This window comes from Coregonus lavaretus, assembly GCF_964263955.1.
Source record: "Coregonus lavaretus genome assembly, chromosome: 7".
NCBI lineage: Eukaryota > Metazoa > Chordata > Actinopteri > Salmoniformes > Salmonidae > Coregonus > Coregonus lavaretus.
In genome coordinates, this window is record NC_139994.1 from 25,274,198 (window position 1) to 25,418,376 (window position 144,179).

The 144,179-nt window shown below is 44.6% G+C and overlaps 6 protein-coding genes across 6 annotated transcripts in view; 4 read left to right on the forward strand and 2 right to left on the reverse strand.

Moving 5' to 3' along the window:
• The window catches only part of LOC311132457 (phosphatidylinositol 4-kinase beta-like), a 4,626-nt gene extending 1,552 nt beyond the window's left edge, over nucleotides 1-3,074 (forward strand). The window contains exons 4-9 of the mRNA XM_084165744.1: nucleotides 1,149-1,272; nucleotides 1,386-1,499; nucleotides 1,765-1,916; nucleotides 2,204-2,336; nucleotides 2,581-2,701; nucleotides 2,854-3,074. Coding sequence (XP_084021870.1) covers nucleotides 1,149-1,272; nucleotides 1,386-1,499; nucleotides 1,765-1,916; nucleotides 2,204-2,336; nucleotides 2,581-2,701; nucleotides 2,854-3,035 — 826 coding nt within the window. The 3' untranslated portion in view covers nucleotides 3,036-3,074. The remainder of the gene's footprint in view (nucleotides 1-1,148; nucleotides 1,273-1,385; nucleotides 1,500-1,764; nucleotides 1,917-2,203; nucleotides 2,337-2,580; nucleotides 2,702-2,853) is intronic.
• A 17,509-nt stretch (nucleotides 3,075-20,583) lies between these two features.
• Nucleotides 20,584-36,905, forward strand: LOC311132458 (phosphatidylinositol 4-kinase beta-like; the record flags this gene model as incomplete). Its single annotated transcript, XM_084165745.1, has 11 exons — nucleotides 20,584-21,036; nucleotides 32,093-32,320; nucleotides 32,583-32,816; nucleotides 32,950-33,059; nucleotides 33,180-33,284; nucleotides 35,017-35,140; nucleotides 35,254-35,367; nucleotides 35,633-35,784; nucleotides 36,074-36,206; nucleotides 36,451-36,571; nucleotides 36,724-36,905. 11 exons carry the CDS (start codon nucleotides 20,584-20,586, stop codon nucleotides 36,903-36,905), a joined length of 1,956 nt encoding a protein of 651 aa, XP_084021871.1.
• Nucleotides 36,906-41,226: 4,321 nt separating this feature from the next.
• On the reverse strand, nucleotides 41,227-46,009 carry LOC311132459 (uncharacterized protein; the record flags this gene model as incomplete). The annotated part of the gene is made up of 9 exons (XM_084165746.1): nucleotides 41,227-41,361; nucleotides 41,442-41,546; nucleotides 41,653-41,736; nucleotides 42,408-42,497; nucleotides 42,585-42,654; nucleotides 43,065-43,123; nucleotides 43,691-43,771; nucleotides 43,894-43,941; nucleotides 45,956-46,009. The coding sequence occupies 9 exons, from the start codon at nucleotides 46,007-46,009 to the stop codon at nucleotides 41,227-41,229; spliced, it is 726 nt and encodes a 241-aa protein (XP_084021872.1).
• Nucleotides 46,010-68,148: 22,139 nt separating this feature from the next.
• LOC311132461 (phosphatidylinositol 4-kinase beta-like) lies at nucleotides 68,149-85,786 on the forward strand (the record flags this gene model as incomplete). Its single annotated transcript, XM_084165748.1, has 12 exons — nucleotides 68,149-68,233; nucleotides 68,526-68,926; nucleotides 81,003-81,230; nucleotides 81,493-81,726; nucleotides 81,860-81,969; nucleotides 82,090-82,194; nucleotides 83,900-84,023; nucleotides 84,137-84,250; nucleotides 84,516-84,667; nucleotides 84,955-85,087; nucleotides 85,332-85,452; nucleotides 85,605-85,786. 12 exons carry the CDS (start codon nucleotides 68,149-68,151, stop codon nucleotides 85,784-85,786), a joined length of 1,989 nt encoding a protein of 662 aa, XP_084021874.1.
• Nucleotides 85,787-90,103: 4,317 nt separating this feature from the next.
• Nucleotides 90,104-93,048, reverse strand: LOC311132462 (uncharacterized protein; the record flags this gene model as incomplete). Its single annotated transcript, XM_084165749.1, has 9 exons — nucleotides 90,104-90,238; nucleotides 90,343-90,447; nucleotides 90,554-90,637; nucleotides 91,309-91,398; nucleotides 91,486-91,555; nucleotides 91,966-92,024; nucleotides 92,592-92,672; nucleotides 92,795-92,842; nucleotides 92,965-93,048. 9 exons carry the CDS (start codon nucleotides 93,046-93,048, stop codon nucleotides 90,104-90,106), a joined length of 756 nt encoding a protein of 251 aa, XP_084021875.1.
• Nucleotides 93,049-101,012: 7,964 nt separating this feature from the next.
• Nucleotides 101,013-115,779, forward strand: LOC311131926 (phosphatidylinositol 4-kinase beta-like; the record flags this gene model as incomplete). The annotated part of the gene is made up of 11 exons (XM_084165035.1): nucleotides 101,013-101,465; nucleotides 110,054-110,281; nucleotides 110,543-110,776; nucleotides 110,911-111,020; nucleotides 111,141-111,245; nucleotides 112,937-113,060; nucleotides 113,174-113,287; nucleotides 113,553-113,704; nucleotides 113,992-114,124; nucleotides 114,384-114,504; nucleotides 114,657-115,779. The coding sequence occupies 11 exons, from the start codon at nucleotides 101,013-101,015 to the stop codon at nucleotides 114,836-114,838; spliced, it is 1,956 nt and encodes a 651-aa protein (XP_084021161.1). The 3' UTR covers nucleotides 114,839-115,779.
• Between the last annotated feature and the right edge of the window lie 28,400 nt (nucleotides 115,780-144,179).

The window sequence follows — 144,179 nt, forward strand, 5'->3', positions numbered from 1 at the left end:
CCACATGAGGTCTAGCATTGTCATGCATTAGGAGGAACCCAGGGCAAGCATATGGTCTCACAAGGGGTCTGAGGATCTCATCTCGGTACCTAATGGCAGTCAGGCTACCTCTGGCGAGCACATGGAGGGCTGTGCGGCCCCCCAAAGAAATGCCACCCCACACCATGACTGACCCACCGCCAAACCGGTCATGCTGGAGGATGTTGCAGACAGCAGAACGTTCTCCACGGCGTCTCCAGACTCTGTCACGTGCTCAGTGTGAACCTGCTTTCATCTGTGAAGAGCACAGTGCGCCAGTGGCGAATTTGCCAATCTTGGTGTTCTCTGGCAAATGCCAAACGTCCTGCACGGTGTTGGGCTGTAAGCACAACCCCCACCTGTGGACGTCGGGCCCTCATACCACCCTCAGGGAGTCTGTTTCTGACCGTTTGAGCAGACACATGCACATTTGTGGCCTGCTGGAGGTCATTTTGCAGGGCTCTGGCAGTGCTCCTCCTGCTCCTCCTTGCACAAAGGCAGGGGTAGGGGTCCTGCTGCTGGGTTGTTGCCCTCCTACGGCCTCCTCCACGTCTCCTGATGTACTGGCCTGTCTCCTGGTAGCGCCTCCATGCTCTGGACACTACGCTGACAGACACAGCAAACCTTCTTGCCACAGCTCGCATTGATGTGCCATCCTGGATGAGCTGCACTACCTGAGCCACTTGTGTGGGTTGTAGACTCCGTCTCATGCTACCACTACCAAAACATCAGCCAGGAAGCATAGGAACTGAGAAGTGGTCTGTGGTCACCACCTGCAGAACCACTCCTTTATTGGGGGTGTCTTGCTAATTGCCTATAATTTCCACCTGTTGTCTATTCCATTTGCACAACAGCATGTGAAATATATTGTCAATCAGTGTTGCTTCCTAAGTGGACAGTTTGATTTCACAGAAGTGTGATTGACTTGGAGTTACATTGTGTTGTTTAAGTGTTCCCTTAATTTTTTTGAGCAGTGTAATTACTAGAAGAGACAAAATGGATGGGCATACACAATCCCCCACCCGAGGATACATGTCTGTCCCACTTAGTGCAGCGAAGACAACACATTGTGGCATTGTAATGTCATTTGCTGTGTCTCACTATTTCTTTCCGCTCTCTCCATCCCTCAGGCGGAGAAGGGAGGGCTCCCCTTACGGTCACCTGCCAAACTGGCGGCTGCTGTCGGTCATCGTGAAGTGTGGGGACGACCTGAGGCAAGAGCTACTGGCCTTCCAGGTGCTCAGCCAGCTACAGGTACTTGACTCTCCACAGTAGAGTCCCATTCCACAGAAATGCTCTGAATTATTTATTCTTATTAGCATTCATTCAATCACTAATTCGCTCCACTACTCCCCTTTCCTCTCCAGTCCATCTGGGAGCAGGAGCACGTCCCCCTGTGGATCAAGCCCTATAAGATCCTGGTGATGTCATCGGACAGCGGGATGATCGAGCCCGTGCTGAACGCTGTCTCTCTGCACCAGGTGAGCAGAGAAAATGAGATGGACCCAATTGTGCACTTGAAATCTCATGACAAAGTTGCCTAACAATAACTTCAAGCCGAGTTGTTTAGCTATGTAATCCAGTACCTCTTGGGATGAAAGATTTTGATAATCTAAGTAATGGTTGATCACGCACTGGAATTTCGTGTCAGTTGCTAATTCTAATGGAATGCCGTGTCGGTAGCTTTTTCTAATGGAATACTGTGTCTGTTGCTATTTCATACAAAATGCTGTTTCTGTGCTCCAGGTGAGGAAGCAGAGCCAGCTGTCTCTGCTGGACTACTTCCTGCAGGAGCACGGCAGCTACACCACCGAGGCCTTCCTCACCGCCCAGTGCAACTTTGTGGAGAGCTGCGCCGGCTACAGTCTCATCTGCTACCTGCTGCAGGTTAAAGACAGGTGGGCAGCCCTCCCTTTTCACCCCTCTTCAGTTTCACTCGTTACATTACTCACATGTTCCATTTCCCCTCTTAGCTTCCTTTGTCTTTGAGCCTGTTTGGCTACATTTACACAGGCTGCACAATTCTGATCTTTTGCCAATAATTGGGCAGAAGGTCAGAAATGGTCTGCCTGTGTAAACACAGTTTTTGTGGTCTGATATCAACTACCACATCCCACCCTCTCCTCTATTCCTATACCCTTTACTCAGTTCCCCTATCCCTCATCTCCTTTCTGTCTTTCTCCAGACACAATGGAAACATCCTCCTGGACTCAGAGGGCCACATAATCCACATTGACTTTGGCTTCATCCTGTCCAGCTCGCCCAGGAACCTGGGCTTTGAGACCTCCGCTTTTAAGCTCACCAGCGAATTTGTGGATGTGAGTCAAATGAATTATACTGCATGCGAATTTGCATTGTCATATAAGTGTAAACTGGAGAACACTGTGGAATTGATCATACAATCTAGCTAGAAACCTCACAAAATGTTCACTGCATAAATGCATACATTTGTTAGTGTTCAAAGATGCTATTAGCGAGTTTGCTGGTTAGCTGCAGTAGCCTGCATAACCTGTTGGTTTTTTATGTGTAAAGACTAACCTCTGTTGTCTGTGGTTCTCTCAGTTGATGGGAGGCCTGGATGGAGACATGTTCAACTACTACAAGATGCTGATGCTCCAGGGCCTGATAGCTGCTCGCAAACACATGGAGAAGGTGGTCCAAATAGTGGAGATCATGCAGCAAGGTACTGTTAGCTAAAACGGTATATTAGCATGACCAGTGTGTTGTGGTGTTTTTCCATAAACATTATCTATCTGCCCGGTTTCTCTGTGGTCTTGGGATTGCAACTCCTCTGACTCCCTCTCCCTGGGTCTCCCCTCTCTCCTCCCCCACCAGGCTCTCACCTACCCTGCTTCCATGGCTCCAGCACCATCCGCTACCTGAAGGAACGTTTCCACATGAGCCTGACGGAGGAGCAGCTACAGGTGCTGGTGGAGCAGATGGTGGATGGCTCCATGCGCTCCATCACCACCAAGCTTTACGACGGCTTCCAGTACTTCACCAACGGCATCATGTGAACAGTTCGACACCAAACTCTACTACATGGGACAACCACATGGGAGAGCAAGTAAAAATACATATAAAGATGGTGGTGAACATGTGCATATGGACTCACGCATGTGTGCTTGCCAAAGCAGCACATTTAGGAAAATGGACTTGTGTATAGACTAGTGCTACAGGACCTGTTTGCAAACTCGGTATGTTCTTTGTCTTAGACGGACCACTGTTTACCCCCTCCTTGTTTTGGCCTTGTGGAGGGGGAGTCCGCACCTCCTCTCCCTCTTGTCCTCCTATCCATAGGACATTTACCGCATTGACTGTTCTAAAACGAGGCATAACGCACAGTTCAAATCACACACGAAAAGGATAAGTATCAATATCGGAGAAGGTACTTCATTGAAAAGGGGGAGGGGCAATGTGGTAGTGGTCTATATTCAGAGGAGCCAAGAAGACTTTTCTCAGAATGGATGAAAAATGAATAACTGTAGATCAATTGTGCAAGAGCATCACAAAGCAGTACATATAGAATATATGTACTTATTTTTGTTCTTAGAGCAAAATTGACTTTGAGAAGTTGAGAAACCACTATGTAACGACAACGAAAGCACAAGACATATCAATTGCTGAGGTTTTCTAATGGACATTTTCTTTGTTCTCTGAAAGTTCTGTGGTTATCAAGAATGAGCCAACCCGAAGAGAGGGGAAAAAGGACTATAACAACCATTGGTGTATGAGTGTTATCTGTCTGGAAAACAACTCCTTAATCCAAGGTTTTTATGTGTTTTGAACGATGTTTAAACTTGAACTGGAAAATTGAACTAGGACCAACTAATCTCTTATTAGGGGTCCAAGCATGCAGCAAAGCTGCTGGTTGTATGTGTTTTTGTTCCCATCCTTAATAGCAGGTGCAGTTTCATTTCAATCTGGGTTTTGGACAACTGGGGCTCATTCAGTAGAGCACATCTGTAACGCACTTAGTGTTATAGATAGAAATGCAATGAATAGAAAAGAGACTGTTCTCTATCGTCACAGTTCAATTCTCTAGGGACTCTTGTCCTTACTGAATAAGCACCATGCAACAGTCTGTCTAGTATGTGAAACCATCAGGAAAGGGCAGGACATTTTACCATTTGAATATGCCGACTGTGTCATACCAACATGCATCATGTAGATATTTTCTAGTTTTACTCTGTAAACCACCATACTTGAAGGAACATTAATGTAGTAATGAGCCTCATGCACTTGATGACAGTTATGTTGAACCAAAATGGCTACCTGTGGTTAAATTTACAAAACCATTACAATGGATTTATGCAAAAACTCAACATTGCTGTTCCACTAATTTTAGTCTTTAATCTCTAACGAAATGTGTATATTAACACATTATTATTATTGTATGTTATGTTAACTTAGGTTGCATATTTAAAGAATGCTCAAACGTTCCTCTGGTTGGCTCTCGGATGCATTCCTGTGAATAACTCGGGTGTCACTCTCTGGCTCCGGGACTCTGTATGTTGAGCCAGGGTGTGTTCGTTCTGTGTGGGTTGTTTCTATGTTGGGTGTTCTAGGTTGTTGTTTTCTGTGTTGGCCTAAGTGACTCCCAATCAGAGGCAACGAGTGTCAGCTGTTTGCTGGCTGTCTCTGATTGGGAGCCATATTTAAACTGTCTGTTTTCACTTTGTGTTCGTGGGTTCTTGTTTCGAGTTGGTTGTGTTATACCATGTACTGTCACGTTTCCGTCTTTTGTTGTTTTTGATATCGTTTCGATTAATAAATGAGTATGTTTGCCTGCAACGCTGCGCCTTGGTCTACTCCTTACCCTGACGTTCGTGACAGAAGAACCCACCAAAACTGGACCAAGCAGCGTGAAGAGGAGAGAGGAAGGACCTGGGATCAGTGGAGTAGGAGTTTCGACTGGGCCCCGCTAAGTGAAGAGAAGAGAGGCTGGTCTATGGAGCAATGGATTAAGAGTCTTGACTGGGCCAAGCCAAGCGAAGAACAGAGAGGTTGGACTTGGGAGCAGTGGAGTGAGAGTCTGGCGAGAACTAGGGAGGCCTGGTCCACGGGGAGGAGAGAACCCCAGAAAATTTTTAGGGGGGGGCTCACGACGTGGACGACGGGGCAGCCGGAGGCCGCGATGGAGCGGTCCAGCGGGTGTGCAGAGGAGGCCGCCAGGTTAAGGGGGCCACTGGTCACAGAGGAGAGGGAAAGTGTGGAGGCACGGCGAGAGGTACTGGGGTGTGTTACCAGTCCGGTCCGGCCCGTTCCTGATCTCTGCGTAGGGCCAGTGGTGCGTGTCGTCAGCCCGGCCCGGCCTGTTCCTGCTCCCCGCACCGAGCCTATGGTGCGCGTCGCCAGCCCGGTCCGGCCTGTTCCTGCTCCCCGCACCAGGCCGATGGTGCGCATCGCCAGCCCGGCCCGGCCTGTTCCTGCTCCCCGCACCAAGTCTGTGGTGCGTTTCGTCAGCCCTGTCCGGCCCGTTCCTGCTCTCCGCACCAAGTCTGTGGTGCGTTTCGTCAGCCCTGTCCGGCCCGTTCCTGCTCTCCGCACCAAGTCTGTGGTGCTCGTCGCCAGCCCAGTCCGGCCCATCCCTGCTCCACGCACCAAGCCTACGGTGTGCGTCACCAGCCCGGTCCGGCCTGTTCCTGCCACCCGCACCAAGTTTACGGTGTGCGTCGCCAGCCCGACCCGGCCTGTTCCTGCCACTCGCACCAAACCTACGGTGCGCGTCGCCAGCCCGACCCGGCCTGTTCCTGCCACTCGCACCAAACCTACGGTGCGCGTCGCCAGCCCGGTCCGGCCTGTTCCTGCCACTCGCACCAAACCTACGGTGCGCGTCGCCAGGCCGACCCGGCCTGTTCCTGCTACTCGCACCAAGCCAGGGATGCGAGTCGTCAGTCCGGTGAGGCCCGTTCCGGCTCCACGCACCAAGCCAGGGGTGCGTATCGTCAGCTCGGTCCGGTCCGTTGCTGCTCCACGCACCAAGCCAGGGGTGCGCATCGTCAGCCAGGTCCGGTCCGTTCCTGCCTCACGCGCCAAGCCAGGGGTGCGCGTCGTCAGTCCGGTACATGATCAGGTACAGGTCAGCTGCTCCACAACGGAGCTTAAGCAATATGCTCCGTCGATGTCCAGTCCAGATCCAGCCAGCGGGGTCAGACCGGACCAGGGGCGCTACGGGGGGATTATGGAGGGGTGGTGGTCAAGCCCGGAGCCGGAACCGCCGCCGAGGAGGTATGCCCACCCAGCCCTCCCCTGTTTTGCTCTTTTTGAGGCGCGGTCGCAGTCCGCGCCTTTAGGGGGGGGTACTGTCACGCTCTGGCTCCGGGACTCTGTATGTTGAGCCAGGGTGTGTTCGTTCTGTGTGGGTTGTTTCTATGTTGGGTGTTCTAGGTTGTTGTTTTCTGTGTTGGCCTAAGTGACTCCCAATCAGAGGCAACGAGTGTCAGCTGTTTGCTGGCTGTCTCTGATTGGGAGCCATATTTAAATTGTCTGTTTTCACTTTGTGTTTGTGGGTTCTTGTTTCGAGTTGGTTGTGTTATACCATGTACTGTCACGTTTCCGTCTTTTGTTGTTTTTGATATCGTTTCGATTAATAAATGAGTATGTTTGCCTGCAACGCTGCGCCTTGGTCTACTCCTTACCCTGACATTCGTGACATCGGGCCAATCCAGAGAGAGGGTTGTCCTTGAGCAGATTATGTAAATAATGGGAGTGTTTCTCTCATTCCTCTGTCTGTTGGACTGTTTTATTTCTCCTTGTTTTGAACAGTATGAGCTCGCTATCACAAGTCAACTTCCTTGATTTATGTGAATTTTTAAAATATTACTTCTTTTTTTTTTCAGTCTCAAACACAAGCATGTATTCAGTATTGAAGAGAGCGGTTTCAAGAGCTACATGCTTGGATAACTTATTATCTGCTCATGTCTTATGTTTGAAAGCTAAGTCGTTGGTGGGGGGCTTTTGTGTGTAGAAAAATGGACAACTTGTCTCTCCAAAATGCAGTCATTCCTGTGAGCAAACAGATGCCTTGATGTACGGGAGGTACAACTTTTATCAATGCAACAGTTGGGACAAGGGTGTACAGGTCATGTACCCAGGAAGTGCTTTTATCAGTTTAACACTCCTGCTTACTTTTCTCTAAATACTACTTCATTGCCTTTCCCTTCATTCATTCCAACCCAAACATTATTCTGTAAGATTATATAAATAACTAAAGTGCATTTATCTTTGCTGGAGCGGGTTCTGTCAGTCAAACCTGGGTGTTGATTTTGATGTCTCCCCATTCAGAACCATGGAGAAGCAGAATTTTTGTCTTCGTCCAGTGTCACACCAGATAAATGCTTGTCCATTCAGATGGCCCTGAGGCCAAGGGGTATATTCAGTGCAGAACAATGTTCAGACTGCTCCAGATAGAAATGTATTGTATAGATCACACTTGTTTCAAATCGAAAGTGATGTCTGCTCTATATGTATGATTTTTGCCTTCAAAGTTCTGAACATTGTGCCTTCCTGAAAGAGACATGGTTTTAGACGGAATTGGTTCACACCAAGCAAAGCATTTATTCCAGTAAATTAACTATGGTTGATATGGAGTGCCTTGACCTTGATACTAAAGACATTTAGAATGTACAGGGGAAGAAATATTGTCCACTTTACATTGTATCAAAACACTAACACTTAAGAAGCGTTCTAATTCTGTTTCACTTTTCATTCACGTGGTACAGAGACTGACCTTTTATCATGTCGAGACTAAATGCATGACTCATTCAATAAATCGGAAATTGTTTAGTTTTTTACTTTTCTTGGTTTTTAACATTTTGATAAATATTACATATATAGACATTCATTCAGACTAGTAGTTTGTGTTGCAGTAGATTTATACAGTTTCCCATAAAGGATAGACTAGCCTCGACTATTGTTAGTTCAGCAGTTTAATATGCAATGACGCTCAACGTGCTATGGTAGGCTATTGTAATCAACTGGCGATTTTAAATAAATATTATGAATACTAATAATTTGCAGCGCTGATGCCACTATGGCTGTGTTGAGACGGGCAGCCCAATTCTAGTATTTTCACTAGTTGGTCTTTTGACTGATCAGCTCTGATGTGATTGGTCAAAAGACCAATTAGTGAAAAAATATCAGAATTGGGCTGCCTGTGTGAATGCAGCCAATAACTTCTAATGCTAGGGTTATAGCTACTTTGTCTGGGCATGGACTCTACAAGGTGTCGAAAGCGTTCCACAGGGATGCTGGCCCATGTTGACTCCAATGCGTCCCACAGTTGTCTCAAGTTGGCTGGATGTCCTTGGGCCATTCTTGATACACACGGGAAACAATTGAGGGTGAACAACCCAGCAGCGTTGCAGTCCTTGACACACTCAAACCGCATGTGCCTGGCACCTACTACTAGGGGTGTAACGATTCGTTTTAACAACGATTCGATTTGTATCACGATTCGTGGTTGTCGATACGATTCAAGGACGATATTGGTTCATTTAGAACGATACGATCCGAAACGATTCAGTGACTTGAAATCGATTCAGTAACCTTTTAGCCAAAAATTCAACCAGTGTGACTGAAATAAATACCTGGATACTGGACAGTGCAGGTGAAGTTTCCTAGATTCCTGTTTCTTGTAAGGACCGCAATGGTGGCTTGATAATTTCTAGCTCGTCGGCTTCTCCTCTGTCATCCGCCATGCTATGCTTTGTTGTCTTGGCGCCATTGCGCTGCTGCTGGCGCGATGACGTCACGGATAGGCAGAGTGAATCGAGTAATGTTTAAAGACTTTATCATTAAAAGTGCTAAGAAAAAACATCCATATAAAGTCTGACGTGCTTAAATCCAATGGGTTATTTCCTAGTATCGATACAATCGATTTATTACATTTTTAAACGATGTTAGATCAATATATGTTGTCCAAAAGGCCAACTTGCCGAGCACAGATCGATGTAGTTGGATCATAGGAATATAAATCGATACATCGATGTAGTAGATGGATCGTTACACCCCTAGTAAAAACACTCCAGTGCACAAAACAGGGGCACTGGAAAATACAAGGCACACAGGGAATATTCCCGGCGATACAAAATACATGGAGCTCCACCGAGCTTCTCTCTCCTCCACAATAAACAATCACACACAAAGACAAGGGGGCAGAGGGAACACTTATACAGGTACTAATGAGGGGATATGAACCAGGTGTGTGTAATAAACAAGACAAAACAAATGGAATGATGAGATGAGGAGCGGCAGTGGCTAGAAGGCCAGTGACGACAAACGCCGAAGCCTGCCCGAACAAGGAGAGGGGCAGCCTCGGAGGAAGTCGTGACAGATACTGTATATTTTTGAAAGAATACTATATTTCCCTTGACAGAGTAATGCTGAATGTAAAAAATTGCTAAACTTACCCCACTCTCCCCTACACATGATGTAACATTTGTTTACGATTGACAGATAATGTTTAAATGCAAAACACTTTATTTTGTGATGGGGCCCTCAGCTCAGTTTGGGAACCTTAATCCAGGCTGGACAGCAGGAACTCAACCTGTATTTCTAGATTCCGCATCACCTCCCCTGAGAGCCTCTCTGGGCTTTCATAGATTGACTCATTGAGGTTGAAGATGGATTCTAGCCATGCCTTCATCTGGTCCTGTTGACAATAGACACATCATCAACTATTATTGAGAGAGAGAGAGAGAGAGAGAGAGAGAGAGAGAGAGAGAGAGAGAGAGAGAGAGAGAGAGAGAGAGAGAGAGAGAGAGAGAGAGAGAGAGAGAGAGAGAGAGACAAATGTACCTTAACGAGGAGGTAGAAGTTCTCAGCAGCCTCTGTCCAGGCTCCTCCAGGAGGGTCAATCCTCATTATGACTTGCAGGAGCAGATAAAGGAAGCTACCAGGCTCCTGGAGAAGGAACAGGGGACATGAGTGAGTGTCTACAGATCTGATATGACAACAGTGTGTATAGCATAGATAAACAACAGGATGTTCCATTCTTAGGGCCACTTACAGATATAGGAAGAGATGTCTTTCCTTCTAGAAGGCTTAGTAGAACGAATTCATAAAAAACATCTGCGAAGTTGATGCGGTCGATCTGAAGTCAAACAAATAGGATAATTACATAATCTTCATTGACAAGCACTTTAGAAAGTCTCATTGAGTAGATGTTAGATGAGAAGACGGTGCCTGCAGCTAACGCTCAAGCTTGCATGTAGACCTACTCCTACGAGAGCCATCTCCTGCTCTAGTCGCTCCCTGTTTGCTGGCTCATTAATGAAGTTCACCAGTAGGTCGTAGGCCTGCTGAAACTGCCTCACATCCTCAAAACAAAACAATCATAAAATTCCTTAAAACTTAGATCATAAACTCAAAGATTCAGGTCTGTAATTCAAAGGGCCTCCGATTGTTTGGCTAGTATGACGTTGAAACTTTTCAACTAAACCCTATGAATCACTGTTGCCTAAATGTAACCCACTGTGCAAGAACTGGTTGAATCAATGTTGTATCAATAAAAAATGTCAATGTGATGATGTTGAATCAAAGTGGGAAACTGATTGGATTTGAAAGAAGTCATCAACGTAAGGGAATTTCGTCTTTTAACCTAAATCCAATTACGTTAATTTTTGGGGGGATTTCACATTGAATTCACATTAGTTGACAACTCAACCAAATGTAAATCAAAACGAGACGTTGAAATGACATCTGTGCCCAGTGGGAACTATATATCTGGTCTGATGAACGTTGCACAATTATGTAATTGGTTACCTGCTGGTTGAGCTCGGATAGTCCACTCAACACCATCCTCCCAGCGTGGGTGAGGTAATTAAGGGAGGTACTGTCTGAGGATGTCAGAGCCTGTGAGAACAAGACAGTACATTTACAAATAGTCCAGAAATGTTCATGAAGTGAAATACAAAAGGTGCTAAATTCACATTTTCTCACCTCCATAGCACGTCTGATAGCGGCCAGCCTCAGGGAGAAGTTGGTTGTCCCTTGGTTTTCAAAGTAACGCCTGTAAATAGAAATGTTCAATAACAAATGTTCAACCTAAGAAGCTAAAACATCAGTGCCATGAAATTAAGAAATAATTTTATGTTAGCCTATATTATAACTGCAGGATTCAGAAAGACCATACCAATGTAGGATCTTAATTTGATCACTCTTTTGTTGCTGAGAATTTTCCTGCACGGCAGGAAATGCAAACTTGTAGCGTATTTGGAATTTTCAAGTTTGTAATTTCCACTTTGAAATTTTAGACTCGATTTGCCCTAACGAAAAATGTATCCTGTTGCTGCAGGATTATTTTCCTGCTGTAGCAAACTGTCTCAAATTAAGATCCTACATCTGTATAACTACAATATTGGGCAGATTATTTCAAAGCAAAGGTTTTTACTATAGATGAACACATGAAAGCGAACCCACCGCAACTGGGGCACATCTGCAGCATTATTTTGCTCCTCCACAAACTCCTCCTCAAACTCCTAAAACAGACATCACATTAACTTAAACTCTACTAAACTGCATTTCACCTGCAACATCAACTGAAGCAGACAAAACATTCAGTGACATCATAACAATACTTTCATCTTGACCTAACAACTTGACCCTTGACAGACAACACAAACCTATCGATACCAAAACAATGACACACACCTGTACACACAAGTACAAATGAAATAAGAATTATTGACTGTAGAAAGAGTTTTACCTGAGGAGTGCTGTCAGGGGTCTGGTCCTGGTCCTGGGTGGAGTGGTAAGGTGGAGGGGGACTGGGAGGGGAATCGGAAGGGAAAGGGGGAGGCGGAGAATTCTGGGGGAACTGGTGAGAGGAGCCAGAGGACGGCTCATGAGGGGTGGTGATGATGTCAGAGGTGGAGAACTGATATGCCATCATCTCATCCCCCCTCTCCTGGTACCCCTCCACTGTGGTGGAGATATCCACCTGCTGTTTAACACACAACATGTGACACTGTCAGCCCAACACTGAAAACCACCATATTGAAAACCCCTCAACCAAACACTGAAATAAATCATAACACGGGGTGTACCTGGGCATCCTCATAATAGGTGAACTCAGACCTCCTCTTGACAAGGCCGGACATGAGTCCATGGATCCTTCTACCAAGGAACTAAAAATGAGGCAAGAGATTAGAACGTGTAATTTCATTTTCTGTCAACATGTATTTATTCAAATAGGTAAATGGACATTTGCCACTTTACATTTTTTCTGTGAAAAATTGCCTGACTGTACCTTAATACCAATCAGCTTCTTGTTGGTGAGGACCACCTGGACGAGACCCTTTAAAAGAGACAGAGAAACATTACATTTCATCCAGGAAATATAAGTAGACCTATAGCATGTGCGTCATTTGACACAAATCAGGTGCATTTGAGACGAAAGACCAGTTGAGAATCTCTCACCCATGGGTCCAGGATTTTTTCCTGGATGACTCTGCTCCACCACAGCTGCTTCTCCACTCCCCTCACAATGCACAGGTGATGCATGTCCTCTACATTTTGCTATATAGAAAAAACTCCTTTAGTCTCCAGACCTCTCTCTATATGTTAGCTGTAGATGTCTATAACATTTGGCAGGCGATTTCAGTTCTGAGTATAATCCCTGGCAGTGATATAGAGCCCACATGATGTTCGTACGACAAGTTTCCCCTAGGTTTCAATTAGGGACAGACATACAAAAGAAAACCCAGAGACAATTGGGAGTTCAAATACACAGGTGTGTTCATAAATGTTAAGAATATGTCTGAAGTACCTGCACTCGTCCATAATGGATATTCCAGTAATGGAAATGAAACGAACCCCAGTTCCCAACCAGCTGCAACTTCTCATAGGGAAAACCAGAGTCTTCCCTATTTGGCTGAAAAACAAAGACATCCCCTAATTATAGAGATTGCTCTGTGATTAATAAGACACACAATTGTGGAGATAGAGGACATGGTAATGTGTACTATTACTAATCAGCTATGACTGTCTAATAATGTGATTGACTACCTGTGAATGGCTATCTGAAGGTGCTGACAGTTCGTCAAGCACTAGCCTCCCAGCTTCAGTGAGGTGAATGGTAGGCTCCTCAATAACCAATTTGGAAGTCTGTGAAAAAAAAGGGAACAGGGTAAAGTAAATTCTCCCTATAAGATCAGATGAGCTTTGGTTAATAATGTGTTTGGTTACCTGTGTGTTTAACACTGCAAGCTCTGTTACCAGCATTCTCCCAGCACGAGTGAGGTAGTAGACTGGTTTGGCCTTGGAGAAGACAGGCTATGAAGACAAGGGAATATGTTTTTTCATTATGTGGTTTTATAGAAAACTAGTGACTTGATGTTAATCTTTAATATCCTCTAAAGACCAGAGAGTATCAGAATGGATAGACTCACAAAGATAGGAACACACAAGGGTCCAGACCAAGGGATTAAAGCCAGACAGGACCGGTGCCCAACCTCCTCATCAACGTACTAAGGAACAAGACAGGATCAATTTAAGAGTCAGTTTGAATGATAGACTGGTACTGTATAGGAGTAAAATATTGGCATAGGGAAGATTGCAAGAGGAGGCCACTGCAATGATAATAGTTGAAATACACAGGTCTGAGATATAAATGTTAAGAACATGTCTGAAGTACCTGCAGATGAATGGCTACCTCTTCAAGCTGAGAGGACAGTTCATCCAATACCATCATGCCAGCACGAGAGATGAAAATGTGCTGCTCAGTCTTGCAAATCTGTAAGAAAATGAGGGAACAGTTTTAAGGGCATCAAAGTATCCCACTACCATAGTAGATACTGAAGGTAATCCTGCCAATTAGATAAAAAGAGCTTTGTCCAATAATCTGCATGGTTACCTGTGTGTTTAACACTGCCAGCTCTCTCACCAGCATCCGTCCAGCATGGGTAAGGTAATAAGTTGGCTGCAGTGTTACAGACTATTACAAAAATAGGGAATATGTTTACAGAAATGTATTTTCATATTGTTCTACAGAAAGCATCATGTTTATGTTTAAGTTACATAAACCAGTCTAAAGACCAAAGAGTATCAGAATGGATGGACTTACAGAGCTGGGAACCCACAGAGGACCAGACCAAGGGATTAAAGCCAGACAGGTCCGCTGCCCAACCTCCTCATCCACATACTAAGGAACAAGACAGGATCAAATTAAAAGTCAGTTTGAATGATAGACAGGTAGCCTATTGGTCTGACAGACTGCTATAGGGAGGATCACAAGAGGAGGCTACTGCATGATAGATTCTGAGACACTACACAGGTCTGTGTTGAAAGGTTAAGGAAACATCTGAGGTACCTGCATATGAATGGCTACCTGTTCATTTTGAGAGGACAGTTCATTCCATACCATCCTCCTAGCTATCTGTGAGAAAATGAGGGAACGAACATCAAAGTATTTCACTACCGTAGTGGATACTGAAGGTAATCCTGCCTATTAGATCAGATGAGCTTTGTCCAATAATCTGCATGGTTACCTGCGTGTTTAACACTGCCAGCTCTCTCAGCAGCATCCTCCCAGCATGGGTAAGGTAATATGTTGGCTGCAGTTATAAAAAATAGGGAATATGTTTACAGAAATGTATTTCCATATTGTTCTTCAGAAAACGTCATGTTTATGTTTAAAGTACATAAACCAGTTTTAAGACCAGAGAGAAGACCAAAGAGTATCAGAATGGATGGACTTACAGAGCTGGGAACCCACAGAGGTCCAGACCAAGGGATTAAAGCCAGACAGGGCCGGTGCCCAACCTCCTCAACCACATACTAAGGAAGAAAATCAGGATCAATTTATGAGTCAGTAAAATGACAGTTTGAATGACAGATTGTTATTGAACCAATCCTGCTAATGAAGCAGTATTGTTATAGCCTGGGTGCCAGTCTGTTTCAGCTCTCTGTCCACTCCTTATGGGATTGTGATGCCAATATCATATTGCCACGATGGAATTGGCAAGAGAGCAGAAAGACTGGCACCCAAGCTATTGATAGGCCTGCAGCATTCTTACCTGAACAAGGACTGGGTCCTCCTGGTCCAGGGTGGGCTCATTATCTTTATGAAAAACAATAAAGGATTGTTTTCTCTAAGTTTAAGAAATACTAGCTACAAGACACCAGACATCTGTCCATGTAGTTAGGCTGATCATATATTTACTTGTGTTTTATATTGTATGACATCAAATGTATTTATGTGTCTGCATAATGTACCAACATGTTCAATTAAACCTAAAGCAAAGGTTTGGTTTCAAAGGAGCAAGTTTGTTTGTTGTTGTTAATCTAGGGCTACACTGTAAAAAATGTCATCACCATGATTGCTACCTAAATGACACCCTATTCCCTATTTAGTGCACTACTTTTGACCAGCGCCTTTTAACCATAGAACTATGGGTCCTGGTCAAAATAAGAAATAGGGTATTGGGTGGCATTTGGGACTATTACTATTTAGACATTGTCAAATATGTAAACTTACCCTCCTCAACCGTGACAACACGGTCCACGCTCTCCACGGTGGCCAGTGCATCCTCACCGATACCGTAATATTTGCTATAAAAGTAGACTGCCGAACCGGACGCAAACAACAGGCCAGCTGCACTCAGAAGCGGCCTCTCGCGGAGGAATCTCAGCGGGGTCGCTGTCAACAAACGACTGAACATAGACCTACTCATTATCGCTCTACATACTGCAGTGATTTTGACTGAGTTCAAAACCATCTGACAATTCTTTCTTAGAATTACAGGGTTTTATGGGGACCATTAATACGTCAAATTCTTCCATAAGTCATGGTTGGCTATGTCACAATGGGACAAACATGTTTATCAAACTGATTAAAAAACACTCAACAGTGACATCAATTCAATTGAATTTTGAGCATGATTTGGGAGTTTATACAATTGTAAACTATGAAACCATTGTTTAGAGAACAGTAAGAGTATAACCATTTAGAAAATACTGTATCAATGGCTCTGAGTAGGAGTCGAAGGGACAGCGTCACAATGCGCTCGCCATGGTTCTGAAAAAGAACGTTGCTGCGTTCATCAGCTCTGTGATGTTCTAGGCGGAGACACTCACTGAACCACTCACTTTCACGTTCAAGGTGTCAAAGCGTTCAACCAACATGCATTGGACTAAAACATCATTCAAATAGTTACTAAAAAGCCTACAGATATGTTTTACATTATTATTTTAAATCTCCTGCATAAATCAGCTGAGATAGCCTACTCTTCTCATCTCTTCGCCCTCCTGCCCTGGTGGTTATATCTGAGCGTTTTGATAACTGATTGATAATTTGGATTATTCATATCCAAAGTGAAATGCTGATTGTGTCATATTTATAATGTAGGCCTAGTAGCCCACGTTTCATGACATAACCCTAATCCTAAAATAGACTAAAATTGAAACCCTGGGCGAGCACACAAGCTCTGGCTGTACAGCCGGCAACAATAATACATCCAAAGAGGGTGGCTGTTGAGGAAAACCAGTACACCAACACACATCTTCATTAGGAGAAAAAAAGTAATCAGAGGCTAAAAGAAAATGGCAGACAATAGAAATCGAATGCGTATGTTACGGCTGGTTAGTGTTTTAATTACGAAGGACTCCCACAAATCTATTGTCTCTCTAAAAAACTGTAGGCTGCATATTGGTGGTCAAAGTGGTCGAAACGGTGTAGTGATCCTCGCTAATACAGTGAGCCACATTACAATTCTGACCAAGTGGGTTAAATCTATTTGGAGCGATGCGTAGGGTGTGTGCCTTTCACGCATGTAACCTGGGTTCGCTTCCCCGCCCCTTGTTTGCTACACTATTTTAGGAAAGGGACATCTTCATGACCAACAATCTTACTCTAAAAACGTTTGTGAAAAAAGTTTGGTCAGTCTGTGAAAGTTAGAAAAGGTTGGTTAGTCTGTGAAAGTTAGAAACTTCCAGCAGGAATTGACAGTCATCAGTCAAGGTGGTTGGATTATATAGCTACAGTGGTGCTATGCTTCCAAAAGTGCTGGTGATAAAATTAACATTACTGGCATACACATTTCAAAACAAAAGCCTATGATCAGGTATGGAGTTTTGGAAATGTTGTTAAACCCAACAGTCTATACTCTATAGCACAAAGTGTGATGTCCCCGATGATAAAATTGCATGTTACTCTAATTGTGAGATGTGTTACAGTTTACAATAGGCTACTTGGGTCTACTATACCTTCATCCTTTATTAAAGCATTCGGTTGCTAGCATTATCTCCACAAGCAAGGGTATCCTGGGGAAAGACAAATCTTCTCCTCCCAGTAGACTAACTGAATCAAAGCCTCTAACATTACTGCTAGATAGCCATGTAAACACGAACCTCAGTGGCAGAGCTAAAGCTCATCTGAGATCTTGCATAGGCTGTTGTTTACCATAATCAGGATATTTTTTTACAAACCTTGGCGATACTTTCTTTGTTCTCGATTCGGAAGAAACTTGTCTCTTATGAACATCTGTGTGCAGTTGCAGGTGGAACTCCAAAAAACTGAGAATATTCAGAAAAATATTAAATCCACTTTTTGTATTGAGCGATAAATTATCCTTGCATATGTGTAGAACTTTCTTTTGGTCGCACTGTGGGAAGTGCTGTCATTAAGGCTACTTCTACAAGCGGCCGTAGCCGCTTCGCATAGAAACGACTAGTTACTGCAACGGTGTTGGGAAATGTGAGATGTGCACAGCTAAAATGCCGAGGACTTTGCAAAAGGTGGATTTAATATATTTTTTGTCGAATTTTCTCTAGTTTTTGGAGTATGCTACCTGTAACTGCACACAGACGTTTATAAGAGACACATTTCTTCCTAGGTTAGGGGTCTATAATTGTAAAATAAATGTGTTTGATTGAATAACTAGCCTAATCTAACTATCGTGGTCATACATCTGGACTCTTCATCATCATCATCAACACTTTGAATTACTAAGGAATATTCCAATAGCAACTGGTTGCTAGGGGAAACGAGACACTAGCATTATCCTCTTGTTGTGAGACTGAGAGGAAGGATTGGAGAAGTGCACGAGGAGGGGTGGGAAGCAGAGAAGACGGAGCATGGTTGAAATTCCACCAAATGGATAAGAAGAGGCAGACAAAGTTTGACACATTTATGTTTTCAGTGGTTGACCGACACGAATGAACGAGTAAACCTTGTTTTAGCCTAGTGAAGTATCACAAATTAATACCTCAGTATTAATTATCCACTGCACGGAATCTCCATGAGGGCACAAGTCTGCATGACGATTTTCGCGTAAAGAGAGGCAGCGCGGGAGAGCTGACTTGTCGCCTGGCAGGTATGTTCTGCTATTTTGAATAAAGCTAGCCATACAGCTAATATAAGTTTTAGGCTATTATTAATTTCGTATAGCTAACTAAATAAATGAAGCTATCTAAAAGCAATGCTGTTGTGGGCTTACACATGTAATAATTACAACCAGGAGCCTATAATGGAGGAAGTCAGCTTTTCAGTCAGTCCTATCATTTAAATTGAAAATAGGTTATTATAACACAAGGTAAACACACATTTACAATAATTGTTAGGTCTATGTTATTAGCCAAAAATGTACTGATAAAAGTACAGAAACATTCATAGCCAGAGGCAACCTAGGCTACACTGCAATTAACACTATACTTATTATACACGCTATGTTCTACAGTGTTGATTCTAAGAACAGGGTTAATTCCCATAAAGTATTAGTATCTCTGTCTCTATCACATACATGCATGGCCAAGGAAGATAGGTTGCATAAACAGATACAAATATAGAGCGATAAGGCGCAAGGGGAAGAGAATAAACAGTGAGAGGGAAAGAATTGGTGAGTACGCTCTGTCCTGTAAATGCCAGAGCACATCAGCGCCGGAGCTACATCTAGTTTGATGTAAGGAAGTAGCCTACTCGATTGCCTATCCAGGGGCCTTGTATGTGATCAGATCTGTTGAAGGTGGGGTTCGTGTGTGAATGTGAGTATGAAAGTGTGAGTATGTATAGCTGTAAGTATGAGAACGTATCAGTGTACCATACCCCGTTCAAAGGCACTTAAATATTTTGTCTTGCCCATTGACCCTCTGAATGGCATACATACACAATCCATGTCTCCAGGCTTTATCCTCTCCTCCCCTTCATCTACGCTGATTTGAAGTGGATTTAACAAGTGACATCAATAGGATAATAGCTTTCCCCTGGTCTGTCATGGAAAGAGCCATCAAAGATGGAGCAGAAAAAGATGGAAAATGAGAGACAGAAGTAGGAGAAGAACAAGAAGTTGGGACAAAAGAGGCATCACAAAGATATTAAGTTTAAGAAGGCCCAGAAGGATTTCATAAAGGAGAAATGGGTCAAGGTAGTCAGAAACAAGTATCTGGCTGCTTTTAAGAGTGAGAACGAGTGGGATAAACTTACACAGAAACGGATTAAAGCTGACTAGAAGAAACAGGAGGACCTCAAGACAAAGGAAGATATGAGAAAGGTGGAAACCAAAGAACACAAAGGCAGCCAGAAGAGAAGAGGCTGCAAGGGAAGAAAAACCTATGATTGGTTTTGGAAAAACTGCAATGGTCCTGCAACAAGTGGAAAATAAATATGTGTGTTTGTATGCGTGAGTAACTTCCATTTTAGTGTCCGGTTCCACTGTAACCCTTTAAGAACATTCAAAAATGTTTCCACAAGAATTAGAAAATGGAGCTTGGCAGGTAAAAACAACAGATATAAAACCAGCTGTGTACAGTATCATTACATATTGGTTGAATGAGTCAATTGTGAAATAATGAATGACATTCACCAGACAAATTAGTCATTGGACACCATGAGTTTGTTTAGATTTTCCTTTACTGACATGACAAATTAAATACAAAGCAAGAAGTGGCGACGATTAAGACTTCAAGGTGTGGTCTAGTACTGTAGTGTGTTGCTGAAATTCCCTCCCCCTGAAGCTACTTCAAAAGGGCCTGTATATCCGACCTTCGCAAAACTGCAGTAACCGCCTGAACTGACCTTTGTTCGTAAGTACTGTAAATCAAATGCCGACTTCTCATAGTTGGTTCAAGTCCCAGGTTTGCTTAAAAACCTTAGTGTAGTCAACATGATTTTCCTGTGTTTTATATATATTCCACACTGAGGTTGGAATAACAGTGAAATTCTGAAAGATTACAATGCCGTTTTTAGTGTAAGAGCCATTTTAAAAGACGCCTGAAATGTCATTCTATGGTGGTGAGACGAAATGTTGGCCTGCCTGGTGACATCACACCTCCAAACCGCTGTCAATAACAGCTAGTTTTCCCCTCCCCACTCACACCACTCCCAGACAGTCCTATCAAAATTCTTGCTTGAGAAATGTCTCTTTGCTAAGAAGCTATTAGTTTCTTTTTGACCATTTTAATTTCAAATAAATCACAGTAAGGTACTTAATTGTTACCCAGAAACTATTTTAAATTGAGATAAAACAGCTGCATTGGACCTTTAAATGGGACTCTTCTTCTCTTACTCCCATATAGTCATCTTTAACTTTAGCTCTAATTTTAACCAAACTTTTTTGCATCTCCTATATGGACGAGGATATGGGCGACGCCATCCGGCCCTACGTGGTGCACCGCTGCCGCCAGAGCATTGCCTTCTCCCTGCAGACGGCATGGCTGCTCGGCGCCTACTCCTCCGACATGCACATCTCTACCCAGCGCCACTCGCGCGGCACCAAGCTGCGCAAGCTAATCCTCTCAGACGAACTAAAGCCCCACTCAGCTTCTAAAGGTGTGGGTCCCGCCGGTGCTGCGGACGCCAGCCCTGGGCTGCGGGACGTTGCCCACATTCGACACCACCAGCGGCACACCGTGGAGCCGCCCCCGGCCCCCGACAGCCAAATCATCCCTGCCGATGCCTACCTCTCGCCTTCCAAGCGGACACATCAGCGATCCAAGTCGGACGCCACGCATTGCACAAGCCTGGGGAGTAGCCTCAGGAGAACAGCCAGCAACCCCAAGGTGGAAAGCGGCTACGATGAGGTGAGTACCTTTTTTAACATATTTTGTCATACAAAAAGAGGGAAGGGAGAGTGGGATCAGAGTTGTAGAGTATAGAATGTCTTTGTACGTTTTTAATCTTTAATAGTAGGCCTGTTGCATACATGTTCTCTTTTATAGTCCCTATGGATGATAAAGCACAGGAAACCCTGAGTAACCTGAATACCAAGTTTTTCTCCATCTGTGTGTCAGTAGTAAATGGTTGTCCTACAGAACACTGTGGGATTCAGCAAGGGAAGCTTGGATCAGCCATGCTGAAGTGTGCTGAGTCAGCAATACTTTTTATTATTCGCAGGTGCAGCGTTTGCTTGCGACTTGCAGGCTCATCTTCCATGTCTCACAATAATATTACTTGTGCAAAAACTGTTCTGTCAAAATTGAACATTCTTTGGGATCCCAGGAGTACGAGTTTTGGACATTGAAGAGTGTTATTCCAGCTCTTTCTATGGTCTAGCCAGACTACCCTCAGTCTAACTAATAAAGAAGGGGGTGGGGTTAGGTAGCATCTGTCCCACATCTCCAGAGTTCCCTCCCTATTGTTTTGGGCGTGCAGTGTCCTCCCTCTCCTTTTTGGCTGGACGTCTCAGCCAGATTGCTCTGCAGCTGGTGTCAGAGTGAGGTTGAGGGTGGGTCCCTCTCGAATGGAGAGCTTGGTGAAAAAATTGGTCACTTTCTATCATTGCAGACATTAGATTGTTTAGCAGATGCTATTGTGAGCATGTTTGTGTTGGGGCAGGATTTGTGTCAGTGTTGACGAGCGATATGGTTCTGGTGGAAGTTTTCTGCTTCCTCTTGTCTGGCCTTTCTCTCGGTCTCACTGATTGTCTGGCTTGCAACCTTCTGGGGATCAGTTATTTTATGAGAAATCAAATTGGGTAGTTTTAGATGGGACAAGGTCCTGAACTATAGCAGAAAGACGGTCCCTCTCCCCTCGTTCAACGATTTATTGGACTCTCCCAGGCATCTTGCTGTGTTATGCATTTTCTCCCTACTACCAATGTTTCCTCTCACCTCTAGTCTCTCTCTCACCTCTCTCTATTCTGTTTTTTGTGCCTGTTTTTGTCATCCTTTTTAAAAATCCTCTACCCATCCCTCTCTCAGCTAATCTCCTCTCCTTCTCTTTCGCTCTCCCTCACTCTGTTTTCCTCCCCTCCCTTCCCCACGTATGCCTGCATCAAACCTCCCTGCTGATGTTGTTGTGGCCAGTGATCCCTGTTTAATCTGTGTCTGTGCTGTGAAGAATCCTGTAGGGCAGGTGGAGCACATTAACAATCCACAGAATGCAACCAACAGCCCAAAGGAGTTCAAGGGCACTTCGCTTTATTGACTTTGCTCTTTAGGATGTATTAGCAAAGATGGGCAGAAACTGCTTCTCCAATAGAAATCCCCGATCACGCTTGTAAGTGATGTTTTGGCAACGTTAGCTAGCTAAGCTCATGTGCAGAAACACATCGTCGGGTTTAACGGTCGTTTAGGCCGTCAAATCAAAGGCACATAGATTCAAGCTAGGCTTAAGTAGCGGAAACTGTCATTACTACAACCTAATGAAAGTGACAGGTTTTTATTTTCAACAAAAACAACTTTATATCAAAGTTTTTGTCAAATAAAAACCTGTCACTTTCATGAGGTTGTAGTAATGACAGTTTCCGCTACTTAAGCCTAGCTTGAATCTGTGTTGCATTTAGATTTCGAGAAACTTAACAACTAAGAATACATTTTTCACTTCTCCCATTAACCCTTGTGCTTTGCTGGAAAAAAAATGACATCCATTATGTTACGGGTCAAATTGACCCGCACAGTTTAAACACACTCAAGACAGTCAAAGAATTAAGTAAAAACAGAAACAACTTTATTTTGTCTTATCAGACATTTCAGAAAGAAGAAATACAATACTTTTTATTTTTTTTAAACAATATTTAAGAACTATTTGTTAAACATATTTCCTTTCTCACAAACAAGATTTTTCAGTTTCCCCAAGTAGGTTTTTTCCCCCCCTATTGGTCCATATTATCCCTTCAGTCTTTCTCTCTACATGTTGAACACAATGTGTGTGTGTGCTTTCTGCAGATGTATTTATTGCATTCTACACAAGTGGTGCTTGTTTTACTGTCTTGTCGAGGGGGGCAGAGCTGGCATCTTTTCCGTTTCTTGCCACTGCCTGTATCCACTGGATCCATTTCTGGTTGATTGGAGGCATGTGTTGATGGTCCAGCTTGAATTTTCTGGACGGCAGATGCAGCTGCTGTCGACCGAGGAGGCCGGACTCTCCTCTGGATCTTGGGAGTGATGAGAGCTTTGCCGAGCTCCTCTAGGAAAAGCCGGCGTCGGTACAATTTGCCACCATTCCATTGCTGGTTGATTTCAGTCCACAGGACATAGGCATTGTAAGCAGACACATCCACAATGTTGTAGAAAATCACCAAAGGCCAGCGGGCAGTCATGCGCTGACAACTATATGTTGCTGTGACTTTATCCAAATTGTCAACTCCTCCTTTGGTGGAATTGTAGTCCAGTTTTATTTGTGGCTTGATGTCCTCTCTTGCACTCAGCGATGCATCTTTGTGCATTGTGCTCATTACAAGAACATTCTTGTTCTTCTTTGGGCAGTATGAAACAACAGTTGCATTTTCAGAGAAAGCAAATTTAGAGGAATGCACAGTTCTGCCCTGCATTTTCAGAAGCTCACTGGGAAGTTCAGGTTTGTTTTTTCTGATTGTTCCAACCATGGTCAGCTTTCTCTTCTGTAGTTCAACACCAAGGCGGTAGGATGTGAAGAAGTTGTCACACGTGATGTTATGACCTTGCAGCCCTTCACTCATGTCCAGCACCACCCGCATCCCCTGGTTTTTCTCAGGCACTCCGCCGGGTGGCTTCCCAGTGTAAACTTGCATATTCCATGCATAGCTTGATGTGGCATCACATGCTGCCCATATTTTGATGCCACATTTTGCAGGCTTGTTTGGCATATACTGTCTGAAGGGACAACGTCCTCTGAATGGAACAAGGCGTTCATCAACTGTAACATGAGGACTGGGATTGTACAGTAACGGTAGAATTTCCACCCATTTATCCCATACATCTCTGATTGCAGCTAGTTTGTCTCTTTCACGTCGACCCGGTCTGGTATCACGGTTATCAAAGCGAATCACCCGAGAAATTATGTGGAATTCTTGTAGAGACATTGTTGCCCGAAATATTGGCCTTCCATTCTCTTCATTCCACAGGCTGGCCGTTGCTTCTCCGTTTGACCGGTAGACTCCAGCTAATATGAGCAATCCAATGTATGCATGCAAGTCAATCCGATCCAGTGGCTTCCAGTTCTCTTGAAACACACGGCTCCCCTCCAAGTTGGTCATGTCCAGAACAATCTTCTCTATTGCTTGGGGTAAAAAGAGCTCAAAAGCTGATTGTATGTCATGGACTCGAGTGACAGCAAATCGTGTAGGTCCTGGAACCATTTTTATTACATTGGAAGCTGAGAGTCTACCTTGACCTCGTTGTGGTGACGGTGACCATTCAATATGACCATCTTTAGACTTCCATGTCTTCTCTTCTCTTGATGATGCTTGTTGCATGCTCTGTCTCTCATCTGATGTAGGGGATGGTACGGCAGACTCCTCCTCTGAATCCTCTTCAATGAAGACAAAATCTGGATCATCAACAGCATTGTCCTCTATCTCTGAAATATCCTCTGTCTCTGAAACCTCTTCTTCTTTTTCACTGTCACAGTCCAGAATTTGTGATAAGACTTCATTGATTGAAAATCTTTTGGAGCTCATTTTTGAGTGTCTGTGTCAGGGACCTGCTGCTCTCACACTGAGGAGAAGCTTGGGAAAGCCCTTTTTAACCCAAACACAATTCTAAAAGTGCAACCAGGACCAGTCAAAACAAAATAAATCAAAGACACTTTTTTGTTTTGCACCTGTGCAAATATATATACACATGAAAGCCTCCGGGTCAAAATGACCCACAACATCATGTTTGTATACAAAATGTACACAGACATTCCACAACACATCAGTGTGTCCACATTTTGCAGTTAGGTTCATGACCCTAAATGAGGAAAAGTCATGTAATTTCATGGCGAAAAAGAGTGGTTAACTAGTATTTTAGACAACGCAAAAGTGGAAACGGGTCAAATTGACCCACAACATAATAGGAGGGTTAACTTACCAAACCCTGGTCTGGTCTGCTGAGTCTGCTTCGCAAGCATTATGGGAAGTCTCGCGTGTTGCGCCTCTGGGTTTAGAAACTCTGTCGTATTAGTACACAGTGATCACTAGTTGGATGCCAAGCAGTCCATTTTGCTTTGATAATAAATACTGTACTGATAGTCCTTATTGATAAGGCTTCACACGCCATCTTGTTAGTCCTGGTTATTGGCCTAAGGACTGACCTGACTAATTTTGTTTTGATCTTTTTACTTGGCCTCTGGCTGGATTGCAACAGTGAGGAAAAACCAAGAGGCACCAATCACAGTGAAGAGGAAGAAGAATGCTGTGAAATATGTCCACAATTTTGAGCCGCGCTGTAATGTGAGTGGGACCACCCCCGCAGTGCAGATTGGGTGGGTGTTGCATTACAGCCCTTTTTTGTTTACAGTCTGGGCTCAGCTGTCAGTGCCCAGGTATGCCCTCTCCGCCACAATACTTCCCTCTTCCTGCCCACCTCGCGTCGTCTTGGCAACATAGCCGCCGGGCTGGGGCACTGTGGTGGATTCAGATAGCACCATTTCCCCCCCAGAGTGGGATTCAATGTAAACATACATGAGCAGTTTAACTACAGATGCAGCTGTCGCTTTACACAAATTATTTCTGTTTCTATATACACTACCGTTCAAAAGTTTGGGGTCACTTAGAAATGTCCTTGTTTTTGAAAGAAAAGCATTTTCTTTGTCCATTTTTAAAATAACATCAAATTGATCAGAAATACAGTGTAGACATTGTTAATGTTGTAGCTGGAAGCGGCAGATTTTTTATGGAATGTCTACATAGGCGTACAGAGGCCAATTATCAGCAACCATCTGTCCTGTGTTCCAATGGCACGTTGTGTTTGCTAATCCAAGTTTATCATTTTAAAAGGCTAATTGATCATTAGAAAACCATTTTGCAATTATGTTAGCACAGCTGAAAACTGTTGTGCTGATTTTAAAGGAGCAATAAAACTGGCCTTCTTGAGACTAGTTGAGTATCTGGTGCATCAGCAATTGTGGGTTCGATTACAGGCTCAAAATGGCCAGAAACAAACAACTTTCTTCTGAAACTCGTCAGTCTATTCTTGTTCTGAGAAATGAAGGCTATTCCATGCGAGAAATGCCAAGAAACTGAAGATCTTGTACAACGCTGTGTACTACTCCCTTCACAGAACAGCGCTCTAACCAGAATAGAAAGCGCGTATTACACTGTATTTCTGATCAATTTGATGTTATTTTAATGGACGAAAAATTGCTTTTCTTTTGAAAACAAGGACATTTCTAAGTGACCCCAAACTTTTGAACAGTAGTGTGTGTGTGTGTGTATATATATGTGTGTGTATATATATGTCAGAATTACATGGCCAGTATTGAATAGAGGAGAATCCTAGCAAATTCTGAGCGTTTGAGAGACTGTTTTACAACCGGAGTATGCAATATTGGTTTCATCAACACACCTGTATCAACTGCATGTCGGCCATTTGCGGTTATACGTGAGTGCCGGTGGAAAGTTTATCTGGATACAGGACATCTGACATGACAATGACATTAATACATGCTAATAGTTAACTAGCGAGAACCAGCCACTCACTATGTTTTGAAATGGCTATCTAGTTAGTCTATAGGCGATATCATTATTTTACCTGCTGCGCAATGTCTCTCACCCCCTCTCTCCTCTGGCAACTACCCACTTGAACACATGCAGGTGATGGACACACCATGACTTTTCCAAGATTTTCATTGCTGACCAAAAATTGGCTATAACTGGGTAAATAGCTCACTAACTACCAATCAATATCAACATGTTCACGTGGAGCTAGTCTCGCTTTGATCTCAAAAACACATATTGCGACTGCATGATTGAAAGACCACTCGTGCCTGTAGGCCTACAATAACAGAGGACACTTTGATCAAATTCTGATTGGGGTAGCATAATTGTTTGATTTTTAGCGTGATTTATTATTTTTTACTTATCCGTTCGGTCAAGCATCAATGTCGGGCCCAGCATTATTCACTTGAACATAAAGACGTTCGGTGGCAGGCAAATGCCTCAACATTGATTTGACTGCTGTAAAATCAGTTGTAGGTCTTTAGACTGACTTCCTCATCAGATAGGCTAGTACAGAGGAGCTATGCGTTGTCACCCGATTTTAGCTCCGCCCTTACAAAATGGTATTCTAACACGTCGCCCTGTGTTCAACAATCACCTGGACAACAAGTGCAAAGGACGTCTGCTCTACTGCTGACGTACATGCACACAGAGAAAATGCATTTCTGCCACACCTTGTTGTGTTCTGCAGGTAACCCAAGCCTCAGGCTCGGTCTCCCTGTCGACTCTATCCCCAAGGCAGTTGTCATCAGCAACGTGTACTTTGGTTACATGTCTATTGGGTGAGCAGTTACTGTCTATACAGGTACATTCCGGAAAGTATCCTACAGCTAATTGCTCATTTTAGGCTAGACTCCTGAAATGCATTACATATTTGAAAATCTAATCAGCATGAGAATTACATTTTCAGTTATTTGGATCCAGTTGCGGTCAAATACACTATATATACAAAAGTATGTGGACACCCCTTCAAATTAGTGGATTTGGCTATTTCAGCCACACGTGTTGCTGACAGGTGTATAAAATCGAGCACAGCCATGTGATCTCCATAGACAAACCATGGCAGTAGAATGACCTTACTGAAGAGCTCAGTGACTTTCAACGTGGCACCGTCATAGGATGCCACCTTTCCAACAAGTCAGTTTGTCAAATTCCTGCCCTGCTAGAGCTTCCCCGGTAAACTGTAAGTACTGTTATTGTGAAGTGGAAACGTCTAGGAGCAACAACGGCTCAGCCGCAAAGTGGTAGGCCACACAAGCTCACTGAACGAGACCGGCGAGTGCTGAAGCGCATGGCGCATAAAAATAGTCTGTCTTCGGGTTCCAAACTGCCTCTGGAAGCAACGTGAAGTGGGTTCCCATGGCCGAGCAGCTGCACACAAGCCTAAGATCACCATCCGCAATGCCAAGTGTCGGCTGGAGTGGTGTAAAGCTCACCGCCATTGGACTCTGGACCAGTGGAAACGCGTTCTCTGGAGTGATGAATCATGCTTCACCATTTGGCAGTCCGACGGACTAATCTAGGTTTGGCGGATGCCAGGAGAACGCTACCTGCCCAAATGCATAGTGCCAACTGTAAAGTTTGGTGGAGGATGAATAATGGTCTGGGGCTGTTTTTCAATGTTCGGGCTAAGCCCTTTAGTTCCAGTGAAGGGAAATCTTAACGCTACAGCATACAATGACATTCTAGACGATTCTGTGCTTCCAACTTTGTGGCAACAGTTTGGGGAAGGCCCTTTCCTGTTTCAGCATGACAATGCCCCTGTGCACAAAGCGAGGTCTGTACAGAAATGGTTTGTTGAGATCGGTGTGGAAGAACTTGACTGGCCTGCACAGAGCCCTGTCCTCAACCCCATCGAACACCTTTGGGATGAATTGGAACGCTGACTGCGAGCCAGGCCTAATCGCCCAACATCAGTGCCCGACCTCACGAATGCTCTTGTGGTTGAGTAGAAGCAAGTACCCGCAGCAATGTTCCAACATCTTCCAACATGCCCACGATTTTGTAATGAGATATTTGACAAGCAGGTGTCTACATACTTTTGGTAATGTAGTGTATATTGTCACCCTTGCACTTTACAATGTAGTGCAATAGAGCAGAAGACTCGTTTGCTACAACACCTTGCTTGTTTCAGCAAGGAGCAAAGTTTCATCATGTTGTTGAGTCCATGAACAGTTGTTCCACAAAAAAAAAGATGGGTTATTTTATTCTTGTGCCGGCTTCATCCATAACCGAGTGACGCAGTGGTCTAAGGCACTGCATCTCAGTGCTTGAGGCGTCACTACAGACCCCCTGGTTCGATTCCAGGCTGTATCACAACTTGCTGTGATTGGGAGTCCCATAGGGCGGCGCAGAATTGGCCCAGCGTCATCTGGGTTTGGCTGGTGTAGGCTGTCCATTGTAAATAAGAATATGTTCTTAACTGACTTGCCTAGTTAAATAAAGGTAAAACAAATGTGTATACGGTAAATGTGCCAGCCCTAACAGGACTCGACTCTATATGATAGAGCAGATATCCACTCTACCTTTTCAAATCTATGAATTACATTTTGGGAAGTGTTACCCAGCCACTTGGAACACCAATTATTTTGCCTCGTTAAGCATGGGTCCAGAATCAGTTGTTTTGAATAGGGAAATCCAATCCCAGTAACACTCGGGGACCCTTCCTCAACAGAACGTCCTGTCCACTCTGGAAGTAATGTCAGGAAGTCATGACGTTTGGTCATGATCCAGAAAATACACTTCTTCACAGGAAAGGCATTTTGACATTTGACTACAAAAGTAGAATGCTAAGGAAGCTGCTTGGTTTGCCTGTCAACACAAAAAGACCAAGGAAATGCTATGAAATACAGGTTCCTCGTCCTGGAAAATCTGTGGTTTTGAATAGGCCTAACTAGGGCTGTGGCGGTCATGAAATTTTGGCAGGCGGTAATTGTCATGCAAATGACTGCCGGTCTCACGGTAATTGACCGTTAATTATACATAAACATGTTTAGCGCGCTTTTGGAACATCTAGATTTTAAAAAGTCAAAGTACATTTTTAATATAGCCATCACAATAAAATCCATTATTGATTTAGTTGTGATAGGCTTATAAACCAGGGAATGTCTTAGAAATCAAAACATAAAGGGCTGCATGATGCAACTCTATATATTGATGATTTGGAGAGGGGGAGATCTAATCAATGGAAGATGGAATTAAAAGTGAAATGAGAGGCTACAACGACCAAAAGCCAACGGGTATGCTGCTATTTACGCTATAGTCTGAGTGGAGTTATGTGTAGGCTAACGGTAGGACGGTGAAAAGCGCAGTAATGTTATGGCTAGGCTCAATTAGCCGAGTTAGCTAGCTTCTCTCAGTTTGAGTCAAGACAGGTACTGAATAATCGGATTGGATGATAAATAACTACCAAGAAGTTAACAGTGGTTGCGGTCTCTCTCTCAGGCTCATGGTGCTTACTCATACATTCACACACACACCGAACGGCCTCCACTCCCTAACAGCCTCGCTCTCGCTCTCTCCCCTCCCATGGGTCCGGTTGAATAAAGTAGCAAAACAATTGGCTTTTCTGCTGCTTCCCTCACTCGGATCAGACCAGTTGTCCTTTCGGGAGAGGTTTTAAAAATGTATGCATATTGGGTCCGGGGCTTTCCCGTGTCCATTTCGGAACAGGAACTGTAACTCCCATAATTATTTGTCCTCATCATTCAGATTATTCAAATTAAATCATGATGTGATTAGAGGGACAATAGAGCACTGAGTTCCAGGCCATTAGCAAGTTTGGTAGGCTATCCATCAGCACCGTTCATTTGCGCAGTTTTGGATTGGGAGTACCTTTACCAACGGGAATTTAACTGCGGTCACGACTCGTGACTGGCGGTAATAAGGTCACCGCAACAGCCCTAGCCCTAATCTGTGTGTCAACGCCACCTCTAGGCTCTGTTTCAATGTCCACACCAACTAGCACATGTATGCATTGGGCATGATTTCTTTGTGGTATAAAAGTATGGACATTGGCATGTAGTGCAATGGTCTCAACCCCTTGGGTTGTTTTTCTCTCTGTAATCGGATAACTTGCTTCATGTTTTTGAAAAATGCTTCTGGGAGTTTTGGAATGGGGAGACTCAGCTAAATGTAAAGACACCTGGAGTAACCTTTACTGAAGGAGAGTCAGTCAAAGTCAGTCATAATTACACACGTTTACACATTTTACATGGTAGTCCTAAGCAACAAATACGCCACTGGCAGTAGTTCATGTGGCAAAAATTGGCCTACCTGGTATTAAAGGTAGACTCAGTGGGATGACGTAGATGCAGAAAGTAAACAGCATAGTGGGTCAATTTCCACAACAACTAAGAGCGTTGAAGTGCGAGGCTCAACTTCTCCGCTGTTTTGGTCCCTTGGCTACCATGCTGTAACAGTGCGACTGTGTGAGCAAAGTATTTTATCTCGCTCATCTCAATATCTGCGGTGCTGCTCGTGGCAACATACATTTCACTGAGTCTACCTTTAACTAAGAACTAACAAATTAACCTTTTTTTCTTGTGTGTTAAGTATTTTAACAAAAATGTTAACTGTCCCATATGTTAGCCTACTTAATTGGAACTTGTTTCCATAACAAAACAAAATGTAAGTACTTTTTTTATATAGTAACCTTATGATTGAGATGTTATCTAATTTCAAAGTAGCCTTAATGGTGGACTGTAGAACAAAGGACTTCCTAGATTTGTACTTTGACCTACTATAATGGTATTGAATATTGCTCATACTTTAAATATGAAGATATTGGACAAAATAAGTTGACTAAACATCTCCAAGGCCCAAGAGCTTGTTTGGTATCTGGGTTTCGCTCAAGTCTCTCATTTTAACCATTGTGGTACTGATCTCTGGTGCTGGTATGAGGTACTGCAATGGGTTGACAGAATTTAATTTATTTGCTTCTTACTCCCTGTGCCCATGCATTCTTAGTCTTATACCTCCCCTTGGTTTTCTCTTCAGATTCCGCTCCTAAAACATCCTTCTTTCAATTCCCATCATACCCATCTTCCTCCCTCCTTTCTCAGCCTCTTTTTTTTTTTGTGTGTGCAGTCATTCCAGGAAGGACCCTAAAAAAAAGATGTGCCACTTGTTATTTGCTGTAGCTTGTTGTAAATGTCTTCAGAACACAAAAAGACATCTGTCTTGATCTAGATTCTAACCATCTCTCCTCCTCCTAACCTCGCTCCTCCTCTCTGTAGCCGTTGCGCCTGACGCTGCAGAGGGAGTTCATCAAGTCTCTGATGGGCATCGGAAAGCGGCTGGCCACGCTGCCCACCAAGGAGCAGAAGACCTGGCAGCTCATCTCAGAGCTGTCACAGCTCAACCACAAGCTGCCAGCCCGCGTCTGGCTGCCCACTGCAGCCTTCGACCACCACGTGGTGCGCATTCCCCACACACAGGCCGTGGTGCTCAACTCCAAAGATAAGGTGAGGCAACTTGTTGTAATACACATGTATAAGGAGGTACACACACAACAGGCTCCAAAAACAAGGTGACCAGAATGCCTAGTAGTTTGACACAATTAATTAGTTAACTCATTTGTTCGTTTGTTATTTATTTCCTGAGGAGCCTGGAGTTTAGATGGAGTGGGCCCCAATGCTCTTTGTCAATGGGACTTCCTGCATAAATGTACCTTACAAAAATAGGTCTAGAACTCCAGTGACCTCTTCATTCTCCCCTTCCTCTCAGGCCCCGTACATCATCTACGTGGAGGTGCTGGAGTGCGAGAGGTTCGAGACGTCCGGCATTCCCCTGCGCATCCCGGAGACATGCATCCGCAGCGCCCGCTCTGTGGACAACCTCCTCCCGGAGTGCGTTGGCATCACAGCCGAGCAGCGCGCCGGCAGTTTCTCCACCGTGCCCAACTACGACAACGACGACGATGCCTGGGCCGTGGATGATATCGGCAAGTTGGAAGTGGAGGTAGGTACCCATGGCAACCACATGGTGGCACCGTCTGACTTTAAGTCACATTTTGATGACTAGGTTGTTGGGGAAGGAGGAGGTGAATCAGATTTGAATGTACTTTAACTCTGGGGTCCTTCTATGGTTCCAGCTCCCAGAAGGCCACACCAGTAGCAGTGACAACATCTCCCAGTTCTCTGTGGACAGCATCACCAGCACGGAGAGCAAGGAGCCTGTCTTCATCGCCGCTGGCGACATCAGGTACAGGGTCACTGCCTGACAGAATTGCCCTGCTAGCTTGTAGTTTGTCTTTAAGACTTTCTTGTTATAGAGTTTTGGTCTGGATAGCTGTTTTACAACCGCATGTTTCTTTTGTCTTAGGCGACGTCTATCAGAGAACCTGGCCCACACCCCCACAACGTTCCGGAAAGATCCGGAGGACCCGTCCGCTGTGGCGCTCAAGGAGCCCTGGCAGGAGAAAGTCAGGTGGGTGATTGGTATATAGAAATATACACTGCTCAAAAAAAATAAAGGGAAAACTAAAATAACACATCCTAGATCTGAATGAATGAAATAATCTTATTAAATACTTTTTTCTTTACATAGTTGAATGTGCTGACAACAAAATCACACAAAAATAATCAATGGAAATCAAATGTATCAACCCATGGAGGTCTGGATTTGGAGTCACACTCAAAATTAAAGTGGAAAACCACACTACAGGCTGATCCAACTTTGATGTAATGTCCTTAAAACAAGTCAAAATGAGGCTCAGTAGTGTGTGGCCTCAACGTGCCTGTATGACCTCCCTACAACACCTGGGCATGCTCCTGATGAGGTGGCGGATGGTCTCCTGAGGGATCTCCTCCCAGACCTGGACTAAAGCATCCGCCAAGTCCTGGACAGTCTGTGGTGCAACGTGGCGTTGGTGGATGGAGCGAGACATGATGTCCCAGATGTGCTCAATTGGATTCAGGTCTGGGGAACGGGCGGGCCAGTCCATAGCATCAATGCCTTCCTCTTGCAGGAACTGCTGACACACTCCAGCCACATGAGGTCTAGCATTGTCTTGCATTAGGAGGAACCCAGGGCCAACCGCACCAGCATATGGTCTCACAAGGGGTCTGATGATCTCATCTCGTTACCTAATGGCAGTCAGGCTACCTCTGGCGAGCACATGGAAAGATCAGGCTACCTCTGGCGAGCCCCCCAAAGAAATGCCACCCCACACCATAACTGACCCACCGCCAAACCGGTCATGCTGGAGGATGTTGCAGGCAGCAGAACGTTCTCCACGGCGTCTCCAGACTCTGTCACGTCTGTCACATGTGCTCAGTGTGAACCTGCTTTCATCTGTGAAGAGCACAGGGCGCCAGTGGCGAATTTGCCAATCTTGGTGTTCTCTGGCAAATGCCAAACGTCCTGCACGGTGTTGGGCTGTAAGCACAACCCCCACCTATGGACGTCGTGCCCTCATACCACCCTCATGGAGTCTGTTTCTGACCGTTTGAGCAGACACATGCACATTTGTGGCCTGCTGGAGGTCATTTTGCAGGGCTCTGGCAGTGCTCCTCCTTGCACAAAGGCGGAGGTAGCGGTCCTGCTGCTGGGTTGTTGCCCTCCTACGGCCTCCTCCACGTCTCCTGATGTACTGGCCTGTCTCCTGGTAGCGCCTCCATGCTCTGGACACTACGCTGACAGACACAGCAAACCTTCTTGCCACAGCTTGCATTGATGTGCCATCCTGGATGAGCTGCACTACCTGAGCCACTTGTGTGGGTTGTAGACTCCGTCTCATGCTACCACTACCAAAACATCAGCCAGGAAGCATAGGAACTGAGAAGTGGTCTGTGGTCACCACCTGCAGAACCACTCCTTTATTGGGGGTGTCAAGCTAATTGCCTATAATTTCCACCTGTTGTCTATTCCATTTGCACAACAGCATGTGAAATATATTGTCAATCAGTGTTGCTTCCTAAGTGGACAGTTTGATTTCACAGAAGTGTGATTGACTTGGAGTTACATTGTGTTGTTTAAGTGTTCCCTTTATTTTTTTGAGCAGTGTAATTACTAGAAGAGACAAAATGGATGGGCATACACAATCCCCCACCCGAGGATACATGTCTGTCCCACTTAGTGCATTGAAGACAACACATTGTGGCATTGTAAAGTCATTTGCTGTGTCTCACTATTTCTTTCCGCTCTCTCCATCCCTCAGGCGGATAAGGGAGGGCTCCCCTTACGGTCACCTGCCAAACTGGCGGCTGCTGTCGGTCATCGTGAAGTGTGGGGACGACCTGAGGCAAGAGCTACTGGCCTTCCAGGTGCTCAGCCAGCTACAGGTACTTGACTCTCCACAGTAGAGTCCCATTCCACAGAAATGCTCTGAATTATTTATTCTTATTAGCATTCATTCAATCACTAATTCGCTCCACTACTCCCCTTTCCTCTCCAGTCCATCTGGGAGCAGGAGCACGTCCCCCTGTGGATCAAGCCCTATAAGATCCTGGTGATGTCATCGGACAGCGGGATGATCGAGCCCGTGCTGAACGCTGTCTCTCTGCCCCAGGTGAGCAGAGAAAATGAGATGGACCCAATTGTGCACTTGAAATCTCATGACAAAGTTGCCTAACAATAACTTCAAGCCGAGTTGTTTAGCTATGTAATCCAGTACCTCTTGGGATGAAAGATTTTGATAATCTAAGTAATGGTTGATCACGCACTGGAATTTCGTGTCAGTTGCTAATTCTAATGGAATGCCGTGTCGGTAGCTTTTTCTAATGGAATACTGTGTCTGTTACTATTTCATACAAAATGCTGTTTCTGTGCTCCAGGTGAGGAAGCAGAGCCAGCTGTCTCTGCTGGACTACTTCCTGCAGGAGCACGGCAGCTACACCACCGAGGCCTTCCTCACCGCCCAGTGCAACTTTGTGGAGAGCTGCGCCGGCTACAGTCTCATCTGCTACCTGCTGCAGGTTAAAGACAGGTGGGCAGCCCTCCCTTTTCACCCCTCTTCAGTGTCACTCGTTACATTACTCACATGTTCCATTTCCCCTCTTAGCTTCCTTTGTCTTTGAGCCTGTTTGGCTACATTTACACAGGCTGCACAATTCTGATCTTTTGCCAATAATTGGGCAGAAGGTCAGAATTGGGCTGCCTGTGTAAACACAGTTTTTGTGGTCTGATATCAACTACCACATCCCACCCTCTCCTCTATTCCTATACCCTTTACTCAGTTCCCCTATCCCTCTTATCTCCTTTCTGTCTTTCTCCAGACACAATGGAAACATCCTCCTGGACTCGGAGGGCCACATAATCCACATTGACTTTGGCTTCATCCTGTCCAGCTCGCCCAGGAACCTGGGCTTTGAGACCTCCGCTTTTAAGCTCACCAGCGAATTTGTGGATGTGAGTCAAATGAATTATACTGCATGCGAATTTGCATTGTCATATAAGTGTAAACTGGAGAACACTGTGGAATTGATCATACAATCTAGCTAGAAACCTCACAAAATGTTCACTGCATAAATGCATACATTTGTTAGTGTTCAAAGATGCTATTAGCGAGTTTGCTGGTTAGCTGCAGTAGCCTGCATAACCTGTTGGTTTTTTATGTGTAAAGACTAACCTCTGTTGTCTGTGGTTCTCTCAGGTGATGGGAGGCCTGGATGGAGACATGTTCAACTACTACAAGATGCTGATGCTCCAGGGCCTGATAGCTGCTCGCAAACACATGGAGAAGGTGGTCCAAATAGTGGAGATCATGCAGCAAGGTACTGTTAGCTAAAACGGTATATTAGCATGACCAGTGTGTTGTGGTGTTTTTCCATAAACATTATCTATCTGCCCGGTTTCTCTGTGGTCTTGGGATTGCAACTCCTCTGACTCCCTCTCCCTGGGTCTCCCCTCTCTCCTCCCCCACCAGGCTCTCACCTACCCTGCTTCCATGGCTCCAGCACCATCCGCTACCTGAAGGAACGTTTCCACATGAGCCTGACGGAGGAGCAGCTACAGGTGCTGGTGGAGCAGATGGTGGATGGCTCCATGCGCTCCATCACCACCAAGCTTTACGACGGCTTCCAGTACTTCACCAACGGCATCATGTGAACAGTTCGACACCAAACTCTACTACATGGGACAACCACATGGGAGAGCAAGCAAACATACATATAAAGATGGTGGTGAACATGTGCATATGGACTCACGCATGTGTGCTTGCCATAGCAGCACATTTAGGAAAATGGACTTGTGTATAGACTAGTGCTACAGGACCTGTTTGCAAACTCGGTATGTTCTTTGTCTTAGACGGACCACTGTTTACCCCCTCCTTGTTTTGGCCTTGTGGAGGGGGAGTCCGCACCTCCTCTCCCTCTTGTCCTCCTATCCATAGGACATTTACCGCATTGACTGTTCTAAAACGAGGCATAACGCACAGTTCAAATCACACACGAAAAGGATAAGTATCAATATCGGAGAAGGTACTTCATTGAAAAGGGGGAGGGGCAATGTGGTAGTGGTCTATATTCAGAGGAGCCAAGAAGACTTTTCTCAGAATGGATGAAAAATGAATAACTGTAGATCAATTGTGCAAGAGCATCACAAAGCAGTACATATAGAATATATGTACTTATTTTTGTTCTTAGAGCAAAATTGACTTTGAGAAGTTGAGAAACCACTATGTAACGACAACGAAAGCACAAGACATATCAATTGCTGAGGTTTTCTAATGGACATTTTCTTTGTTCTCTGAAAGTTCTGTGGTTATCAAGAATGAGCCAACCCGAAGAGAGGGGAAAAAGGACTATAACAACCATTGGTGTATGAGTGTTATCTGTCTGGAAAACAACTCCTTAATCCAAGGTTTTTATGTGTTTTGAACGATGTTTAAACTTGAACTGGAAAATTGAACTAGGACCAACTAATCTCTTATTAGGGGTCCAAGCATGCAGCAAAGCTGCTGGTTGTATGTGTTTTTGTTCCCATCCTTAATAGCAGGTGCAGTTTCATTTCAATCTGGGTTTTGGACAACTGGGGCTCATTCAGTAGAGCACATCTGTAACGCACTTAGTGTTATAGATAGAAATGTAATGAATAGAAAAGAGACTGTTCTCTATCGTCACAGTTCAATTCTCTAGGGACTCTTGTCCTTACTGAATAAGCACCATGCAACAGTCTGTCTAGTATGTGAAACCATCAGGAAAGGGCAGGACATTTTACCATTTGAATATGCCGACTGTGTCATACCAACATGCATCATGTAGATATTTTCTAGTTTCACTCTGTAAACCACCATACTTGAAGGAACATTAATGTAGTAATGAGCCTCATGCACTTGATGACAGTTATGTTGAACCAAAATGGCTACCTGTGGTTAAATTTACAAAACCATTACAATGGATTTATGCAAAAACTCAACATTGCTGTTCCACTAATGTTAGTCTTTAATCTCTAACGAAATGTGTATATTAACACATTATTATTGTATGTTATGTTAACTTAGGTTGCATATTTAAAGAATGCTCAAACGTTCCTCTGGTTGGCTCTCGGATGCATTCCTGTGAATAACTCGGGCCAATCCAGAGAGAGGGTTGTCCTTGAGCAGATTATGTAAATAATGGGAGTGTTTCTCTCATTCCTCTGTCTGTTGGACTGTTTTATTTCTCCTTGTTTTGAACAGTATGAGCTCGCTATCACAAGTCAACTTCCTTGATTTATGTGAATTTTTAAAATATTACTTCTTTTTTTTTTCAGTCTCAAACACAAGCATGTATTCAGTATTGAAGAGAGCGGTTTCAAGAGCTACATGCTTGGATAACTTATTATCTGCTCATGTCTTATGTTTGAAAGCTAAGTCGTTGGTGGGGGGCTTTTCTGTGTAGAAAAACGGACAACTTGTCTCTCCAAAATGCAGTCATTCCTGTGAGCAAACAGATGCCTTGATGTACGGGAGGTACAACTTTTATCAATGCAACAGTTGGGACAAGGGTGTACAGGTCATGTACCCAGGAAGTGCTTTTATCAGTTTAACACTCCTGCTTACTTTTCTCTAAATACTACTTCATTGCCTTTCCCTTCATTCATTCCAACCCAAACATTATTCTGTAAGATTATATAAATAACTAAAGTGCATTTATCTTTGCTGGAGCGGGTTCTGTCAGTCAAACCTGGGTGTTGATTTTGATGTCTCCCCATTCAGAACCATGGAGAAGCAGAATTTTTGTCTTCGTCCAGTGTCACACCAGATAAATGCTTGTCCATTCAGATGGCCCTGAGGCCAAGGGGTATATTCAGTGCAGAACAATGTTCAGACTGCTCCAGATAGAAATGTATTGTATAGATCACACTTGTTTCAAATCGAAAGTGATGTCTGCTCTATATGTATGATTTTTGCCTTCAAAGTTCTGAACATTGTGCCTTCCTGAAAGAGACATGGTTTTAGACGGAATTGGTTCACACCAGGCAAAGCATTTATTCCAGTAAATTAACTATGGTTGATATGGAGTGCCTTGACCTTGATACTAAAGACATTTAGAATGTACAGGGGAAGAAATATTGTCCACTTTACATTGTATCAAAACACTAACACTTAAGAAGCGTTCTAATTCTGTTTCACTTTTCATTCACGTGGTACAGAGACTGACCTTTTATCATGTCGAGACTAAATGCATGACTCATTCAATAAATCGGAAATTGTTTAGTTTTTTACTTTTCTTGGTTTTTAACATTTTGATAAATATGACATATATAGACATTCATTCAGACTAGTAGTTTGTGTTGCAGTAGATTTATACAGTTTCCCATAAAGGATAGACTAGCCTCGACTATTGTTAGTTCAGCAGTTTAATATGGAATGACGCTCAACGTGCTATGGTAGGCTATTGTAATCAACTGGCGATTTTAAATAAATATTATGAATACTAATAATTTGCAGCGCTGATGCCACTATGGCTGTGTTGAGACGGGCAGCCCAATTCTAGTATTTTCACTAGTTGGTCTTTTGACTGATCAGCTCTGATGTGATTGGTCAAAAGACCAATTAGTGAAAAAATATCAGAATTGGGCTGCCTGTGTGAATGCAGCCAATAACTTCTAATGCTAGGGTTATAGCTACTTTGTCTGGGCATGGACTCTACAAGGTGTCGAAAGCGTTCCACAGGGATGCTGGCCCATGTTGACTCCAATGCGTCCCACAGTTGTCTCAAGTTGGCTGGATGTCCTTGGGCCATTCTTGATACACACGGGAAACAGTTGAGGGTGAACAACCCAGCAGCGTTGCAGTCCTTGACACACTCAAACCGCATGTGCCTGGCACCTACTACTAGGGGTGTAACGATTCGTTTTAACAACGATTCGATTTGTATCACGATTCGTGGTTGTCGATACGATTCAAGGACGATATTGGTTCATTTAGAACGATACGATCCGAAACGATTCAGTGACTTGAAATCGATTCAGTAACCTTTTAGCCAAAAATTCAACCAGTGTGACTGAAATAAATACCTGGATACTGGACAGTGCAGGTGAAGTTTCCTAGATTCCTGTTTCTTGTAAGGACCGCAATGGTGGCTTGATAATTTCTCGCTCGTCGGCTTCTCCTCTGTCATCCACCATGCTATGCTTTGTTGTCTTGGCGCCTTTGCGCTGCTGCTGGCGCGATGACGTCACGGATAGGCAGAGTGAATCGAGTAATGTTTAAAGCCTTTATCATTAAAAGTGCTAAGAAAAAACATCCATATAAAGTCTGACGTGCTTAAATCCAATGGGTTATTTCCTAGTATCGATACAATCGATTTATTACATTTAAAACGATGTTAGATCGATATATGTTGTCCAAAAGGCCAACTCGCCGAGCACAGATCGATGTAGTTGGATCATAGGAATATAAATCGATACATCGATGTAGTAGATGGATCGTTACACCCCTAGTAAAAACACTCCAGTGCGCAAAACAGGGGCACTGGAAAATACAAGGCACACAGGGAATATTCCCGGCGATACAAAATACATGGAGCTCCACCGAGCTTCTCTCTCCTCCACAATAAACAATCACACACAAAGACAAGGGGGCAGAGGGAACACTTATACAGGTACTAATGAGGGGATATGAACCAGGTGTGTGTAATAAACAAGACAAAACAAATGGAATGATGAGATGAGGAGCGGCAGTGGCTAGAAGGCCGGTGACGACAAACGCCGAAGCCTGCCCGAACAAGGAGAGGGGCAGCCTCGGAGGAAGTCGTGACAGATACTGTATATTTTTGAAAGAATACTATATTTCCCTTGACAGAGTAATGCTGAATGTAAAAAATGGCTCAACTTACCCCACTCTCCCCTACACATGATGTAACATTTGTTTACGATTGACAGATAATGTTTGAATGCAAAACACTTTATTTTGTGATGGGGCCCTCAGCTCAGTTTGGGAACCTTAATCCAGGCTGGACAGCAGGAACTCAACCTGTATTTCTAGATTCCGCATCACCTCCCCCGAGAGCCTCTCTGGGCTTTCATAGATTGACTCATTGAGGTTGAAGATGGATTGTAGCCATGCCTTCATCTGGTCCTGTTGACAACAGACACATCATCAACTATTATTGAGAGAGAGAGAGAGAGAGAGAGAGAGAGAGAGAGAGACAAATGTACCTTAACGAGGAGGTAGAAGTTCTCAGCAGCCTCTGTCCAGGCTCCTCCAGGAGGGTCAATCCTCATTATGACTTGCAGGAGCAGATAAAGGAAGCTACCAGGCTCCTGAAGAAGGAACAGGGGACATGAGTGAGTGTCTACAGATCTGATATGACAACAGTGTGTATAGCATAGATAAACAACAGGATGTTCCATTCTTAGGGACACTTACAGATATAGGAAGAGATGTCTTTCCTTCTAGAAGGCTTAGTAGAACGAATTCATAAAAAACATCTGCGAAGTTGATGCGGTCGATCTGAAGTCAAACAAATAGGATAATTACATAATCTTCATTGACAAGCACTTTAGAAAGTCTCATTGAGTAGATGTTAGATGAGAAGACGGTGTCTGCAGCTAACGCTCAAGCTTGCATGTAGACCTACTCCTACGAGAGCCATCTCCTGCTCTAGTCGCTCCCTGTTTGCTGGCTCATTAATGAAGTTCACCAGTAGGTCGTAGGCCTGCTGAAACTGCCTCACATCCTCAAAACAAAACAATCATAAAATTCCTTAAAACTTAGATCATAAACTCAAAGATTCAGGTCTGTAATTCAAAGGGCCTCCGATTGTTTGGCTAGTATGACGTTGAAACTTTTCAACTAAACCCTATGAATCACTGTTGCCTAAAGGTAACCCACTGTGCAAGAACTGGTTGAATCAATGTTGTATCAATAAAAAATGTCAATGTGATGATGTTGAATCAAAGTGGGAAACTGATTGGATTTGAAAGAAGTCATCAACGTAAGGGAATTTAGTCTTTTAACCTAAATCCAATTACGTTAATTTTTGGGGGGATTTCACATTGAATTCACATTAGTTGACAACTCAACCAAATGTAAATAAAAACGAGACGTTGAAATGACATCTGTGCCCAGTGGGAACTATATATCTGGTCTGATGAACGTTGCACAATTATGTAATTGGTTACCTGCTGGTTGAGCTCGGATAGTCCACTCAACACCATCCTCCCAGCGTGGGTGAGGTAATTGAGGGAGGTACTGTCTGAGGATGTCAGAGCCTGTGAGAACAAGACAGTACATTTACAAATAGTCCAGAAATGTTCATGAAGTGAAATACAAAAGGTGCTAAATTCACATTTTCTCACCTCCATAGCACGTCTGATAGCGGCCAGCCTCAGAGAGAAGTTGGTTGTCCCTTGGTTTTCAAAGTAACGCCTGTAAATAGAAATGTTCAATAACAAATGTTCAACCTAAGAAGCTAAAACATCAGTGCCATGAAATTAAGAAATAATGTTATGTTAGCCTATATTATAACTGCAGGATTCAGAAATACCATACCAATGTAGGATCTTAATTTGATCACTCTTTTGTTGCTGAGAATTTTCCTGCACGGCAGGAAATGCAAACTTGTAGCGTATTTGGAATTTTCAAGTTTGTAATTTCCACTTTGAAATTTTAGACTCGATTTGCCCTAACGAAAAATGTATCCTGTTGCTGCAGGATTATTTTCCTGCTGTAGCAAACTGTCTCAAATTAAGATCCTACATCTGTATAACTACAATATTGGGCAGATTATTTCAAAGCAAAGGTTTTTACTATGGATGAACACATGAAAGCGAACCCACCGCAACTGGGGCACATCTGCAGCAATATTTTGCTCCTCCACAAACTCCTCCTCAAACTCCTAAAACAGACATCACATTAACTTAAACTCTACTAAACTGCATTTCACCTGCAACATCAACTGAAGCAGACAAAACATTCAGTGACATCATAACAATACTTTCATCTTGACCTAACAACTTGACCCTTGACAGACAACACAAACATATCGATACCAAAACAATGACACACACCTGTACACACAAGTACAAATGAAATAAGAATTATTGACTGTAGAAAGAGTTTTACCTGAGGAGTGCTGTCAGGGGTCTGGTCCTGGTCCTGGGTGGAGTGGTAAGGTGGAGGGGGACTGGGAGGGGAATCGGAAGGGAAAGGGGGAGGCGGAGAATTCTGGGGGAACTGGTGAGAGGAGCCAGAGGACGGCTCATGAGGGTTGGTGATGATGTCAGAGGTGGAGAACTGATATGCCATCATCTCATCCCCCCTCTCCTGGTACCCCTCCACTGTGGTGGAGATATCCACCTGCTGTTTAACACACAACATGTGACACTGTCAGCCCAACACTGAAAACCACCATATTGAAAACCCCTCAACCAAACACTGAAATAAATCATAACACGGGGTGTACCTGGGCATCCTCATAATAGGTGAACTCAGACCTCCTCTTGACAAGGCCGGACATGAGTCCATGGATCCTTCTACCAAGGAACTAAAAATGAGGCAAGAGATTAGAACGTGTAATTTCATTTTCTGTCAACATGTATTTATTCAAATAGGTAAATGGACATTTGCCACTTTACATTTTTTCTGTGAAAAATTGCCTGACTGTACCTTAATACCAATCAGCTTCTTGTTGGTGAGGACCACCTGGACGAGACCCTTTAAAAGAGACAGAGAAACATTACATTTCATCCAGGAAATATAAGTAGACCTATAGCATGTGCGTCATTTGACACAAATCAGGTGCATTTGAGACGAAAGACCAGTTGACAATCTCTCACCCATGGGTCCAGGATTTTTTCCTGGATGACTCTGCTCCACCACAGCTGCTTCTACACTCCCCTCACAATGCACAGGTGATGCATGTCCTCTTCATTTTGCTATAAAGAAAAAACTCCTTCAGTCTCCAGACCTCTCTCTATATGTTAGCTGTAGATGTCTATAACATTTGGCAGGCGATTTCAGTTCTGAGTATAATCCCTGGCAGTGATATAGAGCCCACATGATGTTCGTACGACAAGTTTCCCCTAGGTTTCAATTAGGGACAGACATACAAAAGAAAACCCAGAGACAATTGGGAGCTCAAATACACAGGTGTGTTCATAAATGTTAAGAATATGTCTGAAGTACCTGCACTCGTCCATAATGGATCTTCCAGTAATGGAAATGAAACGAACCCCAGTTCCCAACCAGCTGCAACTTCTCATAGGGAAAACTAGAGTCTTCCCTATTTGGCTGAAAAACAAAGACATCCCCTAATTATAGAGATTGCTCTGTGATTAATAAGACACACAATTGTGGAGATAGAGGACATGGTAATGTGTACTATTACTAATCAGCTATGACTGTCTAATAATGTGATTGACTACCTGTGAATGGCTATCTGAAGGTGCTGACAGCTCGTCAAGCACTAACCTCCCAGCTTCAGTGAGGTGAATGGTAGGCTCCTCAATAACCAATTTGGAAGTCTGTGAAAAAAAAGGGAACAGGGTAAAGTAAATTCTCCCTATAAGATCAGATGAGCTTTGGTTAATAATGTGTTTGGTTACCTGTGTGTTTAACACTACAAGCTCTGTTACCAGCATTCTCCCAACACGAGTGAGGTAGTAGACTGGTTTGGCCTTGGAGAAGACAGGCTATGAAGACAAGGGAATATGTTTTTTCATTATGTGGTTTTATAGAAAACTAGTGACTTGATGTTAATCTTTAATATCCTCTAAAGACCAGAGAGTATCAGAATGGATAGACTCACAAAGATAGGAACACACAAGGGTCCAGACCAAGGGATTAAAGCCAGACAGGACCGGTGCCCAACCTCCTCATCCACATACTAAGGAACAAGACAGGATTAAATTAAGAGTCAGTTTGAATGTTAGACAGGTAGCCTATAGGACTGACAGACTGGAATAGGGAGGATCGCAAGAGTAGGCCACTGCATGATATATTCTAAGACAATTGGCAGTTGAAATACACATGTCTGTGTTCAAAGGTTAAGGAAACATCTGAGGTACCTGCCTATGAATGGTTACCTGTTCATTTTGAGAGGACAGTTCCTCCCATACCATCCTCCAAGCAGGAGTGAAACTGATGATAATGGGCTGCTCCATTGTGAAAATCTGAGAAAATGAGGGAACAGCTTTAAAGATATCAAAGTATTCTACTAGTGGATACTGAAGGTAATTATCCCTATTAGATCAGATAAGTAATGGTTAATAATCTGAATGGTTACCTGTGTGTTTAACATTGCCATCTCTCTCACCAGCATCCTCCCAGCGTGGGTAAGATAATAAATTGGCTGCAGTTTGACAGGCTATAAAAAAAGGGAATATGTTTACAGAAATGTATTTCCAGAAGTTTCTTTTAGAAAAAGTTATGTTTATGTTTAAGCCCCCCTAAAGACCAGAGAGTATCAGAATGGATGGACTTACAGCGTTTGAAACCAACAGAGGTCCAGACCAAGGGATTAAAGCCAGACAGGGCTGCTGCCGAACCTCCTCATCCACGTACTAAGGAACAAGACAGGATCAACTTAAGAGTCAGTTTGAATGATAGACTGGTACTGTATAGGAGTAAAATATTGGCATAGGGAAGATTGCAAGAGGAGGCCACTGCAATGATAATAGTTGAAATACACAGGTCTGAGATATAAATGTTAAGAACATGTCTGAAGTACCTGCAGATGAATGGCTACCTCTTCAAGCTGAGAGGACAGTTCATCCAATACCATCATGCCAGCACGAGAGATGGAAATGTGCTGCTCAATCTTGCAAATCTGTAAGAAAATGAGGGAACAGTTTTAAGGGCATCGAAGTATCCCACTACCATAGTAGATACTGAAGGTAATCCTGCCAATTAGATAAAATGAGCTTTGTCCAATAATCTGCATGGTTACCTGTGTGTTTAACACTGCCAGCTCTCTCACCAGCATCCGTCCAGCATGGGTAAGGTAATAAGTTGGCTGCAGTGTTACAGACTATTACAAAAATAGGGAATATGTTTACAGAAATGTATTTTCATATTGTTCTACAGAAAGCATCATGTTTATGTTTAAGTTACATAAACCAGTCTAAAGACCAAAGAGTATCAGAATGGATGGACTTACAGAGCTGGGAACCCACAGAGGACCAGACCAAGGGATTAAAGCCAGACAGGTCCGCTGCCCAACCTCCTCATCCACATACTAAGGAACAAGACAGGATCAAATTAAAAGTCAGTTTGAATGATAGACAGGTAGCCCATAGGTCTGACAGACTGCTATAGGGAGGATCACAAGAGGAGGCTACTGCATGATAGATTCTGAGACACTACACAGGTCTGTGTTGAAAGGTTAAAGAAACATCTGAGGTCCCTGCCTATGAATGGTTACCTGTTCATTTTGAGAGGACAGTTCCTCCCATACCATCCTCCTAGCAGGAGTGAAACTGATGATAATGGGCTGCTCCATTGTGAAAATCTGAGAAAATGAGGGAACAGCTTTAAAGATATCAAAGTATTCTACTAGTGGATACTGAAGGTAATTATCCCTATTAGATCAGATAAGTAATGGTTAATAATCTGAATGGTTACCTGTGTGTTTAACATTGCCATCTCTCTCACCAGCATCCTCCCAGCGTGGGTAAGATAATAAATTGGCTGCAGTTTGACAGGCTATAAAAAAAGGGAATATGTTTACAGAAATGTATTTCCAGAAGTTTCTTTTAGAAAAAGTTATGTTTATGTTTAAGCCCCCCTAAAGACCAGAGAGTATCAGAATGGATGGACTTACAGCGTTTGAAACCCACAGAGGTCCAGACCAAGGGATTAAAGCCAGACAGGGCTGCTGCCGAACCTCCTCATCCACGTACTAAGGAACAAGACAGGATCAATTTAAGAGTCAGTTTGAATGATAGACTGGTACTGTATAGGAGTAAAATATTGGCATAGGGAAGATTGCAAGAGGAGGCCACTGCAATGATAATAGTTGAAATACACAGGTCTGAGATATAAATGTTAAGAACATGTCTGAAGTACCTGCAGATGAATGGCTACCTCTTCAAGCTGAGAGGACAGTTCATCCAATACCATCATGCCAGCACGAGAGATGGAAATGTGCTGCTCAATCTTGCAAATCTGTAAGAAAATGAGGGAACAGTTTTAAGGGCATCAAAGTATCCCACTACCATAGTAGATACTGAAGGTAATCCTGCCAATTAGATAAAATGAGCTTTGTCCAATAATCTGCATGGTTACCTGTGTGTTTAACACTGCCAGCTCTCTCACCAGCATCCGTCCAGCATGGGTAAGGTAATATGTTGGCTGCAGTGTACTCCTGAGTGGCGCAGTGGTCTAAGGCACTGCATCGCAGTGCTAACTGTGCCACTAGAGATCCTGGTTCGAATCCAGGCTCTGTCGCAGCCGGCCGCGACCGGGAGACTTATGGGCGGCGCACAATTGGCCCAGCGTCGTCCAGGGTAGGGGAGGGAATGGCTGGCAGGGATGTAGCTCAGTTGATAGAGCATGGCGTTTGCAACGCCAGGGTTGTGGGTTCGATTCCCACGGGGGGCCAGTATAAAAAATAAAAAAAATAAAAAATGTATTCACTAACTGTAAGTCGCTCTGGATAAGAGCGTCTGCTAAATGACTAAAATGTAAATGTAAATGTGTTACAGACTATTACAAAAATAGGGAATATGTTTACAGAAATGTATTTTCATATTGTTCTACAGAAAGCATCATGTTTATGTTTAAGTTACATAAACCAGTCTAAAGACCAAAGAGTATCAGAATGGATGGACTTACAGAGCTGGGAACCCACAGAGGACCAGACCAAGGGATTAAAGCCAGACAGGTCCGCTGCCCAACCTCCTCATCCACATACTAAGGAACAAGACAGGATCAAATTAAAAGTCAGTTTGAATGATAGACAGGTAGCCTATAGGTCTGACAGACTGCTATAGGGAGGATCACAAGAGGAGGCTACTGCATGATAGATTCTGAGACACTACACAGGTCTGTGTTGAAAGGTTAAAGAAACATCTGAGGTCCCTGCCTATGAATGGTTACCTGTTCATTTTGAGAGGACAGTTCCTCCCATACCATCCTCCTAGCAGGAGTGAAACTGATGATAATGGGCTGCTCCATTGTGAAAATCTGAGAAAATGAGGGAACAGCTTTAAAGATATCAAAGTATTCTACTAGTGGATACTGAAGGTAATTATCCCTATTAGATCAGATAAGTAATTGTTAATAATCTGAATGGTTACCTGTGTGTTTAACATTGCCATCTCTCTCACCAGCATCCTCCCAGCGTGGGTAAGATAATAAATTGGCTGCAGTTTGACAGGCTATAAAAAAAGGGAATATGTTTACAGAAATGTATTTCCAGAAGTTTCTTTTAGAAAAAGTTACGTTTATGTTTAAGCCCCCCTAAAGACCAGAGAGTATCAGAATGGATGGACTTACAGCGTTTGAAACCCACAGAGGTCCAGACCAAGGGATTAAAGCCAGACAGGGCTGCTGCCGAACCTCCTCATCCACGTACTAAGGAACAAGACAGGATCAATTTAAGACTCAGTTTGAATGATAGACTGGTACTGTATAGGAGTAAAATATTGGCATAGGGAAGATTGCAAGAGGAGGCCACTGCAATGATAATAGTTGAAATACACAGGTCTGAGATATAAATGTTAAGAACATGTCTGAAGTACCTGCAGATGAATGGCTACCTCTTCAAGCTGAGAGGACAGTTCATCCAATACCATCATGCCAGCACGAGAGATGGAAATGTGCTGCTCAATCTTGCAAATCTGTAAGAAAATGAGGGAACAGTTTTAAGGGCATCAAAGTATCCCACTACCATAGTAGATACTGAAGGTAATCCTGCCAATTAGATAAAATGAGCTTTGTCCAATAATCTGCATGGTTACCTGTGTGTTTAACACTGCCAGCTCTCTCACCAGCATCCGTCCAGCATGGGTAAGGTAATAAGTTGGCTGCAGTGTTACAGACTATTACAAAAATAGGGAATATGTTTACAGAAATGTATTTTCATATTGTTCTACAGAAAGCATCATGTTTATGTTTAAGTTACATAAACCAGTCTAAAGACCAAAGAGTATCAGAATGGATGGACTTACAGAGCTGGGAACCCACAGAGGACCAGACCAAGGGATTAAAGCCAGACAGGTCCGCTGCCCAACCTCCTCATCCACATACTAAGGAACAAGACAGGATCAAATTAAAAGTCAGTTTGAATGATAGACAGGTAGCCTATAGGTCTGACAGACTGCTATAGGGAGGATCACAAGAGGAGGCTACTGCATGATAGATTCTGAGACACTACACAGGTCTGTGTTGAAAGGTTAAAGAAACATCTGAGGTCCCTGCCTATGAATGGTTACCTGTTCATTTTGAGAGGACAGTTCCTCCCATACCATCCTCCTAGCAGGAGTGAAACTGATGATAATGGGCTGCTCCATTGTGAAAATCTGAGAAAATGAGGGAACAGCTTTAAAGATATCAAAGTATTCTACTAGTGGATACTGAAGGTAATTATCCCTATTAGATCAGATAAGTAATTGTTAATAATCTGAATGGTTACCTGTGTGTTTAACATTGCCATCTCTCTCACCAGCATCCTCCCAGCGTGGGTAAGATAATAAATTGGCTGCAGTTTGACAGGCTATAAAAAAAGGGAATATGTTTACAGAAATGTATTTCCAGAAGTTTCTTTTAGAAAAAGTTATGTTTATGTTTAAGCCCCCCTAAAGACCAGAGAGTATCAGAATGGATGGACTTACAGCGTTTGAAACCCACAGAGGTCCAGACCAAGGGATTAAAGCCAGACAGGGCTGCTGCCGAACCTCCTCATCCACGTACTAAGGAACAAGACAGGATCAATTTAAGAGTCAGTTTGAATGATAGACTGGTACTGTATAGGAGTAAAATATTGGCATAGGGAAGATTGCAAGAGGAGGCCACTGCAATGATAATAGTTGAAATACACAGGTCTGAGATATAAATGTTAAGAACATGTCTGAAGTACCTGCAGATGAATGGCTACCTCTTCAAGCTGAGAGGACAGTTCATCCAATACCATCATGCCAGCACGAGAGATGGAAATGTGCTGCTCAATCTTGCAAATCTGTAAGAAAATGAGGGAACAGTTTTAAGGGCATCAAAGTATCCCACTACCATAGTAGATACTGAAGGTAATCCTGCCAATTAGATAAAATGAGCTTTGTCCAATAATCTGCATGGTTACCTGTGTGTTTAACACTGCCAGCTCTCTCACCAGCATCCGTCCAGCATGGGTAAGGTAATAAGTTGGCTGCAGTGTTACAGACTATTACAAAAATAGGGAATATGTTTACAGAAATATATTTTCATATTGTTCTACAGAAAGCATCATGTTTATGTTTAAGTTACATAAACCAGTCTAAAGACCAAAGAGTATCAGAATGGATGGACTTACAGAGCTGGGAACCCACAGAGGACCAGACCAAGGGATTAAAGCCAGACAGGTCCGCTGCCCAACCTCCTCATCCACATACTAAGGAACAAGACAGGATCAAATTAAAAGTCAGTTTGAATGATAGACAGGTAGCCTATAGGTCTGACAGACTGCTATAGGGAGGATAACAAGAGGAGGCTACTGCATGATAGATTCTGAGACACTACACAGGTCTGTGTTGAAAGGTTAAGGAAACATCTGAGGTACCTGCATATGAATGGCTACCTGTTCATTTTGAGAGGACAGTTCATTCCATACCATCCTCCTAGCAGGAGTGAAACAGATGAAAATGGGCTGCTCCACTGTGAATATCTGTGAGAAAATGAGGGAACGAACATCAATATATTTCACTACCGTAGTGGATACTGAAGGTAATCCTGCCTATTAGATCAGATGAGCTTTGTCCAATAATCTGCATGGTTACCTGCGTGTTTAACACTGCCAGCTCTCTCAGCAGCATCCTCCCAGCATGGGTAAGGTAATATGTTGGCTGCAGTTATAAAAAATAGGGAATATGTTTACAGAAATGTATTTCCATATTGTTCTTCAGAAAACGTCATGTTTATGTTTAAAGTACATAAACCAGTTTTAAGACCAGAGAGAAGACCAAAGAGTATCAGAATGGATGGACTTACAGAGCTGGGAACCCACAGAGGTCCAGACCAAGGGATTAAAGCCAGACAGGGCCGGTGCCCAACCTCCTCAACCACATACTAAGGAAGAAAATCAGGATCAATTTATGAGTCAGTAAAATGACAGTTTGAATGACAGATTGTTATTGAACCAATCCTGCTAATTAAGCAGTATTGTTATAGCCTGGGTGCCAGTCTGTTTCAGCTCTCTGTCCACTCCTTATGGGATTGTGATGCCAATATCATATTGCCACGATGGAATTAGCAAGAGAGCAGAAAGACTGGCACCCAAGCTATTGATAGGCCTGCAGCATTCTTACCTGAACAAGGACTGGGTCCTCCTGGTCCAGGGTGGGCTCATTATCTTTATGAAAAAAATGTAAATGTCAAAACAATAAAGGATTGTTTTCTCTAAGTTTAAGAAATACTAGCTACAAGACACCAGACATCTGTCCATGTAGTTAGGCTGATCATATATTTACTTGTGTTTTATATTGTATGACATCAAATGTATTTATGTGTCTGCATAATGTACCAACATGTTCAATTAAACCTAAAGCAAAGGTTTGGTTTCAAAGGAGCAAGTTTGTTTGTTGTTGTTAATCTAGGGCTACACTGTAAAAAATGTCATCACCATGATTGCTACCTAAATGACACCCTATTCCCTATTTAGTGCACTACTTTTGACCAGCGCCTTTTAACCATAGAACTATGGGTCCTGGTCAAAATAAGAAATAGGGTATTGGGTGGCATTTGGGACTATTACTATTTAGACATTGTCAAATATGTAAACTTACCCTCCTCAACCGTGACAACACGGTCCACGCTCTCCACGGTGGCCAGTGCATCCTCACCGATACCGTAATATTTGCTATAAAAGTAGACTGCCGAACCGGACGCAAACAACAGGCCAGCTGCACTCAGAAGCGGCCTCTCGCGGAGGAATCTCAGCGGGGTCGCTGTCAACAAACGACTGAACATAGACCTACTCATTATCGCTCTACATACTGCAGTGATTTTGACTGAGTTCAAAACCATCTGACAATTCTTTCTTAGAATTACAGGGTTTTATAGGGACCATTAATACGTCAAATTCTTCCATAAGTCATGGTTGGCTATGTCACAATGGGACAAACATGTTTATCAAACTGATTAAAAAACACTCAACAGTGACATCAATTAAATTGAATTTTGAGCATGATTTGGGAGTTTATACAATTGTAAACTATGAAACCATTGTTTAGAGAACAGTAGGAGTATAACCATTTAGAAAATACTGTATCAATGGCTCTGAGTAGGAGTAGAAGGGACAGCGTCACAATGCGCTCGCCATGGTTCTGAAAAAGAACGTTAATGCGTTCATCAGCTCTGTGATGTTCTAGGCGGAGACACTCACTGAACAACTCACTTTCACGTTCAAGGTGTCAAAGCGTTCAACCAACATGCATTGGACTAAAACATCATTCAAATAGTTACTAAAAAGCCTACAGATATGTTTTACATTATTATTTTAAATCTCCTGCATAAATCAGCTGAGAAAGCCTACTCTTCTCATCTCTTCGCCCTCCTGCCCTGGTGGTTATATCTGAGCGTTTTGATAACTGATTGATAATTTGGATTATTCATATCCAAAGTGAAATGCTGATTGTGTCATATTTATAATGTAGGCCTAGTAGCCCACGTTTCATGACATAACCCTAATCCTAAAATAGACTAAAATTGAAACCCCGGGCGAGCACACAAGCTCTGGCTGTACAGCCGGCAACAATAATACAGTGGGGGAAAAAAGTATTTAGTCAGCCACCAATTGTGCAAGTTCTCCCACTTAAAAAGATGAGAGAGGCCTGTAATTTTCATCATAGGTACACGTCAACTATGACAGACAAGTTGAGAATTTTTTTTCCAGAAAATCGCATTGTAGGATTTTTTATGAATTTATTTGCAAATTATGGTGGAAAATAAGTATTTGGTCACCTACAAACAAGCAAGATTTCTGGCTCTCACAGACCTGTAATGTAATGACGCTCCATAAGAGTGAGGATCCATTTGCAGTTTTATTACAATCTTGGTTGTACAAACAGGGTCAATCGCCAGCAGACACAACAGTAGGGATAAGGCACATCGTAATCCAGGTACAGGCATAAAGTCAGGGCAGGCAGCAAGCTTACAAAAATCAGTCCAGTAAAGGATATAGTCCAGGGCAGGCAGCAAAGAATCAAGGAGGGAAAAACAATCCAGAGTAAATCCACGGGCAGACAGACACAGGCAAAAACGCTCAGAAATGAACACCAGGGTAAACAAGACTTCGCAAAGAGAGAGAGAGAGAGAGCACCTAAATAGTCTACTGATGGAAGTCAGGTGCAACAGTAATCAGAGCCAGGTATGTGGGAAATGTAGTTCAGGGGTTAATACTCAGGAGAGGGTTCCCTCTGGTGGTGAGCAGGAGGAACAGCGGGATTCTCGTTTGTAACAGAGCCCCCCCCCTGCGAGCGGCTCCTGACGCGAAGAGGCGAACGACGCCGGGGTCTTCCTCGAGGTCGGGGACCCGGTTTCTCCGGGTGCGTCCTATGGAACTCAGTCATGAGTGCGGGGTCGAGTATGTCCTCTGTATTAACCCAGGATCGCTCTTCCGGTCCGTACCCCTCCCAATCCACCAGATATTGGAGGAGCCTGCCCCGGCGTCTGGAATCGAGTAGATCTCGAACCTGATATGCCTCCTCGCCGTCCACCAAGATGGGTGGGGGGCCCTGATCCCTGGTCTGCTCCTCCGCTCTCGGACCACCAGCGGGTTTGAGAAGTGATACATGAAAAGTGGGAGAGATACGATAATTAGAGGGTAATGCCAAACGGAAGGAAACTGGTGTAATCTGTTTAACAATTTGGAAGGGACCTACATACCTGGGACTGAGTTTCTTGCAAGGAAGTCTGAGGCGTAGGTCTCGAGTGGATAGCCAGACCCATTGACCTGGAGTATATTCGGGATTGGGGCGACGGTGACGATTGGCCTGCAACCTCTGTCTCCTGACCGCACGTAGCAGGTGGGTGTGAGCCTGACTCCAGATGTCCTCGCTTCTTTGGAGCCAGTCGTTGACAGAGGGTACCTCGGTGGGTTCCCCTGACCATGGAAATAGGGGAGGTTGGAAGCCCATTACACATTGGAATGGAGTTAGACCGGTGGAGGGTTTCTGGAGTGAGTTCTGTGCATACTCCGCCCACATGAGGAATCGACTCCAGTCTGCTTGGTTCTGATGACAGTAGGCTCTGAGAAACCGGGTGATCTCCTGATTGAGGCGTTCTGTCTGACCATTAGATTGTGGGTGATATCCTGACGTGAGGCTAATGTTGATGTTGAGTTGTTGGAAGAATGCTGACCATACTCTGGATGTGAATTGGGGCCCCCGATCCGACACGATGTCCTCAGGCAGACCATAGAAGCGAAACACAAGGTTGCACATGAGTTCGGCTGTTTCCAATGCTGTGGGCAGTTTGGGAAGTGGAATCAACCGGCAGGCCTTGGAGAAGCGATCTATGACAGTGAGTATTGTGGTGTTCCCATTGGACTTGGGAAGATCGGTAATAAAGTCTATGGCCAGATGGGACCATGGTCGGTGGGGAACTGGCAGTGGTTGCAGTAGGCCCGATGGTAGTTGTCTGAGATGTTTGCTTGTGTTACAGGTGGTGCATTCGTTAATAAATTTTATTGTGTCTGCCCGCAAGGTGGGCCACCAAAAGCTGTTCTGAAGCAGGTGAACAGTGGCAGCGATTCCAGGATGACCGGAGCTGAGTACGGAGTGAACTTGCTGTAGCACTTTCTGACAGAGATCCTGAGGTACAAAAGTTTTGTTAGGGGGGCATTCGGGAGGAGGGGTCTTTTGTGAATTAGCCTGGGTGAGCTCTGTCATGATGTCCCACTGAATAGGGGCCACGATTAATGACTCAGGAAGCAGGGTTTCCTTGGATTCAGTGGGAACTACACCGTCGTGTTGGCGTGATAATGCGTCTGCTTTGGTGTTCTTTGAACCGGGACGATAGGTAACGGTGAAGTCAAATCGTGTAAAGAAGAGAGCCCACCTCGCTTGTCTGGGATTCAGTCTCTTGGCAGATCGCAAGTATTCCAGATTCTTGTGGTCAGTTAGAATCACAAACGGGTGTTTAGCTCCCTCCAGCCAATGACGCCACTCCTCCATGGCTGCTTTCATGGCCAACAGTTCTCGGTTTCCGACGTCGTAGTTCTGTTCGGCTGGACTAAGTTTGCGGGAGTAATAAGCGCACGGATAGAGCTTGAGTGGGGATCCGTGCCGCTGTGAGAGGATGGCTCCAATGCCCGTATTAGAAGCGTCCACTTCAACTGTAAACGGGAGTTCAGGATTAGGGTGGTGGAGGATGGGGGCAGATGTGAACCGTGACTTGAGTTCTGCGAAAGCCTCCTGTGCTGTAGTTGACCAGGTGAGGTGTGAAGCATTTCTCTTAGTCATAGAGGTTAAGGGAGAAGCTACCGAGCTGAAATTCCTGATGAAGCGTCGGTAGAAGTTAGCAAATCCCAAGAAGCGTTGTAACTCCTTTAAGGTTACTGGCAGTGGCCAGTCTAGAACGGCCTTGACCTTCTTCTCGTCCATGGCGACTCCCTCCTGGTTGATGATGTAGCCCAAGAAAGACGTGGAAGTCTGGTGAAATTCGCACTTCTCTGCTTTGGCGTATAATTGGTGATCCATGAGTCGTTGTAATACTGTTCTCACGTGTTGCACGTGTTCCTCATAGGTGTTGGAATAGACGAGAATGTCATCGATGTAAACAATTACCCAACGATTAAGCATGTCCCGAAAGACGTCATTGATGAACGACTGAAATACGGACGGACTATTGGACAGCCCGAAAGGCATAACCAAATACTCATAATGCCCAGTGCTGGTAGAGAAAGCTGTCTTCCATTCATCACCGTCCCGGATGCGAATGAGATTGTAGGCGCTGCGGAGGTCCAGTTTGGAGAAGTGCTTGGCTTTGCGGAGTTGTTCTAGGGCAGCTGGTACCAGCGGTAAAGGATATCGAAACTTGACGGTGATGTCGTTGAGACCCCGGTAGTCGATACAAGGGCGTAGGCCACCATCTTTTTTTTTAACAAAGAAGAAGCCAGCGGCTGCAGGTGATGTCGACGTTCTAATGAACCCCTTCGAAAGTTCCTCCTCGATGTAGTTGTTCATGGCTTCTGATTCGGGTTGTGATAGGGGAAAGATTCGGCCCTTAGGTGGTGTTGTGCCTGGTAATAGTTCGATGGAACAGTCGCTTGATCGATGAGGAGGAAGTTCCATCGCCTTGGTCTTGCTAAAAGCTTCGATGAGGTCAGAGTATTCAATAGGAAGAGTGGGAAAAAGGGCCGGCTCGTCCTTTAGCGTGACGGTCTGAATGGGGAGTGAAGGGCTGCCAGTTAAGCAGTTGGAGTGACATGACGGGTCCCATTTGATGATACGACCCTCCCTCCATGAGATGAGGGGATTATGTTGACGTAGCCAGGGGAGTCCAAGAATAACCGGGTTATGAGGTGATGTGATGACGTAGAACCGAATTACCTCAGTGTGAAGGGTACCGGTCTGTAGTTGAAGGTCCACGGTGGTGTGCAGGACCCTCCCATCGCCGAGAGGCCGTCCATCTAGCGCCTCCACTGCCAATTGAGAGTTACAGGAGATTAATGGGAATTGTTGTTGTTGGGCAAACTCGTGAGACATAAAGTTCCCGGCTGCTCCTGAGTCTAATAGAGCTGATGTGGATATATGATTGCCCTCTAGAGATAATACTATAGGTACTTTGATGCAAGAACTGGAGTGATGTGCTTGAACACAAGGACTCACCGAAGAGGGATTACGAGGAGGTGGTCTGGTGGGGCAAAACGCCCTCAGATGGCCCGGTTGACCACAATAGAGGCAGAGATGTTGACGTATGCGGCGTTCACGTTCTTCCGGAGTCAGGTGAGTATATCCGAGCTGCATGGGTTCAGTTTGAGACCGAGTGACCGGGTATTGTGTGCTGGTGGGTATCGTTCTGAGTGGACGACGTGAACGAATCAGATTGTCAATCTGAATGGTTAGTTCGATGAATTGATGCAGCGATCTCCCTTCATCTCGGCAGGCCAGTTCGGATTGCAACTCCAAGCTGAGTCCCTTGCGAAAGAGCAGTTTAAGTGTGCTCTCCACCCAGTCGGTTTGAGCTGCTAGAGTGCGAAATGTCAAAGCATATTCTGCTGCGGTATTCCTGCCCTGGCTCAACGCCAGTAGTCGGTCATCAGCTCTCATACCTCCCTCCGGGTGTTCAAATATTTCCCGGAAGCGTTGAAGAAAGGTACCAAACGATGGGAAAGCAGTGCCATCCTCTCTCCAAACCGCCGTCACCCACTCTAACGCCTTGTCAGTGAGGAGTGAGCATACCAAGGAAATCTTGCTGGCATCGGTGACATACATAGCTGGTTGTTGATCAATGAATAATGAACATTGCAGTAGAAATCCCTTACTTTTAGTTGGGTTGCCGTCGAACTTATCAGGGAGAGACAGACGTGGGTTACCTGTGAGTGACGGTGGTGGAGAAGTGCCCACACTCGCGTTCGGTTGAGGAGGGGCTGGGTTCGTTAGCGACACCTGCAAACTCTGTAGCGTCCTGACGAGTTCCTCTGTTACTGTAGTCAAATGGGTTAGCTGCTGTTGATGAATGGCGAGTTGGTTAGCTTGAGTGGAGATCTCCGTGGACATCTGAACCAGAGCTGCTGGATCGTGTGTCGGCGAAGTCTTCTGTAATGACGCTCCATAAGAGTGAGGATCCATTTGCAGTTTTATTACAATCTTGGTTGTACAAACAGGGTCAATCGCCAGCAGACACAACAGTAGGGATAAGGCACATCGTAATCCAGGTACAGGCATAAAGTCAGGGCAGGCAGCAAGCTTACAAAAATCAGTCCAGTAAAGGATATAGTCCAGGGCAGGCAGCAAAGAATCAAGGAGGGAAAAACAATCCAGAGTAAATCCACGGGCAGACAGACACAGGCAAAAACGCTCAGAAATGAACACCAGGGTAAACAAGACTTCGCAAAGAGAGAGAGAGAGAGAGCACCTAAATAGTCTACTGATGGAAGTCAGGTGCAACAGTAATCAGAGCCAGGTATGTGGGAAATGTAGTTCAGGGGTTAATACTCAGGAGAGGGTTCCCTCTGGTGGTGAGCAGGAGGAACAGCGGGATTCTCGTTTGTAACATGTAACTTCTTCTTTAAGAGGCTCCTCTGTCCTCCACTCGTTACCTGTATTAATGGCACCTGTTTGAACTTGTTATCAGTATAAAAGACACCTGTCCACAACCTCAAACAGTCACACTCCAAACTCCACAATGGCCAAGACCAAAGAGCTGTCAAAGGACAGCAAAAACAAAATTGTAGACCTGCACCAGGCTGGGAAGACTGAATCTGCAATAGGTAAGCAGCTTGGTTTGAAGAAATCAACTGTGGGAGCAATTATTAGGAAATGGAAGACATACAAGACCACTGATAATCTCCCTCGATCTGGGGCTCCACGCAAGATCTCACCCTGTGGGGTCAAAATGATCACAAGAACGGTGAGCAAAAATCCCAGAACCACACGGGGGGACCTAGTGAATGACCTGCAGAGAGCTGGGACCAAAGTAACAAAGCCTACCATCAGTAACACACTACGCCGCCAGGGACTCAAATCCTGCAGTGCGAGACGTGTCCCCCTGCTTAAGCCAGTACATGTCCAGGCCCGTCTGAAGTGCATTTGGATGATCCAGAAGAGGATTGGGAGAATGTCATATGGTCAGATGAAACCAAAATATAACTTTTTGGTAAAAACTCAACTCGTCATGTTTGGAGGACAAAGAATGCTGAGTTGCATCCAAAGAACACCATACCTACTGTGAAGCATGGGGTTGGAAACATCATGCTTTGGGGCTGTTTTTCTGCAAAGGGACCAGGACGACTGATCCGTGTAAAGGAAAGAATGAATGGGGCCATGTATCGTGAGATTTTGAGTGAAACCCTCCTTTCATCAGCAAGGGCATTGAAGATGAAACGTGGCTGGGTCTTTCAGCATGACAATGATCCCAAACACACCGCCCGGGCAACGAAGGAGTGGCTTCGTAAGAAGCATTTCAAGGTCCTGGAGTGGCCTAGTGTCAAGGCTACCGATGTGGATGTGGTGGAGGAGTCAGGCGCAGGACACAGAGGTAAAGTCCAACAGACTTTAATAGTCATAAAATGTAAGAGGAACACCTCCGACCTCAAAATAAAACAACGAGGCGAGGGAAATTACGCACACGCGTAAACACTAAATACACGAAACAAAACGGGAGCAAAAGCACAAAGCTCCGACACAAAGGCAGGAAGCAACAACACACAAAATACTTAGAACAAAACCAGGAACTTATAGGACACGTAATAATTACACAATTGGACACAGGTGATACAGACAGACAAACATAATCAACTGCAGACACATAGAACGGTGGCAGCTAATACTCCGGGGACGGCGAACGCCGAAGCCTTCCCGAACCAGGAGGAGGAGCAGCCTCGGCCGAAACCGTGACAGTACCCCCCCCTTGACGCGCGGCTCTAGCCGTGCGCCGACCCCGGCCTCGGGGACGGCCAGGAGGACGCGGACCCGGGCGCGTGGGATGCCCATGGTGAAACTCAGTCAGGAGGGATGGATCTAGTATGTCCCTCCTGGGCACCCAGCACCGTTCCTCCGGACCGTACCCCTCCCACTCCACGAGATACTGGAGACCACTCCTCCGGCGCCTCGAGTCCAAGATGTTCCGGACTCTGTACGCCGGGGCCCCCTCGATGTCCAAAGGGGGCGGAGGGGTCTCTCCTATCTCATCTTCTTGGAGTGGGCCAGCTACCACCGGCCTGAGAAGAGACACATGGAACGAGGGGTTAATATTTTTATACTCAATTGGCAGTTGTAACCTGTAACACACCTCGTTCAATCTTCTCAGGACTTTGAAGGGCCCCACAAACCGCCGACCCAGCTTCCGGCAGGGCAGGCGGAGGGGCAGGTTTCGAGTCGAGAGCCAGACTCGATCTCCCGGTGTGTACACCGGCCCCTCGCTGCGGTGGCGATCGGCGCTCGCTTTTTGTTGACGTATGGCACGCTGCAGATGGACATGGGCAGCGTTCCACGTCTCCTCCGAGCGCCGAATCCACTCGTCCACCGCAGGGGCCTCGATCTGGCTCTCGTGCCACGGTGCCAGGACCGGCTGATAACCTAAAACACACTGGAAAGGTGTTAAGTTGGTGGAGGAGTGGCGGAGAGAGTTCTGGGCCATCTCTGCCCAGGGGATGAACCTCGACCACTCCTCCGGCCGGTCCCGGCAATAGGACCTCAAAAACCTTCCCACATCCTGGTTGACACGTTCCACCTGCCCATTACTCTCTGGGTGGTACCCCGAGGTAAGGCTTACCGAGACCCCCAACCGTTCCATGAACGCTCCCCAAACTCTGGAAGTGAACTGGGGACCTCGGTCAGACACAATATCCTCGGGGACCCCATAGTGCCGGAAAACATGGGTGAATAGGGCCTCAGCGGTTTGTAGGGCAGTAGGGAGACCCGGCATGGGAAGGAGACGACAGGCCTTGGAAAACCGATCCACAACGACCAAAATGGTGGTATTCCCCTGGGAGGGGGGAAGGTCGGTTACGAAATCCACCGATAGGTGTGACCATGGTCGTTGCGGAACGGGCAGGGGATGTAGCTTACCCCTGGGCAAATGTCTAGGCGCCTTACACTGGGCACACACCGAGCAGGAGGAGACATAAACCCGCACATCCCTGGCTAACGTTGGCCACCAGTATTTCATGCTAAGACAGTGCAATGTCCGGCCAATACCAGGATGTCCAGAGGAGGGTGATGTATGAGCCCAATAAATAAGTCTATCCCGAATCTCGAGCGGAACGTACGTCCGCCCCACAGGACACTCGGGGGGAGTAGGGTCGGTACGCAGTGCCCGCTCGATTTCTGAATCGACCTCCCACACCACCGGAGCCACCAAACAAGACACCGGCAGTATGGAAGTAGGCTCGTTGGACCTCTCCTCTGTGTCATATCGCCGGGACAGGGCGTCTGCCTTACCATTCTGGGACCCAGGGATGTATGTGATCTTAAAAACGAACCGGGTTAGGAACATGTTCCACCTAGCCTGACGAGGGTTCAATCTCCTAGCTGCCCGGATGTACTCCAGGTTACGGTGATCCGTCAGAATGAGAAAAGGGTGTTGAGCCCCCTCAAGCCAATGCCTCCACACCTTTAGGGCCTGGACTACGGCTAACAGCTCCCTGTCCCCGACATCATAGTTACTCTCCGCCGCACTGAGCTTCTTGGAGTAGAACGCACAGGGGCGGAGTTTAGGTGGCGTGCCGGACCGTTGTAATAGAACTGCCCCAATACCAGTCTCGGACGCGTCTACCTCAACCTGGAATGGTAAAGAGGGATCCGGATGCGCCAGCACAGGAGCCGAGGTGAACAGGTTCTTAAGTTTGACAAATGCCCTGTCCGCCTCAGCCGACCACTGCAAGCGAACCGGACCCCCCTTTAGCAGGGACGTAATGGGAGCTGCAACCTGTCCAAAACCCCGAATAAACCTCCGGTAGTAATTAGCAAAACCCAAGAACTGTTGCACCTCTTTTACAGTGGTTGGAGTTTGCCAATTACGCACGGCCGATACCCGGTCTACCTCTATCTCCACACCAGACGCGGACAACCGATAACCCAAAAAGGAGACGGACTCCTGGAATAACAGGCATTTCTCTGCCTTGACATACAAGTCATGCTCCAACAGTCGTCTCAACACTCGGCGTACCTGGGCTACATGCTCGGCTCGAGTAGCAGAGTACACTAGGATGTCGTCTATGTACACTACTACTCCCTGCCCATGCATGTCCCGGAAAATCTTGTCAACAAAGGATTGGAAGACTGAAGGAGCATTCATTAAACCGTATGGCATGACGAGATACTCGTAATGACCCGAGGTGGTGCTAAATGCTGTCTTCCATTCATCCCCCTCCCTAATGCGCACCAGATTGTACGCGCTCCTGAGATCCAACTTTGTGAAGAACCGCGCTCCGCGTAATGACTCCGTCATCGTCGCAATCAGTGGAAGTGGGTAGCTGTATTTAACTGTGATCTGATTGAGACTACGATAATCAATACACGGGCGCAATCCCCCGTCCTTCTTCTTCACAAAGAAGAAACTCGAGGAGACTGGGGAAGTAGAGAACCGTATGTATCCCTGTGCCAAGGACTCGGCTATGTAGGTCTCCATAGCCGCAGTCTCCTCTTGAGACAGGGGATACACATGACTCCGGGGAAGAGCCGCTCCGGTCTGGAGATTTATCGCACAGTCCCCCTGTCTATGAGGAGGTAGCCGTGCTGCCCTCGATTTGCTAAACACGAGTGCTAAATCCTCATACTCGGGGGGAATGCGCAGTGCGGGCCCTTGGTTCGGACTCTCTACCGAGGTCGCCCCTATGGAAACACCTAGACATCTCCCTACACACTGGGCAGACCACTCCATAAGAGCCCTCTGTTGCCACGCTATGGTAGGATCATGGGTACTTAACCAGGGAAGGCCCAACACCACTGGGTACGCAGGAGAGTCAATCAGATAGAACTGAATGATTTCCTCATGACCCCCCTGCGTCGTCATAGTCAGTGGTGCTGTGACATCCCTGATCAGACCCGACCCCAACGGCCGGCTGTCTAATGCGTGGACAGGGAATGGAACTTCTACCGGCCGAAGGGGAATTCCTAACCTAGCACAAAATGCTCGATCAATAAAGTTCCCAGCTGCGCCTGAATCTACTAGCGCCTTATGCTGGGAATGAGGTGCCACCTGTGGAAACCTCACAGGAATACTCATGTGACCAACAGAGAGCTCTGGGTGAGTGGGGCGCCTACTCACCTGAAATGACTCCCCAGTGCGTGGCCTGTTGTCACCTCTCCCAGGAGACCCTCCCCAGCACCTGGCCGCAGTGTGTCCTCCACGACCGCAGGTGGTGCAGTGGATGGCCCCCCTCGGGTTCCCTCTCCTCCTCTCTCTAGCGCCAGCACCCCCTAGCTCCATGGGAATCGGCTCGGGGGTGCTAGAGGGTGGATTGGACGACCCCCACTCGGGACGTCCGCGGGTAGCCAGCAGGGTATCCAGACGGATGGAAATGTCCACCAACTGGTCAAACGACAGGTTGGTGTCCCTGCAGGCCAGCTCCCTACGAACGTCCTCTCGTAGACTACATCGGTACTGGTCGATGAGGGCCCTCTCATTCCACCCCGCATCCGCCGCTAGTGTCCGGAACTCCAGTGCGAACTCCTGTGCGCTCCTCTTCCCCTGTCGGAGGTGGAATAGACGCTCTCCCGCCGCTTTCCCCTCAGGTGGATGATCGAAGACAGTTCTGAAGCGGCGGGAAAACTCCGCGTAGGTGATGGTTGCGGCGTCTATTCCCCTCCATTCGGCGTTGGCCCACTCCAACGCCTTGCCGGAGAGACAGGAGATGAGGGCGGAGACGCTCTCGTATCCCGAGGGCGCCGGGTGTATAGTGGCAAGGTAAAGTTCTACCTGCAGGAGGAAGCCCTGACACCCGGCTGCAGAACCGTCATATGCCCTCGGGAGCGAGAGCCGAATGCCACTGGGTTCCGGTGCTGAGAGAGGAGGGCTGGCCGTTGGTGCTGGGATGGTGTGGGAAGGCGTGGGCACCTCCCGATACACCAAACGGCGCAGTTTGTTGGACACCTCGTCCACGGCGGCCCCGAGTTGCCGGATCATGATGTCCTGGTAATTGATCCGGTCCTCCAGGAATTCGGGTACCGCCGCTGTTCCTGCTGACTCCATAAATGGTGTGTTGTTCTGTCAAGGCTACCGATGTGGATGTGGTGGAGGAGTCAGGCGCAGGACACAGAGGTAAAGTCCAACAGACTTTAATAGTCATAAAATGTAAGAGGAACACCTCCGACCTTAAAATAAAACAACGAGGCGAGGGAAATTACGCACACGCGTAAACACTAAATACACGAAACAAAACGGGAGCAAAAGCACAAAGCTCCGACACAAAGGCAGGAAGCAACAACACACAAAATACTTAGAACAAAACCAGGAACTTATAGGACACGTAATAATTACACAATTGGACACAGGTGATACAGACAGACAAACATAATCAACTGCAGACACATAGAACGGTGGCAGCTAATACTCCGGGGACGGCGAACGCCGAAGCCTGCCCGAACCAGGAGGAGGAGCAGCCTCGGCCGAAACCGTGACACCTAGCCAGTCTCCAGATCTCAACCCCATAGAAAATCTTTGGAGGGAGTTGAAAGTCTGTGTTGCCCAGCGACAGCCCCAAAACATCACTGCTCTAGAGGAGATCTGCATGGAGGAATGGGCCAAAATACCAGCAACAGTGTGTGAAAACCTTGTGAAGACTTACAGAAAACGTTTGACCTGTGTCATTGCCAACAAAGGGTATATAACAAAGTATTGAGAAACTTTTGTTATTGACCAAATACTTATTTTCCACCATCATATGCCAATAAATTCATTAAAAATCCTACAATGTGATTTTCTTGATTTTTTTTTCTCATTTTGTCTGTCATAGTTGATGTGTACCTATGATGAAAATTACAGGCCTCTCTCATCTTTTTATAATAATAATAATATGCCATTTAGCAGACGCTTTTATCCAAAGCGACTTACAGTCATGCGTGCATACATTTTTGTGTATTGGTGGCCCCGGGGATCGAACCCACTACCTTGGCGTTACAAGCGCCGTGCTCTACCAGCTGAGCTACAGTGGGAGAACTTGCACAATTGGTGGCTGACTAAATACTTTTTTTCCCCACTGTACATCCAAAGAGGGTGGCTGTTGAGGAAAACCAGTACACCAACACAAATCTTCATTAGGAGATAAAAGTAATCAGAGGCTAAAAGAAAATGGCAGACAATAGAAATCGAATGCGTATGTTACGGCTGGTTAGTGTTTTAATTACGAAGGACTCCCACAAATCTATTGTCTCTCTAAAAAACTGTAGGCTGCATATTGGTGGTCAAAGTGGTCGAAACGGTGTAGTGATCCTCGCTAATACAGTGAGCCACATTACAATTCTGACCAAGTGGGTTAAATCTGTTGGAGCTATGCGTAGGGTGTGTGCCTTTCACGCATGTAACCTGGGTTCGCTTCCCCGCCCCTTGTTTGCTACAATATTTTAGGAAAGGGACATCTTCATGACCAACAATCTTACTCTAAAAACGTTTGTGAAAAAAGTTTGGTCAGTCTGTGAAAGTTAGAAAAGGTTGGTTAGTCTGTGAAAGTTAGAAACTTCCAGCAGGAATTGACAGTCATCAGTCAAGGTGGTTGGATTATATAGCTACAGTGGTGCTATGCTTCCAAAAGTGCTGGTGATAAAATTAACATTACTGGCATACACATTTCAAAACAAAAGCCTATGATCAGGTATGGAGTTTTGGAAATGTTGTTAAACCCAACAGTCTATACTCTATAGCACAAAGTGTGATGTCCCCGATGATAAAATTGCATGTTACTCTAATTGTGAGATGTGTTACAGTTTACAATAGGCTACTTGGGTCTACTATACCTTCATCCTTTATTAAAGCATTCGGTTGCTAGCATTATCTCCACAAGCAAGGGTATCCTGGGGAAAGACAAATCTTCTCCTCCCAGTAGACTAACTGAATCAAAGCCTCTAACATTACTGCTAGATAGCCATGTAAACACGAACCTCAGTGGCAGAGCTAAAGCTCATCTGAGATCTTGCATAGGCTGCTGTTTACCATAATCAGGATATTTTTTTACAAACCTTGGCGATACTTTCTTTGTTCTCGATTCGGAAGAAACTTGTCTCTTATGAACATCTGTGTGCAGTTGCAGGTGGAACTCCAAAAAACTGAGAATATTTAGAAAAATATTAAATCCACTTTTTGTATTGAGCGATAAATACCACTTGCATATGTGTAGATCTTTCTTTTGGTCGCACTGTGGGAAGTGCTGTCATTAAGGCTACTTCTACAAGCGGCCGCAGCCGCTTCGCATAGAAACGACTAGTTACTGCAACGGTGTTGGGAAATGTGAGATGTGCACAGCTAAAATGCCGAGGACTGTGCAAAAGGTGGATTTAATATATTTTTTGTCGAATTTTCTCTAGTTTTTGGAGTATGCTACCTGTAACTGCACACAGACGTTTATAAGAGACACATTTCTTCCTAGGTTAGGGGTCTATAATTGTAAAATAAATGTGTTTGATTGAATAACTAGCCTAATCTAACTATCGTGGTCATACATCTGGACTCTTCATCATCATCATCAACACTTTGATTTACTAAGGAATATTCCAATAGCAACTGGTTGCTAGGGGAAACGAGACGCTAGCATTATCCTCTTGTTGTGAGACTGAGAGGAAGGATTGGAGAAGTGCACGAGGAGGGGTGGGAAGCAGAGAAGACGGAGCATGGTTGAAATTCCACCAAATGGATAAGAAGAGGCAGACAAAGTTTGACACATTTATGTTTTCAGTGGTTGACCGACACGAATGAACGAGTAAACCTTATTTTAGCCTAGTGAAGTATCACAAATTAATACCTCAGTATTAATTATCCACTGCACGGAATCTCCATGAGGGCACAAGTCTGCATGACGATTTTCGCGTAAAGAGAGGCAGCGCGGGAGAGCTGACTTGTCGCCTGGCAGGTATGTTCTGCTATTTTGAATAAAGCTAGCCATACAGCTAATATAAGTTTTAGGCTATTATTAATTTCGTATAGCTAACTAAATAAATGAAGCTATCTAACAGCAATGCTGTTGTGGGCTTACACATGTAATAATTACAACCAGGAGCCTATAATGGAGGAAGTCAGCTTTTCAGTCAGTCCTATCATTTATATTGAAAATAGGTTATTATAACACAAGGTAAACACACATTTACAATAATTGTTAGGTCTATGTTATTAGCCAAAAATGTACTGATACAAGTACAGAAACATTAATAGCCAGAGGCAACCTAGGCTACACTGCAATTAACACTATACTTATTATACACGCTATGTTCTACAGTGCTGATTCTAAGAACAGGGTTAATTCCCATAAAGTATTAGTATCTCTGTCTCTATCACATACATGCATGGCCAAGGAAGATAGGTTGCATAAACAGATACAAATATAGAGCGATAAGGCGCAAGGGGGACAGGGGAAGAGAATAAACAGTGAGAGGGAAAGAATTGGTGAGTACGCTCTGTCCTGTAAATGCCAGAGCACATCAGCGCCGGAGCTACATCTAGTTTGATGTAAGGAAGTAGCCTACTCGATTGCCTATCCAGGGGCCTTGTATGTGATCAGACCTGTTGAAGGTGGGGTTCGTGTGTGAATGTGAGTATGAAAGTGTGAGTATGTATAGCTGTAAGTATGAGAACGTATCAGTGTACCATACCCCGTTCAAAGGCACTTAAATATTGTGTCTTGCCCATTGACCCTCTGAATGGCACGCATACACAATCCATGTCTCCAGGCTTTAACCTCTCCTCCCCTTCATCTACGCTGATTTGAAGTGGATTTAACAAGTGACATCAATAGGATAATAGCTTTCCCCTGGTCTGTCATGGAAAGAGCCATCAAAGATGGAGCAGAAAAAGATGGAAAATGAGAGACAGAAGTAGGAGAAGAACAAGAAGTTGGGACAAAAGAGGCATCACAAAGATATGAAGTTTAAGAAGGCCCAGAAGGATTTCATAAAGGAGAAATGGGTCAAGGTAGTCAGAAACAAGTATCTGGCTGCTTTTAAGAGTGAGAACGAGTGGGACAAACTTACACAGAAACGGATTAAAGCTGACTAGAAGAAACAGGAGGACCTCAAGACAAAGGAAGATATGAGAAAGGTGGAAACCAAAGAACACAAAGGCAGCCAGAAGAGAAGAGGCTGCAAGGGAAGAAAAACCTATGATTGGTTTTGGAAAAACTGCAATGGTCCTGCAACAAGTGGAAAATAAATCTGTGTGTTTGTATGCGTGAGTAACTTCCATTTTAGTGTCCGGTTCCACTGTAACCCTTTAAGAACATTCAAAAACGTTTCCACAAGAATTAGAAAATGGAGCTTGGCAGGTAAAAACAACAGATATCGGCGCCTACTCCTCCGACATGCACATCTCTACCCAGCGCCACTCGCGCGGCACCAAGCTGCGCAAGCTAATCCTCTCAGACGAACTAAAGCCCCACTCAGCTTCTAAAGGTGTGGGTCCCGCCGGTGCTGCGGACGCCAGCCCTGGGCTGCGGGACGTTGCCCACATTCGACACCACCAGCGGCACACCGTGGAGCCGCCCCCGGCCCCCGACAGCCAAATCATCCCTGCCGATGCCTACCTCTCGCCTTCCAAGCGGACACATCAGCGATCCAAGTCGGACGCCACGCATTGCACAAGCCTGGGGAGTAGCCTCAGGAGAACAGCCAGCAACCGCAAGGTGGAAAGCGGCTACGATGAGGTGAGTACCTTTTTTAACATATTTTGTCATACAAAAAGAGGGAAGGGAGAGTGGGATCAGAGTTGTAGAGTATAGAATGTCTTTGTACGTTTTTAATCTTTAATAGTAGGCCTGTTGCATACATGTTCTCTTTTATAGTCCCTATGGATGATAAAGCACAGGAAACCCTGAGTAACCTGAATACCAAGTTTTTCTCCATCTGTGTGTCAGTAGTAAATGGTTGTCCTACAGAACACTGTGGGATTCAGCAAGGGAAACTTAGATCAGCCATGCTGGAGTGTGCTGAGTCAGCAATACTTTTTATTATTCGCAGGTGCAGCGTTTGCTTGCGACTTGCAGGCTCATCTTCCATGTCTCACAATAATATTACTTGTGCAAAAACTGTTCTGTCAAAATTGAACATTCTTTGGGAGCCCAGGAGTACGAGTTTTGGACATTGAAGAGTGTTATTCCAGCTCTTTCTATGGTCTAGCCAGACTACCCTCAGTCTAACTAATAAAGAAGGGGGTGGGGTTAGGTAGCATCTGTCCCACATCTCCAGAGTTCCCTCCCTATTGTTTTGGGCGTGCAGTGTCCTCCCTCTCCTTTTTGGCTGGACTTCTCAGCCAGATTGCTCTGCAGCTGGTGTCAGAGTGAGGTTGAGGGTGGGTCCCTCTCGAATGGAGAGCTTGGTGAAAAAATTGGTCACTTTCTATCATTGCAGACATTAGATTGTTTAGCAGATGCTATTGTGAGCATGTTTGTGTTGGGGCAGGATTTGTGTCAGTGTTGACGAGCGATATGGTTCTGGTGGAAGTTTTCTGCTTCCTCTTATCTGGCCTTTCTCTCGGTCTCACTGATTGTCTGGCTTGCAACCTTCTGTCAGCCCTCTCTCTCTCTCATCAGGGGATCAGTTATTTTATGAGAAATCAAATTGGGTAGTTTTAGATGGGACAAGGTCCTGAACTATAGCAGAAAGATGGTCCCTCTCCCCTCGTTCAGCGCTTTCTTGGACTCTCCCAGGCATCTTGCTGTGTTATGCATTTTCTCCCTACTACCAATGTTTCCTCTCACCTCTAGTCTCTCTCTCACCTCTCTCTATTCTGTTTTTTGTGCCTGTTTTTGTCATCCTTTTAAAAAATCCTCTACCCATCCCTCTCTCAGCTAATCTCCTCTCCTTCTCTTTCGCTCTCCCTCACTCTGTTTTCCTCCCCTCCCTTCCCCACGTATGCCTGCATCAAACCTCCCTGCTGATGTTGTTGTGGCCAGTGATCCCTGTTTAATCTGTGTCTGTGCTGTGAAGAATCCTGTAGGGCAGGCGGAGCACATTAACAATCCACAGAATGCAACCAACAGCCCAAAGGAGTTCAAGGGCACTTCGCTTTATTGACTTTGCACTTTAGGATGTATTAGCAAAGATGGGCAGAAACTGCTTCTCCAATAGAAATCCCCGATCACGCTTGTAGGTGATGTTTTGGCAACGTTAGCTAGCTAAGCTCATGTGCAAAAACACATCGTCAGGTTTAACGGTCGTGCAGGCCTTCAAATCAAAGGCACATAGATTCAAGCTAGGCTTAAGTAGCGGAAACTGTCATTACTACAACCTCATGAAAGTGACAGGTTTTTATTTTCAACAAAAACAACTTTATATCAAAGTTTTTGTCAAATAAAAACCTGTCACTTTCATGAGGTTGTAGTAATGACAGTTTCCGCTACTTAAGCCTAGCTTGAATCTATGTGTTGCATTTAGATTTCGAGAAACTTAACAACTAAGAATACATTTTTCACTTCTCCCATTAACTTACCAAACCCTGGTCTGGTCTGCTGAGTCTGCTTCGCAAGCATTATGGGAAGTCTCGCGTGTTGCGCCTCTGGGTTTAGAAACTCTGTGGTATTAGTACACAGTGATCACTAGTTGGATGCCAAGCAGTCCATTTTGCTTTGATAATAAATACTGTACTGATAGTCCTTATTGATAAGGCTTCACACGCCATCTTGTTAGTCCTGGTTATTGGCCTAAGGACTGACCTGACTAATTTTGATTTGATCTTTTTACTTGGCCTCTGGCTGGATTGCAACAGTGAGGAAAAACCAAGATGCACCAATCACAGTGAAGAGGAAGAAGAATGCTGTGAAATATGTCCACAATTTTGAGCCGCGCTGTAATGTGAGTGGGACCACCCCCGCAGTGCAGATTGGGTGGGTGTTGCATTACAGCCCTTTTTTGTTTACAGTCTGGGCTCAGCTGTCAGTGCCCAGGTATGCCCTCTCCGCCTCACTACTTCCCTCTTCCTGCCCACCTCGCGTCGTCTTGGCAACATAGCCGCCGGGCTGGGGCACTGTGGTGGATTCAGATAGCACCATTTTCCCCCCAGAGTGGGATTCAATGGAAACATACATGAGGGGTTTAACTACAGATGCAGCTGTCGCTTTACACTAATTATTTCTGTTTCTATATACACTACCTTTCAAAAGTTTGGGGTCACTTAGAAATGTCCTTGTTTTTGAAAGAAAAGCATTTTCTTTGTCCATTTTTAAAATAACATCAAATTGATCAGAAATACAGTGTAGACATTGTTAATGTTGTAGCTGGAAACGGCAGATTTTTAATGGAATATCTACATAGGCGTACAGAGGCCAATTATCAGCAACCATCTGTCCTATGTTCCAATGGCACGTTGTGTTTGCTAATCCAAGTTTATCATTTTAAAAGGCTAATTGATCATTAGAAAACCCTTTTGCAATTATGTTAGCACAGCTGAAAACTGTTGGGCTGATTAAAGAAGCTATAAAACTGGCCTTCTTGAGACTAGTTGAGTATCTGGAGCATCAGCAATTGTGGGTTCGATTACAGGCTCAAAATGGCCAGAAACAAACAACTTTCTTCTGAAACTCGTCAGTCTATTCTTGTTCTGAGAAATGAAGGCTATTCCATGCGAGAAATGCCAAGAAACTGAAGATCTTGTACAACGCTGTGTACTACTCCCTTCACAGAACAGCGCTCTAACCAGAATAGAAAGCGCGTATTACACTGTATTTCTGATCAATTTGATGTTATTTTAATGGACAAAAAAATTGCTTTTCTTTTGAAAACAAGGACATTTCTAAGTGACCCCAAACTTTTGAACAGTAGTGTGTGTGTGTATATATATGTGTGTGTATATATATATATGTCAGAATTACATGGCCAGTTGTCACGATCGTCTAATGAGGAGGACCAAGGCGCAGCGTTGCGGGTGAACATATTTATATTTATTAACTAGATCACACGATCAAAACAATGAACGAAACATGAAGTCCTTCGATACACAAACCAAAAGGAACAAGAAACCACAACACAAAGTGAAAAGACCGATAGTTAAATATGGTTCCCAATCAGAGACAACCAGCTGTCACTCGTTGCCTCTGATTGGGAGTCACTCAGCCCAACATAGAAAATCAAACATAGAATACACACCCTGGCTCAACATAACATTGTCCCCAGAGCCAGGGCGTGACACCAGTATTGAATAGAGGAGAATCCTAGCAAATTCTGAGCGTTTGAGAGACTGTTTTACAACCGGAGTATGCAATATTGGTTTCATCAACACACCTGTATCAACTGCATGTCGGCCATTTGCGGTTATACGTGAGTGCCGGTGGAAAGTTTATCTGGATATAGGACATCTGACATGACAATGACATTAATACATGCTAATAGTTAACTAGCGAGAACCAGCCACTCACTATGTTTTGAAATGGCTATCTAGTTAGTCTATAGGCGATATCATTATTTTACCTGCTGCGCAATGTCTCTCACCCCCTCTCTCCTCTGGCAACTACCCACTTGAACACATGCAGGTGATGGACACACCATTACTTTTCCAAGATTTTCATTGCTGACCAAAAATTGTCTATAACTGGGTAAATAGCTCACTAACTAGCCATCAATATCAACATGTTCACGTGGAGCTAGTCTCGCTTTGATCTCAAAAACACATCTTGCGACTGCATGATTGAAAGACCACTCGTGCCTGTAGGCCTACAATAACAGAGGACACTTTGATCAAATTCTGATTGGGGTAGCATAATTGTTTGATTTTTGTGATTTTTAGCGTGAATTTTTTTTTTTTTTTACTTATCCGTTCGGTCAAGCATCAATGTCGGGCCCAGCATTATTCACTTGAACATAAAGACGTTCGGTGGCAGGCAAATGCCTCAACATTGATTTGACTGCTGTAAAATCAGTTGTAGGTCTTTAGACTGACTTCCTTATCAGATAGGCTAGTACAGAGGAGCTATGCGTTGTCAGCTCCGCCCTTACAAAATGGTATTCTAACACGTCGCCCTGTGTTCAACAATCACCTGGACAACAAGTGCAAAGGAAGTCTGCTCTACTGCTGACGTACATGCACACAGAGAAAATGCATTTCTGCCACACCTTGTTGTGTTCTGCAGGTAACCCAAGCCTCAGGCTCTGTCTCCCTGTCGACTCTATCCCCAAGGCAGTTGTCATCAGCAACGTGTACTTTGGTTACATGTCTATTGGGTGAGCAGTTACTGTCTATACAGGTACATTCCGGAAAGTATCCTACAGCTAATTGCTCATTTTAGGCTAGACTCCTGAAATGCATTACATATTTGAAAATCTAATCAGCATGAGAATTACATTTTCAGTTATTTGGATCCAGTTGCGGTCAAATACAATATATACAAAATTATGTGGACACCCCTTCAAATTAGTGGATTTGGCTATTTCAGCCACAACTGTTGCTGACAGGTGTATAAAATCAAGCACAGCCATGTGATCTCCATAGACAAACCATGGCAGTAGAATGACCTTACTGAAGAGCTCAGTGACTTTCTACGTGGCACCGTCATAGGATGCCACCTTTCCAACAAGTCAGTTTGTCAAATTCCTGCCCTGCTAGAGCTTCCCCGGTAAACTGTAAGTACTGTTATTGTGAAGTGGAAACGTCTAGGAGCAACAACGGCTCAGCCGCAAAGTGGTAGGCCACACAAGCTCACTGAACGAGACCGGCGAGTGCTGAAGCGCATGGCGCATAAAAATCGTCTGTCTTCGGGTTCCAAACTGCCTCTGGAAGCAACGTGAAGTGGGTTCCCATGGCCGAGCAGCTGCACACAAGCCTAAGATCACCATACGCAATGCCAAGTGTCGGCTGGAGTGGTGTAAAGCTCACCGCCATTGGACTCTGGAGCAGTGGAAACGCGTTCTCTGGAGTGATGAATCATGCTTCACCATTTGGCAGTCCGACGGACTAATCTAGGTTTGGCGGATGCCAGGAGAACGCTACCTGCCCAAATGCATAGTGCCAACTGTAAAGTTTGGTGGAGGATGAATAATGGTCTGGGGCTGTTTTTCATGGTTCGGGCTAAGCCCTTTAGTTCCAGTGTAGGGAAATCTTAACGCTACAGCATACAATGACATTCTAGACGATTCTGTGCTTCCAACTTTGTGGCAACAGTTTGGGGAAGGCCCTTTCCTGTTTCAGCATGACAATGCCCCTGTGCACGAAGCGAGGTCTGTACAGAAATGGTTTGTTGAGATCGGTGTGGAAGAACTTGACTGGCCTGCACAGAGCCCTGTCCTCAACCCCATCGAACACCTTTGGGATGAATTGGAATGCTGACTGCGAGCCAGGCCTAATCGCCCAACATCAGTGCCCGACCTCACGAATGCTCTTGTGGTTGAGTAGAAGCAAGTACCCGCAGCAATGTTCCAACATCTTCCAACATGCCCACGATTTTGTAATGAGATATTTGACAAGCAGGTGTCTACATACTTTTGGTAATGTAGTGTATATTGTCACCCTTGCACTTTACAATGGAGTGCAATAGAGCAGAAGACTCGTTTGCTACAACACCTTGCTTGTTTCAGCAAGGAGCAAAGTTTCATCATGTTGTTGAGTCCATGAACAGTTGTTCCACAAAAAAAAAGACGGGTTATTTTATTTTCGTGCCGGCTTCATCCATAACCGAGTGGCGCAGTGGTCTAAGGCACTGCATCTCAGTGCTTGAGGCGTCACTACAGACCCCCTGGTTTGATTCCAGGCTGTATCACAACTTGCCGTGATTGGGAGTCCCATAGGGCGGCGCAGAATTGGCCCAGCGTTGTCTGGGTTTGGCTGGTGTAGGCCGTCATTGTAAATAAGAATATGTTCTTAACTGACTTGCCTGGTAAAATAAAAATATATATACGGTAATTGTGCCAGCCCTAACAGGACTTGACTCTATATGATAGAGCAGACATCCACTCTACCTTTTCAAATCTATTAATTACATTTTGGGAAGTGTTACCCAGCCACTTTATTTGATTGGAACACCAATTATTTTGCCTCGTTAAGCATGGGTCCAGAATCAGTTGTTTTGAATAGGGAAATCCGATCCCAGTAACACTCGGGGACCCTTCCTCAACAGAACGTCCTGTCCACTCTGGAAGTAATGTCAGGAAGTCATAACGTTTGGTCATGATCCAGAAAATACACTTCTTCACAGGAAAGGCATTTTGACATTTGACTACAAAAGTAGAATGCTAAGGAAGCTGCTTGGTTTGCCTGTCAACACAAAAAGACCAAGGAAATGCTATGAAATACAGGTTCCTCGTCCTGGAAAATCTGTGGTTTTGAATAGGCCTAACTAGGGCTGTGGCGGTCATGAAATTTTGGCAGGCGGTAATTGTCATGCAAATGACTGCCGGTCTCACGGTAATTGACCGTTAATTAACATAAACATGTTTAGCTCGCTTTTGGAACATCTAGATTTTAAAAAGTCAAAGTACATTTTTAATATAGCCATCACAATAAAATCCATTATTGATTTAGTTGTGATAGGCTTATAAACCAGGGAATGTCTTAGAAATCAAAACATAAAGGGCTGCATGATGCAACTCTATATATTGATGATTTGGAGAGGGGGAGATCTAATCAATGGAAGATGGAATTAAAAGTGAAATGAGAGGCTACAACGACCAAAAGCCAACGGGTATGCTGCTATTTACGCTATAGTCTGAGTGGAGTTATGTGTAGGCTAACTGGGGGCCAGTATAAAAAAATATATGTATTCACTAACTGTAAGTCGCTCTGGATAAGAGCGTCTGCTAAATGACTAAAATGTAAATGTATGTAATGTTATGGCTAGGCTCAATTAGCCGAGTTAGCTAGCTTCTCTCAGTTTGATACAGTCAAGACAGGTACTGAATAATCGGATTGGATGATAAATAACTACCAAGAAGTTAACAGTGGTTGCGGTCTCTCTCTCAGGCTCATGGTGCTTACTCATACATTCACACACACACCGAACGGCCTCCACTCCCTAACAGCCTCGCTCTCGCTCTCTCCCCTCCCATGGGTCCGGTTGAATAAAGTAGCAAAACAATTGGCTTTTCTGCTGCTTCCCTCACTCGGATCAGACCAGTTGTCCTTTCGGGAGAGTTTTTAAAAATGTATGCATATTGGGTCTGTGACACTCTGGCTCTAGGACTTGTATATGTGAGCCAGGGTGTATCTCATTTGGTGGTGTTGGGGATGGGTGAGTTTCATTTTGTTTGTATTTAGTGGTGATTGGTTAATGACTCCCAATCGGAGGTAACGAGTGTCAGCTGTCGGCTCGTTATCTCTGATTGGGAGCCATATATATTCTGTGTGTTTTCACCTTTGTTTTGTGGGTTATTGTTTCTTTGTTGCTGTTAGTCGTATTCAGTATAGAACTTCACGTATCGTCATTTGTTGTTTTTTCGTGGTTGCTTTAATTAAATAAAGTCATCATGTTCACTCCACGCGCTGCGTATTGGTCCGCTCCTTCAGACGATCGTGACAGAATAACCCACCACAAAAGGACCAAGCAGCGTAACAAGCGGCAACAGGACCTACCTACACAGGAGTTATGGACGCCTCCTAAGGATTTTTGGACATGGGAGGAGATTCGGGCTGGAAAGGGTCCTTGGGCACAACCGGAGGAATATCACCGCCCTCGTGAAGAGCTGGAGGCAGCCAAAGCCGAGAGGAGGTGGTACGAGGAGGCAGCGCGAAGGCGAGGCTGGAAGCCCGTGGAAGAGAGGCAACCCCAAGAAATTTTTTGGGGGGGGCACATGGCTTGGGCGACGGAGCAGCAGGAGGCTGCCACAGGGAGAAAAGGAGAGAAGGCTAATGGAGTACGGGAGTCATTGGCGAGTAGAAGGAGGGAAGTTGTTGTGGCACGGCATGAGAGACTGAAGTGTGTTACCAGTCCGGTCCGGCCCGTTCCTGATCCCCAGTTAAGGCCAGTGGTGTGTGTTCCCGGTACGGACCGGCCTGTTCCTACTCCACGCACCAGGTCCACGATGTGCGTCGCCAGCCCGGCCCGGCCTGTTCCTGCTCCACGCACGAAGCCTACGGGGTGCGTCGCCAGCCGGCCAGAGTCTGCCGTCTGCCCAACGGCGCCTGAACTGGCCATCTGCCCAACGGCGCTGGAACTGCCCGTCTGCCCTATGGCGTCTGAACTGCCCGTCTGCCAAGCGCTGCATAAGCCGCCCGTCTGTACTGAGCCTGCAAAGCCGCCCGTCTGCCATGAGCCTTCAGAGCCGTCCGCCAGATCGGAGCCGCTAGAGCCTTCCGCCAGACAGGAGCCGCTAGAGCCTTCCGCCAGACAGAATCATACACTTGCTATGGAATCAGCAGGAGCCGACGCAGCCCATACTAGACTGGAAGCTCAGGTTCGGGACCAGAAAGAGCAGCTCCTGCAGATGGGAGCCGCCCTGCTGGAGGTGATGACTGCAATCCGAGGCTGGGGTCCGCCTCCACCGCCAGCCGCCCAGCCAGCACCATCAGCCAGCCATGAGCAGCCAGATCCGTCAGCCAGCCGTGAGCAGCCAGACCCGTCAGCCAGCCATGAGCAGCCAGATCCGTCAGCCAGCCATGAGCAGCCAGATCCGTCAGCCAGCCATGAGCAGCCAGATCCTTCAGCCAGCCATGAGCAGCCAGATCCGTCAGCCAGCCATGAGCAGCCAGATCCGTCAGCCAGCCATGAGCAGCCAGATCCGTCAGCCAGCCATGAGCAGCCAGATCCGTCAGCCAGCCATGAGCAGCCAGATCCGTCAGCCAGCCATGAGCAGCCAGATCCGTCAGCCAGCCATGAGCAGCCAGACCCGTCAGCCAGCCATGAGCAGCCAGACCCGTCAGCCAGCCATGAGCAGCCAGATCCGTCAGCCAGCCATGAGCAGCCAGATCCGTCAGCCAGCCATGAGCAGCCAGATCCGTCAGCCAGCCATGAGCAGCCAGATCCGTCAGCCAGCCAGGATCCGCCAGAGCCGTCCAGCCAGGATCCGCCAGAGTCGTCCAGCCAGGATCCGCCAGAGCCGTCTAGCCAGGATCCGCCAGAGCCGTCCAGCCAGGATCCGCCAGAGCCGTCCAGCCAGGATCCGCCAGAGCCGTCCAGCCGGGATCCGCCAGAGCCGTCCAGCCGGGATCCGCCAGAGCCGTCCAGCCGGGATCCGCCAGAGCCGTCCAGCCGGGATCCGCCAGAGCCGTCCAGCCGGGATCCGCCAGAGCCGTCCCGCCGGGATCCGCCAGAGCCGTCCCGCCGGGATCCGCCAGAGCCGTCCCGCCGGGATCCGCCAGAGCCGTCCCGCCGGGATCCGCCAGAGCCGTCCCGCCGGGATCCGCCAGAGCCGTCCCGCCGGGATCCGCCAGAGCCGTCCCGCCGGGATCCGCCAGAGCCGTCCCGCCAGGATCCGCCAGAGCCGTCCCGCCAGGATCCGCGAGAGCCAGCCAGCCAGGATCCGCCATCTAGTCAGGTGCTGCCCCTTAGCCCGGTGCTGCCCCTTAGTCCGGTGCGGCCCCTTAGCCCGGTGCGGCCCCTTAGTCCGGTGCTGCCCCTTAGCCCGGTGCTGCCCCTTGTTCCGGTGCTGCCCCTTATCCCGGTGCTGCCCCTTAGGCCGATGCTGCCCCTTAGTCCGGTGTTGCCCCTTAGTCCAGGTGGGGTTAGTTGGAGGGTGGTCATTGGGAGGAGGCTACCGAAGCAGGTTGTGACTGTGGTGGGGTGGGGATCACGACCGGGGCCAGAACCGCCACCATGGACAGACGCCCACCCAGACCCTCCCCTAGTCCTGATGTTGGTGCGCCCGGAGTTCGCACCTTTAGGGGGGGGTACTGTGACACTCTGGCTCTAGGACTTGTATATGTGAGCCAGGGTGTATCTCATTTGGTGGTGTTGGGGATGGGTGAGTTTCATTTTGTTTGTATTTAGTGGTGATTGGTTAATGACTCCCAATCGGAGGTAACGAGTGTCAGCTGTCGGCTCGTTATCTCTGATTGGGAGCCATATATTCTGTGTGTTTTCACCTTTGTTTTGTGGGTTATTGTTTCTTTGTTGCTGTTAGTCGTATTCAGTATAGAACTTCACGTATCGTCATTTGTTGTTTTTTCGTGGTTGCTTTAATTAAATAAAGTCATCATGTTCACTCCACGCGCTGCGTATTGGTCCGCTCCTTCAGACGATCGTGACAGGGTCCGGGGCTTTCCCGTGTCCATTTCGGAACAGGAACTGTAACTCCCATAATTATTTGTCCTCATCATTCAGATTATTCAAATTAAATCATGATGTGATTAGAGGGACAATAGAGCACTGAGTTCCAGGCCATTAGCAAGTTTGGTAGGCTATCCATCAGCACCGTTCATTTGCGCAGTTTTGGATTGGGAGTACCTTTACCAACAGGAATTTAACTGCGGTCACGACTAGTGACTGGCGGTAATAAGGTCACCGCAACAGCCCTAGCCCTAATCTGTGTGTCAACGCCACCTTTAGGCTCTGTTTCAATGTCCACACCAACTAGCACATGTATGCATTGGGCATGATTTCTTTGTGGTATAAAAGTATGGACATTGGCATGTAGTGCAATGGTCTCAACCCCTTGGGTTGTTTTTCTCTCTGTAATCGGATAACTTGCTTCATGTTTTTGAAAAATGCTTCTGGGAGTTTTGGAATGGGGAGACTCAGCTAAATGTAAAGACACCTGGAGTAACCTTTACTGAAGGAGAGTCAGTCAAAGTCAGTCATAATTACACACGTTTACACATTTTACATGGTAGTCCTAAGCAACAAATACGCCACTGGCAGTAGTTCATGTGGCAAAAATTGGCCTACCTGGTATTAAAGGTAGACTCAGTGGGATGACGTAGATGCAGAAAGTAAACAGCATAGTGGGTCAATTTCCACAACAACTAAGAGCGTTGAAGTGCGAGGCTCAACTTCTCCGCTGTTTTGGTCCCTTGGCTACCATGCTGTAACAGTGCGACTGTGTGAGCAAAGTATTTTATCTCGCTCATCTCAATATCTGCGGTGCTGCTCGTGGCAACAAACATTTCACTGAGTCTACCTTTAACTAAGAACTAACAAATTAACCTTTTTTTCTTGTGTGTTAAGTATTTTAACAAAAATGTTAACTGTCCCATATGTTAGCCTACTTAATTGGAACTTGTTTCCATAACAAAACAAAATGTAAGTACTTGTTTTATATAGTAACCTTATGATTGAGATGTTATCTAATTTCAAAGTAGCCTTAATGGTGGACTGTAGAACAAAGGACTTCCTAGATTTGTACTTTGACCTACTATAATGGTATTGAATATTGCTCATACTTTTAAATATGAAGATATTGGACACCATAAGTTGACTAAACATCTCCAAGGCCCAAGAGCTTGTTTGGTATCTGGGTTTCGCTCAAGTCTCTCTCATTTTAACCATTGTGGTACTGATCTCTGGTGCTGGTATGTGGTACTGCAATGGGTTGACAGAATTTAATTTATTTGCTTCTTTCTCCCTGTGCCCATGCATTCTTAGTCTTATACCTCCCCTTGGTTTTCTCTTCAGATTCCGCTCCTAAAACATCCTTCTTTCAATTCCCATCATACCCATCTTCCTCCCTCCTTTCTCAGCCTCTTTTTATTTATTTATTTTATTTTTTGTGTGTGCAGTCATTCAAGGAAGGACCCTAAAAAAAAGATGTGCCACTTGTTATTTGCTGTAGCTTGTTGTAAATGTCTTCAGAACACAAAAAGACATCTGTCTTGATCTAGATTCTAACCAGCTCTCCTCCTCCTAACCTTGCTCCTCCTCTCTGTAGCCGTTGCGCCTGACGCTGCAGAGGGAGTTCATCAAGTCTCTGATGGGCATCGGAAAGCGGCTGGCCACGCTGCCCACCAAGGAGCAGAAGACCTGGCAGCTCATCTCAGAGCTGTCACAGCTCAACCACAAGCTGCCAGCCCGCGTCTGGCTGCCCACTGCAGCCTTCGACCACCACGTGGTGCGCATTCCCCACACACAGGCCGTGGTGCTCAACTCCAAAGATAAGGTGAGGCAACTTGTTGTAATACACATGTATAAGGAGGTACACACACAACAGGCTCCAAAAACAAGGTGACCAGAATGCCTAGTAGTTTGACACGATTAATTAGTTAACTCATTTGTTCGTTTGTTATTTATTTCCTGAGGAGCCTGGAGTTTAGATGGAGTGGGCCCCAATGCTCTTTGTCAATGGGACTTCCTGCATAAATGTACCTTACAAAAATAGGTCTAGAACTCCAGTGACCTCTTCATTCTCCCCTTCCTCTCAGGCCCCGTACATCATCTACGTGGAGGTGCTGGAGTGCGAGAGGTTCGAGACGTCCGGCATTCCCCTGCGCATCCCGGAGACATGCATCCGCAGCGCCCGCTCTGTGGACAACCTCCTCCCGGAGTGCGTTGGCATCACAGCCGAGCAGCGCGCCGGCAGTTTCTCCACCGTGCCCAACTACGACAACGACGACGAGGCCTGGGCCGTGGATGACATTGGCCAGTTGGAAGTGGAGGTGGGTACCCATGGCAACCACATGGTGGCACCGTCTGACTTTAAGTCACATTTTGATGACTAGGTTGTTGGGGAAGGAGGAGGTGAATCAGATTTGAATGTACTTTAACTCTGGGGTCCTTCTATGGTTCCAGCTCCCAGAAGGCCACACCAGTAGCAGTGACAACATCTCCCAGTTCTCTGTGGACAGCATCACCAGCACGGAGAGCAAGGAGCCTGTCTTCATCGCCGCTGGCGACATCAGGTACAGGGTCACTGCCTGACAGAATTGCCCTGCTAGCTTGTAGTTTGTCTTTAAGACTTTCTTGTTATAGAGTTTTGGTCTGGATAGCTGTTTTACAACCGCGTGTTTCTTTTGTCTTAGGCGACGTCTATCAGAGAACCTGGCCCACACCCCCACAACGTTCCGGAAAGATCCGGAGGACCCGTCCGCTGTGGCGCTCAAGGAGCCCTGGCAGGAGAAAGTCAGGTGGGTGATTGGTACATAGAAATATACACTGCTCAAAAAAATTAAGGGAACACTAAAATAACACATCCTAGATCTGAATGAATGAAATAATCTTATTAAATACTTTTTTCTTTACATAGTTGAATGTGCGGACAACAAAATCACACAAAAATTATCAATGGAAATCAAATGTATCAACCCATGGATGCCTGGATTTGGAGTCACCCTCAAAATTAAAGTGGAAAACCACACTACAGGCTGATCCATCTTTGATGTAATGTCCTTAAAACAAGTCAAAATGAGGCTCAGTAGTGTGTGTGTGTGTGGCCTCCACGTGCCTGTATGCCCTCCCTACAACGCCTGGGCATGCTCCTGATGAGGTGGCGGATGGTCTCCTGAGGGATCTCCTCCCAGACCTGGACTAAAGCATCCGCCAACTCCTGGACAGTCTGTGGTGCAACGTGGCGTTGGTGGATGGAGCGAGACATGATGTCCCAGATGTGCTCAATTGGATTCAGTCATAGCATCAATGCCTTCCTCTTGCAGGAACTGCTGACACACTCCAGCCACATGAGGTCTAGCATTGTCTTGCATTAGGAGGAACCCAGGGCCAGCATATGGTCTCACAAGGGGTCTGAGGATCTCATCTCGGTACCTAATGGCAGTCAGGCTACCTCTGGCGAGCACATGGAGGGCTGTGCGGCCCCCCAAAGAAATGCCACCCCACACCATGACTGACCCACCGCCAAACCGGTCATGCTGGAGGATGTTGCAGGCAGCAGAACGTTCTCCACGGCGTCTCCAGACTCTGTCACGTCTGTCACATGTGCTCAGTGTGAACCTGCTTTCATCTGTGAAGAGCACAGGGCGCCAGTGGCGAATTTGCCAATCTTGGTGTTCTCTGGCAAATGCCAAACGTCCTGCACGGTGTTGGGCTGTAAGCACAACCCCCACCTATGGACGTCGGGCCCTCATACCACCCTCATGGAGTCTGTTTCTGACCGTTTGAGCAGACACATGCACATTTGTGGCCTGCTGGAGGTCATTTTGCAGGGCTCTGGCAGTGCTCCTCCTGCTCCTCCTTGCACAAAGGCGGAGGTAGCGGTCCTGCTGCTGGGTTGTTGCCCTCCTACGGCCTCCTCCACGTCTCCTGATGTACTGGCCTGTCTCCTGGTAGCGCCTCCATGCTCTGGACACTACGGTGACAGACACAGCAAACCTTCTTGCCACAGTTCGCATTGATGTGCCATCCTGGATGAGCTGCACTACCTGAGCCACTTGTGTGGGTTGTAGACTCCGTCTCATGCTACCACTACCAAAACATCAGCCAGGAAGCATAGGAACTGAGAAGTGGTCTGTGGTCACCACCTGCAGAACCACTCCTTTATTGGGGGTGTCTTGCTAATTGCCTATAATTTCCACCTGTTGTCTATTCCATTTGCACAACAGCATGTGAAATATATTGTCAATCAGTGTTGCTTCCTAAGTGGACAGTTTGATTTCACAGAAGTGTGATTGACTTGGAGTTACATTGTGTTGTTTAAGTGTTCCCTTTTATTTTTTTGAGCAGTGTAATTACTAGAAGAGACAAAATGGATGGGCATACACAATCCCCCACCCGAGGATACATGTCTGTCCCACTTAGTGCAGCGAAGACAACACATTGTGGCATTGTAAAGTCATTTGCTGTGTCTCACTATTTCTTTCCGCTCTCTCCATCCCTCAGGCGGATAAGGGAGGGCTCCCCTTACGGTCACCTGCCAAACTGGCGGCTGCTGTCGGTCATCGTGAAGTGTGGGGACGACCTGAGGCAAGAGCTACTGGCCTTCCAGGTGCTCAGCCAGCTACAGGTACTTGACTCTCCACAGTAGAGTCCCATTCCACAGAAATGCTCTGAATTATTTATTCTTATTAGCATTCATTCAATCACTAATTCGCTCCACTACTCCCCTTTCCTCTCCAGTCCATCTGGGAGCAGGAGCACGTCCCCCTGTGGATCAAGCCCTATAAGATCCTGGTGATGTCATCGGACAGCGGGATGATCGAGCCCGTGCTGAACGCTGTCTCTCTGCACCAGGTGAGCAGAGAAAATGAGATGGACCCAATTGTGCACTTGAAATCTCATGACAAAGTTGCCTAACAATAACTTCAAGGCGAGTTGTTTAGCTATGTAATCCAGTACCTCTTGGGATGAAAGATTTTGATAATCTAAGTAATGGTTGATCACGCACTGGAATTTCGTGTCAGTTGCTAATTCTAATGGAATGCCGTGTCGGTAGCTTTTTCTAATGGAATACTGTGTCTGTTGCTATTTCATACAAAATGCTGTTTCTGTGCTCCAGGTGAGGAAGCAGAACCAGCTGTCTCTGCTGGACTACTTCCTGCAGGAGCACGGCAGCTACACCACCGAGGCCTTCCTCACCGCCCAGTGCAACTTTGTGGAGAGCTGCGCCGGCTACAGTCTCATCTGCTACCTGCTGCAGGTTAAAGACAGGTGGGCAGCCCTCCCTTTTCACCCCTCTTCAGTTTCACTCGTTACATTACTCACATGTTCCATTTCCCCTCTTAGCTTCCTTTGTCTTTGAGCCTGTTTGGCTACATTTACACAGGCTGCACAATTCTGATCTTTTGCCAATAATTGGGCAGAAGGTCAGAATTGGCCTGCCTGTGTAAACACAGTTTTTGTGGTCTGATATCAACTACCACATCCCACCCTCTCCTCTATTCCTATACCCTTTACTCAGTTCCCCTATCCCTCATCTCCTTTCTGTCTTTCTCCAGACACAATGGAAACATCCTCCTGGACTCGGAGGGCCACATAATCCACATTGACTTTGGCTTCATCCTGTCCAGCTCGCCCAGGAACCTGGGCTTTGAGACCTCCGCTTTTAAGCTCACCAGCGAATTTGTGGATGTGAGTCAAATGAATTATACTGCATGCGAATTTGCATTGTCATATAAGTGTAAACTGGAGAACACTGTGGAATTGATCATACAATCTAGCTATAAACCTCACAAAATGTTCACTGCATAAATGCATACATTTGTTAGTGTTCAAAGATGCTATTAGCGAGTTTGCTGGTTAGCTGCAGTAGCCTGCATAACCTGTTGGTTTTTTATGTGTAAAGACTAACCTCTGTTGTCTGTGGTTCTCTCAGGTGATGGGAGGCCTGGATGGAGACATGTTCAACTACTACAAGATGCTGATGCTCCAGGGCCTGATAGCTGCTCGCAAACACATGGAGAAGGTGGTCCAAATAGTGGAGATCATGCAGCAAGGTACTGTTAGCTAAAACGGTATATTAGCATGACCAATGTGTTGTGGTGTTTTTCCATAAACATTATCTATCTGCCCGGTTTCTCTGTGGTCTTGGGATTGCAACTCCTCTGACTCCCTCTCCCTGGGTCTCCCCTCTCTCCTCCCCCACCAGGCTCTCACCTACCCTGCTTCCATGGCTCCAGCACCATCCGCTACCTGAAGGAACGTTTCCACATGAGCCTGACGGAGGAGCAGCTACAGGTGCTGGTGGAGCAGATGGTGGATGGCTCCATGCACTCCATCACCACCAAGCTTTACGACGGCTTCCAGTACTTCACCAACGGCATCATGTGAACAGTTCGACACCAAACTCTACTACATGGGACAACCACATGGGAGAGCAAGCAAACTTACATATAAAGATGGTGGTGAACATGTGCATATGGACTCACGCATGTGTGCTTGCCATAGCAGCACATTTAGGAAAATGGACTTGTGTATAGACTAGTGCTACAGGACCTGTTTGCAAACTTGGTATGTTCTTTGTCTTAGACGGACCACTGTTTACCCCCTCCTTGTTTTGGCCTTGTGGAGGGGGAGTCCGCACCTCCTCTCCCTCTTGTCCTCCTATCCGTAGGACATTTACCGCATTGACTGTTCTAAAACGAGGCATAACGCACAGTTCAAATCACACACGAAAAGGATAAGTATCAATATCGGAGAAGGTACTTCATTGAAAAGGGGGAGGGGCAATGTGGGAGTGGTCTATATTCAGAGGAGCCAAGAAGACTTTTCTCAGAATGGATGAAAAATGAATAACTGTAGATCAATTGTGCAAGAGCATCACAAAGCAGTACATATAGAATATATGTACTTATTTTTGTTCTTAGAGCAAAATTGACTTTGAGAAGTTGAGAAACCACTATGTAACGACAACGAAAGCACAAGACATATCAATTGCTGAGGTTTTCTAATGGACATTTTCTTTGTTCTCTGAAAGTTCTGTGGTTATCAAGAATGAGCCAACCCGAAGAAAGGGGAAAAAGGACTATAACAACCATTGGTGTATGAGTGTTATCTGTCTGGAAAACAACTCCTTAATCCAAGGTTTTTATGTGTTTTGAACGATGTTTAAACTTGAACTGGAAAATTGAACTAGGACCAACTAATCTCTTATTAGGGGTCCAAGCATGCAGCAAAGCTGCTGGTTGTAAGTGTTTTTGTTCCCATCCTTAATAGCAGGTGCAGTTTCATTTCAATCTGGGTTTTGGACAACTGGGGCTCATTCAGTAGGGCACATCTGTAACGCACTTAGTGTTATAGATAGAAATGCAATGAATAGAAAAGAGACTGTTCTCTATCGTCACAGTTCAATTCTCTAGGGACTCTTGTCCTTACTGAATAAGCACCATGCAACAGTCTGTCTAGTATCTGAAACCATCAGGAAAGGGCAGGACATTTTACCATTTGAATATGCAGACTGTGTCATACCAACATGCATCATGTAGATATTTTCTAGTTTCACTCTGTAAACCACCATACTTGAAGGAACATTAATGTAGTAATGAGCCTCATGCACTTGATGACAGTTATGTTGAACCAAAATGGCTACCTGTGGTTAAATTTACAAAACCATTACAATGGATTTATGCAAAAACTCAACATTGCTGTTCCACTAATGTTAGTCTTTAATCTCTAACAAAATGTGTATATTAACACATTATTATTATTGTATGTTATGTTAACTTAGGTTGCATATTTAAAGAATGCTCAAACGTTCCTCTGGTTGGCTCTCGGATGCATTCCTGTGAATAACTCGGGCCAATCCAGAGAGAGGGTTGTCCTTGAGCAGATTATGTAAATAATGGGAGTGTTTCTCTCATTCCTCTGTCTGTTGGACTGTTTTATTTCTCCTTGTTTTGAACAGTATGAGCTCGCTATCACAAGTCAACTTCCTTGATTTATGTGAATTTTTAAAATATTACTTCTTTTTTTTTGCAGTCTCAAACACAAGCATGTATTCAGTATTGAAGAGAGCGGTTTCAAGAGCTACATGCTTGGATAACTTATTACCTGCTCATGTCTTATGTTTGAAAGCTAAGTCGTTGGTGGGGGGCTTTTGTGTGTAGAAAAACGGACAACTTGTCTCTCCAAAATGCAGTCATTCCTGTGAGCAAACAGATGCCTTGATGTACGGGAGGTACAACTTTTATCAATGCAACAGTTGGGACAAGGGTGTACAGGTCATGTACCCAGGAAGTGCTTTTATCAGTTTAACACTCCTGCTTACTTTTCTCTAAATACTACTTCATTGCCTTTCCCTTCATTCATTCCAACCCAAACATTATTCTGTAAGATTATATAAATAACTAAAGTGCATTTATCTTTGCTGGAGCGGGTTCTGTCAGTCAAACCTGGGTGTTGATTTTGATGTCTCCCCATTCAGAACCATGGAGAAGCAGAATTTTTGTCTTCGTCCAGTGTCACACCAGATAAATGCTTGTCCATTCAGATGGCCCTGAGGCCAAGGGGTATATTCAGTGCAGAACAATGTTCAGACTGCTCCAGATAGAAATGTATTGTATAGATCACACTTGTTTCAAATCGAAAGTGATGTCTGCTCTATATGTATGATTTTTGCCTTCAAAGTTCTGAACATTGTGCCTTCCTGAAAGAGACATGGTTTTAGACGGAATTGGTTCACACCAAGCAAAGCATTTATTCCAGTAAATTAACTATGGTTGATATGGAGTGCCTTGACCTTGATACTAAAGACATTTAGAATGTACAGGGGAAGAAATATTGTCCACTTTACATTGTATCAAAACACTAACACTTAAGAAGCGTTCTAATTCTGTTTCACTTTTCATTCACGTGGTACAGAGACTGACCTTTTATCATGTCGAGACTAAATGCATGACTCATTCAATAAATCGGAAATTGTTTAGTTTTTTACTTTTCTTGGTTTTTAACATTTTGATAAATATGACATATATAGACATTCATTCAGACTAGTAGTTTGTGTTGCAGTAGATTTATACAGTTTCCCATAAAGGATAGACTAGCCTCGACTATTGTTAGTTCAGCAGTTTAATATGGAATGACGCTCAACGTGCTATGGTAGGCTATTGTAATCAACTGGCGATTTTAAATAAATATTATGAATACTAATAATTTGCAGCGCTGATGCCACTATGGCTGTGTTGAGACGGGCAGCCCAATTCTAGTATTTTCACTAGTTGGTCTTTTGACTGATCAGCTCTGATGTGATTGGTCAAAAGACCAATTAGTGAAAAAATATCAGAATTGGGCTGCCTGTGTGAATGCAGCCAATAACTTCTAATGCTAGGGTTATAGCTACTTTGTCTGACTCTACAAGGTGTCGAAAGCGTTCCACAGGGATGCTGGCCCATGTTGACTCCAATGCGTCCCACAGTTGTCTCAAATTGGCTGGATGTCCTTGGGCCATTCTTGATACACACGGGAAACAGTTGAGGGTGAACAACCCAGCAGTGTTGCAGTCCTTGACACACTCAAACCGCATGTGCCAGGCACCTACTACTAGGGGTGTAACGATTCGTTTTAACAACGATTCGATTTGCATCACGATTTGTGGTTGTTGATACGATTCAAGGACGATATTGGTTCATTTAGAACGATACGATCCGAAACGATTCAGTGACTTGAAATCGATTCAGTAACATTTTAGCCAAAAATTCAACCAATATGACTGAAATAAATACCTGGATACTGGACAGTGCAGGTGAAGTTTCCTAGATTCCTGTTTCTTGTAAGGACCGCAATGGTGGCTTGATAATTTCTCGCTCGTCGGCTTCTCCTCTGTCATCCACCATGCTATGCTTTGTTGTCTTGGCGCCTTTGCGCTGCTGCTGGCGCGATGACGTCACGGATAGGCAGAGTGAATCGAGTAATGTTTAAAGCCTTTATCATTAAAAGTGCTAAGAAAAAACATCCATATAAAGTCTGACGTGCTTAAATCCAATGGGTTATTTCCTAGTATCGAAACAATCGATTTATTACATTTAAAACGATGTTAGATCGATATATGTTGTCCAAAAGGCCAACTCGCCGAGCACAGATCGATGTAGTTGGATCATAGGAATATAAATCGATACATCGATGTAGTAGATGGATCGTTACACCCCTAATAAAAACACTCCAGTGCGCAAAACAGGGGCACTGGAAAATACAAGGCACACAGGGAATATTCCCGGCGATACAAAATACATGGAGCTCCACCGAGCTTCTCTCTCCTCCACAATAAACAATCACACACAAAGACAAGGTGGCAGAGGGAACACTTATACAGGTACTAATGAGGGGATATGAACCAGGTGTGTGTAATAAACAAGACAAAACAAATGGAATGATGAGATGAGGAGCGGCAGTGGCTAGAAGGCCGGTGACGACAAACGCCGAAGCCTGCCTGAACAAGGAGAGGGGCAGCCTCGGAGGAAGTTGTGACAGATACTGTATATTTTTGAAAGAATACTATATTTCCCTTGACAGAGTAATGCTGAATGTAAAAAATGGCTCAACTTACCCCACTCTCCCCTACACATGATGTAACATTTGTTTACGATTGACAGATAATGTTTGAATGCAAAACACTTTATTTTGTGATGGGGCCCTCAGCTCAGTTTGGGAACCTTAATCCAGGCTGGACAGCAGGAACTCAACCTGTATTTCTAGATTCCGCATCACCTCCCCCGAGAGCCTCTCTGGGCTTTCATAGATTGACTCATTGAGGTTGAAGATGGATTGTAGCCATGCCTTCATCTGGTCCTGTTGACAACAGACACATCATCAACTATTATTGAGAGAGAGAGAGAGAGAGAGAGAGAGAGAGAGAGAGAGAGAGAGAGAGAGAGAGAGAGAGACAAATGTACCTTAACGAGGAGGTAGAAGTTCTCAGCAGCCTCTGTCCAGGCTCCTCCAGGAGGGTCAATCCTCATTATGACTTGCAGGAGCAGATAAAGGAAGCTACCAGGCTCCTGGAGAAGGAACAGGGGACATGAGTGAGTGTCTACAGATCTGATATGACAACAGTGTGTATAGCATAGATAAACAACAGGATGTTCCATTCTTAGGGCCACTTACAGATATAGGAAGAGATGTCTTTCCTTCTAGAAGGCTTAGTAGAACGAATTCATAAAAAACATCTGCGAAGTTGATGCGGTCGATCTGAAGTCAAACAAATAGGATAATTACATAATCTTCATTGACAAGCACTTTAGAAAGTCTCATTGAGTAGATGTTAGATGAGAAGACGGTGCCTGCAGCTAACGCTCAAGCTTGCATGTAGACCTACTCCTACGAGAGCCATCTCCTGCTCTAGTCGCTCCCTGTTTGCTGGCTCATTAATGAAGTTCACCAGTAGGTCGTAGGCCTGCTGAAACTGCCTCACATCCTCAAAACAAAACAATCATAAAATTCCTTAAAACTTAGATCATAAACTCAAAGATTCAGGTCTGTAATTCAAAGGGCCTCCGATTGTTTGGCTAGTATGACGTTGAAACTTTTCAACTAAACCCTATGAATCACTGTTGCCTAAAGGTAACCCACTGTGCAAGAACTGGTTGAATCAATGTTGTATCAATAAAAAATGTCAATGTGATGATGTTGAATCAAAGTGGGAAACTGATTGGATTTGAAAGAAGTCATCAACGTAAGGGAATTTCGTCTTTTAACCTAAATCCAATTACGTTAATTTTTGGGGGGATTTCACATTGAATTCACATTAGTTGACAACTCAACCAAATGTAAATCAAAACGAGACGTTGAAATGACATCTGTGCCCAGTGGGAACTATATATCTGGTCTGATGAACGTTGCACAATTATGTAATTGGTTACCTGCTGGTTGAGCTCGGATAGTCCACTCAACACCATCCTCCCAGCGTGGGTGAGGTAATTGAGGGAGGTACTGTCTGAGGATGTCAGAGCCTGTGAGAACAAGACAGTACATTTACAAATAGTCCAGAAATGTTCATGAAGTGAAATACAAAAGGTGCTAAATTCACATTTTCTCACCTCCATAGCACGTCTGATAGCGGCCAGCCTCAGAGAGAAGTTGGTTGTCCCTTGGTTTTCAAAGTAACGCCTGTAAATAGAAATGTTCAATAACAAATGTTCAACCTAAGAAGCTAAAACATCAGTGCCATGAAATTAAGAAATAATTTTATGTTAGCCTATATTATAACTGCAGGATTCAGAAAGACCATACCAATGTAGGATCTTAATTTGATCACTCTTTTGTTGCTGAGAATTTTCCTGCACGGCAGGAAATGCAAACTTGTAGCGTATTTGGAATTTTCAAGTTTGTAATTTCCACTTTGAAATTTTAGACTCGATTTGCCCTAACGAAAAATTTATCCTGTTGCTGGAGGATTATTTTCCTGCTGTAGCAAACTGTCTCAAATTAAGATCCTACATCTGTATAACTACAATATTGGGCAGATTATTTCAAAGCAAAGGTTTTTACTATAGATGAACACATGAAAGCGAACCCACCGCAACTGGGGCACATCTGCAGCATTATTTTGCTCCTCCACAAACTCCTCCTCAAACTCCTAAAACAGACATCACATTAACTTAAACTCTACTAAACTGCATTTCACCTGCAACATCAACTGAAGCAGACAAAACATTCAGTGACATCATAACAATACTTTCATCTTGACCTAACAACTTGACCCTTGACAGACAACACAAACCTATCGATACCAAAACAATGACACACACCTGTACACACAAGTACAAATGAAATAAGAATTATTGACTGTAGAAAGAGTTTTACCTGAGGAGTGCTGTCAGGGGTCTGGTCCTGGTCCTGGGTGGAGTGGTAAGGTGGAGGGGGACTGGGAGGGGAATCGGAAGGGAAAGGGGGAGGCGGAGAATTCTGGGGGAACTGGTGAGAGGAGCCAGAGGACGGCTCATGAGGGGTGGTGATGATGTCAGAGGTGGAGAACTGATATGCCATCATCTCATCCCCCCTCTCCTGGTACCCCTCCACTGTGGTGGAGATATCCACCTGCTGTTTAACACACAACATGTGACACTGTCAGCCCAACACTGAAAACCACCATATTGAAAACCCCTCAACCAAACACTGAAATAAATCATAACACGGGGTGTACCTGGGCATCCTCATAATAGGTGAACTCAGACCTCCTCTTGACAAGGCCGGACATGAGTCCATGGATCCTTCTACCAAGGAACTAAAAATGAGGCAAGAGATTAGAACGTGTAATTTCATTTTCTGTCAACATGTATTTATTCAAATAGGTAAATGGACATTTGCCACTTTACATTTTTTCTGTGAAAAATTGCCTGACTGTACCTTAATACCAATCAGCTTCTTGTTGGTGAGGACCACCTGGACGAGACCCTTTAAAAGAGACAGAGAAACATTACATTTCATCCAGGAAATATAAGTAGACCTATAGCATGTGCGTCATTTGACACAAATCAGGTGCATTTGAGACGAAAGACCAGTTGAGAATCTCTCACCCATGGGTCCAGGATTTTTTCCTGGATGACTCTGCTCCACCACAGCTGCTTCTCCACTCCCCTCACAATGCACAGGTGATGCATGTCCTCTTCATTTTGCTATAAAGAAAAAACTCCTTCAGTCTCCAGACCTCTCTCTATATGTTAGCTGTAGATGTCTATAACATTTGGCAGGCGATTTCAGTTCTGAGTATAATCCCTGGCAGTGATATAGAGCCCACATGATGTTCGTACGACAAGTTTCCCCTAGGTTTCAATTAGGGACAGACATACAAAAGAAAACCCAGAGACAATTGGGAGTTCAAATACACAGGTGTGTTCATATATGTTAAGAATATGTCTGAAGTACCTGCACTCGTCCATAATGGATATTCCAGTAATGGAAATTAAACGAACCCCAGTTCCCAACCAGCTGCAACTTCTCATAGGGAAAACCAGAGTCTTCCCTATTTGGCTGAAAAACAAAGACATCCCCTAATTATAGAGATTGCTCTGTGATTAATAAGACACACAATTGTGGAGATAGAGGACATGGTAATGTGTACTATTACTAATCAGCTATGACTGTCTAATAATGTGATTGACTACCTGTGAATGGCTATCTGAAGGTGCTGACAGTTCGTCAAGCACTAGCCTCCCAGCTTCAGTGAGGTGAATGGTAGGCTCCTCAATAACCAATTTGGAAGTCTGTGAAAAAAAAGGGAACAGGGTAAAGTAAATTCTCCCTATAAGATCAGATGAGCTTTGGTTAATAATGTGTTTGGTTACCTGTGTGTTTAACACTGCAAGCTCAGTTACCAGCATTCTCCCAGCACGAGTGAGGTAGTAGACTGGTTTGGCCTTGGAGAAGACAGGCTATGAAGACAAGGGAATATGTTTTTTCATTATGTGGTTTTATAGAAAACTAGTGACTTGATGTTAATCTTTAATATCCTCTAAAGACCAGAGAGTATCAGAATGGATAGACTCACAAAGATAGGAACACACAAGGGTCCAGACCAAGGGATTAAAGCCAGACAGGACCGGTGCCCAACCTCCTCATCAACGTACTAAGGAACAAGACAGGATCAATTTAAGAGTCAGTTTGAATGATAGACTGGTACTGTATAGGAGTAAAATATTGGTATAGGGAAGATTGCAAGAGGAGGCCACTGCAATGATAATAGTTGAAATACACAGGTCTGAGATATAAATGTTAAGAACATGTCTGAAGTACCTGCAGATGAATGGCTACCTCTTCAAGCTGAGAGGACAGTTCATCCAATACCATCATGCCAGCACGAGAGATGAAAATGTGCTGCTCAGTCTTGCAAATCTGTAAGAAAATGAGGGAACAGTTTTAAGGGCATCAAAGTATCCCACTACCATAGTAGATACTGAAGGTAATCCTGCCAATTAGATAAAATGAGCTTTGTCCAATAATCTGCATGGTTACCTGTGTGTTTAACACTGCCAGCTCTCTCACCAGCATCCGTCCAGCATGGGTAAGGTAATAAGTTGGCTGCAGTGTTACAGACTATTACAAAAATAGGGAATATGTTTACAGAAATGTATTTTCATATTGTTCTACAGAAAGCATCATGTTTATGTTTAAGTTACATAAACCAGTCTAAAGACCAAAGAGTATCAGAATGGATGGACTTACATAGCTGGGAACCCACAGAGGACCAGACCAAGGGATTAAAGCCAGACAGGTCCGCTGCCCAACCTCCTCATCCACATACTAAGGAACAAGACAGGATCAAATTAAAAGTCAGTTTGAATGATAGACAGGTAGCCTATAGGTCTGACAGACTGCTATAGGGAGGATCACAAGAGGAGGCTACTGCATGATAGATTCTGAGACACTACACAGGTCTGTGTTGAAAGGTTAAGGAAACATCTGAGGTACCTGCATATGAATGGCTACCTGTTCATTTTGAGAGGACAGTTCATTCCATACCATCCTCCTAGCTATCTGTGATAAAATGAGGGAACGAACATCAAAGTATTTCACTACCGTAGTGGATACTGAAGGTAATCCTGCCTATTAGATCAGATGAGCTTTGTCCAATAATCTGCATGGTTACCTGCGTGTTTAACACTGCCAGCTCTCTCAGCAGCATCCTCCCAGCATGGGTAAGGTAATATGTTGGCTGCAGTTATAAAAAATAGGGAATATGTTTACAGAAATGTATTTCCATATTGTTCTTCAGAAAACGTCATGTTTATGTTTAAAGTACATTAACCAGTTTTAAGACCAGAGAGAAGACCAAAGAGTATCAGAATGGATGGACTTACAGAGCTGGGAACCCACAGAGGTCCAGACCAAGGGATTAAAGCCAGACAGGGCCGGTGCCCAACCTCCTCAACCACATACTAAGGAAGAAAATCAGGATCAATTTATGAGTCAGTAAAATGACAGTTTGAATGACAGATTGTTATTGAACAAATCCTGCTAATGAAGCAGTATTGTTATAGCCTGGGTGCCAGTCTGTTTCAGCTCTCTGTCCACTCCTTATGGGATTGTGATGCCAATATCATATTGCCACGATGGAATTGGCAAGAGAGCAGAAAGACTGGCACCCAAGCTATTGATAGGCCTGCAGCATTCTTACCTGAACAAGGACTGGGTCCTCCTGGTCCAGGGTGGGCTCATTATCTTTATGAAAAACAATAAAGGATTGTTTTCTCTAAGTTTAAGAAATACTAGCTACAAGACACCAGACATCTGTCCATGTAGTTAGGCTGATCATATATTTACTTGTGTTTTATATTGTATGACATCAAATGTATTTATGTGTCTGCATAATGTACCAACATGTTCAATTAAACCTAAAGCAAAGGTTTGGTTTCAAAGGAGCAAGTTTGTTTGTTGTTGTTAATCTAGGGCTACACTGTAAAAAATGTAATCACCATGATTGCTACCTAAATGACACCCTATTCCCTATTTAGTGCACTACTTTTGACCAGCGCCTTTTAACCATAGAACTATGGGTCCTGGTCAAAATAAGAAATAGGGTATTGGGTGGCATTTGGGACTATTACTATTTAGACATTGTCAAATATGTAAACTTACCCTCCTCAACCGTGACAACACGGTCCACGCTCTCCACGGTGGCCAGTGCATCCTCACCGATACCGTAATATTTGCTATAAAAGTAGACTGCCGAACCGGACGCAAACAACAGGCCAGCTGCACTCAGAAGCGGCCTCTCGCGGAGGAATCTCAGCGGGGTCGCTGTCAACAAACGACTGAACATAGACCTACTCATTATCGCTCTACATACTGCAGTGATTTTGACTGAGTTCAAAACCATCTGACAATTCTTTCTTAGAATTACAGGGTTTTATAGGGACCATTAATACGTCAAATTCTTCCATAAGTCATGGTTGGCTATGTCACAATGGGACAAACATGTTTATCAAACTGATTAAAAAACACTCAACAGTGACATCAATTAAATTGAATTTTGAGCATGATTTGGGAGTTTATACAATTGTAAACTATGAAACCATTGTTTAGAGAACAGTAGGAGTATAACCATTTAGAAAATACTGTATCAATGGCTCTGAGTAGGAGTAGAAGGGACAGCGTCACAATGCGCTCGCCATGGTTCTGAAAAATAACGTTGCTGCGTTCATCAGCTCTGTGATGTTCTAGGCGGAGACACTCACTGAACCACTCACTTTCACGTTCAAGGTGTCAAAGCGTTCAACCAACATGCATTGGACTAAAACATCATTCAAATAGTTACTAAAAAGCCTACAGATATGTTTTACATTATTATTTTAAATCTCCTGCATAAATCAGCTGAGATAGCCTACTCTTCTCATCTCTTCGCCCTCCTGCCCTGGTGGTTATATCTGAGCGTTTTGATAACTGATTGATAATTTGGATTATTCATATCCAAAGTGAAATGCTGATTGTGTCATATTTATAATGTAGGCCTAGTAGCCCACGTTTCATGACATAACCCTAATCCTAAAATAGACTAAAATTGAAACCCTGGGCGAGCACACAAGCTCTGGCTGTACAGCCGGCAACAATAATACATCCAAAGAGGGTGGCTGTTGAGGAAAACCAGTACACCAACACACATCTTCATTAGGAGATAAAAGTAATCAGAGGCTAAAAGAAAATGGCAGACAATAGAAATCGAATGCGTATGTTACGGCTGGTTAGTGTTTTAATTACGAAGGACTCCCACAAATCTATTGTCTCTCTAAAAAACTGTAGGCTGCATATTGGTGGTCAAAGTGGTCGAAACGGTGTAGTGATCCTCGCTAATACAGTGAGCCACATTACAATTCTGACCAAGTGGGTTAAATCTGTTGGAGCGATGCGTAGGGTGTGTGCCTTTCACGCATGTAACCTGGGTTCGCTTCCCCGCCCCTTGTTTGCTACACTATTTTAGGAAAGGGACATCTTCATGACCAACAATCTTACTCTAAAAACGTTTGTGAAAAAAGTTTGGTCAGTCTGTGAAAGTTAGAAAAGGTTGGTTAGTCTGTGAAAGTTAGAAACTTCCAGCAGGAATTGACAGTCATGAGTCAAGGTGGTTGGATTATATAGCTACAGTGGTGCTATGGTTCCAAAAGTGCTGGTGATAAAATTAACATTACTGGCATACACATTTCAAAACAAAAGCCTATGATCAGGTATGGAGTTTTGGAAATGTTGTTAAACCCAACAGTCTATACTCTATAGCACAAAGTGTGATGTCCCCAATGATAAAATTGCATGTTACTCTAATTGTGAGATGTGTTACAGTTTACAATAGGCTACTTGGGTCTACTATACCTTCATCCTTTATTAAAGCATTCGGTTGCTAGCATTATCTCCACAAGCAAGGGTATCCTGGGGAAAGACAAATCTTCTCCTCCCAGTAGACTAACTGAATCAAAGCCTCTAACATTACTGCTAGATAGCCATGTAAACACGAACCTCAGTGGCAGAGCTAAAGCTCATCTGAGATCTTGCATAGGCTGCTGTTTACCATAATCAGGATATTTTTTTACAAACCTTGGCGATACTTTCTTTGTTCTCGATTCGGAAGAAACTTGTCTCTTATGAACATATGTGTGCAGTTGCAGGTGGAACTCCAAAAAACAGAGAATATTCAGAAAAATATTAAATCCACTTTTTGTATTGAGCGATTCGCATAGAAACGACTAGTTACTGCAACGGTGTTGGGAAATGTGAGATGTGCACAGCTAAAATGCCGAGGACTGTGCAAAAGGTGGATTTAATATATTTTTTGTCAAATTTTCTCTAGTTTTTGGAGTATGCTACCTGTAACTGCACACAGACGTTTATAAGAGACACATTTCTTCCTAGGTTAGGGGTCTATAATTGTAAAATAAATGTGTTTGATTGAATAACTAGCCTAATCTAACTATCGTGGTCATACATCTGGACTCTTCATCATCATCATCAACACTTTGAATTACTAAGGAATATTCCTATAGCAACTGGTTGCTAGGGGAAACGAGACACTAGCATTATCCTCTTGTTGTGAGACTGAGAGGAAGGATTGGAGAAGTGCACGAGGAGGGGTGGGAAGCAGAGAAGACGGAGCATGGTTGAAATTCCACCAAATGGATAAGAAGAGGCAGACAAAGTTTGACACATTTATGTTTTCAGTGGTTGACCGACACGAATGAACGAGTAAACCTTGTTTTAGCCTAGTGAAGTATCACAAATTAATACCTCAGTATTAATTATCCACTGCACGGAATCTCCATGAGGGCACAAGTCTGCATGACGATTTTCGCGTAAAGAGAGGCAGCGCGGGAGAGCTGACTTGTCGCCTGGCAGGTATGTTCTGCTATTTTGAATAAAGCTAGCCATATAGCTAATATACGTTTTAGGCTATTATTAATTTCGTATAGCTAACTAAATAAATGAAGCTATCTAACAGCAATGCTGTTGTGGTCTTACACATGTAATAATTACAACCAGGAGCCTATAATGAAGGAAGTCAGCTTTTCAGTCAGTCCTATCATTTAAATTGAAAATAGGTTATTATAACACAAGGTAAACACACATTTACAATAATTGTTAGGTCTATGTTTTTAACCAAAAATGTACTGATACAAGTACAGAAACATTCATAGCCAGAGGCAACCTAGGCTACACTGCAATTAACACTATACTTATTATACACGCTATGTTCTACAGTGCTGATTCTAAGAACAAGGTTAATTCCCATAAAGTATTAGTATCTCTGTCTCTATCACATACATGCATGGCCAAGGAAGATAGGTTGCATAAACAGATACAAATATAGAGCGATAAGGCGCAAGGGGAAGAGAATAAACAGTGAGAGGGCAAGAATTGGTGAGTACGCTCTGTCCTGTAAATGCCAGAGCACATCAGCGCCGGAGCTACATCTAGTTTGATGTAAGGAAGTAGCCTACTCGATTGCCTATCCAGGGGCCTTGTATGTGATCAGACCTGTTGAAGGTGGGGTTCGTGTGTGAATGTGAGTATGAAAGTGTGAGTATGTATAGCTGTAAGTATGAGAACGTATCAGTGTACCATACCCCGTTCAAAGGCACTTAAATATTTTGTCTTGCCCATTGACCATCTGAATGGCACACATACACAATCCATGTCTCCAGGCTTTAACCTCTCCTCCCCTTCATCTACGCTGATTTGAAGTGGATTTAACAAGTGACATCAATAGGATAATAGCTTTCCCCTGGTCTGTCATGGAAAGAGCCATCAAAGATGGAGCAGAAAAAGATGGAAAATGAGAGACAGAAGTAGGAGAAGAACAAGAAGTTGGGACAAAAGAGGCATTACAAAGATATGAAGTTTAAGAAGGCCCAGAAGGATTTCATAAAGGAGAAATGGGTCAAGGTAGTCAGAAACAAGTATCTGGCTGCTTTTAAGAGTGAGAACGAGTGGGACAAACTTACACAGCAACGGATTAAAGCTGACTAGAAGAAACAGGAGGACCTCAAGACAAAGGAAGATATGAGAAAGGTGGAAACCAAAGAACACAAAGGCAGCCAGAAGAGAAGAGGCTGCAAGGGAAGAAAAACCTATGATTGGTTTTGGAAAAACTGCAATGGTCCTGCAACAAGTGGAAAATAAATATGTGTGTTTGTATGCGTGAGTAACTTCCATTTTAGTGTCCGGTTCCACTGTAACCCTTTAAGAACATTCAAAAACGTTTCCACAATAATTAGAAAATGGAGCTTGGCAGGTAAAAACAACAGATATCAAACCAGCTGTGTACAGTATCATTACATATTGGTTGAATGAGTCAATTGTGAAATAATGAATGACATTCACCAGACAAATTAGTCATTGGACACCATGAGTTTGTTTAGATTTTCCTTTACTGACATGACAAATTAAATACAAAGCAAGAAGTGGCGACGATTAAGACTTCAAGGTGTGGTCTAGTACTGTAGTGTATTGCTGAAATTCCCTCCCCCTGAAGCTACTTCAAAAGGGCCTGTATATCCGACCTTCGCAAAACTGCAGTAACCGCCTGAACTGACCTTTGTTCGTAAGTACTGTAAATCAAATGCCGACTTCTCATAGTTGGTTCAAGTCCCAGGTTTGCTTAAAAACCTTAGTGTAGTCAACATGATTTTCCTGTGTTTTATATATATTCCACACTGAGGTTGGAATAACAGTGAAATTCTGAAAGATTACAATGCCGTTTTTAGTGTAAGAGCCATTTTAAAAGACGCCTGAAATGTCATTCTATGGTGGTGAGACGAAATGTTGGCCTGCCTGGTGACATCACACCTCCAAACCGCTGTCAATAACAGCTAGTTTTCCCCTCCCCACTCACACCACTCCCAGACAGTCCTATCAAAATTCTTGCTTGAGAAATGTCTCTTTGCTAAGAAGCTATTAGTTTCTTTTTGACCATTTTAATTTAAAATAAATCACAGTAAGGTACTTAATTGTTACCCAGAAACTATTTTAAATTGAGATAAAACAGCTGCATTGGACCTTTAAATGGGACTCTTCTTCTCTTACTCCCATATAGTCATCTTTAACTTTAGCTCTAATTTTAACCAAACTTTTTTGCATCTCCTATATGGACGAGGATATGGGCGACGCCATCCGGCCCTACGTGGTGCACCGCTGCCGCCAGAGCATTGCCTTCTCCCTGCAGACGGCATGGCTGCTCGGCGCCTACTCCTCCGACATGCACATCTCTACCCAGCGCCACTCGCGCGGCACCAAGCTGCGCAAGCTAATCCTCTCAGACGAACTAAAGCCCCACTCAGCTTCTAAAGGTATGGGTCCCGCCGGTGCTGCGGACGCCAGCCCTGGGCTGCGGGACGTTGCCCACATTCGACACCACCAGAGGCACACCGTGGAGCCGCCCCCGGCCCCCGACAGCCAAATCATCCCTGCCGATGCCTACCTCTCGCCTTCCAAGCGGACACATCAGCGATCCAAGTCGGACGCCACGCATTGCACAAGCCTGGGGAGTAGCCTCAGGAGAACAGCCAGCAACCCCAAGGTGGAAAGCGGCTACGATGAGGTGAGTACCTTTTTTAACATATTTTGTCATACAAAAAGAGGGAAGGGAGAGTGGGATCAGAGTTGTAGAGTATAGAATGTCTTTGTACGTTTTTTAATCTTTAATAGTAGGCCTGTTGCATACATGTTCTCTTTTATAGTCCCTATGGATGATAAAGCACAGGAAACCCTGAGTAACCTGAATACCAAGTTTTTCTCCATCTGTGTGTCAGTAGTAAATGGTTGTCCTACATAACACTGTGGGATTCAGCAAGGGAAACTTGGATCAGCCATGCTGGAGTGTGCTGAGTCAGCAATACTTTTTATTATTCGCAGGTGCAGCGTTTGCTTGCGACTTGCAGGCTCGTCTTCCATGTCTCACAATAATATTACTTGTGCAAAAACTGTTCTGTCAAAATTGAATATTCTTTGGGAGCCCAAGAGTACGAGTTTTGGACATTGAGGAGCGTTATAACAGCTCTTTCTATGGTCTAGCCAGACTACCCTCAGTCTAACTAATAAAGAAGGGGGTGGGGTTAGGTAGCATCTGTCCCACATCTCCAGAGTTCCCTCCCTATTGTTTTGGGCGTGCAGTGTCCTCCCTCTCCTTTTTGGCTGGACTTCTCAGCTAGATTGCTCTGCAGCTGGTGTGAGGTTGAGGGTGGGTCCCTCTCGAATGAAGAGCTTGGTGAAAAAATTGGTCACTTTCTATCATTGCAGACATTGGATTGTTTAGCAGATGCTATTGTGAGCATGTTTGTGTTGGGGCAGGATTTGTGTCAGTGTTGACGAGCGATATGGTTCTTGTGGAAGTTTTCTGCTTCCTCTTGTCTGGCCTTTCTCTCGGTCTCACTGATTGTCTGGCTTGCAACCTTCTGTCAGTCCTCTCTCTCTCTCATCAGGGGATCAGTTATTTTATGAGAAATCAAATTGGGTAGTTTTAGATGGGACAAGGTCCTGAACTATAGCAGAAAGATGGTCCCTATCCCCTCGTTCAACGCTTTCTTGGACTCTCCCAGGCATCTTGCTGTGTTATGCATTTTCTCCCTACTACCAATGTTTCCTCTCACCTCTAGTCTCTCTCTATTCTGTTTTTTGTGCCTGTTTTTGTCATCCTTTTTAAAAATCCTCTACCCATCCCTCTCTCAGCTAATCTCCTCTCCTTCTCTTTCGCTCTCCCTCACTCTGTTTTCCTCCCCTCCCTTCCCCACGTATGCCTGCATCAAACCTCCCTGCTGATGTTGTTGTGGCCAGTGATCCCTGTTTAATCTGTGTCTGTGCTGTGAAGAATCCTGTAGGGCAGGTGGAGCACATTAACAATCCACAGAATGCAACCAACAGCCCAAAGGAGTTCAAGGGCACTTCGCTTTATTGACTTTGCTCTTTAGGATGTATTAGCAAAGATGGGCAGAAACTGCTTCTCCAATAGAAATCCCCGATCACGCTTGTAGGTGATGTTTTGGCAACGTTAGCTAGCTAAGCTCATGTGCAGAAACACATCGTCGGGTTTAACGGTCGTGCAGGCCGTCAAATCAAAGGCACATAGATTCAAGCTAGGCTTAAGTAGCGGAAACTGTCATTACTACAACCTCATGAAAGTGACAGGTTTTTATTTTCAACAAAAACAACTTTATATCAAAGTTTTTGTCAAATAAAAACCTGTCACTTTCATGAGGTTGTAGTAATGACAGTTTCCGCTACTTAAGCCTAGCTTGAATCTGTGTTGCATTTAGATTTCGAGAAACTTAACAACTAAGAATACATTTTTCACTTCTCCCATTAACTTACCAAACCCTGGTCTGGTCTGCTGAGTCTGCTTCGCAAACATTATGGGAAGTCTCGCGTGTTGCGCCTCTGGGTTTAGAAACTCTGTGGTATTAGTACACAGTGATCACTAGTTGGATGCCAAGCAGTCCATTTTGCTTTGATAATAAATACTGTACTGATAGTCCTTATTGATAAGGCTTCACACGCCATCTTGTTAGTCCTGGTTATTGGCCTAAGGACTGACCTGACTAATTTTGTTTTGATCTTTTTACTTGGCCTCTGGCTGGATTGCAACAGTGAGGAAAAACCAAGAGGCACCAATCACAGTGAAGAGGAAGAAGAATGCTGTGAAATATGTCCACAATTTTGAGCCGCGCTGTAATGTGAGTGGGACCACCCCTGCAGTGCAGATTGGGTGGGTGTTGCATTACAGCCCTTTTTTGTTTACAGTCTGGGCTCAGCTGTCAGTGCCCAGGTATGCCCTCTCCGCCTCACTACTTCCCTCTTCCTGCCCACCTCGCGTCGTCTTGGCAACATAGCCGCCGGGCTGAGGCACTGTGGTGGATTCAGATAGCACCATTTTCCCCCCAGAGTGGGATTCAATGGAAACATACATGAGGGGTTTAACTACAGATGCAGCTGTCGCTTTACACTAATTATTTCTGTTTCTATATACACTACCGTTCAAAAGTTTGGGGTCACTTAGAAATGTCCTTGTTTTTGAAAGAAAAGCATTTTCTTTGTCCATTTTTAAAATAACATCAAATTGATCAGAAATACAGTGTAGACATTGTTAATGTTGTAGCTGGAAACGGCAGATTTTTAATGGAATATCTACATAGGCGTACAGAGGCCCATTATCAGCAACCATCTGTCCTGTGTTCCAATGGCACGTTGTGTTTGCTAATCCAAGTTTATCATTTTAAAAGGCTAATTGATCATTAGAAAACCCTTTTGCAATTATTTTAGCACAGCTGAAAACTGTTGTGCTGATTTTAAAGGAGCAATAAAACTGGCCTTCTTGAGTCTAGTTGAGTATCTGGAGCATCAGCAATTGTGGGTTCGATTACAGGCTCAAAATGGCCAGAAACAAACAACTTTCTTCTGAAACTCGTCAGTCTATTCTTGTTCTGAGAACTGAAGGCTATTCCATGCGAGAAATGCCAAGAAACTGAAGATCTTGTACAACGCTGTGTACTACTCCCTTCACAGAACAGCGCTCTAACCAGAATAGAAAGCGCGTATTACACTGTATTTCTGATCAATTTGATGTTATTTTAATGGACAAAAAAATTGCTTTTCTTTTGAAAACAAGGACATTTCTAAGTGACCCCAAACTTTTGAACAGTAGTGTGTGTGTGTATATATATGTCAGAATTACATGGCCAGTATTGAATAGAGGAGAATCCTAGCAAATTCTGAGCGTTTGAGAGACTGTTTTACAACCGGAGTATGCAATATTGGTTTCATCAACACACCTGTATCAACTGCATGTCGGCCATTTGCGGTTATACGTGAGTGCCGGTGGAAAGTTTATCTGGATATAGGACATCTGACATGACAATGACATTAATACATGCTAATAGTTAACTAGCGAGAACCAGCCACTCACTATGTTTTGAAATGGCTATCTAGTTAGTCTATAGGCGAAATCATTATTTTACCTGCTGCGCAATGTCTCTCACCCCCTCTCTCCTCTGGCAACTGCCCACTTGAACACATGCAGGTGATGGACACACCATGACTTTTCCAAGATTTTCATTGCTGATCAAAAATTGGCTATAACTGGGTAAATAGCTCACTAACTAGCAATCAATATCAACATGTTCACGTGGAGCTAGTCTCGCTTTGATCTCAAAAACACATCTTGCGACTGCATGATTGAAAGACCACTCGTGCCTGTAGGCCTACAATAACAGAGGACACTTTGATCAAATTCTGATTGGGGTAGCATAATTGTTAGATTTTTGTGATTTTTAGCGTGATTTATTATTATTTTTTACTTATCCGTTCGGTCAAGCATTATTCACTTGAACATAAAGACGTTCGGTGGCAGGCAAATGCCTCAACATTGATTTGACTGCTGTAAAATCAGTTGTAGGTCTTTAGACTGACTTCCTTATCAGATAGGCTAGTACAGAGGAGCTATGCGTTGTCACCCGATTTTAGCTCCGCCCTTACAAAATGGTATTCTAACACATCGCCCTGTGTTCAACAATCACCTGGACAACAAGTGCAAAGGACGTCTGCTCTACTGCTGACGTACATGCACACAGAGAAAATGCATTTCTGCCACACCTTGTTGTGTTCTGCAGGTAACCCAAGCCTCAGGCTCGGTCTCCCTGTCGACTCTATCCCCAAGGCAGTTGTCATCAGCAACGTGTACTTTGGTTACATGTCTATTGGGTGAGCAGTTACTGTCTATACAGGTACATTCCGGAAAGTATCCTACAGCTAATTGCTCATTTTAGGCTAGACTCCTGAAATGCATTACATATTTGAAAATCTAATCAGCATGAGAATTACATTTTCAGTTATTTCGATCCAGTTGCGGTCAAATACACTATATATATACAAAAGTATGTGGACACCCCTTCAAATTAGTGGATTTGGCTATTTCAGCCACACCTGTTGCTGACAGGTGTATAAAATTTAGCACAGCCATGTGATCTCCATAGACAAACCATGGCAGTAGAATTACCTTACTGAAGAGCTCAGTGACTTTCTACGTGGCACCGTCATAGGATGCCACCTTTCCAACAAGTCAGTTTGTCAAATTCCTGCCCTGCTAGAGCTTCCCCGGTAAACTGTAAGTACTGTTATTGTGAAGTGGAAACGTCTAGGAGCAACAACGGCTCAGCCGCAAAGTGGTAGGCCACACAAGCTCACTGAACGAGACCGGCGAGTGCTGAAGCGCATGGCGCATAAAAATCGTCTGTCTTCGGGTTCCAAACTGCCTCTGGAAGCAACGTGAAGTGGGTTCCCATGGCCGAGCAGCTGCACACAAGCCTAAGATCACCATACGCAATGCCAAGTGTCGGCTGGAGTGGTGTAAAGCTCACCGCCATTGGACTCTGGAGCAGTGGAAACGCGTTCTCTGGAGTGATGAATCATGCTTCACCATTTGGCAGTCCGACGGACTAATCTAGGTTTGGCGGATGCCAGGAGAACGCTACCTGCCCAAATGCATAGTGCCAACTGTAAAGTTTGGTGGAGGATGAATAATGGTCTGGGGCTGTTTTTCATGGTTCGGGCTAAGCCCTTTAGTTCCAGTGAAGGGAAATCTTAACGCTACAGCATACAATGACATTCTAGACGATTCTGTGCTTCCAACTTTGTGGCAACAGTTTGGGGAAGGCCCTTTCCTGTTTCAGCATGACAATGACCCTGTGCACAAAGCGAGGTCTGTACAGAAATGGTTTGTTGAGATCGGTGTGGAAGAACTTGACTGGCCTGCACAGAGCCCTGTCCTCAACCCCATCGAACACCTTTGGGATGAATTGGAACGCTGACTGCGAGCCAGGCCTAATCGCCCAACATCAGTGCCCGACCTCACGAATGCTCTTGTGGTTGAGTAGAAGCAAGTACCCGCAGCAATGTTCCAACATCTTCCAACATGCCCACGATTTTGTAATGAGATATTTGACAAGCAGGTGTCTACATACTTTTGGTAATGTAGTGTATATTGTCACCCTTGCACTTTACAATGGAGTGCAATAGAGCAGAAGACTCGTTTGCTACAACACCTTGCTTGTTTCAGCAAGGAGCAAAGTTTCATCATGTTGTTGAGTCCATGAACAGTTGTTCCACAAAAAAAAAGAGGGGTTATTTTATTTTTGTGCCGGCTTCATCCATAACCGAGTGGCGCAGTGGTCTAAGGCACTGCATCTCAGTGCTTGAGGCGTCACTACAGACCCCCTGGTTCGATTCCAGGCTGTATCACAACTTGCCGTGATTGGGAGTCCCATAGGGCGGTGCAGAATTGGCCCAGCGTCGTCTGGGTTTGGCTGGTGTAGGCCGTCATTGTAAATAAGAATATGTTCTTAACTGACTTTGCCTAGTTAAATAAAGGTAAAATATATACGGTAATTGTGCCAGCCCTAACAGGACTCGACTCTATATGATAGAGCAGATATCCACTCTACCTTTTCAAATCTATGAATTACATTTTGGGAAGTGTTACCCAGCCACTTGGAACACCAATTATTTTGCCTCGTTAAGCATGGGTCCAGAATCAGTTGTTTTGAATAGGGAAATTCGATCCCAGTAACACTCGGGGACCCTTCCTCAACAGAACGTCCTGTCCACTCTGGAAGTGATGTCAGGAAGTCATGACGTTTGGTCATGATCCAGAAAATACACTTCTTCACAGGAAAGGCATTTTGACATTTGACTACAAAAGTAGAATGCTAAGGAAGCTGCTTGGTTTGCCTGTCAACACAAAAAGACCAAGGACATGCTATGAAATACAGTTTCCTCGACCTGGAAAATCTGTGGTTTTGAATAGGCCTAACTAGGGCTGTGGCGGTCATGAAATTTTGGCAGGCGGTAATTGTCATGCAAATGACTGCCGGTCTCACGGTAATTGACCGTTAATTAACATAAACATGTTTAGCGCGCTTTTGGAACATCTAGATTTTAAAAAGTCAAAGTACATTTTTAATATAGCCATCACAATAAAATCCATTATTGATTTAGTTGTGATAGGCTAATAAACCAGGGAATGTCTTAGAAATCAAAACATAAAGGGCTGCATGATGCAACTCTATATATTGATGATTTGGAGAGGGGGAGATCTAATCAATGGAAGATGGAATTAAAAGTGAAATGAGAGGCTACAACAACCAAAAGCCAACGGGTATGCTGCTATTTACGCTATAGTCTGAGTGGAGTTATGTGTAGGCTAACGGTAGGACGGTGAAAAGCGCAGTAATGTTATGGCTAGGCTCAATTAGCCGAGTTAGCTAGCTTCTCTCAGTTTGATACAGTCAAGACAGGTACTGAATAATCGGATTGGATGATAAATAACTAGCAAGAAGTTAACAGTGGTTGCGGTCTCTCTCTCAGGCTCATGGTGCTTACTCATACATTCACACACACACTGAACGGCCTCGCTCTCGCTCTCTCCCCTCCCATGGGTCCGGTTGAATAAAGTAGCAAAACAATTGGCTTTTCTGCTGCTTCCCTCACTCGGATCAGACCAGTTGTCCTTTCGGGAGAGTTTTTAAAAATGAATGCATATTGGGTCCGGGGCTTTCCCGTGTCCATTTCGGAACAGGAACTGTAACTCCCATAATTATTTGTCCTCATCATTCAGATTATTCAAATTAAATCATTATGTGATTAGAGGGACAATAGAGCACTGAGTTCCAGGCCATTAGCAAGTTTGGTAGGCTATCCATCAGCACCGTTCATTTGCGCAGTTTTGGATTGGGAGTACCTTTACCAACGGGAATTTAACTGCGGTCACGACTCGTGACTGGCGGTAATAAGGTCACCGCAACAGCCCTAGCCCTAATCTGTGTGTCAACGCCACCTCTAGGCTCTGTTTCAATGTCCACACCAACTAGCACATGTATGCATTGGGCATGATTTCTTTGTGGTATAAAAGTATGGACATTGGCATGTAGTGCAATGGTCTCAACCCCTTGGGTTGTTTTTCTCTCTGTAATCGGATAACTTGCTTCATGTTTTTGAAAAATGCTTCTGGGAGTTTTGGAATGGGGAGACTCAGCTAAATGTAAAGACACCTGGAGTAACCTTTACTGAAGGAGAGTCAGTCAAAGTCAGTCATAATTACACACGTTTACACATTTTACATGGTAGTCCTAAGCAACAAATACGCCACTGGCAGTAGTTCATGTGGCAAAAATTGGCCTACCTGGTATTAAAGGTAGACTCAGTGGGATGACGTAGATGCAGAAAGTAAACAGCATAGTGGGTCAATTTCCACAACAACTAAGAGCGTTGAAGTGCGAGGCTCAACTTCTCCGCTGTTTTGGTCCCTTGGCTACCATGCTGTAACAGTGCGACTGTGTGAGCAAAGTATTTTATCTCGCTCATCTCAATATCTCCTGTGCTGCTCGTGGCAACATACATTTCACTGAGTCTACCTTTAACTAAGAACTAACAAATTAACCTTTTTTTCTTGTGTGTTAAGTATTTTAACAAAAATGTTAACTGTCCCATATGTTAGCCTACTTAATTGGAACTTGTTTCCATAACAAAACAAAATGTAAGTACTTTTTTTATATAGTAACCTTATGATTGAGATGTTATCTAATTTCAAAGTAGCCTTAATGGTGGACTGTAGAACAAAGGACTTCCTAGATTTGTACTTTGACCTACTATAATGGTATTGAATATTGCTCATACTTTAAATATGAAGATATTGGACACCATAAATTGACTAAACATCTCCAAGGCCCAAGAGCTTGTTTGGTATCTGGGTTTCGCTCAAGTCTCTCATTTTAACCATTGTGGTACTGATCTCTGGTGCTAGTATGTGGTACTGCAATGGGTTGACAGAATTTAATTTATTTGCTTCTTTCTCCCTGTGCCCATGCATTCTTAGTCTTATACCTCCCCTTGGTTTTCTCTTCAGATTCCGCTCCTAAAACATCCTTCTTTCAATTCCCATCATACCTATCTTCCTCCCTCCTTTCTCAGCCTCTTTTTTTTTTTGTGTGTGCAGTCATTCAAGGAAGGACCCTAAAAAAAAGATGTGCCACTTGTTATTTGCTGTAGCTTGTTGTAAATGTCTTCAGAACACAAAAAGACATCTGTCTTGATCTAGATTCTAACCAGCTCTCCTCCTCCTAACCTCGCTCCTCCTCTCTGTAGCCGTTGCGCCTGACGCTGCAGAGGGAGTTCATCAAGTCTCTGATGGGCATCGGAAAGCGGCTGGCCACGCTGCCCACCAAGGAGCAGAAGACCTCGCAGCTCATCTCAGAGCTGTCACAGCTCAACCACAAGCTGCCAGCCCGCGTCTGGCTGCCCACTGCAGCCTTCGACCACCACGTGGTGCGCATTCCCCACACACAGGCCGTGGTGCTCAACTCCAAAGATAAGGTGAGGCAACTTGTTGTAATACACATGTATAAGGAGGTACACACACACAACAGGCTCAAAAAACAAGGTGACCAGAATGCCTAGTAGTTTGACACAATTAATTAGTTAACTCATTTGTTAGTTTATTTATTTCCTGAGGAGCCTGGAGTTTAGATGGAGTGGGCCCCAATGCTCTTTGTCAATGGGACTTCTTGCATAAATGTACCTTACAAAAATAGGTCTAGAACTCCAGTGACCTCTTCATTCTCCCCTTCCTCTCAGGCCCCGTACATCATCTACGTGGAGGTGCTGGAGTGCGAGAGGTTCGAGACGTCCGGCATTCCCCTGCGCATCCCGGAGACATGCATCCGCAGCGTCCGCTCTGTGGACAACCTCCTCCCGGAGTGCGTTGGCATCACAGCCAAGCAGCGCGCCGGCAGTTTCTCCACCGTGCCCAACTACGACAACGACGACGAGGCCTGGGCCGTGGATGACATCGGCAAGTTGGAAGTGGAGGTAGGTACCCATGGCAACCACATGGTGGCACCGTCTGACTTTAAGTCACATTTTGATGACTAGGTTGTTGGGGAAGGAGGAGGTGAATCAGATTTGAATGTACTTTTAACTCTGGGGTCCTTCTATGGTTCCAGCTCCCAGAAGGCCACACCAGTAGCAGTGACAACATCTCCCAGTTCTCTGTGGACAGCATCACCAGCACGGAGAGCAAGGAGCCTGTCTTCATCGCCGCTGGCGACATCAGGTACAGGGTCACTGCCTGACAGAATTGCCCTGCTAGCTTGTAGTTTCTCTTTAAGACTTTCTTGTTATAGAGTTTTGGTCTGGATAGCTGTTTTACAACCGCATGTTTCTTTTGTCTTAGGCGACGTCTATCAGAGAACCTGGCCCACACCCCCACAACGTTCCGGAAAGATCCGGAGGACCCGTCCGCTGTGGCGCTCAAGGAGCCCTGGCAGGAGAAAGTCAGGTGGGTGATTGGTACATAGAAATATACACTGCTCAAAAAAATTAAGGGAACACTAAAATAACACATCCTAGATCTGAATGAATGAAATGATCTTATTAAATACTTTTTTCTTTACATAGTTGAATGTGCTGACAACAAAATCACACAAAAATTATCAATGGAAATCAAATTTATCAACCCATGGCGGTCTGGATTTGGAGTCACCCTCAAAATTAAAGTGGAAAACCACACTACAGGCTGATCCATCTTTGCTGTAATGTCCTTAAAACAAGTCAAAATGAGGCTCAGTAGTGTGTGTGTGTGGCCTCCACGTGCCTGTATGCCCTCCCTACAACGTCTGGGCATGCTCCTGATGAGGTGGCGGATGGTCTCCTGAGGGATCTCCTCCCAGACCTGGACTAAAGCATCCGCCAACTCCTGGACAGTCTGTGGTGCAACGTGGCGTTGGTGGATGGAGCGAGACATGATGTCCCAGATGTGCTCAATTGGATTCAGTCATAGCATCAATGCCTTCCTCTTGCAGGAACTGCAGACACACTCCAGCCACATGAGGTCTAGCATTGTCTTGCATTAGGAGGAACCCAGGGCCAGCATATGGTCTCACAAGGGGTCTGAGGATCTCATCTCGGTACCTAATGGCAGTCAGGCTACCTCTGGCGAGCACATGGAGGGCTGTGCAGCCCCCCAAAGAAATGCCACCCCACACCATGACTGACCCACCACCAAACCGGTCATGCTGGAGGATGTTGCAGGCAGCAGAACGTTCTCCACGGCGTCTCCAGACTCGGTCACGTGCTCAGTGTGAACCTGCTTTCATCTGTGAAGAGCACAGGGCGCCAGTGGCGAATTTGCCAATCTTGGTGTTCTCTGGCAAATGCCAAACGTCCTGCACGGTGTTGGGCTGTAAGCACAACCCCCACCTGTGGACGTCGGGCCCTCATACCACCCTCATGGAGTCTGTTTCTGACCGTTTGAGCAGACACATGCACATTTGTGGCCTGCTGGAGGTCATTTTGCAGGGCTCTGGCAGTGCTCCTCCTGCTCCTCCTTGCACAAAGGCGGAGGTAGCGGTCCTGCTGCTGGGTTGTTGCCCTCCTACGGCCTCCTCCACGTCTCCTGATGTACTGGCCTGTCTCCTGGTAGCGCCTCCATGCTCTGGACACTACGCTGACAGACACAGCAAACCTTCTTGCCACAGCTCGCATTGATGTGCCATCCTGGATGAGCTGCACTACCTGAGCCACTTGTGTGGGTTGTAGACTCCGTCTCATGCTACCACTACCAAAACATCAGCCAGGAAGCATAGGAACTGAGAAGTGGTCTGTGGTCACCACCTGCAGAACCACTCCTTTATTGGGGGTGTCTTGCTAATTGCCTATAATTTCCACCTGTTGTCTATTCCATTTGCACAACAGCATGTGAAATATATTGTCAATCAGTGTTGCTTCCTAAGTGGACAGTTTGATTTCACAGAAGTGTGATTGACTTGGAGTTACATTGTGTTGTTTAAGTGTTCCCTTTATTTTTTTGAGCAGTGTAATTACTAGAAGAGACAAAATGGATGGGCATACACAATCCCCCACCCGAGGATACATGTCTGTCCCACTTAGTGCAGCGAAGACAACACATTGTGGCATTGTAAAGTCATTTGCTGTGTCTCACTATTTCTTTCCGCTCTCTCCATCCCTCAGGCGGATAAGGGAGGGCTCCCCTTACGGTCACCTGCCAAACTGGCGGCTGCTGTCGGTCATCGTGAAGTGTGGGGACGACCTGAGGCAAGAGCTACTGGCCTTCCAGGTGCTCAGCCAGCTACAGGTACTTGACTCTCCACAGTAGATTCCCATTCCACAGAAATGCTCTGAATTATTTATTCTTATTAGCATTCGTTCAATCACTAATTCGCTCCACTACTCCCCTTTCCTCTCCAGTCCATCTGGGAGCAGGAGCACGTCCCCCTGTGGATAAAGCCCTATAAGATCCTGGTGATGTCATCGGACAGCGGGATGATCGAGCCCGTGCTGAACGCTGTCTCTCTGCACCAGGTGAGCAGAGAAAATGAGATGGACCCAATTGTGCACTTGAAATCTCATGACAAAGTTGCCTAACAATAACTTAAAGCCGAGTTGTTTAGCTATGTAATCCAGTACCTCTTGGGATGAAAGATTTTGATAATCTAAGTAATGGTTGATCACGCACTGGAATTTCGTGTCAGTTGCTAATTCTAATGGAATGCCGTGTCGGTAGCTTTTTCTAATGGAATACTGTGTCTGTTGCTATTTCATACAAAATGCTGTTTCTGTGCTCCAGGTGAGGAAGCAGAGCCAGCTGTCTCTGCTGGACTACTTCCTGCAGGAGCACGGCAGCTACACCACCGAGGCCTTCCTCACCGCCCAGTGCAACTTTGTGGAGAGCTGCGCCGGCTACAGTCTCATCTGCTACCTGCTGCAGGTTAAAGACAGGTGGGCAGCCCTCCCTTTTCACCCCTCTTCAGTTTCACTCGTTACATTACTCACATGTTCCATTTCCCCTCTTAGCTTCCTTTGTCTTTGAGCCTGTTTGGCTACATTTACACAGGCTGCACAATTCTGATCTTTTGCCAATAATTGGGCAGAAGGTCAGAATTGGGCTGCCTGTGTAAACACAGTTTTTGTGGTCTGATATCAACTACCACATCCCACCCTCTCCTCTATTCCTATACCCTTTACTCAGTTCCCCTATCCCTCATCTCCTTTCTGTCTTTCTCCAGACACAATGGAAACATCCTCCTGGACTCGGAGGGCCACATAATCCACATTGACTTTGGCTTCATCCTGTCCAGCTCGCCCAGGAACCTGGGCTTTGAGACCTCCGCTTTTAAGCTCACCAGCGAATTTGTGGATGTGAGTCAAATGAATTATACTGCATGCGAATTTGCATTGTCATATAAGTGTAAACTGGAGAACACTGTGGAATTGATCATACAACTAGCTGCCTAACAATCTAGCTAGAAACCTCACAAAATGTTCACTGCATAAATGCATACATTTGTTAGTGTTCAAAGATGCTATTAGCGAGTTTGCTGGTTAGCTGCAGTAGCCTGCATAACCTGTTGGTTTTTTATGTGTAAAGACTAACCTCTGTTGTCTGTGGTTCTCTCAGGTGATGGGAGGCCTGGATGGAGACATGTTCAACTACTACAAGATGCTGATGCTCCAGGGCCTGATAGCTGCTCGCAAACACATGGAGAAGGTGGTCCAAATAGTGGAGATCATGCAGCAAGGTACTGTTAGCTAAAACGGTATATTAGCATGACCAGTGTGTTGTGGTGTTTTTCCATAAACATTATCTATCTGCCCGGTTTCTCTGTGGTCTTGGGATTGCAACTCCTCTGACTCCCTCTCCCTGGGTCTCCCCTCTCTCCTCCCCCACCAGGCTCTCACCTACCCTGCTTCCATGGCTCCAGCACCATCCGCTACCTGAAGGAACGTTTCCACATGAGCCTGACGGAGGAGCAGCTACAGGTGCTGGTGGAGCAGATGGTGGATGGCTCCATGCGCTCCATCACCACCAAGCTTTACGACGGCTTCCAGTACTTCACCAACGGCATCATGTGAACAGTTCGACACCAAACTCTACTACATGGGACAACCACATGGGAGAGCAAGCAAACATACATATAAAGATGGTGGTGAACATGTGCATATGGACTCACGCATGTGTGCTTGCCATAGCAGCACATTTAGGAAAATGGACTTGTGTATAGACTAGTGCTACAGGACCTGTTTGCAAACTCGGTATGTTCTTTGTCTTAGACGGACCACTGTTTACCCCCTCCTTGTTTTGGCCTTGTGGAGGGGGAGTCCGCACCTCCTCTCCCTCTTGTCCTCCTATCCATAGGACATTTACCGCATTGACTGTTCTAAAACGAGGCATAACGCACAGTTCAAATCACACACGAAAAGGATAAGTATCAATATCGGAGAAGGTACTTCATTGAAAAGGGGGAGGGGCAATGTGGTAGTGGTCTATATTCAGAGGAGCCAAGAAGACTTTTCTCAGAATGGATGAAAAATGAATAACTGTAGATCAATTGTGCAAGAGCATCACAAAGCAGTACATATAGAATATATGTACTTATTTTTGTTCTTAGAGCAAAATTGACTTTGAGAAGTTGAGAAACCACTATGTAACGACAACGAAAGCACAAGACATATCAATTGCTGAGGTTTTCTAATGGACATTTTCTTTGTTCTCTGAAAGTTCTGTGGTTATCAAGAATGAGCCAACCCGAAGAGAGGGGAAAAAGGACTATAACAACCATTGGTGTATGAGTGTTATCTGTCTGGAAAACAACTCCTTAATCCAAGGTTTTTATGTGTTTTGAACGATGTTTAAACTTGAACTGGAAAATTGAACTAGGACCAACTAATCTCTTATTAGGGGTCCAAGCATGCAGCAAAGCTGCTGGTTGTATGTGTTTTTGTTCCCATCCTTAATAGCAGGTGCAGTTTCATTTCAATCTGGGTTTTGGACAACTGGGGCTCATTCAGTAGAGCACATCTGTAACGCACTGTAACGCCAAAACAATTGTTATAGATAGAAATGCAATGAATAGAAAAAAGACTGTTCTCAATCGTCACAGTTCAATTCTCTAGGGACTCTTGTCCTTACTGAATAAGCACCATGCAACAGTCTGTCTAGTATGTGAAACCATCAGGAAAGGGCAGGACATTTTACCATTTGAATATGCCGACTGTGTCATACCAACATGCATCATGTAGATATTTTCTAGTTTCACTCTGTAAACCACCATACTTGAAGGAACATTAATGTAGTAATGAGCCTCATGCACTTGATGTGTTGTTTACATTGTTCCAAAGTGTCAGAATTAATAATAATGATAATAATAATAACCCTGCTTTTTCTTGATATCCTTCTTATTTTTATTATTACTAATATTATTATGATCATCATTATAATAAGTATTGCCATTATCATTAGTAGGCTTAGTATAGCAGCCCGAGCTGTAGGCCTAAGAGCATATCCTGTTTAGTCTTAATACTGTAACTTATTTAGGCCTATATTTCAATGCTTATATAGGCTACTGTATCAATCAATCTTTCATTCGTTCATGTCATCACACAGCATATGAGTCATTCATGATTTGAAATGCAATCAAGCATGTTAGTTTTAAAATAAAATAAAGCGAGCTTAGAATAATTAGCTTAAACAATAAGCCGTTACATTTCGGAAATTGCATTCACAAATGAATGTGACTGTTTTTAGTCTTTGCTGTGATAAAGGCTTAGCAAAAAAAACATTATAACAAACTCTCTGGTACGCTTATAATGTAGTTATTGTTGTTTACGTTGTTCCAAAAGGTCCGAAAATTATATTGTAATCTACGCAGAATATTTTCCACAACTAGTTAAATTTATTCCACACATTGACTTCCCCTTGACCTCATGAGCAACCAGTAAACATCCCCAGTTTCGAGTTTATTTGTCACGTCCTGCACCCCTGCAGTCTCTATGTGGACACAGAGGAGGGTGAGCCTCAAAGAGTTAATACTATGGTCAGGGTCAGGAAATGCTCTGCAGATGGGGAGGGTATTTCCCACAAAGTGGATTTCTTGATTATTATACCATTGAATAAAGAGGCAAGTTAACTCAGAATACTACACCAATACCTGTGCAGTAGCAATGTAATGTCATATAGTATTTTAATTGTTTAGTAAATACATAGAAATGGAGATATGCTGTTTTGGTGTACCTCAAGATTGTATCACTCTCTCTCTCTCTCACACACACACACACACACACACACACACACACACACACGCACACGCACACGCACACAAACACACACACACATTGTTTTCTCTCTATCAGACCAGTCCTTGTCAGCTGGGTGGGTAGGCTTGCTGGGTTGAAGGGGCCCCTGCTCCAAACAGCCCTTCATGGTGACCTTCTTCAGGGCCAGCCAGGCCCCCTGTCACACCCTGAATCCCAACCCCCGCAAGAAGAAGCCCAAATATGACCGTCCCCTGCCCAGTATACATGGTGAGGTCATACAAGGTCAGGGGACAACACTGGTTTTTGGTGTTAAGCTTGTTTTTGCAGAGTTTAAAGGGATAGTTCATCCAAATTACAAAATTACTTAACTTGCGTTTACATTTAATTGTGTCTTTATTTTAAATCCAATGCATCCAAAGCATGCTTTACAGTCTGTCCTGTCTCATAACATCTTTTTTGATCCCTTTCAGATCACAGCCACGTCAACAGTGGGCGTCAGGCTTGTAAGAGACATGAATTATATGTGAGCTTTAGTGACCTAGGCTGGAAGGTGAGCCTCTGTCTCCCTTAACTACTCAATCTACTGAATAGATAATATCATGATCTAACATTGTATCACCTTATTTGCTGTAACACACAATTAGCAAAATAAATAACAATGTAAATCACAATATGGGGATGAGGTAGTTGGGTGGGCTAATTACAGATGGGCTGTGTACAGGTGCAGTGATCGGTAAGCTGCTCTGACAACTGATGCTTCAAGTTAGTGAGGGAGATAAGTGTCTCCAGCTTCAGAGATGTTTGCAGTCCGTTCCAGCTATATGCAGCAGAGAACTGGAAGGAATGGCGGCCAAAGGAGGCGTTGACTTTGGGGATGACCAGTGAGATATACCTGCTGGAACGCATACTATGGGTGGGTGTTGCTATGGTGACCAATGATCTAAGATAAGGCGGGGATTTGCCTAGAAGTGATTTATAGATGACCTGGAGCCAGTGGGTTTGGCGACGAATATGTAGTGAGGGCCAGCCAACGAGAGTGTACAGGTCACAATGGTGGGTAGTATATGGGGCTTTGGTGACAAAACAGATGGCACTGTGATAGACTACATCCAATTTGCTGAGTAGAGTGTTGGAAGCTATTTTGTAAATGACATCACCGAAGTCAAGGATCGGTAGGATAGTCAGTTTTACGAGGGCATGTTTAGCAGCATGAGTGAAGGAGACTTTGTTGAGAAATAGGAAGCCGATTGTAGATTTAGCTTTGGATTGGAGATGCTTAATGTGAGTCTGGAAGGAGAGTTTACGGTCTAACCAGACACCTAGGTATTTGTAGTTGTCCACATATTCTAAGTCAGACCCGCCGAGAGTAGTGATTCTAATCGGGCGGGCGGGTGCAAGCAGCGTTCGATTGAAGAGCATGCATTTAGTTTTACTAGCGTTTAAGAGCAGTTGGAGGCCACGGAAGGAGTGTTGTATGGCATTGAAGCTCGTTTGGAGGTTTGTTAACACAGTGTCCAGTGAAGGGCCAGATGTATACAAAATGGTGTCGTCTGCGTTGAGGTAGATCTGAGAGTCACCAGCAGCAAGAGCGACATCATTGATATACACAGAGAATAGAGTCGGCCCGAGATTTGAACCCTGTGGCACCCCCTTAGAGACTGCTAGAGGTCCAGACAACAGGCCCTCCGATTTGACACATTGAACTCTATCTGAGAAGTAGTTGGTGAACCAGGTTAGGCAGTCATTTGAGAAACCAAGGCTATTTAGTCTGCCAATAAGAATGCAGTGATTGACAGAGTCAAAAGCCTTGGCCAGGTCGATGAAGACGGCTGCACATTACTGTCTTTTATCGATCGCGGTTATCATATCGTTTAGGACATTGAGCTTGGCTGAGGTGCACCCATGACCAGCTCGAAGAGGGGGATGACCGCGGCAGCTTTCCAAATCTCTGGGGATCTCAGACGATACGAAAGACAGGTTGAACAGGCTAGTAATAGGGGTTGCGACAATTTCGGCGGGGTCCAGATTTAGCAGCTCTTTCAGGACATCAGCTATCTGTATTTGGGTGAAGGAGATGTGGGGGGGGGGGGGGGGCATGGGCAAGTTGCAGCGGAGGGTGCAGAGCTGGTGGCCGGGGTAGGGGTAGCCAAGTGGAAAGCATGGCCAGCCGTAGCAAAATGCTTATTGATATTCTCGATTATCGTAGATTTATCGGTGGTGACAGTGTTTCCTAGCCTCAGTGCAGTGGGTAGCTGGGAGGAGGTGCTCTTATTCTCCATGGACTTTACAGTGTCCCAAAACGTTTTGGAGTTAGTGCTACAAGATGCACATTTCTGTTTGAAAAAGCTAGCCTTTGCTTTCCTAACTGATTGTGTATATTGGTTCCTGACTTCCCTGAAAAGTTGCATATCGCGGGGGCTGTTCGATGCTAATGCAGTACGCCACAGGATGTTTTTGTGCTGGTCAAGGGCAGTCAAGTCTGGGGTGAACCAGGGGCTATACATGAACTCTAACATTGGTTTCAATGGGAATGACGGTAAATGGCTCAGACATTTATGGCAAACTGAAACTAAAATAACCAATTTACCTGAGTCTACAATGGCAGTCTTAAAATAGAGTACGGATAGTGAGAAGTACCTTTCAAGACAGAAGCAATTGTGCCCTATAGTGGTGGACTTTATACTGTACCAGGTTACTACACAACTAACATACACTGAGTGTACAAAACATTAGGAACACCTGCTCTTTCCATGACATAGACTGACCAGGTAAATTCAGGTGAAAGCTATGATCCTTTGAACGGGGTATGGTAGTAGGTGTATCAAGAATTGTCCACCACCCAAAGGTCATTCAGCCAACTTGACACAACTGTGGGAAGCATTGGAGTCAACATGGGCCAGAATCCCTTTGGAACGCTTTCGACACCTTGTAGAGTCCATGCCCCGACAAATTGAGGCTGTTCTGAGCAACAGGGGGTGCAACTCAATATTAGCAAGGTGTTCTTAATGTTTTGTACACTCAGTGTATGTAGGCCTCCATGTTTTTAAATAGTACAGTATCACACATCACAGTACAATGCCATAAAGCGTGGGCCTGTAGTACATGTAAATCAACTTAAAGTTGGTTTTTATTTCCATATGCAAAGAATAAAGCATAATTGTTCATGTAATAATGTAATATTAGCCTCATAACAACTCCAGGAATAGGAAATAGTGATGAAATAATCAAATAAATGAAAAGACAGAGACAAATGCTTTTGAACTACTATTTATTTTATTTAAAAATGTAAAATTCAGAGCAAAGTGTCAGAAGAATCCTGTGGGGAGAGAAAACAAGAGAATACATGAATTTAATAGGTGTGAACTAATCAGGGTTCAACGAAGCACTTCAAGTCCTCAATGAGAGAGAGAGAGAGAGAGAGAGAGAGAGAGAGAGAGAGAGAGAGAGAGAGAGAGAGAGAGAGAGAGAGAGGAGGAGAAGTGTGGCCCTTCAGGTCTCTGCAGTAGGACTACATGCTGGCCATGAGGTACTCGAGGTGGTACTCGAGGAGGCTGGAGAGCTCAGTGACCAGAGACTCTCGGTTAAAATACCAGGCCAGCTGCTGCCCAAACATGTCATCTAGCAGAGCCATCAGCCCGCCCTGAAGGGAACACCACACAACACATATAAAATGGCTCTGAGCTACTAGCTTATCAAGAGGAGAGAGACAATGAGAGTTACTCCCCCTAAAACGGCATTGAAACCCTGTTAACCAGGAACGAGTAAAGAGGAAGTAAACTAGTAATAAGGAAGAAAACAGGAAGTAAACTCTTGACTCTTACATTGAGCAGCAACAGGTATCTCTCAGCCTTTGGCTCAATGCTGGCAACAGTGGGCAGGAAGGAGTACAGGAGAGTGTACAGACGCTCCATGAACCCACCAGGTTGCTAAAGTAAACAGAGGAGGAGAGAAGAGAAATTGAAGTGAAATTGCTAATAGACAGACATCTAAACATTTACCAGCGAGATGCTACTTACCACCATCAGGGATTTCTGAGCTGTCATCATCCCAAACAGCACCAGCTCAAAAAGGACATCTATCAGGTTAACATGATGGATCTAGGACAAGAAAACACGTTTGGAGAAAATAGGAATGATTTCAAATAGATCAGCTACTGTGCCGTATAAAAGACATGCATGTGGAAGAACTCAAAGTGAGACTTGAAAGAGTTAATTAACTCACATTTGCCTCAGCCAGCTCCCTCTCAATGTCAATCTGCTTGGAGGGGTCACTCAGGTAGTCCACAAAGTCGTTATAGGCACGGATGAATTCGGCCTCGTCCTATCACAAAGCAAAGAGCAGTGATGTTAGTGCACAGAACACATTTCCCACCGAGGACGCTCTCTTTCCCTTGAAGGACAATGAGTTAGTGAGCTACCATCTGGTGGACCTGAACCAGTGCGCCCAGTAGGACCTTTCCCGCCACAAACAGATGGTTCCTACTCAGGGTGGAACCGAGCAGGGTCTAGAGAAGAGGGAAGAGTTAGGGTGAGACACCCATCTTACTCTAGGATACAGACAGAACAGGAAGACACAGAGAGTCAAAGAAAAGTGGGTCCACTCACAGTAAAGGCCTGGCGCAGGGAGACGAGCCTCAGGCCGATGTCCTCCACTCTCTTGGTGGTAAGGTAGAGGCTGTGGAAGAGAGGGAATGGAGCATGTCAATGGGGGATAACAGCATTGTGACCACTATCCTTCAGCATCTGACAAGCTCAGACTATACACACATTTAGAGGGACTCACTTTAGCAGAGGAACCTCCCTCTCCTCAGGCAGCAGGTCCTCCTCCCAGCCCTACAATAACAGAACAATTATTCAACATCAGTGACCAATGTAATGACATGACAAACAATGGGTCAATCGAAGGATCTTAATGCTACTAGTCAATAGTATGTGTGTGTGTAACATCTGACCTCATAGCAGTTGTGGCCCTCAGGCTCTGGCTCAGTGAACTGCTGAGTGGTGGGCGTAGAGACGGAGGCAGCCTCCGACCACGCCGAGGAGGAGAGCAGCCCATCCAGCCCCATGTGGAGAGTGGCGTACACCACCGAGACATCAGTTTGCTGCTCAAAACACACACACACAACACACGTTAATAGAAAACAGACCATATCTAATGGAAAATGCCCTGTAATTTCTATTCTATACACATAGGAAATTGTTTATTTACCTGGTAGCAGCCATGCGTCACGGCCACAGACGTCTCGTGGCGGAGGTGAGACGCATACTGGGTCACCCTGCCAGCCACATACTGACAGAGAGAAACGACATGTTAAGGCCAAACGGAATAAGTGAAGAAAAGCCTAATCTAATACTAATTCAGTAGTATTTACATCTTACCTGGATCCAAGAGATGGACTGCACCTTGGTGGCACAGTAGGGGATGCCCTCTGGACTAAGTCTGTGTGTCTCCTTGGAGATGGCCCACACCAGTTGAGTCTCCAGGCCTCGAACCCTACTCGCATGGTGCATCCTCACCACCACCTGCTGTGGAGTGAAACAACAAGACAACATCAACAAATCAACATCAGCCATCGCTGTAACATATTTCCATCAAGATCACATGACACTGACGATGTAGATTAGGATTAGGTAGTGACAAAGACACATACCTGGGATCCCCCACGCATGTAGGTGATAATGGGGCTGATGAACTGGAAAGTTCTCCAAGCTTTAGCCACCGGACCGGCATTGTTCTGCACAACAGGGGGTTGACATTACAATACATTCAGGTTAGAAACAGCAAACATTGCAACAGTGATGTGACTGTGTGTGTGGGTCTCTTACCCTGATCACAACAGGCCCACAGTACAGGGAGCTAAACCTAATCGGTATCAACTGCCAATTACCAGTGGCCTCCTAAAGCAGAAAGCAGACAACAAAGATTTTTAGAATGTCAAAGTGACACATTGAATATCTGGGATACTTTTCAAACATTAAACTTTCTGAAAATTGTACCTCAAGGATAGTCGGCACATCTGGCACCTCCTCAAGGATGGCTGGCAGCAGTGGTACATCCAGCACATCATCCAATGGCACAACCAACTGGACCTCATCCAGGACAGTTGATTCTAAAATTAGGAACATTGGAATACAAACAAACAAATGTTAGGATGTAAAACGTAGCGAGCTAGCTAGTACTACTAGTTCAAAAGTGCATCTCTTAGCAAAAGTCACTAAAGTCAACGTTAGCTTGCAAGGATGGATTACAGAAATACACAACATTTGACAAATTACATTTATATTGTTAAATGTGGTAAAATAAGAAGTTTAAACTCAACATACCCTCTTCGAAGTCGGTGTCGCTGTCCACCTCCCGACGATTGCGAACCCTGCAAAACGGAAAAAGACAACAAAAACAACCCACAAATGAATTTGAACAACCTGTCGACGCAGTAGACCGCCGACGTACACGCACTCTCTCCACCAATTTTGAAAAGCACCCAGGCATTTTCCAGTCGATCTTTCAGTCTCAGGTCTCAAAAATCTGTCATGTTTGTTGTTGTTGAACAGCAAACTGAAGTTGTTGTTGTTTTCGAACAGAAAACGTTCAATAGAACGCCGAGATGTTCTATCGGTTCGATGTCTCTTGGCAACACATATTTTTGAAAATTGTTGTTTACAAAATTGACAGCTGTGTTGCCATAGAAATGAGTTTGGAACTCTATGCTTACCATTATAATTCTATAACAATTCCATTCCTACTCATCATTCTAATTCTATTGACCCTATTTTGTCACCAGAGGATTTCCTATGTTGTTGGTATAAAATAAAACAAAAATACCAAATGTTCTTTTTAAGTCACTAGCTAGGTCAATGGCCCATTGAAATGTTTTAGCATGTTTCATGGAAGTTGTTGTTGAACTTCTGAAAGTCTAGGCTTTGACTCAGTGGATAATAAAGTATTGTGGAGCACAGACAACCCGGTTTAAAATATATTGACCAAATTCAGACAAGGGGGGCAAAGCCACAGCCCACTGAGGTAGGAGAGCACTGAAGTATCTGCATAATAATAATCCATATCTCTTTTATAAACAGGATAGTATCATTGATTATATAAAAGTGCATGTATGAATAAGTCTGATTGACCTTTTTTCATGGCAGGTTCACCTTCTGAAGCCGGACGAGGTTCCCAAAGCGTGCTGCGCACCCACCAAGCTCAGTCCCATCTCCGTACTCTTCTACGACGACAACAACAATGTGATCCTAAAGAAGCATCGTAACATGGTGGTCAAGACCTGTGGATGCCTGTGACACCTGTGGTAGCCCATCTATTCTACATCATTTTTATAAACTTGACTACCATTGTTCCAAAAGATACAAACGGGGTAATATACCTTGCAGCCAGCAGTTGATAGCAATAATCTGGCAATATGTGTATAAATAGTATGTATCTACACTGAACAAAAATATAAACCCAACAATTTCAAAGATTTACTGTGTTACAGTTCATATAAGGAAATCAGTCAATTAAAATATATTCTTTAGGCCCTAATCTATGGATTTAACATGACTGGGAATGCAGATGTGAATCTGTTGGTCACAGATACCTTTTTAAATAAAGATAGGTGCGTGGATCAGAAAACCAGTCAGTATCTGGTGTGACCACCATTTGCCTCATGCAGCGGGACACATCTCCTTAGCATAGAGTTGATCAAGCTGTTGATTGAGGCCTGTAGAATGTTGACCCACTCCTCTTCGATGGTTTTGCAAAGTTGCTGGATACTGGCAGGAACTGGAACACGCTGTCATGCATGTCGATCCAGAGCATTCCAAACATGCTCAATGGGTGAGATGTCTTGTGAATATGCAGGCCATGGAAGAATTGTGACATTTTCAGCTCCCAGGAATTGTGTACAGATCCTTGCGACATGGGACTGTGCATTATCATGCTGAAATATGAGGTGATGGCAGCTGTTGAATGGCACAACAATGGGCCTCAGGATCTCGTCACGGTATCTCTGTGCATTCAAATTGCCATCGATAAAATACAACTGTGTTTGTTGTCCGTAGCTTATGCCTGCCCATACCGTAATCCCACTGCCACCATGGGGCACTCTGTTCACAACATTGACATCAGCAAACCACTCGGCAACGCAACGCGAGATTCATCCGTGAAGAGCACACTTATTCAGCGTGCCAGGGGCCATCGAAGGTGAGCATTTGCCCACTGAAGTCAGTTACGATGCCGAACTGCAGTCAGGTCAAGACCTTGGTGAGTACAACGAGCACGCAGATGGGCTTCCCTGCGACTTTTTCTTACAGTGTGTGTAGATATTCTTCAGTTGTGCAATCCCACAGTTTCATCAGCTATCCAGGTGTCTGATCTCAGATGATCCCGCAGGTGAAGAAGCCGGATGTGGAGGGGCTGGCGTGGTTACACGTGGTCTGCGGTTGTGAGGCCAGTTGCACTTACGGCCAAATTCTCTAAAACGACATTGGAGGCGGCTTATGGTAGAGAAATGAACATTAAATTATCTTGCAACAGCTCTGGTGGCCATTCCTGCAGTCAGCATGCCAACTGCACGCTCCCTCAAAACTTGAGACATCTGTGACATTGTGTCGTGTGACAAAACTGCACATTTTAAAGTGGCCTGTTATTGTCCCCAGCACAAGGTGTGCTGTTTAATCAGCTTCTTGATATGCCACACCTGTCAGGTGGATGGATTATCTTGGCAAAGGAGAAATACTCACTAACAGGGATGTAAACAAATTGGTGCACCAATTCTGAGAGAAATAAGCTTTTTGTGCGAACTGAACATTTCTGGGATCTATTATTTCAGCTCATGGGTGAACAGAGAGTACAGGAGGGGACTGAGCACGCACCCCTGAGGGGCCCCCGTGTTGAGGATCAGTGTGGCAGATGTGTTGTTACCTACCCTTACCACCTGGGGGCGGCCCGTCAGGAAGTCCAGGATCCAGTTGCAGAGGGAGGTGTTTAGTCCCAGGATCCTTAGCTTAGTGATGAGCTTAGAGGGCACTATGGTGTTGAATGCTGAGCTGTAGTCAATGAATAGCATTCTCACGTAGGTGTTCCTCTTGTCCAGGTGGGAAAGGGCAGTGTGGAGTGCGATAGAGATTGCATCATCTGTGGATCTGTTGGGGCGGTATGCAAATTGGAGTGGGTCTAGGGTTTCTGGGATTATGCTGTTGATGTGAGCCATGACCAGTCTTTCAAAGCACTTCATGGCTACAGACGTCAGTGCTACGGGTCGGTAGTCATTTAGGCAGGTTATCTTAGAGTTCTTGGGCACGGGGACTATGGTGGTCTGCTTGAAACATGTTGGTATTACAGACTCAGTCAGGGACATGTTGAAAATGTCAGTGAAGACACTTGCCAGTTGGTCAGCACATGCTCGGAGTACACGTCCTGGTAATCCGTCTGGCCCTGCGGCCTTGTGAATGTTGACCTGCTTAAAAGTCTTACTCACATCGGCTACGGAGAGCGTGATCACATAGTCGTCCGGAACAGCTGGTGCTCTCATGCATGCTTCAGTGTTGCTTGCCTCGAAGCGAGCATAGAAGTGGTTTAGCTCGTCTGGTAGGCTTGTGTCACTGGGCAGCTCGCGGCTGTGCTTCCCTTTGTAGTCTGTAATAGTTTTCAAGCCCTGCCACATCCGACGAGCGTCAGAGCCAGTGTAGTTTGATTCAATCTTAGACCTGTATTGACTCTTTGCCTGCTTGATGGTTCGTCGGAGGTCATAGCGGGATTTCTTATAAGCGTCCGGGTTAGAGTCCCGTTCCTTGAAAGCGGCAGCTCTACCCTTTAGCTCAGTGCGGATGTTTCCTGTAATCCATGGCTTCTGGTTGGGGTATGTACGTACGGTCACTGTGGGGACGACATCATCGATGCACTTATTGATGAAATCCTCAATTGAGATTTTCACATTGGACTTATAACCATACTTCACTCCTGATTAAACTATTCAAATCTACAGTAATTCAGATAATTACATCACCCTTTGTAATATATTCTATGTATCCAATCAAAGCTGTAAAGTACTGTGACATAAGTGCAATGCAAAATTTCTACCCTTTTGATGGCTATGTTGTCTTGTTGAACCATGAATTTCTCATTGTCTCTATTAGATGTACTACACATGGTTCAATTAAAAAGCTAAATATATGGACTATATATGCGTGGCAAAAAAATGTGTGCATTTCTTTAATTATACTTTTAACCAGCATACAGTGGGGAAATAAAGTATTTAGTCAGCCACCAATTGTGCAAGTTCTCCCACTTAAAAAGATGAGAGAGGCCTGTAATTTTCATCATAGGTACACGTCAACTATGACAGACAAATTGAGAATTTTTTCTCCAGAAAATCACATTGTAGGATTTTTAATGAATTTATTAGCAAATTATGGTGGAAAATAAGTATTTGGTCACCTACAAACAAGCAAGATTTCTGGCTCTCACAGACCTGTAACTTCTTCTTTAAGAGGCTCCTCTGTCCTCCACTCGTTACCTGTATTAATGGCACCTTTTTGAACTTGTTATCAGTATAAAAGACACCTGTCCACAACCTCAAACAGTCACACTCCAAACTCCACTATGGCCAAGACCAAAGAGCTGTCAAAGGACACCAGAAACAAAATTGTAGACCTGCACCAGGCTGGGAAGACTGAATCTGCAATAGGTAAGCAGCTTGGTTTGAAGAAATCAACTGTGGGAGCAATTATTAGGAAATGGAAGACATACAAGACCACTGATAATCTCCCTCGATCTGGGGCTCCACGCAAGATCTCACCCAGTGGGGTCAAAATGATCACAAGAACGGTGAGCAAAAATCCCAGAACCACACGGGGGGACCTAGTGAATGACCTGCAGAGAGCTGGGACCAAAGTAACAAAGCCTACCATCAGTAACACACTACGCCGCCAGGGACTCAAATCCTGCAGTGCCAGACGTGTCCCCCTGCTTAAGCCAGTACATGTCCAGGCCCCTCTGAAGTTTGCTAGAGTGCATTTGGATGATCCAGAAGAGGATTGGGAGAATGTCATATGGTCAGATGAAACCAAAATATAACTTTTTGGTAAAAACTCAACTCGTCGTGTTTGGAGGACAAAGAATGCTGAGTTGCATCCAAAGAACACCATACCTACTGTGAAGCATGGGGGTGGAAACATCATGCTTTGGGGCTGTTTTTCTGCAAAGGGACCAGGACGACTGATCCGTGTAAAGGAAAGAATTAATGGGGCCAGGTATTGTGAGATTTTGAGTGAAAACCTCCTTCCATCAGCAAGGGCATTGAAGATGAAACGTGGCTGGGTCTTTCAGCATGACAATGATCCCAAACACACCGCCCGGGCAACGAAGGAGTGGCTTCGTAAGAAGCATTTCAAGGTCCTGGAGTGGCCTAGCCAGTCTCCAGATCTCAACCCCATAGAAAATCTTTGGAGGGAGTTGAAAGTCTGTGTTGCCCAGCGACAGCCCCAAAACATCACTGCTCTAGAGGAGATCTGCATGGAGGAATGGGCCAAAATCAAATCAAATCAAATCAAATTTTATTGGTCACATGCGCCGAATACAACAGGTGCAGACATTACAGTGAAATGCTTACTTACAGCCCTTAACCAACAGTGCATTCATTTTAAACAAAAAAGTAAGAATAAAACAACAACAAAAAAGTGTTGAGAAAAAAGAGCAGAAGTAAAATAAAGTGACAGTAGGGAGGCTATATATACAGTAAAATAAAGTGACAGTAGGGAGGCTATATATACAGGGGGGTACCGTTGCAGAGTCAATGTGCGGGGGCACCGGCTAGTTGAGGTAGTTGAGGTAATATGTACATGTGGGTAGAGTTAAAGTGACTATGCATAAATACTTAACAGAGTAGCAGCAGCGTAAAAAGGATGGGGTGGGGGGGCAGTGCAAATAGTCCGGGTAGCCATGATTAGCTGTTCAGGAGTCTTATGGCTTGGGGGTAGAAGCTGTTGAGAAGTCTTTTGGACCTAGACTTGGCACTCCGGTACCGCTTGCCGTGCGGTAGCAGAGAGAACAGTCTATGACTAGGGTGGCTGGAGTCTTTGACAATTTTGAGGGCCTTCCTCTGACACCGCCTGGTATAGAGGTCCTGGATGGCGGGGAGCTTTGCCCCAGTGATGTACTGGGCCGTACGCACTACCCTCTGTAGTGCCTTGCGGTCAGAGGCCAAGCAGTTGCCATACCAGGCGGTGATGCAACCAGTCAGGATGCTCTCGATGGTGCAGCTGTAGAATTTTTTGAGGATCTGAGGACCCATGCCAAATCTTTTTAGTCTCCTGAGGGGGAATAGGCTTTGTCGTGCCCTCTTCACGACTGTCTTGGTGTGTTTGGACCATGATAGTTCGTTGGTGATGTGGACACCAAGGAACTTGGTGTCCACCAGCAACAGTGACAGTGTGTGAAAACCTTGTGAAGACTTACAGAAAACGTTTGACCTGTGTCATTGCCAACAAAGGGTATGTAACAAAGTATTGAGAAACATTTGTTATTGACCAAATACTTATTTTCCACCATAATTTGCAAATAAATTCATAAGAAATCCTACAATGTGATTTTCTGGATTTTTTTTCTCATTTTGTCTGTCATAGTTGACGTGTACCTATGATGAAAATTACAGGCCTCTTTCATCTTTTTAAGTGGGAGAACTTGCACAATTGGTGGCTGACTAAAAACTTTTTTCCCCCACTGTACTTATAACTGATTGGTTTGGTTCTGCGCACTATAGTGCTGTCCGGTTAGAACATGATGTTGAGGCCCATACTAAACACTTGGTCACCACCACACGCACACATGCAGACACAGCTGTTTGTATTTGAGGATGTTTATATGATTGTGGTAATCCGAATAACTTGGAATCTTATTGTTGTGGTTCTATAAGACAAAGATATGCACACATATAAACAGTATTAGTTAAGGGTTATAACTATGCAATATAGATATACTGTATGTACAGTAACAGTCAAAAGTTTGGACACACCTACTCATTCCAGGGTTTTTCTTTATTTTTACAATTTTCTACATAGTAGAACAATATTGAAGACATCAAAACTATGAAATAACACATATGGAATCATGTAGTAACCAAAAAAGTGTTAAACAAATCAAAATATATTTTATATTTGAGATTCTTTAAAGTAGCCACCCTTTGCCTTGATGACAGAGAAGAGAAGATTGATTGCTTAAAACAGATCAATATCTTTGTCTTTGTAAGGATGATTTTGTCACACGCACTGGGATGTGCAGGACTTAGAAATGGCACAGAATTTAATGAAATGGCACAGAAAATTTGAGGCGGTCTCTCTATAAAAGTTGTTGGCCACACACCAATTCATGGATTTGACAGTCAAACTATCACTTAAATAACTGCCAACCGTTGTCACTGTTGATATCCTATGCCGCGTCGTGATTCGTTTAAATTAGTCTAACAAAAAAGTGGTCTGTTCCTTCCCGAAATCAACACCTGACATTCCAAAATATAGATGTAAGCCTTCTACAACATTTACATTTTCATTTACATTTACGTCATTTAGCAGACGCTCTTATCCAGAGCGACTTACAAATAGGTGCATTCACCTTATAGCCAGTAGTACAACCACTTTACAATGTTTTTTTTAATTTTAATTTTAATTTATTTTTAGGGGGGTGGGGGGGGGGGGGGGGGGGGGGGGGATAGAAGGATTACTTTATCCTATCCCAGGTATGCCTTAAAGAGGTGGGGTTTCAAATGTCTCCGGAAGGTGGTGAGTTACTCCGCTGTCCTGGCGTCGTGAGGGAGCTTGTTCCACCATTGGGGTGCCAGAGCAGCGAACAGTTTTGACTGGGCTGAGCGGGAACTATGCTTCCGCAGAGGAAGGGGAGCCAGCAGGCCAGAGGTGGATGAACGCAATGCCCTCGTTTGGGTGTAGGGACTGATCAGAGCCTGAAGGTACGGAGGTGCCGTTCCCCTCACAGCTCCATAGGCAAGCACCATGGTCTTGTAACAGATGCGAGCTTCAACTGGAAGCCAGTGGAGTGTGCGGAGGAGCGGGGTGACGTGAGAGAACTTGGGAAGGTTGAACACCAGGCGGGCTGCGGCATTCTGGATGAGTTGTAGGGGTTTAATGGCACAGGCAGGGAGCCCAGCCAACAGCGAGTTGCAGTAATCCAGACGGGAGATGACAAGTGGTCCTCTGTAGCTCAGCTGGTAGAGCACGGCGCTTATAACGCCAAGGTAGTGGGTTCGATCCCCGGGACCACCCATACACAAAAAATGTATGCACACATGACTGTAAGTCGCTTTGGATAAAAGCGTCTGCTAAATGGCATATTATATATTATTATATTATAAGTGCCTGGATTAGGACCTGTGCCGCTTCCTGTGTAAGGCAGGGTCGTACTCTCCGAATGTTGTAGAGCATGAACCTACAGGATCGGGTCACCGCCTTGATGTTAGCAGAGAACGACAGGGTGTTGTCCAGGGTCACGCCAAGGCTCTTCGCACTCTGGGAGGAGGACACAACGGAGTTGTCAACCGTGATGGCGAGATCATGGAACGGGCAGTCCTTCCCCGGGAGGAAGAGCAGCTCCGTCTTGCCAAGGTTCAGCTTGAGGTGGTGATCCGTCATCCATACTGATATGTCTGCCAGACATGCAGAGATGCGATTCGCCACCTGGTTATCAGAAGGGGGAAAGGAGAAGATTAGTTGTGTATCGTCAGCGTAGCAATGATAGGAGAGGCCATGTGAGGATATGACAGAGCCAAGTGACTTGGTGTATAGCGAGAATAGGAGAGGGCCTACAAGTGTGAATAGTGTTAGTTCAAACAGCGCTACACCCCAAACATTTACAACCCTTTTTTATTGATTTGCGCGTGATATCAATGGAAGTGATTAACAAAAAAAGTGTTGCGTAACACTTACCGCGTTGGCGACCCACTTGAATCAAAATACAACACTTCAAAATGTAGGCCTAACTAGCTGTCTTCTACAAATTGTCCTCTAAGCAGTGATGTACACATTATTCACAGATTCCATTTGGTTTTTGAGCTGTGTTAGTTTTAACAGGACGTGCAACCTCACCTCCCCCTCTCGCACAATTCATTTACATTTACATTTACATTTTAGTCATTTAGCAGACGCTCTTATCCAGAGCGACTTACAGTTATTGAGTGCATACATTTTTCATCCCTACGATTTCAATGTGATATCGATATGAGTGATTGACAAATAAATGTTCTCTTTCCGTTTTGGTCGACCAACAAATAAAACTGTATCACTCCAAAATCTAGCTGACTGTCTTCTGAAGGTTGTCCTCTAACCAGTGATGTACAAAACATCCAGCCTCCATGTGTTTTTTTGTTGTTGTTAGTGCATACAACCTGATATCCCCCCAAATCGATATCAGTGATTTATTGCCACAAATACAAGTAATATGATTACTATTGTTACACGTGTATGTGCATATAATACATTTTATGTTTAGGTTTTCAATATATCACAAACAGTTTCTGCATATTGGTTATTGATTTGGACACTTTAAAACTGTGTTTTGACATTGGGCTATTTATCAAAATGTCTTGTCAACAGGAAGCAGCGTCAGCATCATTTTCAACCTTTGGAAATATAATTTAACTTTCAACATTAATTTCCAATGGTAAAAACTGCTGAATGATTCCAAAAGCGTGCTGCAATGTATTTCTATAAATCACCAAAACGGATTTGCCCTGCCTTCTAAAGGCACATACAGTACCAAACACTAATACTCACCCGACAGACAGGACAGGTGTGGACCAGTGCTGCCTTGGCTGAAGTCTTCTGGTCTGCTGCTGCTCCCTTCTTCTTAGCAGCTGCCGCCTTGGCGTTCTTTTGCCTGGGTTAAATCTTATGTTGCCTGCGAGCCTACCTGAAAGAAACAGATATAGAAATATGCAACCCATTGGCACAGTGCCTTCGGAAAGTATTCAGACCCCTTGACTTTTTCCACATTTTGTTACGTTACAGCCTTATTCTAAAATTGATTAAATAATTTGTTCCCCTCAGCAATCTACACACAATACCCCATAATGAGAAAGTGAAAACAGGTTTTTATACATTTTTGCAAATGTATTACAAATAAAAAAACGGAAATAAAACATTTACATAAGTATTCAGACACTTTGCTATGAGACTCGAAATTGAGCTCAGGTGCATCCTGTTTCTATTGATCATCCTTGAGATGTTTCTACGACTTGATTGTAGTCCACCTGTGGTAAATTCAATTGATTGGACATGATTTGGAAAGACACACACCTATCTATATAAGGTCCCACAGTTGACAGTGCATGATAGAGCAAAAACCAAGCCATGAGGTCGAAGCAATTGTCTGTAGAGCTCCGAGACAGGATTGTGTGGAGGCACAGATCTGGGGAAGGGCACCAAAAAATGTCTGCAGCATTGAAGATCCCCAAGAACACAGTGGCCTCCATCATTCTTAAATGGAAGAAGTTTGGAACCACCAAGACTCTTCCTAGAGCTGCCCGTCCGGCCAAACTGAGCAATCGGGGCGAAGGGCCTTGGTCAGGGAGGTGACCAAGAACCCGATGGTCACTCTGAGTTCCTGTGTTCAGATGGGAGAACCTTCCAGAAGGACATCCATTTCTGCAGCACTCCACCAATCAGGCCTTTATGGTAGAGTGGCCAGACGGAAGCCACTCCTCATTAAAAGGCACATGACAGCCCGCTTGGAGTTTGCCAAAAGGCTCCTAAAGACTCTCAGACCATGAGAAACAAGATTCTCTGGTCTGATGAAACCAAGATTGTAGTATTTTTCCTGAATGCCAAGTGTCACGTATGGAGGGAAACCTGGCACCATCCCTACGGAGAAGCATGGTGGTGGCAATATCATGCTGTGAGGATATTTTTCAGCGGCAGGGACTGGAAGACTAGTCAGGATCGAGGCAAAGATGAACGGAGCAAAGTACAGCGAGATACTTTATGAAAACCTGTTCCAGAGTGCTCAGGACCTCAGACTGGGGCTAAGGTTCACCTTCCAACAGGACAACGACCCTAAGCACACAGCCAAGACAAGTCTCTGAATGTCCTTTAGTGTCCTTGAGTGGCCCTGCCAGAGCCCGGACTTGAACCCGATCGAACACCTCTGGAGAGACCTGAAAAAAGCTGTGCAGCAACGCTCTCCATCTAACCTGACAGAGCTTGAGAGGATCTGCAGAGAAGAATGGGAGAAACTCCCCAAATACAGGTGTGCCAAGCAGGGGCGGTGTGTTCATTAGGGCGATATGGGCGACGCACTGCCAAACGGGAAAAGGAAGGGATTTTTTTTCTAATCAATTATATCACAGCAACAGTAGTTATCAGTGTTCTAATCTAGAAGTCTGATCTGCCACTAAATGTCCAATCAGGCTAAAGTCGTGCTTCAAATGGCCCCGCCCCCTTTGGGGCGATTTCAGTCAGGTTGAAAATCGCCCAGAAGTCTCTCATAGCCTGTCATGTAAAATCTTTTTTTTTCAAATATCAGAGCTTTCAATACAATCTCTATGGGTTTCTGAGGGCTTGTACTTACGCGCTTTCGTCATACGTAACATAACCATGAACGTAACTAAGAAAAGAGCGGGTAGCAGCGTCAATCAATTCACGTACTACTATCAACATGGCTAGTCTTCAGTGCAACTCGATTGTGTCTTTGAAAGAAGTTCACATCAAAGACCATTCAAAACGAGCTACTGTAACTGGAGTGTATGCTAGCCGTCATGAGGGAACATATTGTGGAGGAGGTGAAGTCGGCGAACTTCGTAGCTATCCAAGCTGACGAGACCACGGACGTTTCTACACAGATAAAGCTGGTGCTTGTGCTGAGGTACATAGATAGCAACCACAAAGTGCAGGAGCGCTTTTTTGAGTTCCTTCCCATCTCGGAATCAACCTCAGTCTCAATCGCCAGTGTGCTTTTGGAGAGACTGAACGGTCTTTTTGCCATTCAATGGGCCAGGAACGTCTGAATGCACTGGCCATGCTTTCCATGGAGAGTGAACTTGTCCTCAGCATGCCTGATTTCAATGAGAAAGTCATTTACCGCTTTGCTGCATTGAAAGAGAGAAGAGAACAGTTTCAGTACAAGTAATGTAGCCTCTCTCTCTCTTTGTCCCTCCCTGTCTGTCTCTTTAACACACACACGCCCAAATCAGTTCACAGTTGATGTTGTTTAAAATAGTTATTTTTCATTTTAAAAAAAGTTAAAAAATAATAATAATCTGTTCATGTTAATTTTTACAAATCTATACAATTGGCCAGAATATGGTTGTTCATATTTACAAATCTATACAATTGGCCAGAATATGGTTGTTCATTTTTACAAAGCCATACAGATAGCTGTGTTTACCTTTTCTATAAATTATTTTCAAATTCTGTTTTCAGGCAAAATGTCTCACTGTTCATTTTCACAAATCTATACAAGAGGGCAGAATATGGAAGTCTATAAAAATTTCTTATTACCAATAACTTGCATCAATGTTTTCAGTAGCCTCTATCAAAAGCTCCTGCTTGCTTGTTGTGAATTATGCTCAGGTGCACATATTTCCAATTCAACCATGAGGCAAAAAATGTGGTAAAAGCTATTGTTGATCCTGCAATCTGAACAAATACCAAGATGCTGTTTATGGAAATGCATATTGTTTATGCAGTGTTGAGGAATGTGAAAGAACACCCTTGATTATTTTTACAGTGATAACTTATTTTGCTTTTGTAAGCCAACACTTTTGAGATCAGTCAATAAATGCTTCTGGCATTGACTTATATGCTGCCCCTGTCTTCATGTTGTTGCTGGACATATCTTTTTTAAAATGTGTGTAGGTCACCTAAATCATCAGAAAAATTGCCCCCCCTGAGAATTTTTTCAGGAGCCGCCACTGGTGCCAAGCATGTAGCGTCATACCCAAGAAGACTTGATGCTGTAATCGCTGCCAATGGTGCTTCAACAAAGTACTGAGTAAAGGGTCTGAATACTTATGTAGATGTCTTATTTCAGTTTTTTATATTTAATAAATTAGCAAACGTTTAAAAACCTGTTTTTGCTTTGTCATAATGGAGTATTGTGTGTAGATTGATGAGGAAAAATAACAATTTTATCAGTTTTAGAATAAGGCTGTAACGTAACAAAATGTGGAAAAAGACATGGGGTCTAAATACTTTCCGAAGGCACTGTATTTATCTGTATCTCAGTCTTGTGAGCACTCTAGCCATCCATGAAGAGACTATACAAGTGAATTTAGCTACACAAGTGACTAGCCAGCTGACAACTAAACATGAGGTTCTGGAAGATTATATAGCTAGTAGGGTTGACCCCATTTATTTGACTGGTCGATTGTTTGGTCGATAGGCTGTTGGTCAACCAATATTTCTTTAGCGGAGCAGTAGCAAAAAATTAATGTACAAATATCATGGTGTACAAAACACCTGTCTGATTCGCACCAGTCTCAGTGGACTAATCCATTGTGGAGGCCGTGGGGATGGCACAGTCCATCACTCTAAGACGTGTTACTGAAATTGCATATGGTTATATTACATAAGAACAATGGTGCAAGAATAAAAATAATATTATTTTATAACAAATGCACTTTCTCCCGCGTTGGATAGTGGTCACTGTCTGCAGTTCTGAAACACATCAGTGCTCTGTTGAATTGGTGCCTTTTCCTAGACCATGTTGCTATGTGCATAATAGCACATTTAATCCGCGTATTGTTGTTGAGAACAATGTGGCGGAGGCAGCAGCAGAATGAAGAGATGAGAAAACAGCCCTTGCCTTATTGTCTAAGAAAAGTGAGGAGAGGAAACCCGACTTAATTAGGTCAATAATCAATAGCTTAACTGTTAAATGTGCCTGGCTTTATAAATGATCCATATACAGTTGAAGTCGGAAGTTAACATACACATTAGCAAATACATTTAAACTTCACCATTACTAACATTTAATCCTAGTATAAATTCCCTGTCTTAGGTCAGTTAGGATCACCACTTTATTTTAAGAATGTGAAATGTCAGAATAATAGTAGAGAGAATGATTTATTTCAGCTTTTATTTATTTCATCACATTCCCAAAGGGTCAGAAGTTTACATACACTCAATTAGTATTTGGTAGCATTGCCTTTAAATTGTTAAACTTTGGTCAAACATTTCGGGTAGCCTTCCACAAGCTTCCCACAATAAGTTGGGTGAATTTTGGCCCATTCCTCCTGACAGAGCTGGTGTAACTGAGTCAGGTTTGTAGGCCTCCTTGCTCACACACGCTTTTTCAGTTCTGCCCACAAATGTTCTATAGGATTGAGGTCAGGGCTTTGTGATGGTCACTCCATTACCTTGACTTTGTTGTTCTTAAGCAATTTTGCCACAACTTTGGAAGTATGCTTGGGGTCATTGTCCATTTGGAAGACCCATTTGCGACCAAGCTTTAACTTCCTGACTGATGTCTTGAGATGTTGCTTCAATATATCCACATAATTTTCCTTCCTCATGATGCCATCTATTTTGTGAAGTGCACCAGTCCCTCCTGCAGCAAAGTACCCCCACAGCATGATGCTGCCAACCCCCGTGCTTCACGGTTGGGATGGTGTTCTTCGGCTTGCAAGACCCCCCCTTTTCCTCCAAACATAACGATGGTCATTATGGCCAAACAGTTCTATTTTTGTTTCATCAGACCAGAGGACATTTCTCCAACAAGTACAGTCTTTGTCCCCATGTGCAGTTGCAAACCGTAGCCTGGCATTTTTATGGCGGTTTTGGAGCAGTGGCTTCTTCCTTGCTGAGCGGCCTTTCAGGTTATGTCGATATAGGACTCGTTTTACTGTGGATATATATACCTTTGTACCTGTTTCCTCCAGCATCTTCACAAGGTCCTTTACTGTTGTTCTGGGATTGATTTGCACTTTTCGCACCAAAGTACATTCATCTCTAGGAGACAGAACGCGCCTCCTTCATGTACGGTATGATGGCTGCGTGGTCCCATGGTGTTTATACTTGTGTACTATTGTTTGTACAGATGAACGTGGTACCTTCAGGCGTTTGGAAATTGCTTCCAAGAATGAACCAGACTTGTGGAGGTCTAAAAAACAGTTTCTGAGGTCTTGGCTGATTTATTTTGATTTTCACATGATGTCAAGCAAAGAGGCACTGAGTTTGAATGTAGGCTTTGAAATACATCCACAGGTACACCTCCAATTGACTCAAATTATGTCAATTAGCCTATCAGAACCTTCTAAAGCCATGACATCATTTTCTGGAATTTTCCAAGCTGTTTAAAGGCACAGTCAACTTAGTGTATGTAAACTTCTGACCCACTGGAATTGTAATACAGTGAATTATAAGTGAAATAATCTGTCTGTAAAGAATTGTTGGAAAGATTACTTGTGTCATGCACAAAGTAGATGTCCTAACCAACTTGCCAAAACTATAGTTTGTTAACAAGAAATTTGTGGAGTGGTTGAAAAACGAGTTTTAATGACTCCAACCTAAGTGTATGTAAACTGCTGACTTCAACTGTATATCTACAAAAATAAGTCAGATCCTGCTTCTGTTGCCTGTTTGAGTGTTTGTTTAATAGCCTAATGGTTCGGTGAGCACCAAGGCTCACACAACAACATTTCAAGTAAACGATTTCACAAATTCGGCTGTTTTTAATCTTTGCTTTGCTGTAATAAAGGCTTTACACTTTTTTTTCGTTAGAACAGCCTCTCTGGTATCTTTATAATTAATTTAGTGTTGTTTACATTGTTCCAAAGTGTCAGAATTAATAATAATGATAATAATAATAACCCTGCTTTTTCTTGATATCCTTCTTATTTTTATTATTACTAATATTATTATGATCATCATTATAATAAGTATTGCCATTATCATTAGTAGGCTTAGTATAGCAGCCCGAGCTGTAGGCCTAAGAGCATATCCTGTTTAGTCTTAATACTGTAACTTATTTAGGCCTATATTTCAATGCTTATATAGGCTACTGTATCAATCAATCTTTCATTCGTTCATGTCATCACACAGCATATGAGTCATTCATGATTTGAAATGCAATCAAGCATGTTAGTTTTAAAATAAAATAAAGCGAGCTTAGAATAATTAGCTTAAACAATAAGCCGTTACATTTCGGAAATTGCATTCACAAATGAATGTGACTGTTTTTAGTCTTTGCTGTAATAAAGGCTTAGCAAAAAAACTTTACAACAAACTCTCTGGTACGCTTATAATGTAGTTATTGTTGTTTACGTTGTTCCAAAAGGTCAGAAAATTATATTGTAATCTACGCAGCACCTGTTTGGCACACATAATATGCATGCAGCGCTTGCTCCTTACCTTATTTTTCTTGATCTAGAATATTTTCCACAACTAGTTAAATTTATTCCACACGTTGACTTCCCCTTGACCTCATGAGCAACCAGTAAACATTCCCAGTTTCGAGTTTATTTGTCACGTCCTGCACCCCTGCAGTCTCTATGTGGACACAGAGGAGGGTGAGCCTCAAAGAGTTAATACTATGGTCAGGGTCAGGAAATGCTCTGCAGATGGGGAGGGTATTTCCCACAAAGTGGATTTCTTGATTATTATACCATTGAATAAAGAGGCAAGTTAACTCAGAATACTACACCAATACCTGTGCAGTAGCAATGTAATGTCATATAGTATTTGTAATTGTTTAGTAAATACATAGAAATGGAGATATGCTGTTTTGGTGTACCTCAAGATTGTATCACTCTCTCTCTCTCTCTCTCTCTCACACACACACACACACACACACGCACACGCACACAAACACACACACACATTGTTTTCTCTCTATCAGACCAGTCCTTGTCAGCTGGGTGGGTAGGCTTGGTGGGTCGAAGGGGCCCCTGCTCCAAACAGCCCTTCATGGTGACCTTCTTCAGGGCCAGCCAGGTCCCCTGTCGCGCCCTGAATCCCAACCCCCGCAAGAAGAAGCCCAAATATGACCGTCCCCTGCCCAGTATACATGGTGAGGTCATACAAGGTCAGGGGACAACACTGGTTTTTGGTGTTAAGCTTGTTTTTGCAGAGTTTAAAGGGATAGTTCATCCAAATTACAAAATTACTTAACTTGCGTTTACATTTAATTGTGTCTTTATTTTAAATCCAATGCATCCAAAGCATGCTTAACAGTCTGTCCTGTCTCATAACATCTTTTTTGATCCCTTTCAGATCACAGCCACGTCAACAGTGGGCGTCACGCTTGTAAGAGACAAGAATTATATGTGAGCTTTAGTAACCTAGGCTGGAAGGTGAGCTTCTGTCTCCCTTAATTACTCAATTTACTGAATAGATAATATCATGATCTAACATTGTATCACCTTATTTGCTGTAACACACAATTAGCAAAATAAATAACAATGTAAATCACAATATGGGGATGAGGTAGTTGGGTGGGCTAATTACAGATGGGCTGTGTACAGGTGCAGTGATCAGTAAGCTGCTCTGACAACTGATGCTTAAAGTTAGTGAGGGAGATAAGTGTCTCCAGCTTCAGAGATGTTTGCAGTCCGTTCCAGCTATATGCAGCAGAGAACTGGAAGGAATGGCGGCCAAAGGAGGTGTTGGCTTTGGGGATGACCAGAGAGATATACCTGCTGGAACGCATACTACGGGTGGGTGTTGCTATGGTGACCAATGATCTAAGATAAGGCGGGGATTTGCCTAGAAGTGATTTATAGATGACCTGGAGCCAGTGGGTTTGGCGACGAATATGTAGTGAGGGCCAGCCAACGAGAGTGTACAGGTCACAATGGTGGGTAGTATATGGGGCTTTGGTGACAAAACAGATGGCACTGTGATAGACTACATCCAATTTGCTGAGTAGAGTGTTGGAAGCTATTTTGTAAATGACATCACCGAAGTCAAGGATCGGTAGGATAGTCAGTTTTACGAGGGCATGTTTAGCAGCATGAGTGAAGGAGGCTTTGTTGAGACATAGGAAGCCGATTCTAGATTTAGCTTTGGATTGGAGATGCTTAATGTGAGTCTGGAAGGAGAGTTTACGGTCTAACCAGACACCTAGGTATTTGTAGTTGTCCACATATTCTAAGTCAGACCCGCCGAGAGTAGTGATTCTAATCGGGCGGGCGGGTGCAAGCAGCGTTCGATTGAAGAGCATGCATTTAGTTTTACTAGCGTTTAAGAGCAGTTGGAGGCCACGGAAGGAGTGTTGTATGGCATTGAAGCTCGTTTGGAGGTTTGTTAACACAGTGTCCAGTGAAGGGCCAGATGTATACAAAATGGTGTCGTCTGCGTAGAGGTAGATCTGAGAGTCATCAGCAGCAAGAGCGACATCATTGATATACACAGAGAATAGAGTCGGCCCGAGATTTGAACCCTGTGGCACCCCCTTAGAGACTGCTAGAGGTCCAGACAACAGGCCCTCCGATTTGACACATTGAACTCTATCTGAGAAGTAGTTGGTGAACCAGGTGAGGCAGTCATTTGAGAAACCAAGGCTATTTAGTCTGCCAATAAGAATGCAGTGATTGACAGAGTCAAAAGCCTTGGCCAGGTCGATGAAGACGGCTGCACATTACTGTCTTTTATCGATCGCGGTTATCATATCGTTTAGGACATTGAGCTTGGCTGAGGTGCACCCATGACCAGCTCGAAGAGGGGGATGACCGCGGCAGCTTTCCAAATCTCTGGGGATCTCAGACGATACGAAAGACAGGTTGAACAGGCTAGTAATAGGGGTTGCGACAATTTCGGCGGGGTCCAGATTTAGCAGCTCTTTCAGGACATCAGCTATCTGTATTTGGGTGAAGGAGATGTGGGGGCGGGGGGGGGGGGGGGGGGCATGGGCAAGTTGCAGCGGAGGGTGCAGAGCTGGTGGCCGGGGTAGGGGTAGCCAAGTGGAAAGCATGGTCAGCCGTAGCAAAATGCTTATTGATATTCTCGATTATCGTAGATTTATCGGTGGTGACAGTGTTTCCTAGCCTCAGTGCAGTGGGTAGCTGGGAGGAGGTGCTCTTATTCTCCATGGACTTTACAGTGTCCCAAAACGTTTTGGAGTTAGTGCTACAGGATGCACATTTCTGTTTGAAAAAGCTAGCCTTTGCTTTCCTAACTGATTGTGTATATTGGTTCCTGACTTCCCTGAAAAGTTGCATATCGCGGGGGCTGTTCGATGCTAATGCAGTACGCCACAGGATGTTTTTGTGCTGTGTCACGAACCGGCTCAAGTTCGTAACAAAAGGGAGACACGTGGAGACAAGGAATACCTAAAATATATATTTATTAGCTAAAGTAAACTAAATCAAATAACAATGGTGTGTGTAATCAGTAATCAGTAGTGTAAGTGAGTGTTTGCAGGCATAAATGTAATAATGCAAAGTGTTGAAAGGTGACAAAGCAAACAACCAAAAAGGCCACAAAACTATCACAACCAAAGTCAAAGTATCTGCCTGGAGAGAGTCTCCTCAATGAATGTGGAAGAGGTCCATTTATGCTGGGACACACCCGGCCCAGGTGTTTCCCATGTAGCTGACGACCCTCCCAACTCCGCCCACCAGCATCCTAATAAGGAAACAAGAGCAAAGAGAGAATACGGCAGACAGAGTGGGAGGGTCGTCACACCCCCCCCCCATAAGACCGGGGACCAACAAGGACCCCGGACCAACGTACCAGCCCCTGCGTCCCAAACCGACAATTTGTACATGTTCACCCCTCCACTTGCCCCACCCATCATCCTCCTCTCCAGACCTCAGCAACCTTTACACAGGAAGCAACCTTTAAGAGGAAAGAAAAACACAAGACTAGGAGGGGACAAACAGGAAAGATAGAACATGACAAAATCAAACAATGGTCGGTCACATCAATATTCATGAACAGGGCGCACGAGAGAGCGCATCAGCAATCACGTTATCAGTCCCCCGGATGTGCCGCACATCTAGATGGAAGGATTGTAAAAATAAACACCATCTCATTATCCTCTGATTAGGACACCTCATGGACCTCAAAAATGTGAGAGGGTTATGGTCGGTGTAGACCACAATAGGTACTACACCCGACCCAACATACACTTCAAAGTGTTGTAGCGCCCATATAAGTGCTAATGCTTCTTTTTCAATGACCGAATAGTTCAACTGATAATGGTTAAACTTTTTGGAAAAGAAACCAACAGGCCTCTCAACCCCAGCCACATCTGCTTGCAGCAAAACTGCACCCGCCCCCACATGACTAGCATCCACCTGCAAGGTAAATGACAAATCCACACGAGGAGCAGCCAGTACCGGAGTTGAAGTAAGCAACCTCTTTGCATCTTCGAAAGCCTGTTGACAATGAGAAGACCATACGTACACAGCCTTAGCTTTCAGCAAATCTGTCAAGGGAGCGACCACAGTAGAGAAGTTCCTACAAAAACCACGATAATACCCAATCATTCCCAAGAAACGCATCAGTTCCTTTTTAGTAGTTGGTAGTGGAAAAGCATCAATAGCTACCACTTTAGCCCGAACAGGACGCACTTCACCCTGCCCAACCACCTTTCCAAGGTATGTAACAGTCGCCTGAGCAAACTCACATTTAGCCAAATTTATCGTGAGACGACCCGCAGCCAAACGTCCGAACAAGGCTTGAATACGGGACAGATGTTCCTCCCAAGTATCTGCATATATCACTACATCGTCCAGATAAACAGCGCACCCGGCCAGACCAGAGACAACCCTGTTCATAAGTCGCTGAAAAGTTGCAGGCGCATTACGCAGTCCGAAACTCATAACTGAATACGAGTACAGACCAAAAGGTGTAATAAAGGCAGAGATTTCACGTGCCCTACTCATCAGTGGCACCTGCCAATAGCCCTTTAACAGGTCAAATTTGCTCACAAACTTAGCTGCGCCGACTTGATCAACGCAGTCCTCCATCCGAGGAAGAGGAAATGAATCCGGCTTAGTGACATCGTTTACCTTACGGTAGTCCGTACAAAATCTGTTTGTTCCATCCGATTTACTGACCAAGATACAGGGAGAAGCCCAACTGGAGAAAGAAGGCTCTGCTATTTTACTCTCCAGCATGTATCTGACCTCAGCATCCAGACAACACAGTTTCTCTGAAGAAACTCTATAGAACTGTTGACGAATGGGGTCAGCATCTCCAATGTCAATATCATGTTCTATTAA